The 144,179-nt window shown below is 34.8% G+C and overlaps 4 protein-coding genes across 4 annotated transcripts in view; 1 reads left to right on the top strand and 3 right to left on the bottom strand.

The window, feature by feature from the left end:
* Positions 1-3,334: 3,334 nt before the first annotated feature.
* Positions 3,335-80,921, bottom strand: LOC123564713 (dynein axonemal heavy chain 3-like). Its single transcript, XM_053527486.1, has 64 exons — positions 80,776-80,921; positions 79,675-79,864; positions 79,012-79,087; positions 77,424-77,543; positions 76,961-77,086; positions 76,210-76,405; positions 75,236-75,415; positions 74,779-74,915; positions 74,322-74,427; positions 70,593-70,771; positions 69,799-69,892; positions 66,055-66,145; positions 64,057-64,247; positions 63,255-63,486; positions 60,852-61,063; positions 60,160-60,251; positions 57,244-57,358; positions 53,665-53,835; positions 52,572-52,834; positions 52,112-52,313; positions 51,494-51,706; positions 50,797-50,911; positions 49,874-50,069; positions 49,149-49,364; positions 48,666-48,849; positions 48,098-48,189; positions 44,888-45,242; positions 44,345-44,567; positions 42,382-42,512; positions 41,065-41,247; positions 40,449-40,688; positions 39,957-40,118; positions 39,156-39,281; positions 37,728-37,885; positions 36,930-37,194; positions 34,987-35,172; positions 34,587-34,813; positions 34,071-34,274; positions 33,603-33,730; positions 33,243-33,367; positions 30,253-30,438; positions 27,053-27,220; positions 26,409-26,542; positions 25,662-25,947; positions 24,892-25,059; positions 24,449-24,666; positions 23,799-24,006; positions 22,921-23,181; positions 21,720-22,229; positions 21,339-21,524; positions 20,659-20,901; positions 19,384-19,544; positions 14,923-14,937; positions 12,649-12,806; positions 10,601-10,968; positions 10,141-10,348; positions 8,557-8,663; positions 8,004-8,147; positions 7,282-7,445; positions 6,780-6,933; positions 5,986-6,114; positions 5,130-5,395; positions 4,118-4,206; positions 3,335-3,465 (listed from the first exon to the last, which is right to left on the bottom strand). The coding sequence occupies exons 1-64, from the start codon at positions 80,881-80,883 to the stop codon at positions 3,335-3,337; spliced, it is 11,472 nt and encodes a 3,823-aa protein (XP_053383461.1). The 5' UTR covers positions 80,884-80,921.
* Positions 80,922-81,468: 547 nt separating this feature from the next.
* LOC128549823 (dynein axonemal heavy chain 3-like) lies at positions 81,469-92,040 on the bottom strand. The gene is made up of 5 exons (XM_053527493.1): positions 91,804-92,040; positions 88,874-88,906; positions 83,082-83,180; positions 82,209-82,392; positions 81,469-81,605 (listed from the first exon to the last, which is right to left on the bottom strand). Exons 1-5 carry the CDS (start codon positions 91,822-91,824, stop codon positions 81,469-81,471), a joined length of 474 nt encoding a protein of 157 aa, XP_053383468.1. The 5' UTR covers positions 91,825-92,040.
* Positions 92,041-96,617: 4,577 nt separating this feature from the next.
* On the top strand, positions 96,618-98,322 carry LOC128548655 (uncharacterized). Its single transcript, XM_053524021.1, has one exon. The coding sequence runs from the start codon at positions 96,700-96,702 to the stop codon at positions 97,447-97,449; it is 750 nt and encodes a 249-aa protein (XP_053379996.1). The 5' UTR covers positions 96,618-96,699; the 3' UTR covers positions 97,450-98,322.
* A 44,274-nt stretch (positions 98,323-142,596) lies between these two features.
* The window catches only part of LOC123562411 (uncharacterized), a 1,793-nt gene continuing 210 nt past the window's right edge, over positions 142,597-144,179 (bottom strand). The window contains exon 1 of the mRNA XM_045355047.2: positions 142,597-144,179. This exon is cut by the window's right edge and continues 210 nt beyond it. Coding sequence (XP_045210982.2) covers positions 143,260-144,179 — 920 coding nt within the window. The 3' untranslated portion in view covers positions 142,597-143,259.

The raw sequence follows: 144,179 nt of genomic DNA on the forward strand, positions 1-144,179 counted from the left end.
CCATAGAGGTCATCTGCTGGTCATGACCAACCTCCCTATCAACTTTTATGATCCTAGGCCCAAGCGTTCTTGAGTTACCATTCGAAAACCGTTTAAATGTTCCGGGTCACTGTGACCTTGACCTTTGACCTACTGACCTCAAAAGCAACAGGGATCATCTGCTGGTCATGACCAACCTCCCTATCAATTGTTATGACCCTAGGCCCAAGCATTCTTGAGTTATCATCCGGAAACCATTTAACTCTTCAAGTCACTGTGACCTATTGATCTCAAAATCAATGGAGGTCATCTGCTGGTCATGATCAACCTCCCTATTAACTTTCATGATTCTGTGTACAAGTGTTCGTGAAACTGTTTAACTGTTCTGGATCACTGTGACCTTGACCTTTGACTTATTGATCTCAATCCATAGGGGTCATCTGATTGTTATGACCAATCTCCCTATCAACTTTTATGATCCTAGGCCCAAGCGTTCTTGAGTTACCATTCGAAAACCGTTTAAATGTTCCGGGTCACTGTGACCTTGACCTTTGACCTACTGACCTCAAAATCAATAGGGATCATCTGCTGGTCATGACCAACCTCCCTATCAACTTTCATGATCCTAGGCCCAAGCGTTCTTGAGTTATTATCCTGAAACCGTTTAACTGTTCCAAGTCACTGTGACCTTGACCTTTGACCTATTGATTTCAAAATCAGTAGAGGTCATCTGCTGGTCATGACCAACCTCCCTATCAACTTTCATGACCCTAGGCCCAAGCGTTCTTGAGTTATCATCCGGAAACGGATTGGTCTACATACCAACCGACATCTGCAAAACAATTACAATATACCCCTCCTTCTTCGAAAATGGACATAAAACATCGATAAGACAAGCAATGTACTTGTATTTGTGGATTTGGATAAGTCTTGCACTATATGGCAATGTATGACCATGACGGTAGGCAAGCCAAAAAATTTAACAAAGTTATAATATACTCTTGCCTACAGATGGAAATCATAATAATAAACAAGTGTTCAAAGTTTCAAAGCCACATGTCAAAAAGCTTTTACAAAACATGGACTTGCACGAAATCTGAACCAATTTCCAAGTCTGAAAGAGCCATAATTCAGCCAAAATACTGGACAGAGTTATGTACTCTTGCCTACAGATAGAGACTGTTATAATAAACAAGAGTTCAAAGTTTCAGTCACAGTCATGTCAAATAATTTTTACAAAACATGGCCTTGTACAAAATCTGAAACAATTTCATAATAATTCAGCCAAAATACTCGACAGAGTTATGTACTCTTGCCTACAGGTAGAGAATGTTATAATAAACAAGTGTTCCAAGTTTGAAGTTAATATCTTTGATGGTATACAAGATATTACCATTTGATAAAAACTTTTACCAACGCCGACGCGAGCAGTATTTTCTTCAAATAGTCAAGCTAAAAATGTCGACAACCATCTGTCTGTGCTAGTAGCTCATCCTGAGCCCTTGGTAGAGCTGAGCTAATAATCAAAGGGCAATAAGTCAGTGAACAAGAGCTGTCCGTAAGACAGCCCGCTCCACTATTCAGGGATTTGATAGAAAAAATGAATGTATGTCTCAATAAGAGACCACTACTTTAAAAGGAAGATACACCAAGGGGCATAATTCTGTCAAGAACACACATGCAGATGATGATGGTAAAGATATATTTTGAGTTTCAAATCATTATCTTATATAGTACCAAAGTTATGTCCAGAAAATGAAGTTTGTTAAAAAATTTAAGTATAAAAGGGGCATAATTTGGTCAAAAATACAAATCAGAGTTATGGGGATTGTTTCCACACATGCAGATGATGACGATAAAGATACGTTTTAAGTTTCAAGTCTTATCTTATATTGCATTAAAGTAATATCCAGAAAGCGAAGATTGCAAAAAAAGTTTAAGTACAAAAGGGGCATTATTCTGCCAAAAATACAATAAGAGTTAAGGGGTTTGTAACCACATATGCAGATGATGATTATAAAGGAACTTTTAATTTCAAGCCATTATCTTTTAAAGTACCAAAGATATGTCTATAAACGAAGCTTTCAAAAAAATTTAACATGAAAATAATTCCAAGTATAACAACTTTGTGACCTTGACCTTGGGTATAATGGGCCCAGCCCCTGCACATACTGTGTTTGTATGCTGGACAATGTTTATGTGAACTTACAGTAAGACATAAGCGATAGTAACAAAGATATAACAGAAAAACAAAGGTTGCCGAAAAACTTTAACCTTAAAAACAAGAGCTGTCCGTAAGACAGCCAAGCTTGACTATTCGAAATGTCCCAGAAGCAGAAAAATATAACCCAAAATGTTAAATATCAAAAGAGTTTTAGGTTCAAAAGGGGACATAATTTGACCAAAATGCATATTAGAGTTATGGGACTTGATGCTATCAACTATTTTTATAACCCCGAAGGCACATGTGAAGTTTCAATTCAATATCTGCATTAGTTTTGGAGATAGTAACTTGCATGCAAAACTTTAACCAGAATTTTCTAAGTCCAAAAGGGGACATAATTTGCCAAAAATACATGTCAGAGTTATGGAACTTGACCCAGTGAGGCTGGTAATTGACCTAGAAAAAGAAAAAAAAAGTCGTAAAGCTATATGCCTTTAAATGATAGCTGCATGTACTTGCATGCAAAAACTTAACCAAGGTGTGACGGCGACTGCGACGTCGACACCAGGGTGAGTAGAATAGCTAGACTATTCTTCGAATAGTCGAGCTAATAACCCAAGTATAACACCTTGGTGACCTTGACCTTGGATAAAATGGGCCCAGCCCCTGTACATACTTTGTTTGTATGCTGGACAATGTTTATTGGAAGTTACAGTAAGATATAAGCAATAGTAACAAAGATATGACAGAAAAACGAAGGTTGCCGAAAAACTTTAACCTTAAAAATAACCAAAGTATAACACCTTGGTGACCTTGACCTTGGGTATAATGGGCTCAGCCCCTACATATACACTGTTTATATACTGGACAATGTTTATGTGAAGTTACAGTAAGATATAAGCACTAGTAATAAAGATATGACAGAAAAACAAAGGTTGGCGAAAAACTCAACCAAGAAGGGCCACGCCAACGCCGGGGCGAGTAGAATAGCCCCCCTATTCTCCGAATAGTGGAGCTAAACATCATTCAACTGGAACAAAAGAGTAATATGGGTATCTCCTCTTGGGAATGAAGCTTCCTATAAAGCTTTGCTGAATTCCAGCAACAAGTTGCTGAATACTTCAGAGAAGAGAACTGATGTTTCTATTGTATACTAATGTTGGATAATCAATAATAACTGTGAAAAATCATCTAACTGGACTGTGAAGATAACATGGACATCTCCTGTCGAGGTGAAGCTTCCTTTAAAGTTTCCAGCCATTGATTGCCAAGAAATACTCCAGACAAGAACTGCGGGACAGACTGACACACTGATGGACAAACTAAAAAACTGTAGTTGTAAGCAGTATCTTTATAAAAATATAAAAGCTCTTTATTTCCTCTGCACACGTAACAACTACACATTCGAAGATCAGGAGCCAGTTGTTCAAAACCTTAACAGTCGATCAAGCTAACAGTCGATTAACTTTTCGAGTAATATTTTGACACTTTAGAAAACTTAGAGAAACAAATGTATGGCTGAAGGATAATGAACACTAAAACGTCTTTACAGTAAAATTAAAACATCATACTAGTGTTTCCCACCAACACTAGTATTTTGAATCCAAATTTAACAGGCGATTAGTTTAACAGTCCGTTAAAGTTTCGAACAACTGGGCCCTGATGAAATTCATCACAACACTGATGTAATTTTTGCTTTTATTTCATAAGGGGAGGTAAAAATGCTTGACATATTTTAACTGGCACTAAGCTTTTAACTAACCTAATTTAAAAAAAACAACTTTTTTTTCATTCCATTTTTAAATGTCATCAGTCATAGTACAGGTAAGTCATATGAACAACTTTCAGGACAAATATATTTTTAACTGCTAGTTATAAAGCAAAAAATTATTGCCCTAACTACTTTAACAAAAGATCTGTATTGTAACTGAAAAAAAAACAATGGTAAATTGAGCATTCAGTATGACAACATACCAGTAAGGAATGACTGTGTAAAGTAGAATCCTGACAACCAGAATGTTTCCGGAGCACCATGCTCTATCCAATCCTTGAAGAACTTCAGTCTGAAATACAACGTTAATGCCATGTCAACATAATCTATGTTCATTACACCTTTCAAGAAACAATTGCTTTACAGAAAAATAAGGTGTGTATGTTAAACAAAGGTTAAAGGTCACTTATTCAAATCCTTTGTTTCATATAAAAAAACGACAATTCAGGTCGAATTTACTTATCTGTATAGAATATCACTTTTTCCTACACCAGTTTTTTATGAAAGTTCTATAATAAATTAATGAAAAAATGAAAAGAAAAAAGGGGGTTGAATAGTTCCTCCTAGAGAAATACCAGTCAATGGTGGTCTACTACCCTAAAAATGGCATATATTTGCTCTTGTCCGCATTATAAACCCCTACTTTCGGTTTCGATCTGCAAAACTCGCCATCATTGGAGTATAAACATGAAAACTGTCTCATTTCATGCAGAGTGTATTCTAGCAGTGAAAAAATGTGATTAGAGCACACATTCTACACAAATTTGTGCAGAAAATGGTAAAATTATCACCTGTTTACTTTGGACTTCTTTTGAACCAGGAAAGCACATTTTCAACCAAATTACTGACTTCATCTGAGAAAGTTTCTGTGTTTGTAGTCATTAATGGTGTTTATAGGGGATATATACTGGATACTGAACTAAAACCCTAGAAAGCTAACCAGGGTGGTAAATGCTGTTTGAAGTAAATGGTTTAAACCAGAAAGCAGACAGCATTTTTTCTTCTAGATTTGGCAGTTCTTCTTAAAATGAACTGGCCTTCAAATAAATTCAGTAGGGGGTTTACAAACCACCCTTAAATATATGTAACTGTACAATATGTCAAATAAACTGTTAACCCCTTAACCTGTATTCTCCAGTGTCTAAAACAACATTCCTTACACCTTTTCTCTTCTAAGAGAATACTTTTACACAATGGATGTAAATCAAAATATACCTTGCTAGCAAGTCTGTCACATAACTGCCAAGTGGTTTCAATGATGGGTAGGACTTTGCGGCCCACATAGCGGGAACTTTTCCGTTCATCATACTGGAAAACACTTCCTCTAGCTCGGAGGACATGACAACCAGACCCTTGATAGCCTTCTGTAAATTCACTAGAGATGACCGTACCACCGTAACTAGTCTGTTGAATCGTATCAACTCCTGTCTGAGTACTGTGTTCATTGATTCATCATAGACGACTGGGTACTTTTTAATAACCTGTAAAATGACAGGAAGTATTGATACATTAGTGTATACAAATTGGAAAAAAAATAATTTTTTTCACTTTCCGACACAATGTAGTTATGCATGTTTTTAATCCAACATCATCCAAACTAGTTAGGCTGTGCTAAAGATTGAAGACATGTTAAAAAAAACACACACCTTTTCTCACATATTAACCTTTGGCCTGCTGGCAGCAAGTGAGTCTGATCATGGTTTGCACTGTTCGCTATTCAGTCAGTAAATTTTCAGTGAACACCCTTTCAAAAAATAAATGGTACTGCCCAAACTGAATGATGGACTAGTCCATTTTAGAAATTTAGCAGGGTACAGGTTGAAAATAATAATATAACATGATACCCTATTATTCTTTTCTAATACACCAAACTTTTCATTCAAATTCCTTTACAACAAAGGTGAACAAGCTACACAAGTATGCCTGGACAGAGTATCAGTTTAAACCTATGACAGCCAATTTATGAAGAAAATATTATATAAAGTACAAATATTATGTAAGTTAGTAAATATTATGCATAAGATATCACATGCCTTCATATGAAGGCCATATATATTTTACTATTACTGACCATTTCAAGATCAAAGTTAGGGGGCATTTTTCCAAGGATATCGGCAGATAAATCTTGTATAACATCTCCGGCAGATTTACCTCCCTTGCCAGACTGTCGCGGTAGTGTCAGCAAAATACTGTCAAACAACTGAAATACGAAAAAACATGTCAAAGTAATGTATTTTTAGACATAGCTACATAATTCAGTGGGTATATCCATACTGTTCTATGATTTATAATACTTTCTGTCAAAATATTTGGCCTACAGCATTTTCCATACATGCAAACAATACATTCATTTTTTTCACCGACAATTTATCACAAAATGGCCTTTGGCAATAATACAGCAGCAGAGTGGACAATAAATTTTGACCAGACAATTACTTTGAAAGTAAACATTAGTTTTTTATTTAAATTACTTTTTTATATGTAAATTGATGAATATTACAAGTTTACATATATGGAATTTTATGACAAAAAGTCCCATTACATTATCAAAATTCAACTGGAAATGATTCTATTTTTTCTTCACAGAATGATAATAATTGTTTAAATGTATTAACATTGCAAATTTTAAAGAAAGAAAAACCACCAAAGATCTATCAAATTAAACTGATCTGAAACCCTTGAACATATGAACATACAGCAAAATCTCTCTAATTCTTGTGATAACTTATGAGATTTAGTTTATCTCTGATGACCCTTTATTTGCACTAAGAAGTCTAGAAACAAACTTGTCTGGGTGATATGCAATTCCTAAAAAAAATAGCCAGTTATGATTCTGTTGCTTATTGACTCTTTTATACCACTTACAATTTGAGTTTCTTGGTTGTCTTTGGTAATGTCAGCGTTGTCATGGAGACCAAACACCTCAGGACTTGGATTGAGTGGTAGAGATCTCAAGTAGTCAATGTATCCTTGGTATGGCAACTCCGGTGGAGCATAGTACAGCCCACTCTCAGATATTCTGAAATGTTTTAATTTTTAAATTTTTGTCCTGAAATGACAGCTTTTACTTCTTAAATATTTCTGTTTAACGTAACATCCATATAACTTACCGATAGACCCATCAAATCTGAAACAGGATATTTCTTGTATTTTAGCTTTACATTGCAAACTACCTGGTATTTGATATTTCACTTATATTTTCTTATAAGATCACTACATACTTTGAGGTAGACTTAAGTTCATTTTTCATACAGAAGATGTTGCTCTGAACAGGTTACTATATAAATTCTCTGGCTGAAACAACCTCAGTACAACCAACAAATTTTATTCATCTGTGCACAGAGATTGCACTGTAATTCTGCTTTACCTGTAGTTATCATCTTCAACAATTTCCTTGCAGAAGAAGATGCTCAAGAGAGAAACAAGCAGACGTCTGTCCTTGTCGTCTGTCACACGACCACCATAGTTACACTCTCCAGTCAGGTACTGCAGGGCTGGTAGTGGGAGTTCCTCATAGTCATTCAGGAACATCTACAATCAATTATCAACCAGGGATTAAGAAACTGTTACCAAAAAATTTAATTCTTTATTGTAATGCTGTTACCAACAACTATAGTAACAATGTAGTTTTCTAGCTTTTGACTGGATGGATACCCAAGTATAGACAAGATGCCCCTCAAGACATCTGGAATATATTCATGCCTGGGAATATTAACAACCTGGGTAGCTTCCTTGAAATAATAACCCAAAACAAAATATAGAAAAAGAGTTTTAAAGTTGTAAACCATAGCCAAATAAATCAATGGGAAAGCTAACTACTAGAAGATTTTGACCGTTATGTCTACATTAAAACTTTTTGTCATTTTCATGACATTACACGAACATTAATCAAACCAATCACCCATGAATCAAACTAGCCACGAATAATATGAAACAAGATGGTTCTGTCTGATTTATTACCATGTTCTCTACTGGAGAATTAACCAAATAATCCTGACCTTGACAGACTGGATTCATTTAATATACAAAATAAAAACACTGTTTGTCCAACTGATAGACTGTATCAGTTTTTATTATATTATCACTTACAAGCATCTGCCTGAGACTGATTCTGAGATCTGATTCATTGAACTCATAGGGGATATTCCAACCAAGTGGTCCAAATTTACGTCTCTCCTGTACCATACCATGGAAGAAACACAGTCCCATCAACATCTTGTGGAATCTTTCAGGCTAAACAGAAGAAAGAAGATACCATATATGTACAGAAAAATGGCACATATACATTTGCAGTTTTAGAGAAATTGTTCAGAATGAATGCAATAATTAATTTATACTCCAAGTTTAACCAAATAGCCTTTTGATTTTTAAAACATTCACAGGAATAAACAACACATGTTTTTAATGATACAGTTATAACTCAGTAGGTGCTGTTACTTCTTGGAATTCATCTGTACTTTACAGGATTAGGGTTACGGCAGGAATTTGAGGTAAACATACTCAACTGAAATATTAAATGTTTCAACTCAAAAACAGCACTAACTTCTAGTTATGTGGAAATTTGACTAAAAAAGAGGTGAAGTCATCAGCTTACAGGTGTACATTATCGAGAAAGGCCAAAATGGACTGATAGTTTACATACCTTGTTACATCCATTAAAGAAGTTAGGATCTGATATAGGGTCATTTAGGAAAGATCTCAGAAGGTTGGATTTCAGTCCTTTTGGAGGTTCATTGGTCATCTTTACACCTAAAATTACATAAGAAAATCTTACATTTCTTTCAATTTTATTCTATGAAATAAAGACATACTCCCCTACGATATATGTTCTAACACTGACATTTTTCAGTGAAATTACCAATTACTTTTAGAAGTAATTTAAATACAGAACTTTTATTAAACATGCATTTGTCTAGACCTTTTAAAACCTTTTTTCTCTTATCTTGATAAGAAATTGGTCTGACAGTGTAAAAAATGATGTAATACTGACATTATGACAGTAACACTACAACCAGATGACATTTGTGTCATAAATCTTGTTTCATTCATACCATTTGTCTTTCTTTGCTAATGTACTTTACTAGTACAGAGATACTAACAACATTTCACTACCATTAAACACTTACATATTTACCAGCTAACTTAAAATATTTAAGGAAGTACAACATTTATTTTCTGTCCCACATATTAAATTATACGAGTGCTACTGTACGAAATACAGTATGGATCCAAAGCTACTTGCACATCCATGCAGTCTGATCTTGATCCATACTGTTTGCTATATCAGTTGCATACAACTGCTGAAATTGATAAATGAACAGTATGGATATGGTGATAATCAATCAGTATGGATGTGCAATGATCTGGATTCTTGCTGGTGGCTGTTGGTTTTCACAAAGCTGCCATAAGTGCTCAAATTTTGACCAACATGTACAGTCATTCTCCAAAACAGTCAGGAAATTCATAGTACTGTTGTTATCAGCTAGTTACTGACAGCTTCTAAACTCATTACAAAGGTATCGCATGAATGAATCACAAAAAAAACACGTCCTAGCTATGCTCTGACATTTACAATACCAACTGGTTTGTGTGACTAAATGAACTGTATCATGACAAAAGGCACCATATTGCAGCCTGTAGACATACATAAATATTCTTTAATTCTGCACTTCATTATAACAGTAATATTTGCTTTACAGTTTGTTTACTGCAAGAAGAAATACAATAAAAGCAACAATCACTGTGTACATTAGATCATTTGAATTTATTTAAAAATAACATCATTTCAACATATCACCTTTTCCCATGACACAGTTCAAATATCTAGGTAAACAACAGAGAAAGTGCAGATAGAACATACTAAGTTCTGTAGCATTCCAGAAAAGAAAGTTAAAAATAATGAAAAATGAAAACATATTTAAATGTATACAAGAAACCTCAGACTGGAAGCCATCTTTGCATCAAAAATGATAAAATGATTAAGGGCAGTGTAAAATAGATTATATTCTTTTATAACAAACTGTGAGAAATAAAGCAAAGAAGTCACCGAGAATAACCCGTCAACTTACAATTACAGCCAAAACACATTTTAAAAACTTATAAAAATATCCAGCCTTTTATATAATACATTTCAAATACATTTGTAATTCTTACTAGATTTACAAAATTATATGGATATATATAGATATACAGAATAAAAACTCAGTCCTGTTCCTAACAAACCTACCATTTTGCAAGATGGAAACTGGGAACTGGTCTGATGGGTAACTGGTAAGCCAGAGTCTGAAGTTTTCATGTGTATCCTCAGGGCGAATCACCTCTTCACAGATTTTCTCTAGTTTAGGCATCCAGCTGGTTGCTAAGTGACAGTTCTGTAGCACAACCCATGTACCATCCTTGATAGCCTTCTCAATCATCTTAGCAGCAATAGGTCCCTACAACAGATGTATTGATTGACTGATTGATTGATTGATTGATTGACTGATTACAATTAATTGGATAATCAACAAACTATAGGTTGTCTGGGCCGGTTTCAAACTGCTGATAAAAGTGCCAACTGACTGACGACTGACAAACTGTTCCTAAGTCAAGATGCTACTTTTTCACACTATTCATAAGTAAATTGAAGCAGAAGACATTGATTCCTTTGTTTTCAAGACATCAAACAGACATAATGAGTGTTTTACCTGTCCCTGTCCAAGAGATATTGTCTGAATTTCTCCCTTCGCCTGGCTCAAACCCTTGTCTTCAGCAAACTTCAGCAATGCTGCCATAGGATCAGCACCAGGGGACAGCACAAAAATAAGAGGAGCACAGCAATTTGAGTCTGCAAACGATCCTGCAAGATCAAATGTTGGTGGTTCTATATACGTCTGACCCAGATTATTAATGATGAAATCCTGGACAGCTGGTACCATCTTGTCTGGTCTGAAACATCTTAGAACCACCATCTTATCCATGCCTTGAAGCACATCAAATGGAGATGGGTATTTCACATCCTGGGGTTGTGGGGAGTCGTACATTTTCTTCCACTCCCTTATGTGCTCATTTACATCTGAAATACAAGAAGAAATACAAGATGTTTCAGTGATGTTTAATAAAATTTCACTTATCTTACATAAAAATTGTAACTCTATAACTTTATGGTCAGCTTTTAAATTAATACACCTTACAGGGGAAGGTTAAATTCCAAAACATGCTATTAATCACCCTGCCCTAAACTTATAGACTAAACTAGAGCTATCACTAAAGGTGATGAATGTACCCCCCTCATGCACTGACATAGTACATTGCAATTTGACACACACAAGATTGCATAATTATGTGGACTGTATGTATACAGACTGTATGTATACAGTATAGTAACAAAAAATGAAGTCCCATAACTACGCAGCATATTTATCTAAAAGAACGTAACATGCACCATGCACAACTACTATTGTTACTGATCACTTGTGTGAAGTTTCATTAAATTGTGTCAAGGGGATAAGAAGAGATGGTGCGCACAAGTTTGTGTCTATGTATATAGTACAGTAACAAAAAACAAAGTCCCGTAACTCTGCAAATTTTTTATCTGAAAGAACCTAACATACCCCATGCACAACTACTGTTGTTACTGATCACTTGTGTGAAGTTTCATTAAACTGTGTCAAGGGGATGAGGAGAGATGGTGCGCACAAGTTTGTGTCTATGTATATAGTATAGTAACAAAAAACAAAGTCCCGTAACTCTGCAAATTTTTTTCTGAAAGAACCCAACATGCCCCATGCACAACTACTGTTGTTACTGATCACTTGTGTGAAGTTTCATTAAATTGTGTCAAGGGGATGAGGAGAGATGGTGCGCACAAGATTGTGTCTACGGACAGACGAACAGACAGACGGACAGACAGACAACCTGAAACCAGTATACCCCCCCTTACAACTTTGTTGTCAGGTGGTACAAATACAGTGCAAGACCAGTGCTTTAACATTTATGGCTTGATAACCCAGGTTCACACAAGCAATTCATGTGCTCGCTGGCAGTTTCCTTAACATTTTCTGCATTGCTCAAAAAAGCCTAGATAACTTGAACATTTTGGACATTCCCTTGCAACCACAAGTTGTCCCCCTTTACCAGTGTTTCACCAAAGGGTGTGGCGCAATGATTTAAAATGTAAAAGAGAAGTTTTAATGAACCTTGATATATGGATAGATTACAAATAGATTACAGATGAAGAATATGCACATCCATTTATTTTCTCTTTTTTTTTTGCTATTGCAATGAAAATGGTTGCTATGACAACAAATAGTTCAAAAATATGACTGAAGTTGGATTATGCAAGAAATTTTTCATGAAATTTGGTAAATAGGCAGAAGACAATTTGAAAAAAAAGCCCATTATTTTATTTTCTCAATTTGTACATCTGTTCATCCATCTGTCTATCTTTCTGTAGGTCATATATGATGGACTCTGTCATAACTATAAAGTACACAACTGTTTTTCATGAAACATTAGACATAGATAGAAAGCAATATATAGAATAAACAAATCATTTTATTTTGTCCCTTTATCTGTCTCTTATCCATCTGTATGTTCATGCCAGGCACAAAAGATAGATCTTTTGTTAACTTTCAAAGTATTCACATTTTTTCCTAAGAAACCTGATCTACAGATGGCAGGTCATTTGGAGAATTTCCAGGCTCAGGATAAAAATGTTGAGCAGGACAGCTGTACAGTCAAGCTAAAAACTTACGTTCAAATAATCCTTTGAGTGATGGTAGATTGGATGCTCTAACAATCTCTCCCCATGACTTGTCACTCAGCCATTCAGGGGCGGGGTTAGGGTGAGGATTCTCTAGAGCCACACCTCCTGTCAACAAAAATCTCCAGATATCCTCATCCACTCTACCTCTGCAATAGATAAAACAAAATTCTCTTATATGTGTTCAATTCTGTTGTTGAGCTGACATTAAATTGAAACCTGAAAAATCTTAAATTCCTTAAGAATATACAGACATTATAGTGATTATACATAACAATGGAACCTAACAGAACAGAACTGGAACCTAGAAAAATATATTTTCCTTACAAATATACATAAGTATCTTGATGTTTTAGCAAAAAAAGCATATAAAATTCATGTTGATAAAGGACATTTTACAAAAGTCATTACAGTTCAGATATTGAAGGATATCTAAAAAAATCTGGAACAGAGTGAAACTATCAGATATAAAAAGAGATCTTTAAAATAAGTAGCTACAAAATTACGTCTGAAAAGAAAAAAAACCCACAGCAGCAGCACTGTTCTAGCAAACATCTTCCTGTGATATCATGTTTATAAATAAAGTAACAGAATATTCTATTGTAATTGTCACAAAATGTTACTATGCAGATTCTACTTCTTGCAACTAGCTTTATACACTACCAACCCTCCACCAAGCAAAAATGTACTCTTTCATTACCATTATTACAACATATGAAAATCTAGTTTGACACTTTTTCCAAAAATAATCAAGTAAGTATTATCAAAGAAAATAAAAGACAAAGAAAAAAGACTGATTTGCAGTCAATATATAGACACATCTACTGGCAATCAATGTCCATAAAGGATCCAGTGTCCATGAAACTAAGTACCCATGGAAATCTCTACTTTACAGTGACTGAAATATCAGCTAGTAGCAAAGTCACTGCTGTTTTACATGGCAACTTTCTACTCTATACTCCACTGAAATATCTAGTCAGTGTCCAAGAAAATGATCTATTGAAACGATGGAGCTATCTACTGATCTACTTAGTTTACATGGTATTCATAGAGGCTGCTACCTGGAGTCCATAAAAGCACAGGTCTATGAAAAATTCAAGGTACTGGTAGTTTGAAATCAGTACCCATGAAACTTCAAGTCTACAAAATATTCTATATTCTATTGAGTGCCAGTGAAAAATGGACTCAAGTCAGTTCACAATGCAACAGTATTTAAGGAAGCTGAGGAAGTCTGTGTTCATAAAAGCATTTGATTTGTTTTCTTGGAGGCATATTACCTGTGTTCATGGTAAAATCTAATTTATGATTATAAAATCAACAAATTAAAAGTCCATGGAAATTTCTCCTAATTTGTGTTCATGGAAACCTCTAATAATCAGAATTTTAAAGCATCTTAAAGTCTAAGAAACATTAAGATTGTGATCATGAAGGCATCTAATAAGAGTCCATAGGTATAGTATTACATAATTTGTATTCATGGAAGCATCTGCTTGAATGTCCATTGAAGCATAATTTGTGTCAAAAAGAAACATCTAATAAATGTTCATTGAAGCATGTAAATTGTATTCATGAAAGTATCTAGTTAAAGGCTTTAAAAGCACTGACAATGTACACATCTAATAAGAATCTATGGATGAACTTAATTTCTGTTCATGGAAGCATCTGTTTAAAGGCCATTAAAGCACTGATCATGAATACATCTAAAAACAGTCTATGGATGAAATTATTTTGTGTTCATGGAAGCATCTGGTTAAAGGCCATTAAAGCACTGACCATGAATACATCTAGTAACAGTCTATGGATGAACTTAATTTGTGTTCATGGAAGCATCTGGTTAAAGGCCATTAAAGCACTGACCATGAATACATCTAGTAACAGCCCATGAATGAACTTAATTTGTGTTCATGGAAGCATCTACAATCATACAAAGGATGTTATCAGGAAAATGTTAACTGTTATAAAATTTATGCCAAGTAGCACGTTCATCAATTAAAAAAAAATCAATTATTTTATTACCAACTGTTTAAACATATTTCTAAGCCTGAATTTTCACAAACTGTATCTACATTTTCCAAATAGCATCCTTTGCCTACTAAGCCATGTGGTGTAAACCACGGTAACATGTAACTGAGGCTTGTCCTGATTATGTTCCACCAGCATCCTGTGTAAGCTAGGCTGTGTGATTCTAGGTTCTAGTGTATATTTCAATGTATCTAAATTCATCTAGATTATTGTAGGTATTACAATTGTTTGTTGTTAACTTACGCAGCTGGGTTATTTCTATGTTAGAAATTGAAAACAGTGAATGTTAAATGACGTATTATTCAGTTTGTTCAGCATATTTTAAAATAGCTATGGTACACTTGCCTTTTATCAGTTTAACTTAAAATTAGAAGTTAAATGGAACCCTGTTGACTCAAAAGTTGTCATTTAAGGTTGTTCTGCATGAAAAACATACAAAAAAGCTTGTATTGTGCATACGGAAATTTAAATAATTCAAAATAAACTAGAGCTATCACTAAAGGTGATGAATGTACCCCCCACATGCACTGACACAGTACATTGCAATTTGACGCACACAAGATTGCATAATTATGTGGACTGTATGGTTACAGTATAGTAACAAAAAACAAAGTCTTATAACTATGCAGAATATTTATCTAAAAGAATGTAACATGCACCATGCACAACTAGGGTTGGTACTGATCACTTGTGTGAAGTTTCATTAAATTGTGTGCAAGGGTTTGGTAGATTAGGCACGCACAAGATTGCATATGCAGACTGTATGTACATAGTATGTTAACAGGAAACAAAGTCCCGTAACTCTGCATTTTTTGTCGCTGAAAGAACCTAACATGCCTAATGCACAACTACTGTTGTTACTGATCACTTGTGTTAAGTTTCATTAAATTGTGGCAAGGGGATGAGGAGAGATGGTGCGCACAAGATTGTGTCTATGTATATAGTATAGTAACAAAAAAACAAAGTCCCATAACTCTGCAAATTTTTTTTCTGAAAGAACCTATCATTCCACATGCACAACTACTGTTGTTACTGATCACTTGTGTGAAGTTTCATTAAATTGTGTCAAGGGGATGAGGAGAGATGGTGCGCACACGATTGTGTCTATGTATATAGTATAGTAACAAAAAAACAAAGTCCCATAACTCTGCAAATTTTTTTTCTAAAAGAACCTAACATGCCCCATGCACAACTACTGTTGGTACTGATCACTTGTGTGAAGTTTCATTAAATTCTGTCAAGGGGATGAGGAGAGATGGTGCGCACAAGATTGTGTCTATGTATATAGTATAGTAACAAAAAAACAAAGTCCCATAACTCTGCAATTTTTTTTTCTAAAAGAACCTAACATGCTTCATGCACAACTACTGTTGGTACTGATCACTTGTGTGAAGTTTCATTAAATTCTGTCAAGGGGATAAGGAGAGTTGGTGCGCACAAGATTGCGTCTTAGTAACGGACAGACAGACAGACGGACAGACAGACAGACAACCTGAAACCAGTATACCCCCCCTTACAACTTTGTTGTCGGGGGGGGTACAATAATTCTTGAATTAACTAGAAAATGCTTTTGTAAAAAAGCGCATGTCTCCCCCAATGCAAAGTCCTATAGGCAAGAAGTCAATAGGGGTCAGGAGCGAAAGTCAAAGAGACACTGATGGTTGGCTGCAATAGGGATCATCTATTTGGCATGTCCAGTCATCCCGCTAAATTTCAACACTCTAAGCTTAGTGGTTCTCAAGTCACTGTTCAGGCTCCTGTGACCTTGACCTTTGATCAAGTGACCTCAAAATAAATAGGGGTCATCTACTCTGCATGTCCAATCATCCTATTAAGTTTCAACATTGTAGGTCAAGTGCTTCTCAAGTTATTTCCAAATTTTTTTTTACATGAACAGGCCACTGTGACCTTGACCTTTAACAGACTGATCCCAAAATCAATAGGGGTCATCTACTCTGCATGTTCAATCATCCTATGAAGTTTCAACATTCTGGGTCAAGTGGTTCTCAAGTTATTCATCGGAACTGGTTATCAATGTTCAGGCCCCTGTGACCTTGACCTTTAACGGAGTGACCCCAAAAACAATAGGGGTCATTTACTCTGCATGAACAATCATCCTATGAAGTTTCAACATTCTGGGTCGAGAGGTTCTGAAGTTATTGATTGGAAATGGTTTTCCATGTTCAGGCCCCTGTGGCCTTGACCTTTAACAGAGTGACCCTAAAATCGTTAGGGGTCATCTACTCTGCATGACCAATCATCCTATGAAGTTTCATCATTCTGGGTCAAGTGGTTCTCAAGTTACTGACCGGAAATGGTTTTCAATTTTTGGGCCCCTGTGACCTTGACCTTTCACAGAGTGACCCCAAAATCGTTAGGGGTCATCTACTCTGCATGATCAATCATCCTATTAAGTTTCAACATTCTGGGTCAAGTGGTTCTCAAGTTATTGACCGGAAATGGTTTTCAATGTTCAGGCCCCTGTGACCTTGACCTTTAATGGAGTGACCCCAAAATCGATAGGGGTCATCTACTTTGCATGTACAATCATCCTATGAAGTTTCAACATTCTGGGTCAAGTGGTTCTCTAGTTATTCATCGGAAATGGTTTTCAATGTTCAGGCCCCTGTGTCCTTGACCTTTGATGGAGTGACCCCAAAATCAATAGGGGTCAATTACTCTTTATGACCAATCATCCTATGAAGTTTCAACATTCTGGGTCAAGTGGTTCTCTAGTTATTGACTGGAAATGGTTTTCAATGTTCAGGCCCCTGTGACCTTGACCTTTGATGGAGTGACCCCAAAATCAATAGGGGTCATCTACTCTTCATGATCAATCATCCTATGAAGTTTCAACATTCTGGGTCAAGTGGTTCTCTAGTTATTGATCGGAAATGGTTTTCAATGTTCAGGCCCCTGTGACCTTGACCTTTGATGGAGTGACCCCAAAAACAATATGGGTCGTCTACTCCAGCAGCCCTACAACCCTATGAAGTTTGAAGGTTCTAGGTCAAATGGTTCTCCAGTTATTGCTCGGAAATGAAGTGTGATGTACGGACGGACGGACGGACAGGGCAAAAACAATATGCCTCCTGGGGGAGACATAAATATAGTCAGAAAAATGTTGATATGTGAAATTCAAATGAACAAAAATGAAGAACACCTCACTATCAATTTTGTTGGATGATTATAGTTTGTGCAGGTTAAGTTAATCAAATTCTACATTGAGGAAAAACTTTTGATCAGAACATGCAGAACTACCTTAAGTTTAAGCAAGCACTGACATACAGTGAAACACTGCTCGCTTGAGCATCACTGGCTCTCGCATTATGGATAATTTGAGCATTTTGCTCATCCCTGCGGGTCCACAAGTAATCAGTGTTTTACTGTAATTTGGATCAGCTCTCAAAGTGTTAAAAGCTTATGCAAACACACTTTCCACAGATATTTTATGATGATCATATGAATATGAATGGGGTTGGGTTTAAAAAATTAATGTCTACAAAAGACATAAAACCGATATTTCTTATTCTCTCCAAAAAGCAACACACAAGCAGTTTAAAGTGTTTCTCCATCTTGCAAGACCTATTTATGCAAGAAATTCAAAAAAAGCTCTCCATTTCAGCAAAAAAAAAAACACATTAAAAAATGTGTATCAGCACACCACAAAGAAGTATTACCAAACCCATACCCTTTTGCATTAAATCTAGAAAATAAAATGTCATGAATAAAGATAAAATCCAGATTCCCGTGCATCCAGTGTGCAATATCATGTTGCCTGAATACTCACCCTTTACTTCTTATTCTAAGTTAAAAAACATTTATGTTAAGTTATTTATACATGTTAACATATTAGTGTTAGTATTATTCTATGCAACAGGCTTTCAAACATACAGTAGACTCAAAGTACATAAACTGAAGAAAACATTTCTAAATTTACAAACAAAATCATTTCCTCTGCAATTGTATGTGTTCAAAGAAAATCGGCTTGTTTATTTTTATCCCCAACACATTTGGAAAATAATCATTTATACTGTCATGTGACTTTGAATCTACAGTTTAAAGCAAATTAAATTTGTTGTAAGTGGTGATTCATTCAATACTGCGACTTTGTGACAAGTTATATGTAGCAAACATTAAAGGGCACACAAAAAGGCATTAGAATTTCATTTTTCCATATTCTGGATTAAAATTACTGTAGTGACCTTGTAATGCCATTTGCATTCTCTGTTAAATACCAGACTGTAAAATCATTAATGTTTATGGGGGCTATTTTTTTTGTTCATTTTGCGGTTACCTCTATCCATGAAATGAAACACTAAAAAGAAAATTCCCATTCATTTTTTCTACGAAATGTGAAATCTACAAAATTGTATTTCTGTGAAATAGTCCTTTTGACCAAAACCAAATTTTGTACAAAAGAAAAACACGATTCTAAAGATTTCTCCTTATCCCTGTCTGGTACAAAAAACAGGTACTCTAGGGAGCTACAGAACGCAGAAATGGCAGACGAAAATAAATAATCACAAGAAAATAGTCAAATGTCATTATGGGTCACTACATTACATTATAAAGTTAGTTATCTTTAGCTAGTCAGTGATTTAATGTGTACACTACACATTGTGAGAACATTAATTTTGTATTTCAACATTGTTATAAATTAATTAACACACTAATTAGAAACAATAAAAAATGTTAACTTACTGTCCTTTGAGAATGTTAACACAGAGAATAAATGAGAACAGCAGTTTATCCTTCTCAAACAGTGAGCGACACACGTTCTTGTATATACTGTTGGTAAAATGATCGTTTAAGTTGAATATTCTCTCTTCTAGTTCCTCTGAAGGTTGGCTGTTCATTATTGACTGAAAAAACAAGGTTACAATTATCATGATTTAATGATGAAAGAAAATTTACTGAACTTTCTACTGAAACATACTTAATGAAGGTCTTCCATGAATTGGAAAGAGAATCAATTCTAACAATACCAAAGCTTGTGGGTCAATCTATTTGGTTGATATGTGCACAGGCTTTACTTATATTCTGGTAATGAAATCTTTTTAAATACAACTGAATAGCCCAATACTTACTGTTCACTATATTACAACCTATATTAACAATACATCTGAACCTTTCTTTTCAAACTCAAACTTCAGTGCAATTTACTAGTAACATCTTCAGAATATCATTCTGTGTTCAACATACATATTCTAGTCTTTATAATGTTTGCTTTTCTAAGAAAACATGACATGGACATCAAACTTACAAAAGTAAGTAGAAATTTTTTTAGTTTAGTGAACTTCCAGTACAGACTTACCATTTACATTTAATATCACACTGACACACCCTTAGGTCATATTGCATTTTTCCAGCTTTGCATGGTGAAGGAAGCCCCTAGGTACCACTCTGTGCAGTATTTCAGGCATGGGCAGACACCTGGGTAGAACCACTGACCTTATGCAGCCAGCTGGATAGCTTCCTCTAATGAAACAATTCTACATTCCAAGCCAGACTTCAAACTTACAGCTGTGAGGGGCCAGTGATTCAAAGTCACCAACCTTAACCACTCAGCCACTGAGACCCCTATTTAACCCTTAGCATGCTGGCGCAAGTGATTCTGCCTTTGCGACCAGTGCAGACCAAGATCAGCCTGTACATCCGTGCAGTCTGATCATGGTCTGCACTGTTCGTCATTCAGTCAGTATCTTTTTTTGGTAAGCACCCCTTTTCACAGTTAATGGTACTGTCCAAATTGGAACATGGATAAATTCATTATAGAAATTTAGCATGGTAAGGTTTCAGGACAGTATAACTTGTCTACCATACACCTCGAAGAGCAATCACCTCTCTACAAAGAGAGATATTTTCCTTCCAATTTGGTATTTTTCTCTGTACAAGAAGTACATTTTGTCAATTGTCTCAAAAATGGTGTTCATTCTACACTGAATTTTTTATTAAGCACTAGTAAATATAATTTACCTGCAGATAAAGGTTGATAAACCATGTAAGAGAGTACTGGTACATAGGCTCGATGTTAGCGAGATCCGATATACAAAAGAAGAGTATAGAGGAGTGTACGGCGACAGGTTTGTAACCGTTCCTCGTTTCATCAATCATCTGCTCCGTCTGCTCGGCGATCTCTTGTTTCGCTGCGATCTCCTGTGACAGCACCTTGGATGATGAAAGAATCTTAATGGCTGTCTCATCTTCTAGAATATTACCCTGGAAACATATAAATTTGTCAGTAAGTGCATTATTTCACCTACATTTAAAGAGCTTATTTAAACATTTAAAGAGCTTATTTAAAAGAATTGTATGACTGCTGAATTAGGTTTCGGTAAAAATGTTTGAATTTACAGTTACATATATAGTCTAAGTTCATGAAAGGCTTTTCTGCTATTCTGGTACAACAGAAAATAAAAGAAGCCTATTATTTCAGGAATTGCAAACAGAGTTATGGCAGCATGTAATGCATCTTCACATGAAAGCAATTCAAGAAGCTTTTTAGTCTGTTAAAAAGAATGACAGTGTCTAAACAAAAAGCCAAACGCTACTCATGAATCTCTATCTTCCTACCATGGTCCTAGAACAACCATTAGTAGTTGATGAATTATTAATACCCCATCTTGGCATAAAAAGAAAAACCCAGAATGCTTTACCTGTGATGATGACAACACTTCGAGAATCTTGTCTTCAATCTCTTTCAGTTGTTTCTGGTTAGCTGCACTTTCTAGAATCAATTCATTTTTCTTCTCCTCCAGTTCTGGCTTCTCCTTGGCAGCTACAATACCCAGCAACTGGTCCTCGAGACCTTGAGGGGTGATCATGAAGTTTACCAGACATACCTGAAAAAAGTTGAGAACACTGAATTACAACTTTGCAGGAGGATCATGAAGATAATTAGACAAACATGAGAAGTTTGAAAACATGGAATAAAAATTGTTCAAGAAATCAATTTTCCTCAACTTGAGTAATGAAATGTATATAATTATTCTATAAACAACTGTAATGAAATGTACATAATTTTCTAATCAACTCACCTTGACAGCTACTTCAGGCAGATAATGAGGACTTCTCAGTCTGGTTGTTATGTAAAGTCGGAAATCTGGAGAGTATTCAATAACATTGTCGCCGAGTTTGATATAGTCTACACCTTGCTGCCGGAATGTTAACTTCTGTAAAACTGGTTCCAGAATCGGGTCAAGCTCCTCACCCACATTTTCTATCAAAATTGGAGAACCAAACTGAATAGCATTTTCCAATGATCTTAGATAATTTGCATCAGAAAGTTTTAATACACCAAGATTACTTTGTCGTTCCAGATTTTTCACCCACTTATTGGCCTGCCCTTGTGGATCAATCATCAGGGGCCATCTGCGAGAGTTGTACACAACAATACCATTGTCAATACTGAAATTGTCTACTGGCAAACCAGCTATGTTCCAGGCACGAATTTTCACTGGATCGCCAAGTGTTTGATTCAGGGAGAATATTTTAGAGCATGGGATTTCTTTCTTCTTACACTCACTCAGCCAGTCTTGGGTAATATCCTGAAAAAGTAAAGATGGATAAAATGAAGACAAATAAATATACAGGGAACATAGCAATGTGAAAGAATTGATTACTAAATACAGTTGATTCCACTTATTTAAATACTGGTTATTGGAATAGTCCGCTTATTTGGATACAAAGTCCTGTAAAACAGGATGAATTCATATTAAGCTAATATGGCAAATTCATCATCTTGTGATTTCATTGTGTTCCAATAAAAAAAAGAGAACCTTCATCATCTCACAAATCATTGAGGATCAAGGTAAACAATTCTCAAAACAATTATATGCAACATGTATTCATCCTGTTCCATGAATTCCTATTTATTTTACGAAGCATTTTATGAGACACTTTTATCATGTCGGAATTATTACGTAAATTGATACACTTTATATAAATGGATGTCCTAGGTTTATGGCTGAGACACTAATTATTGTCGCTAATCTTCAATATTTATTCACTGGAACACTGTTCTCTTGAACTCCAATAATTCGAACACTAGCCTTCACTCAAACTCATCATCAGGTCCAGGCAAAATACCTATATAACGTAATAATTATTGTTCAATAGCTCGAACTACCGATAACTCAAACAAATTTTGCCTGCCCCGTTGATTTCGAGAGAACGAAGTCCAACGGTATACATTTAGTAAGGTTTGAAATAAAAACACAAGAAAATAAAGACACTAACATTTCTGAAGTCAACAGTGAAGGCACCTAGGTAAGCTACAACACCAGATGACAGCAACACGTCTCCTGTAATATTTGTGTACTTTTCCCCAAGTGTTTTGGCTGCCTCAGTCCATCTGTCCTTCTCTCCACCTAATCCACCAATCAGTTTCTCGGCTCTGTCCAGTTTCTTTGAGCAAAGGTCGATGTTGTCTTCCAGCTCTTTCTTCTTCTTTGTCATTGTTTCAAACTCATCATTCAGTGCTTGCAATTTGTCTGCCACCTTAATTATTATATGAAAGTCAAGTACAACATATTTCACAAGTTTGGTCAATGTAAGAATCCTGAGCAAAAAACTGTTGATTGATGCTCAGGTGTTAGCAGAAAGCTATCTTTCAGAATTAAAAGACATAAATGTCGAGTTTTAAGTTTTAAGTCTTACTAACATATTTAGACCGTATGGCACCATTTCAGCTTTTCTTGGTGGAGAAAGACCCGTGAAGCCCCTTTGTGCATTATCACAGACACAGGCAGGTACTTCCTGTTAGCTCAGACCCACAGCACTGAGGGGTAAGTTAATCAAAGCCGACCTTAAACACTCAGCTACATAGATCCTATAGGGTATTTAGAGTATTTAACATAATATGCTAATATTAACATAGAACTTACTGTTCATAAAATATTTCAACTGCAGAAAATACAATGCATGCAAATTACAGTGGAAACTCATTATCTCCAACTCGCTTATCTCAAAATTCTCAAAGACATTTGAAAATCCTGTCCCGAAAACATGTGCTCAAAGTATCATTTTAATGTTGAATTTTGGTTATTTCAAAATAACAAGCTTGATCCTTCGGAATTTGAAATATCCAGTTTCTAATGTATTTTGAATGTGCTAACCTCCTTTAGTTGTGCACGCTTCTCATTCAGTTTGTCCATCTGAACAGCAAGTTCTGACTCAGCACCTGCCAACTTTATCTTCTTTGGTGCCACGACCTTAGCGACCTTGTCGTAGATGTCCATGGCCTTTACCCATCTACACAGACCCTCACAGGCTGTGGAGGCATTCTTGATAACCACTGGATCAAACTCTGGGTTTGGAATATACCTGTAATAATATTAAAGACTTACAATAGTGAAATCAACATTATACAACCATGACACTTACTTTTACAGCTTCGTTTTCAGAAGATATTAGGTGGGATCATAGTTGTCAATGATTCCATGATAAGAACATCCCGCAAAGATGTCAGAAGGTAGTTTTTTGTTGGGTTTCTGTTACATTGACATAGTTAATGTAACATGACAACATTCAAGCTTAAGATAGAAGAGTAAGACTGTAGGTGCAACTTCTATCTTTACAGGCAGAGGCAAGGATCTTGTAAGAATTATCAACCTTCTGCAAGCCAGATTGATGTAAAAGTATAAGCATGTTGAAATACAAACCGACATCAAATGGCTATTTTGTCAAAGAAGCCTTTGGAAAAATGTAAACCTTGAAGAATCAAATCCCTGCGTAACAGGCTTTCAATTTCCACTAAGACACTTACTTGTCCCTGATTTTCTTGATAACGGCTGGGGCAATATTATCTTTATCATAGGCTTTCAGTTTATCCAGAAACTTCATGTCTCCCAGGAACTTTTGAGATGGTCCCCAGTAGTCCTCAACCATCTTGCCAGAACCTGAGGGGTCTGGTTTTCTCTCGGGTTTGAAGGCAAACATTACACAAATTGACTCCATCACAAGTTTCACTACTGGTGGGGGGTTCTGAAACATACACGATAAGAAATGAACTTAACATAACTGAAACTATGATAAGAAAGGTCTTAGTTGTAAAATTCAAATGTGTGGCCAAACAGAGTATCATTACCGGTAAGTATAAGCCAGGATCCGAATGTGTGTTAGTAAGTATACACTGTACCAATATCACAGCAAGTTAATTCGTTACTTAAGTAGTAAGGTATATAACAATAATAATACAAATTCTTTTACCTTCATAGATTTGACTAGAGTGATATCAGCAGGTTTTAGGGTGTTCAAAGCCTGTATGGCAGCCTCAAGGGCAGGAATGGCCTCTGCAAGGTCACTTTCACATTCATCCTTAATTGCCTGAGCTGCTGCAGCTGCCTCGTTAGCTATAGCTTCATCTGCCGCTACAACCTGGAAGATAAATGACAAAATCTCATTTATAATCTAGGAGGTGCAGTGATGCTGAAACATCTGACCCTGAGGTCAAAGGTACCAATGCTGTCAATAGTAGTGTTTGTATAATGTGTGTTGCATCTTTTTGATAATTTTTCAGTCATACAGCGATGGCATCTACTTGCAACAGTGACCACAATGCCCAGCTTTAGAGTGGTACTTCCATGGACTATCGTGCCGCAGACACATGACATGATACCCAAACAGTCACATAATTCTGATCAATCCTACAGCTATCTTCTCAATGCTGAGCATCAAGCAAGGAAACCACCTGTAACATTTTTATGAAGTCTATGGTATGACACAGCCAAGGATCGAACCTTGACCTCCTGCATACGATGTTGATACTCTATTACCACTGTCAGCAATGCAAAATTTGTCCACAGTATCCATAATTCCTATTTCGCAGGAGTTCTAGTTTGAAGAAATCAGTCACTCTGTGTTGTTAACATAATTTGTGATAAATACCCCAACAATTTAAAATTATAGCTACAACCAATACATTTAAATTAAATGAGCTTAAACTACCAAAAACCATTCAGAAAGCTTCAACCACATACCTCTTTTTTCGCCTCCACCTCTACAGTGTCCTGTTCAATCTTGATCATAAGTTTCTCAGTTTCTGCCGATGTTTTGATCAGTTCTGGCTGTAGATCTCTCAGCTCCTGCTGCATAACTGATACCTGTGACGCGGCAAACTCAAGTTTCTCGAGACCAGTCAGGTATCTATTTCTCAGTAACATTATGGCATCTCGTTTGATCCCCAGCAGTTTTTTGAAAGTTAGAATCAATTCTAAGTAGGAGGTTGGTGTTACATAGTTATGGCGACGTAACAAGTCAAAGAACCTAAAATATAAGAACTGTATCTTTAAGATTTTGTTATTTTCTTCCCATAATTCACTGCTTTGAAATTGACTTTTCCGATTTTTTTTTAAACAGATAACTTAAGACGCAAAAACGGCACAGAAAAAAGTGCCAGTAAATTTATTGTTCTGACCTAATATTCTGTAGACATTAGTCATTTTCTTGTCCTGTTTATTCCACGCTTTGACAGACAACTGCCCTAATCACTGTCCATACAATTCATGCTTTGGAGAATTTTTTTCTCTCAGTGACAAAACTGTCTGATATTCAAAAAGTGTCTTGAATTCTCAAGTTGACTTGTGCAAATTAGCAAAAAAACATCCATCGTGAATATCATAAAATCTTCAGTATGAAAAAAACTTTCTTAACTGCTATAAACAGTAGCTATATATACATTAATTTATTGGAATTAATTCAATGTCAGAGTTATAAAGAATACAAACCTTTCTGAGAGTGTAAAGACACTCTCATGGAAAACTTTACACATGCTGACAACACCGAGTCTAATATTATCTTCGAGTTCTACATCTTCAAGGAATTTGTTAGCTACCATCTCTAGAGCATCTGAAGGCCAGGTCTTAAATATAACATAAACCATTAGTAACATTTGCAGTGAAGTTCCATTCAGTTTTAAAACTTCTATCAATTTTGCTTTTTTGGATTACATCCGTGTCCACTAAATGAAAATCTACTTCCTAATTATGTATCATTTCAAGGAAGAAGTTTGCTTTTCGCATAGAACCAGTCAACAATAAGCACACACAAATTCCCACTTTAGTCAATAACATGCATAAAAAGAGACTTCAAAACAGCAAATCATGATGAAGGAATCCAGTCAACTACACAAAAACTGTTTTCCAAAGATCTTTCTATCCGAACATTTTTTTTCAAACTACCATGCCTACGCCTCTGGTTAAAATTAATTTGGAATCCATAGGTAAGAGTTATAAATTTAATAAATATCATTTTTGTAGTCACAGTATTACACATCTGACTGACACAAATGACATGTACAAAATTCTTTGCACTGCTACCAAGCTGCACTGGAAATTTTGGAACCAGTCAAATAAAATGTTTGGTCAATTACCTGGAACCAGTCGATGGTACAGCAATTAATAAGTGAGGGAAACATTCTCAATCTGTTTCTAAATGCATCTCCAATAGGACTCATAGCTAAAACAACATGGAGGTTCTGTCTGACACGATCTATGAAGAAGTTGTACATCGCTAGTGGGGTCGCTTCCATCTTCTTACCCTGCAAAATAATATGAAACAAAAAATGTACAAATGAAATATTATCTAAAATGCTTTAGCCTAGATAACTTCCTATTTCAAGATTATTGTTAAAATTTCTCATGCTGATGTCAAAAAGGATAAGTGGTGCACAGTCAATCTGAAAATAAATCTAAAAATACATACGGAACTGCAATAAAACAAGATGAATTGATTTAAATTGTAACTGTTTACTTTACCAAAAATATGCTTAGCACTAGCCTAAAAAATCCTGCAAAGTGTCCACATCTATGGTACTGCTAAGACTTGAATTTTAAGACAAGACAGTCATAAACTTTACAAACCAAATCTTAAAGTCTGATTTATAAAGTTATTTGAGAAAGGCAGTCTCTTTGAAACCAGTCATATTTACACTTTCACAAAAATATGTGACCCACATGTAAAACAATACAACAAAACTGCACATTGTACAGGAATCAAACAGCAAGTGAGTACAAATCACTGTCAGTGATATTTATAGATCACATATTCTCAACTTCATTTTTTTTTTAAATACAAAATTAAATACGAAAATAAACAAGTAGCTGCGTTTAATAAACGCTTGATGCCCCCGGTGGCATCCTTGTCGATACAAAGCAACCAAAGTCCAAAATGAGGTCAAGATCTAGGTCAAACTGAGGTCAGGTGATGTTTGAAGATGAGCAATGGTCACAGGTTACATCTGTATTTGTATCAATATCAATTCATTCTTGTAAGCGATATTGATGCTAGACGAACGGTCCCATTTGGTTAACCAAGAGATGGCCCATATAAAGCAACCTAAGTCCAAAATGAGGTCAAGGTCAAACTTAGGTCAGTTGATGTCTGAAGATGAGGAATGGTCACAGGTTACATCTGAATTAGTATCAAGTCATTCTAGTAAGGGGTATTGATGCAAGACGAAATGGTCCCATTTGGTTAACCTCGTACGGACGGACGGACGAAACGGAAGAACGAATGAACAAACGGACAGGACAATCACTATATGCCTCCTGCATCAGTAGATGCCGGGGGCATAAAAATTTAATGGTACTTTCCAAAAATTCACCAAACAATATGATATAGTGCTAAAATCAAATTGGTAGACTTCCATAAGCTGTGACAAACAAATATATAGCACATATTCATCAAATTCAATTACAATACATAAATACAGAATATCATGATAAAGCTGTTCTTAAAATAATCAAAGCTTTGATGTCGAAATTTTGGTCAAATTTTCCTTCCAATTGAACATGATGGAGAAATGTTGCACTGCTGTTGTTCCATATATTATTGCTGTTTTAATTACTGGCATAAACTGTAGCTCAGCCTGGCGCCTGGATAGAGTCACTGAATTTCAATATGATAGCTGGAACAACCTAAGTCAGAAATGTAGACTTAAATTTTCTTTGAACACTGTAGTAATACTATTAATATTGCGGGGACTCAGAGCATAAAAGAACTTGAGTCACACATATTTCAGCATACCACACAAACAAATGAATGCTAAAATTTTCTTTAATTTCCTTTCAGTGGTGGCGGGGGGTTGGAGGATGAGTGATGGTAAATGTCACACCAACATAATTATTTGCAAAAAAAGCACTTTCCAGATTTTGACCGTGGTGGAAGTACCTGGTGCCCCTCGAAAATGTATTTCAGGCACAAGAGTGCACCTTGGTAGAACCACCGACCTTCTGTAAGCTAGTTGAACAGTTTCCTAACATGAAAAATTCTACACCAAAGGCAAGATTCTGAACCCACAGCAGTGAGGGCACAAGAGATTCAAAGGACATGACCTAAACCACTCGGGCCATGACAGTCCCTGGCAATTTTAAGAACAGCTTGTACAATTTTCAGTCATGCAGAACAATATCACATGTGACAATATCCAGATCCCACGTAATAATCACCCCAGCATAAAATTCACTCTCATAAGAGTACATGTTTGAAGCGTCATTGCTAGTCTGAGGACTAGGTGTACGTGGACCGCCGTCTGCTGACAATCTTCCGCCCTCGGCACCTTCCTTCTTTTCATTCTTAACATAACAAATATATAGGTATTGTAAGAAGCACTTAATGTATAACACAAGGAATGGTGAAATTAAATATCTTAAAACAGGACATGTTCAGTCAATTTCTTTGAAGTAAGGTTTTAATGCTTAAAGTTATAGTAAACCATTCTTTTGAGTGAAAGTGGAACAAATGTGATGTTCTTATAGCTAATATAACATATTACAGAAATGTACTATCTTCAGGTAATTTTACTTCAACACTATTCTATTTGCAACATTTTAGCAAAAGCACTTCAACTGAATTTCCTTTAAAAGAAAACTGCAATAAAGCATTGAAAAGCAATGAAGCAGTTAACAATATTTATTTCAAATACTATTCAAAATGTAGTTCTATGTATATAATCTTTTAAAAATAACCATTCAGTTACACATTCTTCATACTTAGATAGGATTTAATTTGCAAATATATGTGTAAAACAATTCATATAAAATCAAAATGAGTAAGAACTTTTTCTTCTAGAAAAATTTAGGTTATGGAATGTAATTCCTCCATTATTTTTTAATCAGACAATTTATTACACAGGTTAAAAATACTCATAGGATCAAGGGGAAAATTTAAGCAGATAAACAACAAAGTCACAAAAGAAACCAACCACTTTGGCCATATAAGCCTGAAAGAGCCCAAACATATCACATAAACGTTCACCAGAATAACTAAAAAAATGTCACAAAAGTATTCATTTTGTAGTCCTGTTACAATTTCTGAACTACCATTCCTGTGGTCTCAGTTAGTCTTATTTCAGGTTCATTTATGAGTTTATAAAAGAGAAACTGTGTTCAAGCAACTAAATTAAGTACAAAAAAGTCCAATCTCTCTATAAAGTCAAGAAAAATTAAGAAAAATTTAAGTTACCAAACAAATATTAATTTTTCATTTTTCTTGAAAATCTGCTAAAAACAACTAAATTCTAGATTCAATTCTTTCCTATGAGTAACTAATTCTAGAAATTTAATACAATACCTCTTGTCTAGCAACTGCCTGCATTTTCTCAGTAAGTTCTGCTTTTTCATCTTGGGCAAACAGGTTTGGTACATCTCCGGTGTTCAGTATCATACTGATGTCCTCCATGAATGACTCATCTTTGATCTGTGTGTCTGTGAACAGGAACACTGTTGGTTTGCCCTCACTCCCAGTTTTGAGGAAAAGCTGAAAAAAATCATTCAACAGGGAATCAAGATTTTGAACCAGTTTAAATATGAATTCTGATTCCTGCACTGATGCTGAGATTTTGGTTTGCTTCATACTGTTGGATTTAATTTTGATTTCCAGTAATAATTCCATTACAACACGTGTCAATCAACATACTGGAATTTTTATCCAATACTGGTAGTACTGACAACTTTCCCACAAAGGTAGAAGAGGAAAGTCATAAAAATCTCATACTGACAACTTCCTCACACAGATGGAAGAGGAAAGTTATTAATATCCAGTACCGGTACCGAGAATTCTCTGTACAGGTGGAAAAGGAAAGCATTAATATCCAGTACTGACATCTCCCTATACATGTGGAAGAGGAAAACCATTAAAATTTAATCCTCACAACTTCCCTATAAAAATTGAAGAGAAAAGTCATTAATGTCTAGTACTGACAACTTCTTTTCACTTTCCATATCTAATACGAAACAGATGGGATCTTTAAAGTGGCATTATGTGCATCTTACTTCACATAGTGTGTTTTTGATGAATCTTTTATAAAAGTAATTTTCAGTTGATGTACATTTAAATGTGTTAAATTAACGATAATGCTGCATAAGTGTTTGAAGTTGATGCTTTAGAAATAAAGAAATCGGACTAATAAAATAATAATTATTTTCTTCAATCTTCTACGCAGTCATCTCCCTTACCCACTGAAGTTGAAGGGAAGCAACTCTTGCATGCAGTTTGACTTTTCTTAAGGTTTCGATGGAGGCCTTGAGAAACAAAAATCAAACAACACCAAATCATAGAAAGAAAGAGTTGTTTGACATGAAAATTGAACAGCATGTAAAACATGTATATTACTTTACGAAACAAGTGTCAGTATACTGATATAAACATTGAATTCCGGAAAAGGGCTGCCTAAAGGGGCTCCACTTCCGGACAGTTAAACGCCTTTAAAAACTCACCATTTTCAAAGAACAGTTACACATGTTCGTTTTGATGCATTTGCAATAGCGTGCGAGTGGTGAAATTTCGCATAACAAGGTGGAACACAGTTTTCATCAATTGTTTATCTTTATTTCTTTACAAATGGCATTCATTTACAAAGGGAGACAACTGTTCCTGATTATTTTAAGTACAAATGGCATTCATTTTCAAAGGGAAACAACTTTTTCCGATTATTTTAAGTAATCTTTGAGAAAAGTTGTCTCCCTTTGAAAATGAATGCCATTTGTAAAGAAAAAATGATAAACAATTGCTGAAAACTATGTTCCACCTTGTTACGTGAAATTTCACCACTCGCACGCTATTGCAAATGCATCAAAACAAACATGTGTAACTGTTCTTTGAAAATGGTGAGTTTTTAAAGGCGTTTAACTGTCCGGAAGTGGAGCCCCTTTAGGCAGCCCTTTTCCGGAATTCAATGTTTATATCAGTATACTGACACTTGTTTCGTAAAGTAATATACATGTTTTACATGCTGTTCAATTTTCATGTCAAACAACTCTTTCTTTCTATGATTTGGTGTTGTTTGATTTTTGTTTCTCAAGGCCTCCATCGAAACCTTAAAAAGACTGCCCCAGTCAAAACAAGAGCGCCGCCAAGCGGGGCAATATACGCCCGAAAGCTTACATCATAGGATGGGAGCAAAATTTTAAGAACTTGACTGTTGTAGCCCCAAAGGACTGGAACAACAAAACGAAAACTTCAAAAAACAAATCTAAGTCCACAAAAAAAATATTCAAAGTCTACAAAAAAAAATCCTTATCAGGTACAGGTATGTAAAAATACACCTTAAAATTGGAGGTACCATCCATGTTGTACCACAGAATAGTAGTCTCAGTTTTTCCCTACGGCCAATAATAAAAAAGTTTCAAAATAAGCTATTTATAGTAACATAAAAGGGAAGTAATTCAAAAAAAAAAATTATTGTAAGTACAAAAAAGAGATCTGCCAAATAAAAACAAGAGCACTGCAATGCAGAGCAATATACACAAAGCAGTCATATGTGACCTTTGACCCTTAAGTGTGACCTTGACCTTGAAGCGAGTCATCCGGAACATGCGCTCTGCACATCGTTACAATGTGGTGAACATTTCTGCCAAGTTTCTTTAAAATCCTTCCAGCAGTTCAAGAGTTACAGAGCGGACACGAAACAAACTGATATGACTTTTGACCCCTAAGTGTGACCTTGACCTTGAAGCAAGTCATCCGGAACATGCACTCTGCATGTCACCTTGGTGTGGTGAACATTTGTGTCAAGTTTTTTTGAAATCCTTCAAGGGGTTCAAGAGTTACAGAGCGGACACGAAACAAACTGATATGACCTTTGACTCCTGTGACCTTGACCTTGAAGTGAGACATCCAAAACATGCGCTCTGCACATCGTCTCGGTGTGGTGAACATTTGTGTAAAGTTTCCTTGAAATCCTTCAAGGGGTTCAAGAGTTACAGAGTGTACACGAAATTGCTAACGGACAGACGGACGGATAGACAGACAGACAGACAGACGGACAGCAGCGTCATAACATAATACGTCCCTTCGGGCGTATAATAAAGTCATATTTGTAAAGTTATTATTTCTACTGGTAACAGGAAGAACTTGGTATATTGGGATAAATGCTATAATTTCCTCCACCCTTTTTACATACACATCTATTTCAGCTGGATTTTTACTTGAAAAATGCATGTATTTCCACTTTGTTTTTGGGGATTCACTTTTGCTGACTGTCTCAATCAGGAAATACATAGAAACTAGTCTGTTTCGAATACTTATAATATAAATGCACAGCAAAATCATTAATTACTGACCTTTTTAATGTCCTCTCTCCACTCTGAGGAGGTATAATTTCTAGTAATCTCTATAACAAACAGGTCGAAATCTGCCATAAAGGCTGCAAGTTTAGCTGCACTCTGACGTCCACTACCACCAATACCTGCACACACAATATAGAATGTAAGAACAAACTGTTTGTGCTCTTCATGAATGGAGAAAATAAAAGAATCTATCTACTAAAGTTTGTGCTTCTTTACTTTTTCAAATTTGTGAATGTTTTTACTGTAACAACTGATCTATTTATCACACACTTTGACAGATTTACATTCTGATTTAAAAGACAACATTACAATGTATTAATAGAACAATTACAACTCTGTGTAAAATAAGCTCACCAACAAGAAGGGCATGTCCATTATCCTGTAGTAATACACGGCTAACACGTGAAATATGTTCAATAGCAAACTTAAACATGACTAGATGCATTGGTGCTTTGCTAATCATGTTATACTCATCGAGATAGCTGAAAAATAAAACAGTATAAAGTTTATTTGTTAGTTGTTGATGCTGTATTTTGATGCTTATTTCAAACATATTAGTTACACATATTTACTTGTCAGTGTATTTTCAATGGAATTTACAAAAAATAATGCACATAGTGCAATGATACCAAAAGCTTAAAACAAAAAATACCATAAATACCCATGTATTATGCGCACCCAGTATATAACATACCTTCAGTAATATCAACATCTTTCAAGATTTCCAATTAATTCAAATAACTCCAATTAATCATAACAATTTTTCAACAAGAAATTGAAAATTTCAAATGAAGAAAAAAGTTGGAAAAATCCAAAACGTACCCTTCCATAGTTTCGGTAAGAGCCTTGAAATCTGTAACTTCATTATACGCCTTCGTTTCTGCCTGCATGTAGTCACCAAAGAACAAGCTACGAACATTGTCATCTATAACAGTACCACTCCGAGACAGGTGACCAAGCACTTTGTCAATATTAACTTTGAAATGATCCTGACACTGCTCCTTTACTATAGAGAAAAACTTTTCCCTGAAAATAGAATAGTTGTTAAACATATATTTAGACCCAAATTCGTATCTGAAAATGTGAACAATTACTTCGTATCTCTGTAACATAATATTAACATGTTCGTATACATAAAGAACATTGTCTATTACGTTTAAAGAGTGCACATCTTATATAGTAGAACACAGAATATATTAACAGAAAGTCTGTTCACACACTTAATTCAAAAAGCTATAGACTGTGTTCACAGACAGCCTTTGTTAACAAATGGCTTTAAGCACAGTTTTGACTGTACTGCATTGAAACTGTATCAAAGAAAACCAAAAGAACCCTCACCTGTCTGCATGATCAGTAAGACGGTCATAGAAGACTCGATATACTTCATGCACCCATAGTCTATGTAGTTTCTCTGTTTCTGTCATGCATGAGGCTGGTACCAACAGTACACCACGAATTACACGTGCGAAGTCACGCAAGTTAAAGACATAATGACTTTTTGTAGGTGTGGGAAGGAAATTCGCAATTGCCTCTTTGTATACACCCATAGTAGCTTGAACCAATAGCTGAAAGCACAAATCATATTCCTTTTTACAGTTTTCTGACACACATAAGCATTGTAAAAATCTTTACTACATAATCCGCTATAAACACAAACTTGTACATCACTTACTTAACTGAAATTACAAAATTTGTTAGAAAAAAAAAAAGAAATAAATCACTAAATGTTCAAGCTAACCTTTCCGTTACGGACAAATGCCCCCTCGAATCCCTTGCCAAAGTGCCAGTCAGTAATATTAGTGAATATCCTCGTCATAGTACTGTCCTCAAACTCATCTATTGTGATCACATTCATGTGACGTGTGAAACGACCAGTAATATCATTTCTACCTCCACCTGGTGGGCCCATAGCAGCTACAATCAACTGAAATCAAAAAAGAAAAAGCTGATTTTTATTTACTGAACAACATGTTGTTCCTGTACATAAGTGAAGATCTATGGTAGAATAGCCACAGGTTGAGGCAGTATTTTGCCAGCCAAAAACAATTATAAACTTTACATATTACTGTGCCTTTTCAATAACTAATATATTAAAGTTTAATATTACCTTTTCCAAAAACTCAAATAGTTCTCATTTTACATGATACTGGTCAAAACAAAACAAAACAAGGCAGTCTAAAAGACAGCTAAATCCCCCGCCACTGCTATGGATGGTGAAAGGGTAAACCTTTGATTTTAGCTGTGACCTTGACCTTGAACTGACATGGTTGACTCACGAATTCTGCACAACGTCTTGATGAGGTGATCATTTGACCCAAGTTTCATGAAAATCCTTCAAGGGGTTCAGGAGGTACAGAGCTGAAACCTTTGACCTTCAGTTGTGACCTTGACCTTGAGTTGACATGGCTGACACATGAGTTCTTGATGAGGTGATCATTTGACCCAAGTTTGATGAAAATCCTTCAAGGGGTTTAGGAGATACAGAGTGGACACAAAATGGAAGGCTCAAACCTTCGGCCCTTAGTTGTGACCTTGACCTTGAGCTGGTATGGTTGACTCATAATTTCTGCACATCGTTTTGATAAGGTAATCATTTTACCCAAGTTTTATAAAATTCCTTCAAGGGGTTTAGGAGATATAGAGCGGACACGAAATGGAAGGCTCAAACCTTTGACCTTCAGTTGTGAGCTTGACCTTGAGCCGACATGGCTGACTCGTAAGTTATGCACATTGCCTTGGTGAGGTGATCGTTTGACCCAAGTTTGATGAAAATCCTTCAAGGAGTTTAGGAGATATAGAGCGGACACAAAATGGAAGGCTCAAACCTTTGACCCTAAGTTGTGACCTTGACCTTGAGCAGGCATGACTGACTCATGGGTTCTGCACATCGTCTTGATGAGGTGATCGTTTGACACAAGTTTGATAAAATTCCTTCAAGCAGTTTCGGAGATATAGAGCGGACACAAAATGGAAGGCTCAAACCTTTGACCTTGAGTTGTGACCTTGACCTTGAGTCAACAAGGCTGACCCATGGGTTCTGCACATTGTCTTGATGAGGTGATCATTTGACCCAAGTTTCATGAAAATCCTTCAAGGAGTTTAGAAGATATAGAGCGGACACAAAATGGAAGGCTCAAAACCTTTGACCCTAAGTTGTGACCTTGACCTTGAGCCGGCATGGCTGACTCATGGGTTCTGCACATCGTCTTGATGAGGTGATCATTTGACCCAAGTTTTATAAAATTCCTTCAAGGGGTTTATGAGATATAGAGCGGACACAAAATGGCAGGCTCAAACCTTTGACCTTGAGTTGTGACCTTGACCTTGAACCGACAAGGCTGACTCATGGGTTCTGCACATCGTCTTGATGAGGTGATCATTTGACCCAAGTTTCATGAAAATCCTTCAAGGGGTTTAGGAGATATGGACCGGACACGATTTTGTTACGGACGGAAGAACGGACGGAATGATGGACGGATGCAGACCATTCCTATAATCCCTCCGCCACGGCGGGGGATTAAAAATGTGTAAAGTATATGATAACTATTTTTCTAATGCATTTCACCATGTAGAAATAGAAGCAAAAGGCTATGAGTTATTTTTTAAGTCAAACATCTCACCCCCATCCCCCAAAAAACATCCAACAATAATATCGATGAAAATGTTGCCCATGTTACTCACCACATCAACGAGGAAAAGTTTTGATGTATCCTTCCTGTCATACCAATGACCGTGATCCTGCCATTGTCGAAGTAACTCAATCGGAGGCTGGGCTCCGTACTTCTCTTTCTGTGGCATGTTCAGATCGTCAACGAACACGACAGATTTCTTACCCATGGGAGGACCAAACACGCCTTTACGTCTACGATCCAATTTTGACATGATGATATCCTGTGTCTGGTTAGCTGATGTCCTTGCAGAGAAGTTCAGCAAGTTTGGTACATACCTATGAACAATGCAATTAATTTAGATATTACAATCAACCATTTTCATAAGGTATAAATTCAATGAGGATTCAGGTGCTAACCTGTATAATGGATATAGGAAAATTATTATCTGAATTTTCACACAAAAGTTGTTGAGTATCAAATACTGGCAAACTGTAAAATTAAAGCAAGAAAGGCCTCCTCTGCCTAGCTGTTTGATCCATCAAATTTGCATTTTTTTCTCTATTTTGCAAGATCTTTAAAACACAATCTACAGGTCTCCAAGGGAGGCAGATGGAACATCTTGAATTTTGACAATATCTTAAATTGTTTCAATTTTATAGGCAATAACGTACTTTTCATAGATTTTTAAAAACATTTTTATCATTTTTTTAACATGTGTATGCTAACTTAGACTTTCTGAAAGTTTAAGATAGATCCAGGGAAAAAGAGTCAAAATGGCAATTTTTTAATATTTTATGGTATAGCCAAATAAAAAAGCAGACGCAACATTTTTCTACCATAAGAAAGCCAAGCCTAGCAACAAACTTACAAGTCCTTTGGCAATCCTAAGAGATGGCTGTTAGTTATGGCTGATTTTCCTGTACCAGTTGGACCAACAAATAGTAGAGGTCTTTCATGAGACAGGAATGTGTGGAGGAAGAACGTTTGTCTGGCCGTCTCATTGGTCTGAATGATCAGGTCACTCACCTATAAATATTGACAGTAAATATTTGTCATACTATAAAATAAAATGATGGCTTTACAGCTTTGTGTAAATAAAGAAGAACTCAAGAAAACATCACATTAAAAAAGTATTTTGCTATAAAAAGCAAACTGAAAAATATTCTGGATGTGAACAGAAACCACATCAGAAAATTACTACATGTAGGTTTTGTAATTTTAGTGTAATTTTATCTTTCTCTTTCTGATAAACAACTGCCCTACTGTATTATTAAGAATTTATGTTTTGTAGCTGGATATTCTGTTAGAGGTAATATTTCTAACCCTTACCCTGCTAAATTTCTATAATGAACTTGTCCATCTTTCAGTTTGGACAGTACTATTAATTGTTAAAAGGGGTGCTTACCAAAAAGATACCGGTACTGACTGAATGGTGAACAGTGCAGATCATGATCTACACTGCACGGATGTGTAGGCTGATCATGATCTACACTGACCGCAAAGGCAGAATAAATTGTGCCCAGCATGATAAGGATTAATATTCATGACAATTTTGAAATTGCATCTTCACCCTATTTGCCAAAATAAAATCATGTTACCTAACATACAGAGGATATTTGTTTGTTTTAATGTAAGATCAAAATATATTTCACCGAGTGAACACTATAATGCAATATTTTCACAAGTGGCACAGCCACGAGTGAAAATATAAATTATGGTGTTCACGAGTGAAATATCTTTCGATCTTACACTGAAACAAACAAATTTTCTATTTATTTTATGCATTTTTAATGGTTTAACCAAAATATATTCAGTTTGCCCACGCGACGTCGCATGCATCGCATCATAACGTGATAATGTTGTGACATTAGGATGTCTTTGTAGAAAGACTATAAATAGTTCTATTATGTTTTCTGATTTCTTTGACATTTTATTATGATAAAATGTAAATATTTATGACCCTTTTATTATTTTTATACATCTTTACCTTTACTGAAGGATATTTTGCAAGGAATTTACTATCATTTATAATTCATATTATTTCACATTCAAATGTAGTTCCGTACCAGTGAAAAATAAAAATGATATTTGCACTGTTTGAAACAGTGAAAATATCAATTTTATTTCACTGATAAATTTCAGTATTTCACAGAAGAGTATAAAATAAACAGCACATATTATACCTTATGAAAGGGAATGTGCAGATTCAGCAGAAAGTTCAACACACTGTAATCAGTTTTTATGACATATCTATATATTATGCATTTCTTTTAGTAACTGAACCCTAGTTACTTACTTTAGCATCAGCGGCTAGAGTGGCATGTCCCTTGTCTAGTGTATCCATCCAGTCAATCCACTGGCCTGGTCCTTTCTTCTCAAAACAGAAATCATAGATTGTGTTCCTCTCAGGGACTGTGTTACTCTGTAAACAGTGATAAAATACACATGCATTCCTCTTTTTTTCACACTTAAGCTCAGAGATTTAAAGACACACTCTTCAGAGAAGCAATCATCCGCTTCAAGTTAAGTTTCCCAGGAAAACATCTAAGGTCGAAGACTGCTGTTCATAGTTTATTAATTACTCTTATTACTCAAAACATTCTGATTACTTGAAAACACTGAATGTCCAATGTCACAGGTATTGGCAGAGTTTTTTTCTCAGTAAAGTAGGGAACTTACTATCTCTATATAATAAAAACATTCTCATGTTTTATTTACAAGTGCTTTTTAGGACAAACACCATCCTTTTAGATATTTTTGCATGGTCTACTTTAGGACAGTCTAATTTTGGAGGAGTTTACCAAATCCATATGGTTCTGTTTTGCCTCACATAACAATATCTAGTCAACATGTTTTACAGTAAACTATTATATCATTTATTTTTGTTTAATTTCAATTTTTGCCTTTCAGTAGGTCTGGAGTGGCAAACATTTCTTCCTGTATCTAAATATTTCAATTCTTTGGATGATAATTCTTTTGTTTTTAAACATAACTATATTAGAATTTGTTACTGTTTAGAAAAATTAGAAAAGAGGGAGTGTGATCAATTTTGTCTACACTGGATGGTAACCTAAATCTGATATAGGAACAAGCATACCTTTGTGATTTTGATACTCTTTGGTTTAGGATAGTCAGCATCCGTACCATTTATGATATTTCTGAAGAAACCATCAAACTTCTTCCTACTGTCCCCTTGCAGTGTGGCCCCTAGCGACCAGATCAGGGAGAACAGGAACAACCCTTGTAGATATAAGGTCATCTGAAATGCAATATTTTCATATCTATCTTTTTCTCCATACTGCAGATAAACAATAGTTCTTCATAATTCATAGATCTTCACTGGTTTTCAACTTTCTAAAATGTTAGTTTCAGTAACTTTTCAGGAGGCAGAAAACTAAATCAGGTTCTTTCAAAGCCTGGTACATATTATCTGACAAAAACCACATAATTATTAACTATTATTTTGCTTTTAATCATCTTTTGCTAAAGTATTAACAGCATTTATAATTTTATATTATCTCTTATTTTTAAAAGAAGTTATACTAACCTAATATTCTCAATATTTATATACAATTTCAAAAGTGTTTACCTGTTGAGCTGACAACATTCCTTGTTGAGGAGCACCTTCATCATCCTCCTTGCCCTGTAGTTCTAATGTTGCCCTGATTTCATCCATCTGGCAGAGGTACAGGTGCATGAGAGACTGTACTAGATGCATTTCTGACGTCTGAATGAACGTCTTGCAGTTCTTCCGAATAAAATACAGACATGGGTCAACCAGCCATTCAAACAGATCATTGACAAGACCAAGCTGCTCTTCTGTCAAACCCTGGAATGGATCATCGTTTAAGTTTATAATGGTTACTTCCCTTGATGCATATAATATTTACTTCCCTTTACTGAATTATAACAGTTACTTCCCTTGATTGCATTATCAGCTACTACTCTTTATCACATTATTATCCATTTTCATACAGTTAAATTAAGTAAAAACAGGACAGTATTTTTCTGCTGCTTTATATAATTATCTGAAAGACCTGACAATTTTTGACTAAATCAAAAATGGTACTTTATAATCTGGTATCTCTAACTAAAGATAATCTGTTTTTATTAAAATCAAAATAACTACAAAACTATTTCCTTACAATCAGGAGTATTTAATATGCCTTCCCTAATTCTAAAACTATATTGTTTAATCAAAGTACCTTAGGCAATCTGTGTTTCATGAAGGTCTCTTTAGAAGGTTTCCAGCCCATCTGATGGGGTTCTAGATAGATCATACCACATCTGCTCACTGTGGCTGGAGAGGCCTGCTCGAGATCTGCCGGCTCAAAGATCAGGTTCATCTGGTTTGTCATCTGAATAATCTCTCCACTCATCAAACACAACTGAAATATAGACATGTCCATATATACAGTCAAACCTGCATTAAACAGCTGGTCAAGGAGTGAAAAAAATGGCTGCTAAACATAGGTGGCTGCTTAACCCTTAGCATGCTAGATAAATTGTCGTCTGCTGGAAATGTCATCTGCTAAAATTGTAAAGTTCATTCAATTTGCTCCAAAATTGGAAGAAATATTGTCATAGTAGCAAACAGCTTGGAACCTGATCAGATGCTGATTTATTCGGCGTCTGATCTGGTTCCAAGCTGTTTGCAAAGGCTGTTAAATTCGCCTGCAGCAGGCTAAGGGTTAAGTCAGGCAGAAATTAAAACAGAATGCCAATTTGGGATGTTTTCAGACTGCCTGCTCAAGACAACTGGCTCCTGAAGCTCCTTAATATAAGTGACAACTAAGAGGGTTGAACTGTTTTGTCATCTGTTTGATTATACAGAGTTCCATGTGAAAATTTATATTCTACATGGTAATGGTACAAGCTAGCACAAAGCGTGTGTGATAGCACAAACAAGGAGCTGCATTCAATAAACGCTTGATGCCCCCAATGGCATCCTTGTCGATACAAAGCAACCTAAGTCCAAAAGGAGGTCAAGTTCAAGGTCAAGGTCAAACTGAGGTCAGGTGATGTCTGAAGATGAGGAATGGTCACAGGTTACACCTGCATTAGTATCAAGTCATTCTAGTTAGGGGTACTGATGCTAGACGAAATGGTCCCATTTAGTTTAACCTCGTAGGACAGACGAACGGACGGACGGACAGGACACTCACTATATGCCTCCCGCATCAGAAGACGCCGGGGCATAAAAATGCTAATATTTAATTTGATGACTTTTCTAAGGAACACCGCAGGTGCCCCTCAAGGCATTATTTCACACTGAGTGACTCTCACCACAGAGGTTCCACTGTGAACTTGTGTATCAATACAACAATTTTGGGGTTTTAGTTCAACCTAAAGTAGATTCCATGGATTAACTAAGTTGTTTGGAACCATGATTTGCTGTCTTACAAAATGGCAATTTTGGTAGAAACCATGAAATTTAATGCCCATATAAGTAAATCACTTCTAAGCATTGTTGCAATCTTCAATCTTTCAGTTTCTCTTTACAATAATAATATATCAGTTACCTTTTTGTTGTCATCAAGTACTGTGTTCATATTTTCAATCCAGACTGCATCTACTGGACCATCAAACAAAATCCATTTCCTGTCTTCGTTCGGATTACTGGCATACTCTCGGAATGTGTTCGCTAAAACACCTGTATAAACACAAATGAATCGTACAGAAACTACTCTTGTCACAGCATGAGTTTACAGCTATTATAGGAGTCATGAAAAGTGGACTTAAACAAAAATCTTAACCAATGCTGACGCCGACACCAAAACTGACACTGACTATCAAGTGACGACAACACCTCATACGTTTTTTCCAAAGACTCATATATCACTTTTTGACATTTAACGTCTTATCCCATGAAGGACCAAGAGCTGTCCGTAAGACAGCCAAGCTCGACTATTCGAAATATTGTCCCAGAAGCAGGAAAATATTACCCAAAAAGGTTAAATATCAAAAGAGTTTTAAGTTCAAAAGGGGGAATAATTTGACCAAAATGCATATCAGTTATGGGACTTGCTGCTATCAACTAGTTTCATAATTCCGAAGGCACTGTGAAGTTTCAATTCAATATCTGCATTAGTTTTGGAGATAGAAACTTGCATGTAAAATTTTAAAACCAGAATTTTCAAAGTCCAAAAGGGGCATAATTTGCCCAAAATACATGCCAGAGTTATGGAACTTGACCCAGTGAGGTTGGTAATTGATCTAGAAAAAGAAAAATAAGTTTCAAATCTATATGCCTTTTAGTAATAGCTGTATGTACTTGCACGCAAAACTTTAACCAGAATTTGCTAAGTCCAAAAGGGGACATAATTTGGCCAAAATGAAGGTCAGAGTTATGGGACTTGCTGCTATCAACTAGTTTTATAACCCCGAAGACACATGTGAAGTTTCAAATCAATATCTGCATTAGTCTTGGAGATAATAACTTGCATGTAAAACTTTAACCAAAATTTCTAAGTCTAAAAGGGGGGCATAATTTGCTCAAAAAACATGTCAGAGTTATGGAACTTGACCCAGTGAGGTTGGTAATTGATCTAGAAAAAGAAAAAATAAATTTCAAATCTATATGCCTTTTAGAAATAGCTGTATGTACTTGTACGCAAAACTTTAACCAGAATTTTCTAAGTCCAAAAGGGGGCATAATTTGGCCAAAATGAAGGTCAGAGTTATGGGACTTGCTGCTATCAACTAGATTTATAACCCTGAAGACACATGTGAAGTTTCAAATCAATATCTGCATTAGTTTTGGAGATAGTAACTGGCATGTAAAACTTTGACCAAAATTTTCTAAGTCTAAAAGGGGGCATAATTTGCTCAAAATACATGTCAGAGTAATGGGTCTTGACCAGTGAGGTTGGTAATGATCTAGAAAAAGAAAAAATAATTTCAATCATAATGCTTTTAGAATAGCTGTATGTACTTGACGCAAAACTTTAACCAGAATTTTCTAATCCAAAAGAAGGGCATAATTTGCCAAAATGAAAGTCAGAGTTATGGACTTGCTGCTATCAACTAGTTTTTATAACCCGAAGAACATGTGAAGTTTCAATCAATATCTGCATTAGTTTTGGAGATAGTAACTTGCATGTAAACTTTAACCAAAATTTTCTTAGTCTAAAAGGGGGCATAATTTGCTCAAAATACATGTCAGAGTTATGGGACTTGACCCAGAGAGGTTGGTAATTGACCTAGAAAAAGATAAAATAAGTTTCAAAGCTATATGCCTTTAATTGATGGCTGTATGTACTTGCATGCAAAAACTTAACCAAGGTGTGACGCCGACGCCAGGGTGAGTAGAATAGCTAGACTATTCTTCGAATAGTCGAGCTAAAAAGAGTTTGGGACTAGTCTAAGAATGCAACATTGCCACTGGTTTATTTCAAAACTGTGCTCAGAAACAACCAATCAGATTGTGGCATTTTAAGACTGGTTTCCAAACTTCGTTTTTTTTAAACATTTGAGCTTGCTTACCATCAGTCCATTCATGTGAGACTGGATCAAAACAACCATACAGCTGACCCATGGTGATAGCTTTTGGGTTGATAATTCTGTATATAGTCTTGAATTCTGGGTATAGTCCCGATATACACAGGTCAGAAAGACCGTCTGCCAACACCTGCCAAGCTTGAGTTTTTCCACCAAGAGGCTCACCAACAACCATCAAACCGTGTCGTACAAGGATCATTTCATATACCTTGAAGTTTAGAAGGTTATTTGTACAGAACATATCTTATCTAAATCACAGAAAATAAATGTATTCACATATTTTTTGGCCTGAATAATAGCAACATATGTTGAGAACTTTAAGAAAATACCAGAAATATAAGCAAAAAAAGGTACAGATATATCTTAAACATACATAAGCATTGTTTTGCTAAGAATGAACTGATAAATTCAAAAACCTTGGATACAGCTTATTGACATAATTTGCTTATATTTCTTTTTGGAAGCTATCTCCACATTTTGCACATTTACAGGAACTTTAACCGCAAAAACTTTTAACTGTAATTTCACCTGAATAATTTTGTCCAGGAACCAAGGTACTGGCTGTAACTCTCTCTTGGCAATGTTGTCTTTGAGTGCCTCCATAAATACACCGTAGTCAGGTTTTGGACTTTCCACTCCTGGGAACAAATCTGAGATGATACCCTCAAACAGCGGCACATCCTGTGCCAAGAATTTGGGTAGATTGACGTCCATGATGGCTTTCAACAGTAACACTGCCTCGTCTTCCTGCTGATACTTCAACTTCAGGTTTCCGGCTGCCGTCAATACTGACTTGACGGCTCTCATACCATAATCGTAGTGGTGCTGCGAGGACAACTGTTCTGAGCACAGACGGTATGTTGCCACAATTTTACCTGCCAAACTGTAAATAACAAGAAACAATGTATCAGTTGGCAAACTATGTGACACTCCATCTGATATATATTGGCAGGTCTCTGAAAAAGTATGAAGGAACATAACAAGCAGGTCTCTGAAAGTGTATGAAGGAATATAACAAGAGCTGTTAGAGGATACTAATGTTTGATTATTCGAAAGTCTTGTCATTGAAAAAAGATAAAACAATGAAAACATAAACAAGAACAAATGGGGCAACAGTTCAATTAACAGCTTCAAATTGACTGATAGGTATATACAAAAGCCAGATAAAAAAAAGGGAAGTCGTTTATCTATACTGTAAATACTGCATTATCATCAATTCAAAGTTATAAAACAACTTCTAAGTAAGAGCAAAAAAAAAATAACAGAAAAACAATACTGTAATTTCATACCTAGATATTTCATTATTTTCATTTAAAAAAGAAAATGATAAAATAATACTTCATGAAAATTATTTCAATTATAATAAATTGAGGGAAAAAAACTTGACATTTTAGCCACAGACGACAATAACATGGTGCATAATACCTCTTCTCTTCAATAACCTTTGTTCACTACAACAGTTAAACTTACAAAATTTTTACCAAGTGCACATATTTAAAATTTCAATTTCTTATTCAATAATGATTTTTGTGAATAGGAAATAAATGACACTATGGTGTAAACAATAAATGAACATGACATTTAGTATTTGAAGGTAGACATTTATTGCAAGGTTCCTGTATTTTGTATGTATTAGGGTATTTGACAATGATAGCTTATACCTCTGACCGCTTACACTACGCCCATCTAGACTGGACGAGTTACCATTATCTTCTTTGATTGTGTAATAACTAAAACCCAAATTATAAAATTAAATTCTCACAGATTTAATAACTAAGATTTCTCTCCCCTGCCTGCATAATAACTACAAACCATATTATAAGATAAATTCTCACTTATTCAATGACATGTTCATCTCCCATGACTGCATAATAGCTAAGGCCCCACAATGACTCTAAGATTTATTTCCCCTGTTTGCATAATAATTATAAACCAAATTATAAAATTGAATTCTCACTTATTCAACGACATGTTTATCTCCTTTGACTGCAAAATAGTTACAACCCTAAATGACTCCATAAGATTTATCTCCCCTGACTGCAAAATAATTATAACCCAAATTATAAACTTAATTTCTCACTAAAAGTCTTATCCAATGACTCTTAGATTCATCTCCCCTGACTGCATAAAATTAAATTCTCACTTATTCAATGACTCTTAGATTTATTTCCCCTGACTTCAAAACAACTACATTTCAAAACCTTCAAATAAGCTTAACATATATATCAGACAAACACATAAGTTTTCAAAGTCAACTATTCATTAAATTGATTTTTTCCAAGTTTGTACACAGCTTTAGCAACAGACAACATGCTAGAAACACTGGGGATTGTGTAATTTTCCTGTTGGTTTTATTCAGCTATTTCATGGTTAGCCACCTTATTCATGGGCTCAAGAACTCAAGAAACACAAGTCTTTCTGTTTTAGGACATGATGCAGATTAATATTAACAAATATTTTGAATCTGTGAGTGGCATTTTTGTGTGTGAATATTTGCAAAAATAAAACCATTGCGAAAATTACTCAATCTTCAGTATAAACTAATATTTTGCTGCACATGATTTGCGTGTCTGTCTACCTTTGACCACTATCAGAGGAGGTGTTATTAAAACCCTCTAATTCTAATTTTGCTTTGTCTTCAGGAGCTGCATAATAACTAGAAAATCAGAGTTATCATTTATTACAATGTAGAGTAAAATGGAAAATTTAAAACAAACTCTATTCACCTACATCTTGCCTCAACACAAAAAAAAACTATAAATGACAAAACAATTCAATATACCGTACAGTAGGATTTTGTGCAAATAGATGAAGATTTATTTAGTTGAGTAGTGCATTTTAAGCTCTGTATCTGCCAGAACAGGCAATGATTTAAATCTCTGAAAAAAAAGCTTAAATGTAAGTTTTATATATATGAATAAGTAATAAATTTTGAGCAGTAAGTAAATGTCTGATACAATTTGTTTGTTTTTTACGCGATTGGTAACCCATACAGGCGACTCCTCCAGAAGATTGTGAGCAACTTTTAGTTGTCAGACAGTGCTAGATACAGAAGATGCTAAAAGTCGTGAAGCTTCCCAAAGTCTTCGACAAGCCAAAAGAACCCATACACAGGATCTTATCCTAAAGAATGTTACTTAAGTTTGAGAAAGGAATCAGACCCCTGGTTTCATAGTCAGACAGATTACCACTACATCCCCTCTACTCTGATATAGACAGGATTCAAGATTATAAAACTGAAACTGGAGATCAGTCTAAAAATGCTGCTTTGCCATTGGTCAATTTCAAAAATGTGTTCAGAAACTGCCAATCAATGATGAAGGTTTGAGACTGGTCTCAACTCAGGTTTACATAACCTTAGATCTAATCAGTAATGGACTTTTGGACCTAAAAAAACACTTAACATTCCTCAGATGAAGAAATGAATTGTGCAATTTTTGTACACTGCTGGCAGGTACCAGAGTTGTCTATCATCACATTTCTAGGGATAATTGCAAAACAGGTTTAATTTACATGAAATACAGAGCTTTATTTATATGTAAGCATTATCAAAAACTCAAATCTTGACTTGTATGTAAACTTTTTATGTTCTGCATTCACTAAGATGTTACTACTTTCCATAAAATTCCTAGAGACCTCTATCTTATTCAGAAAACTGAAAACTGGGTAGCTTGAATATCAAACCAGTCTGTGAAAATGACATAAAAATATAGTCTAAAAATAGAAACATTTGCATACCTTCTGGCATCGACAAATCCCATGGAATACAAGCTAATCTCACCAATCATAGCATAGTCTGGCACCATCATAGCTACTGTTCTGAACAAGACCTGAAAAAGAAATGGTAATGTAGTTAGTTTTGTATTGCATTTCTCTTGCCAGTTTTTGTATTGTTTTCAATACAAATGACTTACTTCTGTTTAAAATTAAGTCACTAGGTTCAGCACAAGACTGTAACACAAAAGGCTCTAGGTGATGTTCTGATACAAGACACACAGTCTGAAGTCATTTGTTGTCGATTACATTACTGAAATACTGTTGAGAAACAGCATTAAATCCATACAACAAACCAAACAGACCTAAATCAAACCTGTATTTAGTAGCCAACCAGTGACACAATCTGGCTGCTAAGACAGCTGATTTCTTAAGACAAGCTGAAACTTAGAAGAAAAAGCCTATCTGGGAAGTCAGCTGACTGGCTGCGTAAGGCAAATTGCTGCTTAATACAGGTAGCTGCTAAAGTTTAACTGCAGTAATGTTATTGCAATGTTCTTGTACACTTGTCCTTACAAAATAACCAAAATACCTTGAGGTTGTCTGGAAGTTCCTGTCGTCCAGCGTAACCAGGATTCATTGTGATAAACATTGTGCATGTAGGGTTGAGGGCCAGTTCTGTCCCCTCAAACACGAATCTCTTGAGGTGAGCGGCAACAGCACGCTGGATACTGGCAATCTGCTGGGCAACCACTGATAATACTTCCAACTCAATTCTGCAGTCATGATAAGAAAATGAGTCTAGATTTTGAATAATCTTTTAAGTCTTTTAAAATATCCAACACTTTAAAAAAAAACTTTGTAACAGACTAGACATCGTCTCTTTTTCAGAATTTGGCTTATGAAGTTTATGTTCAAGATAACATCAGAACATGATATCACACAAAAGAAAATCACCAAAAATTACCACATAAAAACCAATTAAATATCTTCAGATGATGTTATGATATTTTACAATTTAAGATCTTCTCTCTTGACTTTTCTCATTTTAAGATGCTAAAAAGTGAAACTTAACCTGTTGAACTCATCAAAACATGCCCAAGCTCCAGCCTGAGCCAGACCCTTGAAGAATTTTCCCATGGCTTTATAGTCGAGACCGTCAGAGCAGTTGAACACAACACACTGCTTAGCAACAGCCTTGGCAAGATCTTTGCAGGTCTCTGTCTTGCCGGTACCAGCTGGACCTTCTGGAGCACCTCCAAGGTTCAGCTTCAATGCTCCCATTAAAGTTCTAAATGTTAAGGAAGAAAAGAACATACATAAGCTTGAAATGACATTAATAAATCAATCAATAAAACTTGCTGCAACTTATTCCTGTATACACAGGCAATTAAAATACTTTCTGCTTAACCCTTATCATGCTGGATACAGTTGATTCTGCCTTTGCGACCAGTGTAGATCCTGATCAGCCTGCACATTCATGCAGTCTGATCAAGATCTGCACTGTTTGCCATTCAGTCAGTATATTTTTTGTAAGCACCCCTTTTAACAGTTAATGGTACTGTCCAAATTGAAAAAATGGACAGGTTCACAATAGAAATTTAGCAGGGTGAGGGTTAAATATTCCTGACTGGCACCCAAGATAGTGCCTTTCAAATGTATAAGTTTAGATGTTTATGAAATCTGCTTTGCAAAAATGTACCATAAATTAGCCAAGCAGATTTTTACAAACACATTTCAATGAACTGAAAGAAGCTTGTGCACAATATCATGTTCATAATTCTATTTATAATTTCTCACCTGTAACACCTGTCAGTAAGTGGTGTGATGACAAGTCTGGGGGTATTTCCCAAATATTCATACCCATAGCCGATATCTGTGGTGATCATACGTACAATCACGTCATCTTCCCAGTAATATCGTAACTGTGCCAGCCAATCAAACTCTAGTGGGCTCTGTACCTTCTTCTTTACAAGATCAGCTACAGTGTCACGAGCTGATAAAATATCATATTAAATGATTATTTGTGCTTGTAAAGTAATGAGCGGCCAAAGTCTATTTCAAAATTACTACAATTTTTTTTCAAAGAATTCCTATTAAAAGAGCAAATTCAATTTCAGTAAAAAAGGTTTTGTTTTTTTTTAATTTGATTTTTTTAGTCATTACCTGTTCAGCAATTTTAGGAACCTTTCCAGTTTCAATGGTGAAGGAAGATCACATGTGCTCCTCAGGCACCCATGCATGGGCAGACATTTGGGTAGAACCATAAATCTTCTGCAAGGCAGCTAGATGGTTTCTTGTCACCATAAGGGTCTGATACCCTTGCGTGTAACTCAAACCCAAAGTAGCATGAAGTGAGAGATCAAGGTAAGACACCATAAACCATCAGTCAGAGCCCCCTTTCTGCCTGCTCCTCACCCGTCCCCTCATAAGAGAGTATAGCCTTATGAAAATTTCTGTGTTGTTTGTGTTGGGTGTTAAGCCTTCCTCCCAAAATGAAGGTCATTTGACAACTTTCAAGCTGGTGAAGGAAGATCAGGCAATATTTTGGTCTAGGCAGAAACCTGGGTAGAACCAGCTACCTTCCACAAGCCACCTGGATGACTTCCTCAAATAACAACTACAGAAAGAATTAAAATCACAGATGTGAAAGGCAAATGATTCCAAAACCACTGGCCGCAGATGCCCCTATGACAGTAACAAAGAGTAGTATATAGACATACCGTGCACATCCAGTACAGTTAGAGCACCTAGAGTTGTCCGGTGACCAGTTTCCAGTTTACCACGCACCAGTTCTACTATCTGATCAATCTGCTTATTTAGTACCTTCAGATAATCCTGTGAAAAACAAAACAAAATCTTGACTGTCTAAAAATCATCAAGGTACTCCATACTTTTCTTTATACCATTCTAAAAAGTGAATATCTACCTAGCAACTTAAGATTTGTTTAAAATAGCATTGCAATTTCTTATTCAATTAACTGCTCTTTATCAACATCTGTAAAACAAATATTTCAGTCTTCCTGAATGTATCTGCTCTATTGCAATAATTAAACATTTGTTTCATTGGGTTTTAAGTTATATTTACACAATCTTGAGATCATATGGTGAATTTCAGGCTTTTTATGGTGCAGGAAGCCCCAAGGATGTCCCTCTATATATTATTTCAGGCATGTGCTGGCACCTCGATAGTACCAACAAACTATTGTAAACCCACTATATGGGTTCCTCACATGCAAGAATTCTACATCAAGACCAAAGCAATGTAGGGCAAGTGATTCAAAGCCAGAGATCTCAACAACTCAGGCACGGGACCACTGCAGTGTTCTGAACGCACAGCAGCGAGGGGCAAGTAATTCAGTCTACGACTTAAACCCACTTGGCTCAATGACATGTATTTAGTTGCTGATTACAACTCACCTCTAACCCTTTGCCATCATCTTTCTCCATGGCTTCAACAACCTCCGTTGTCCAGAACATAGAGCTCACACACAGAACCACCTGTCCAGCCCACGATAACACCCAATTGTTACGAGGTGTGTTGGGGTATGCATTCTTGGAGTCGATGATTACTTTCCTTAAACTGCTGATCATCACGTCCTCCACCTGTAGCAACCATTTCTCCACCATACCCTATGCAGAAATTGATATAACCAATTTTCAGTATTTCATTATAATAAAAACTTCAGATTAGAAAAACCACAAAACTTCAGAAAATATGAAATAACCATTTTGACATAAAAGCATGAAATTTTATGCATGATTTCACTGTAAGGTTACGTTTTTTCTACAAATATCAACTTTATAAACTAAACTTATTTCTGTTTTAGAATGAATTAGACAGTATTTGACAGTATGACTCATGAAAATTTATAGAATATCCCAATATCAATTTCTAAAATATTCTAAAACTGATAAACCCAGTATTATTTTTCAGATAGAAAGCACAGTTTCTGTTTTTGATAGTTGAAATTTTCTTTTATATGATTCCATAACAATAAAATTCCATTGCTCAAATCTTTAAGACAAGAACTTTACCTTTGCTTTAGCGGGATAAATTTTGGTATTGAAAGGCACGGTTTCTTTGTCAGCAGACACCATACCAAGGATTTCTTGCTGGTCAGAGAATTCTAGTCGACTGATACCCTCAAAACATTTCTTCAAGTGCGGCTGTACACGTAGAGGATCCTTGGTCTCGGACAATATCTCCAGCAACTCATCATTTGACAAGAAGAAAAATCTGGAAAAAGTTGAGGGAATGAAAAAATGGATAGGGTGTAAGATTGCCAAAACAATTCTAGCGGAAACATGGAATAACTGATTCCATGTTTATAATGTTTCTCAATTTCAGCCAATGGTAAGTACAACTTCACTTGCGAATGCATGCTTACCAGAAACTTGTGGTCATTATCGAAACATTCATTATATCAAGTTACATTTTGTATACTCAAAAGCACACTAATTGCCTTGTACAACGTGTGTTTAACTGAATCAATACCTTGGGAAATATAGACGTTTCTTCTCCAGGTATGCATTGAGTCCTTTTTGAATCTCTTCCAGCAGAACATTGGCTTCCCTCAATCTACTCAACATGTTATTCTGATCTGTGGCCGCTAGACAATGGTTGTCTTTGGATGCCTCTGTCATCAGATCACGCCAGATACTGTCAACGATTCCAAACTTGCGGCCTTCCTCCGGCATCTGTGCCATGATATCTTCAGAACTGAAGATGGGCTCCAGGTACAACCAGGTGGCTTGACACTGTAACACACAGTTTTTTTCATAAATATACAATAAACTCAAATTTCCTATTAAATACAAGTCTTTATTATTTAGTTAAGAATGATAAAACCTTCTTTACCACTTTTTCTAACAATGTTATCTCTACATATATCTGACTGCACTCAAGCTATTGTTAAATATTTTAACAATAAATAAAACTACATGATTTTGATCCTGTTTCCCCTAAAACTGAGGCAACAAGAAGCTGCGTTCAATAAACGCTTAATGTCCCCGGTGGCATTCTTGTCAATACAAAGCAACCTAAGTCCAAAACGAGGTCAAGTTCAAGGTCAAACTGAGGTCGGGTGATGTCTGAAGATGAGGAATGGTCACAGGTTACATCTGCATTAGTATCAAGTCATTCTAGTAAGGGGTATTGATGCTAGATGAAACGGTCCCATTTGGTTAACCTCATACGGACAGATGATCGCAAGATGAACAATCAGACGGACGGACAGGTCAATCACTATATGCCTCCCGCATCAGTAAATGCCGGGAGCATAAAAAATTCTTCTCCTTTAAATTCATTTTTTTCTATGAATTTTGTTTATCAAACCCAAATCCAATTTGTTCCAAAGATTTTTTAAAAGGTCTACATGGACTTAAAGTTTTCAGTCTCTGCTAGTAGCAAGTGATTTTGCCTTTGCAACTAGTGCAGGCTGATGTTGGTCTGCACTGTTCGCTATTCAGTCAGTAAATTTTCTGTGAACACCCCTTTGAATAAGAAGTGGTACTGCCCAAATTGAATGATGGACCAGTCCATTGTAGAAATTTAGCAGGATAAAAGTTAATGTGAAAGAAACACTGACCTTAAGCCATTCATCCATGATGTCTTGCATAGAGATAAGTTTTTCCTCCCATTCTTTCATCTCTTGTTCAAAAGGTTTGATAAACGGTGAGCCTCTCATTGTCTGTGCCTTCACTATGTGATCATCTAGCAACATCTGAATGTCGTCCACACTGGACAGGATACATACACCCTGAAATGCAAATTTCATTTGTTAACAGGTATCATCTTAAATGTTCTGTGTCAACACTGGCAGGGGAAAATGTCTTACTGCATAATTGAAGACTGCCTCCTTAATTTCTGGCCAGTTTGGAGACCAGTCACAAAATTGAAGCATCTGATTGGCTAACTAAATATTCAAACTGACCAATGGCAATGTAGCTTTTCAGAGTAAGTTCCCGTTACTTCTATATGCTTTATAAAATTTGAAGAAAGATAATCAACATTTAACTAATTTGTACACTTAACAAACTTTTTTTTAAAAATACAGAAATAACAAAAAGAGGATTTTGTTCTCAAACAGAATATGAAATTCTGTGCAAATATTACCTCACTGCCATGTCCTTTGATTTAACTGATATAATGGGGAAACTAAATTACTTCTGGTTATTTTTATCTATGAACACTTGAAAAATGCAAATACAGAAAAACTGAAATATCAATAATGTGCAAATACATACTGTACAATAATTTGTTGTGTTCATATAAACAGAAAAAAAATATGTGAACAGTCTAGAATAACTGTGACTTGATACTACATGTATTATAATGAACAAATGTGGTAAAAATGTGCATTTTATGACAGAGCAAAACTGTTTATAAGTGTTTAGCTAAACAGAACAAGTACCTTCTTCAAGAATTCAGGATGAAGGTTCAGATAACACCATATTGTGGTGCATTAAACAACACATACAGTCATGTTTAAAAGTATGTCCTGCTCTTATAGGAACAATTTCTATAAGAAACCCTTCCACACAACAACATATCAACAAATGATTTCATGTGATAATAACATGTACCTGTGAGTTAAACTACTAAAATTAAAGTGATAAAACAATGAGCTTTTCAAAATTTAACAAGCCCAATTTCTTAACTAACACTGCCAAGTTCCTGAAAATTATAAATGGCATCAAAAACTGGCTGTAGATTTCTGAATAAATGAATTTTGTTATTCATTTTTTTTTTCAATTATAAATATGTAATACAATGGAATCTGTATAGAGACCAACAATTAAATTTGTGTACATGCACATATACAAGGGAAATTATTCTGAAAGAACAAAACAGCAATATCTCAAAGATATTGATTTGTAAGTTTCTAATTAGCTTATCAAATATTCATAAATCTACAGCTCATATATAACATGCATGCTGTGACCTAAAATCATGTCATGCAATTTCATATGTTGTACATTCTGTGAAAAAAAATATATGGAAAATTCATCCTACGGAAAACAGCATCATTTCATTTTCTTTAAACATTTTGACCTAATATCGAGTCATGCAACCATGCATTGTACATTCTGTGAATAAAAATGGAAAATTCACCCTGTGGAAAACTGTACAAGCACTCCTAGAAATAATATTACTGTTGGATCACAAGCGGCTTTTGAAAATTCCTCCGGTACATTTACTCCACTCCGTAACAGTGCCACCAGTTGTTTTGGCATGAAGCTTATCCTTAGATAATACTGAAAAAACATCCATGTTAATATTTATATAAAAGTCATACTGAAAAGTACTCATAATCAAGCTCATGGGTGGACTTTATTTGTTTTTACAGATCAGGTTGTACGTACTGAAATAAACAGAAAGTACAAGATGGCACAAATTGGAAGTTTGTGCCCCTATAAAAATGACACTAGATATAGCTCAGCTTGCCCTCTAACAGAAATCCATGTATCCTACTGGCAATGTAAAATCTAAAATATAGAAACCGTGTTAGTGTTCAAAAACTGACGATTGCATGGATCTTACCTTTCTACTACACCTCTAAATGATACAAGATCAGAAGAGAATGGGCGAAACCCTCTTAATCCAAAAATCACAAAATAATACCCATTGTAACCTGAAGGTCCATCTACCTATCTATATTTGATGCTCCTCAAGCTAATTCATTACACAAAGACAAAATGTAAACAACACACACCCTTGGAACTTTCATGAATACTTTTTTTTTACAAACACCAAGCAGACGTCACAACAAGGCGCATGTTACATTGCATGATGACTGACCACAGCTTCCTAATTCTGCATATAAATTTTCGAGACAACAAGCAAGTGTATTTGTGTCACTGACACACATAAAATAGACTGAACAATGTCACTGGGTCACAATAACTTTATTTACATTATCTGCATTTAAGACCTCGGGATCCAGCCTCACTGAAACAGAGCCACGCCTTCTACCAGAACCACCACTCACTTCCTGTTTATTGATAATTGTTACAATTTAATGACATATCAACAACCCAACAGCTCACAGAATCATCAAATTTTGTTCATAAATGTTTTCAATGGATTCCACTTGAAATGATGATGAGAAACAAAATTTCAAAAAGTTACCAACCAAAAAAGCATTCCAGGTCAAGTATATTTTCACAGAATAAGGAAATTCAAAAGCCTAAATATATGACATTTTGAAACCATTCTCGACAATATTGACTTACTGATCAAATCAACAACTTGTATTATGATTACAGACAATAACAACATCTACAATACCAATGTGTTAGATCGGCTCCGATTCCGAGGTAATCTTGGAGTTAAAACATTTCTGTCTGATTCATCATCAGAGCTACTATCAACCTACAATATTTTAATTCAACTGACACTGATATTGTCTAGAAAATCCTCTAGGTTAAATACCACAATTACATCTTCAAGGTTGAAGACTAAAATTAGATATTAATTTGGAATACTCAGACAAGTTCTTTCCTCATAAGCAAACAACCGTTTAAATGAATTATGACAAAATAGCATTAAAATCATTGGAAAAATATGCCCACTGACAAGATAACAGGTAATTCTTAGACAACTTACATTTTTAACAAGGCTTCATATTGTTATTATATAATATCTGTGATTTTTTATGAAGAGTTTAGTTATAACAATGTGAAACAATATACAATATTATACAATGGTATATACATCACTAGCTGCTGAAGATCTTTCTGACTCGTAGTCCAGCTGAAATTTACAATCTATAACAATTAATGGAGTACACATTTTACCAAATTCATGAATCTAAAGTATCAAGCAGCAGTATTTACCTTATGTTGATGTTATTAATGATGATGATGATGATGATGATTACTGGTATGATGATGATGATTATGATGATATGAATTATAGCAGTGGTACTAATGATGATGAAAATGCTGATGATGCAAAACATACTTGTGGTATGATGATGATGATAAAGGCATAAAATATACAGGTAGTACAAAAAAATGATGATGATGACAATGACGATGATGATGATGATGATTAGGAACAGCATTAACATTATCATGATTTATGAAGTCTGAAAATAAATATGTAATAATCAATTAAGGTTTTGTTCAAATTAAAAATTATTCAAAACCTGCTATGTACTTACAGTTTCTCTGTATGGTATCAATTCAAAGCACATGTCCTTCCATTCCAACTTCATCTTCTCGAGTGCCTTCTCAAGGGAATATTCCTTGGCAGCGGCTGCACCAATCTCTTCAAGTCTGCAAAAATCATCAGAAATACTTATCACTAAAATATGCACTCTTACAGTATATTACCACTGCAACATAATGCTGGTCACTAGAATCATTTATACCTATCATGAAAAAGGAAATGGTAGGCATGATTTCTAAGCAAACAAAAACATGTTTTCTGTGGTATGGACTAAAATGCTTTTTGTTGAAATAAACTGAATTATGTGTAAACAATCACTAGTATTTTACATCCTGCAAGCAGTCCTTAAACTGTTATAATTTTTTTACAAACCAATTTAATGTAAAAATTCACTTTAGACAAGAATCAAATAGCACCTGACATTGATCAGAGATTGCGCAATCTATCAGCTGATAAAATTGCATTGTCTGTTTTCATTCAATTATAACTGTTAACAATACCATCATGCATATGGCAAAAATAAACAACATTTTGACACCAAACATGCAACAATGTGACCAAAAAACTTCAGAATAACTGGAACATCTGTAACACTTGGATAAACATAGTCATGCCATTTATGATAATGATGGCCTCACGATCTGACCTGGGAAAATTTCCTTTGTTAAAAAGTTATCTGAGTCAATAATTTTGCAGTTTTTGTTTAAAAAAATACATTTAGCAAAACCTACTGCTTTGCAAATCACTCAGCAACATTTATTGTCAGGTGAAGTCATTAGTTTAAATTTCATGATAACACAAGATAACACAAGTCATTGCGAGATACAGAATTTATGAACAGTTGCATTTTCAAGACTTCTTCAAAAATGAATTTTTAGATTTTTGACTAACTGGTTCCTTAAGAATGGGCAAATTTGAAATAAAAGTTGAAATTTCTTGAATAAATTCAATTTTACTTGAAATCTATATCATTTTTATTGAAATTCTTTTCCTTATTAACATTTTGATCTAATTGTAAGAAAAAAAGAATGGAAAAAAAACAGCATCAGTCAAGAAGGCATAAATTTTGACTCAGTTCTGTTACCAGACATGTATCTTTAGACCCCAGTCTGACAGACCCTTGAATGATTGAACAATAAAAGAAAAAACACAACAGGTCATGCAGTTTTATGGTTAAACAAACCTGTATAGTCATTCACAAATTTGCAACTGAAACAAAATGTCAACATAAAATAAATTCTCTAAAGCTACCAAATAAGCAAAATCTAAAGCCCATGAATAATGCCTGTGAAACAAAAATACTGAAGCATGTGTTTCAATGTGACATAAATAAAACAATGAAAATAAAATTGTATCAAATTACAAAAAAAGAAAAAATAGGACTGTGGGATTTTGCTTGAAATTTATGAAAACGGGAAATATTTGCAATCAATGTAACTATATACATGTCACTTTTTCTGATACTGCTGCAGTTTATATTTAAGTAAAATTAAGTTACATACTTTTTTTATTCTTACAAATACAGATGAATTTAAATAAATTAAAATCCCTTAGGTCAAATTATTCCTTAATTCTACTTAAAAATTTCATTCTGAAAATTCATTTTGGGATAGGAAAAAATCTATTAACTTTTACTATAGTGCATTGTTTAAAGATTTTACAAATGATAAGACAGTTCTTTTACAAAATGCAAATATTTCCATTTTCAAATTTATTCATACTGGCATGTGAGACGTGAACATAAACATTATAAAAATACAGTTTTTGACGCTAAGCATTGTGGGTGTATAACTACATCATTATCTCTACCTCTTTATGAACATATCCGTACTCTGCTTACTGTAAATAAGTTTTATATATTAACAAATTTCCTTCATATTTTACCATCAAAATTATTAAAACTTTAAGTGTGCCATTCATTAATGATTACATGCAGAAGGCTATGAATGCCTTTGTTTAAAGTGTAATGCACAATGAAGATATTTGTACGAGACTGTGCATAAAAGTGTCCTAATTATTTTGAAATACTTTAACAGCAGAATTGTTAGTTTTATCAAAATTTATCATATTTGATTACCTCCCTTCGATAACCTTCCTGGTCACCTCTTATCTTCATTTTTATATGCTGAATGGCTTGTCAATAGTCAAAACTACTGCCCAAAGTCTAAAGGACCAAGCGCCTAGACTGGCAAGCCATTCAGTGTTTTATAACAAGAATTCAGAAATAGAATTTAAAATGTTCATTATTTTTTTCTTCCACGTTTTACTTAAGCCAATGTTAAATTGTAGACCAGCAAACAGTACAAAATACGAACCGATAACGTATATAAGGACTTAATAGGTTATACTATCTGAATTGTTCTCAACCCTTGGCTTTTTTCAATTTGCTGATTCCTCAACTTTAATTCTGTCAATTAACTGAATACTTAACTAAAGTCATCTCATTCCATTAAAAAGTGTTAAACTACTGCTTTTACCTACTGTAAAAGCACATATTTTCGCTGGGTCAAAATTTCACGAATTTGAAATTTTGAGTATGTTTGCGAGGTTTAATATTCACAAAATTGTAAAAATGGTATCATTCTTGCATTTGAATTATACTTATGGTGAATATTTATGCGAGGATTAATTTTCGCGATATGTTGGACTTTGCGAATATAGCGAAATTTGAACCTTCGCGAAAATTTCTGCTTTTACAGTAAATTATAAATTAATTCTATAATAAAGACTGTGTACTGACCAAGGACAAAGAATGAACATAGTACCATTGCAAACATTTGTCACTATGCAAATTGCATTTTAAGATATATCAATCTAGAATACCAATGTAAATTTAGAATCTCTCTAAGAATACAATTCTATGAAGAGTATATGATAAAACTAAAGTAAAATAGTGGAAACCCCTTACTTCTGAAGATGTTTGTTGAGACCATATTCCAGCATGTTATGCAGTGACGTATCTGGCTGCGGCTTCAGGTCAAAGCCTACGATGTTACTCATCTGAAATTTATTTAATACCACATTAAACAAGTTTCATCCCTATTTTGTCAATTATTCTCATTCACAAAAAATTAAAGAGTGGTAGCTTTACTAAGTTAAGCAATAAGCGTTATGACATTTACAAGATCTCTGAATTTATCATTGAAAAAAAGAGTCAAACAGGAAACAATTTCAAAAACTTAGTTTTTAAGATTCTTACAAAAAAGAATCACAATTATATTGCTTTCATGATCAAATTTCAAATTCTAAAGTGACACATGCCCATAACACTTCCATCAAGGAGACTGCACAGTTTTTAAATTTAAAGTGAATATACTTACTGTAGACTGAAAAGCAATGGCATAGTGATTAAGGTGCTTCACACAAATATCAAAATATATCACTAATAATCCATTTCAGTGAAAGCAGTTGGACACTTTTTGCAAAAAACCACTTGGCTCCAATCACTAATATAGTATTTCTCACGGTGACAAGATTTTAGTCATGGCAAAAAGCTGCATTTTTTATTATAAGCAAGATATTATTCTTTTGTTTGTTAATATAGCCATCACCATTGCCAAGCCACAAATGCACATCTAAAACAAAGAGAGGTGAACTTACCGCATCCCAATGCCGATCTCTAATACCGGGGTTACAAATGGTGTGAAGTATAGGCAAGTGTTGCTTGAACTTGTCTATTTTACCCTTCACACTATCTGCAATACGACGAGGTCCCGGCTGGTCACCGAACGTCTTTGTCAGCTTGTACATTGTACGCCACATGTCACCGACTTCATTCTCGATTTCTTCTGCGTTCAAACTTGTGAACGGACCTAATATAGAATAATCTCATTTATAAATGTAATTTATGACAAATTTACAGAGATAATTAAAGACAAGAGTTGTTAAAAAGAACAAACTTGCTCCATGAAACTGAAACATATTTTTTCATATTTGCAAAGATATGAAAACGGCAAAATCAACTTTATATCAATATCTCCTAGGGCTTTCTGACACCTAAAGTCTAATCAAAATTATTATGTAACTTAAGGGTGGTATAAAAGTGATGTTTATTTTTTCAACTGACCTTAAAAAGTCTTATTATACAAAGAGAGGAAACTTTTAACCTCACTTTTGAAATGATTGTTTAAACAAGCCAGATTTTACAAAAACATTCAATAAATGCAAAAAAAAAGGTATTTCAAAAAGCACTTAGCACCTTTGATATTTATGCAATATTTCAAAGTACTAGAAGTCTATAATTCAGTTTCATGTGCAAGTCTTGCAAATCACACAACTGCTTAAGCATTATAAGGTACCAAGGTAAGTATATAACATGTTTCGTATATCGTATCATCAATATGACTGAAGCAACTGGATATACACATGTTATATTACCTCCCTTTACATGACATAGCAAGCCACACCCATTTTTCAAACATAGTTAGCTTTTCCTGGTTATACATATTGTTTTAATAATACAAGCAAAAAAAACTAGCTCTACAATATCATAGAAATTAGCAAATAGATTCATCATTAGTTTCTGATAATGTATAAAGAAGTCCATATTTGGTTAAAAATACAATGGATACAGTAACAATACATAATCTGTCTGCCTGATTATGAAATAAATTTGAAATAAAACGTATATTTCTGCAGACTGGGTAACATTCAATGGGGTTTGTTTTATCTAATATTCATGGATAATGCCACTAACTCTTGTGAATTCAAAATACAGTTGAATCTTGGTATCAAGAATTCCAAGGGATCTAGCATTTTACTTCGAGATAACCAAAGTTCTTATTAAAATGATATTTTGTGCATGAGTTTTCAGGACTGGACTTGAAAATGTCTTCAAGATAGCCGTAGTTTTTAGATAAGCGAGTTCTGGATATCGAGTTTCAACTGTATTAAAATTTTGTGAATATTAACCTGTATCAACTCCTAAAACAAACATGAGCCGTGCCATGAGAAAACCAACATAGTGGGTATGCGACCAGCATGGATCCAGACCAGCCTGCGCATCCGCGCAGTCTGGTCAGGCTCCATGCTGTTCGCTTTTAAAGCCTATTGGAACTGGAGAAACTGTTAGCGAACAGCATGGATCCTGACCAGACTGCGCAGATGCGCAGGCTGGTCTGGATCCATGCTGGTCGCATACCCACTATGTTTGTTTTCCCATGGCACGGATCACATGTTTCATCTTAACAGCAGGAATGGGGCTGCTATAACCATGAAATTACTAAATAAAACCTAGGCAAAAGTCACCCATTCTACAATAGTATTTTCACAGATTTCCTCAGGGAGTTACCATATTGCTTTTCTAGATCAGCCTATAGGATATTAAGTAACACCAAAATCATTTAGGTTATATAGCCACTTTCCTGCTTTTATGATATTATTTATGAATTATTTCTGGCACCTGGGTAGAACCATCAACCTCCAGCAAGAAAGTTGAATAGCTCCCGCACATGATAACTCGAGCAGGTATCAAACTGACATAGGTGATGGGCAACTGAATTGAAGTCAGCAGCCTAAACCACTCAGCCACAGCAGCCACTCCTATTCTAGATTGTTAAGAAAAGAATTTTACTCAAAATTTCCTTCTGTCTTAATTAGTCAACTTAATTAAAAGTGTAATAGCTTGAGAAATAAGGTTAAGGGCAATATGTAGCAAAATGTTGTCTATATAAGTAGTTTCTTTTTATAATTAAAACTAAAAAAAAAAGTTTTATTTACAGAAATTCTTGGAAATTGAACATTTTTGTAGATAAAGAATATTTTATGTTTTACTACAAACCCCTAACCTTACCGTGTACTCAGCCTTCTATCATATTATGCAAAATGTTTGGTGAAAGAGTGAATCAATTTACACCAATTTATGGGACAAAGGAAAATATAGTAGTTGTATTTCTAATCCAGTTCTGACAGACAAGGCTTTCTGTCATTAAAATCTACACCAAACAATACATAACACTAAAAAATCATTGTAGTGCCATCGAAAAAAATTCTGGTCAAGTCTACCATTCATCCAGTTCTCGTGTTTCTGGTGGAAACTCCAAGCTGTGTTCCAGAGTTTATCATAGGGTTCCTTAAGTTGGAACATGGTGTTAAGCTGAGGGAAGAAGCTCTGTTCCCATTCCAAGAGGCGTTCTTCCTCATTGATACCCTCCAGATCATCACGAGCTTGTTCAAGACCTGCCTGTAGCTTTGCCAGCTGTTCTACATTAGACTTCATCTCATCCTGACCCATAAACTGAAAACAAAAATCAAATTCTGTTTAAGAGACTGCTGGCTTATTTCATTTTAGGTGAGCTTTAAACATATAAACAACACAATGCAATAAGTTCAGTGCTAGTGTTCCTTGATTTCAAATCCAATACAAAGCTGTTGCTGTCAATAAAATGATAACTTCACAACATCAGGACTGGTGGAGAATAGAGCGATGACATTGTGGACATGGAAATCTCAACAAATTGATATGTTAAAATGTCACACACTGTTTTGTTACTTTCCGGTCTGTGCCTTCAGGTAATTTTGTTCACACATTGGAGCAATTACTGCATATGTTTGTGTCTTTATTTGTCTTATGTTTATATGTTACTAATTGAAAGCAAAAACTACATTTCCTTGTCTAGAAATTAAGACAGACATGAATTAATGGCAGAGCAAGTATCTCAATTTCCTTCAGACTGGCAACAAAGTGCAAGATGTTTGCAACATGAATATAATTGGGTACACATGTTTGTTGTTTTTTTAAAAATTATGATTCCACTTTTTTGCTCAACTTTATTTGTTCCATGAAATTCAATTTAATTATAAATACCTCCTTCTTCTTGAAGGATTCCACGTCTTTCATCATATCATTCAGCCTGTCTTCATAGGCGCGAGTCCTGCTGCGAAGTTCTTCTTCAATGTGTTCACGTTTGTTCATAATCCTGCTCTGGCTGAGCTCGAACACGGCCTTGATGTTGTCTGGCCAGTGGAACACCTGACTGTTCAACTTAATGTCCTCATCTACACACAAAGGAAATATATACAGTGCATGCAATAACTAAGTTGCTACAAAACGAAGACAGATAAAAAAGGGAATAACTTCTTACTCTGACAATTACTGAGAATTTTCTTTGAAATACTACAGAATTTATTGATAATGCAGTTTTACTAAAACAAATTTTCAAAAAATTGCCATATTATTTCAGGAATAAAAATGTACATTACTATTTGCTTGTTTAATCTAGCTAATTCTGTGTACACAATTAACATGGAATTCTCTTAAAATCTGTCATACTTGGTGTAATTAACTATTTCTGACAAGTTAAACACTGGAAAGATACATTCAAAGTCTGTTACATAAGCCAAAACATATAAAAAAATCCTTCCTACATAAGATAAAGGATTTGGCTGAAAACATTGAATGAAAACAAAACAAGAAAGTTTTCAATGTCTAAAAGTACCTACTTTTCCGCTAAAAAAGATTTTGCTCACTTTATCATAACAGGACATCTTATTAACAACAAGGAATAAATTTTAGAAAATTTAAGAAAAATTAAGAGGATAGTATGACAGAAGTATGATAGAAAGAAGGAAAAATAATAAAAAGAAAGAAAAAATATGATAGAAAGAAAGATTATAATAGAGAGAAGGAGAAGCTTACTAATGAAGAAAGGAAAGTCAACAAGGAAAAGAAGACGTATTGCTGAGTCTTTCAGTCCTTCTGCTAAGTCTTGATTTTCCATGGACTGTAAACATACAACAGAGACCGCTGAATACATCATGTGTAAATTGTCAACATAAACATATGTGTAACATATGTGTAAACACAAAATGAATATGTTACAGTTTTTCGTTGTCCATGGACTGCAAACATACAATACAGACATCCCAGTATATCGTGTGTAAATTGGCAACATAAACACAAAATGAGTATGTGTCAAATTACACATACAGATCACATCAACACACCAACACTGACACATAAATGAAGAAAAACAAAGCTGTGTAAAGACAGAAAAAAGGAGTATGAAAAAAACAGTCTCTTGTATTGTAGTGTTCCTGCCAAGCAGCACACAGTAGCACATCAGTCCTCTGTAATCCTCGTAACAAAAGAAGAGTAGAGTGAAGATAGGAATACAAACAATGATATCTGCACATTTTACACCCCTACAAAATCAAATATTACAGTTCTGTACATAGTAAAGATCTAGATAACAAAATGAAAGAAAAGGCCAAAGCAAAGACATAAGTAATGATACTCAAGCAGTCTGTAGTGTCAAACCTGAACACTCTTGATAGTATATATAACTAAGTAGAGACAGAAACTGAAAGCAAAAAAGAAAAGAACTGGTTGAAAACAGAAAAGATGTAGAATGGATGAGGAAGGAAAGTACAAGGCAGGAATCAAGATTCTACAGGTATACATGAGCTGAAAAAATCAGAAGAAAGTGTAAGACAAGAATCAGAGCATAAAACATATGAGCCAGTATTCATCCAAGATTTACTCAAATTTGTCAGAAGTTCAGACTTATTTAAGAATGCTAAATTTTCAATGAACATTATTCTCAAGTAGAAGGGATTTTATTGAAAATCAACAAATAGTGGTGCTATATCATTCTGTCATCATTTCTGCATGTCACCTTAAAATTAATACTTCATCCATAAATTAAAAAGAAGTGTAAATTTTTACATATCTAAGCCGAAGCATTAATTTCTTACTTCTAATATTGATAAAAACTGGCTCTGCGTCTTATTACACTGAAGAACAGAGGAGAGAAAAAATGCCGTTAACACAAAAGCCAGACATAATGTCAAGTACCGTACTTACACGGGAATACAGCGTAATCTAACAGAAACATGAGTCTGTTCGCTGCATCTTCTATCTCATCTTTAAGTTTGTAAACAGTTACGTCTTGTGACTAAAACAAGAACACCAGGTTAATCAAAAACATGTTAGAAATTCATGGGACGTGACAATTGTTAAATGTATAAAATTGGCGAAGTATAACCATCTCCGTAATTCTGATGATTGCCTTAAAATGTTTTAGATAATAGAATCAATAGATCATCCAATAACAGGAAATCTGCTAAAGCACTTTATACAGGCCATAATTCAACCTTAAATTTAAATTTGTACAAATGATAAATGCATGGAATTTACTTACATGCTAATGCTAGGTATTTCAACCAATGTTGAATCTGAGTCAAATACTTTCAAATTATTTGAAAATTTTTCCATGTACAAATTGCAATAATATGGATTCATAATACATAATGTACTGCTATTTCCTTATTAATGTGAACAGGAGATGGTTTTACAGACAGCCTGCACATGTACAAAATTCAACTGTACAAGATGTAAATCCCTTTAAGACCTGAAACAATAAAAACAACAAGGACTTGTTAACACCACAATCACAGATGTAACATTTTAAACACAAAATCATTGTCTACTGATTTTTTTCAGAGAAAAAATCTAATGAATCGTAGTATGTTAAACTTAACTGCATTGGAATGACTTCTCTTTGTAGTGTTCAGAATTATTTCAACAAAAAATAAAAACATACTGGTTGGTGAAATAATATCAGCACATAGATAAAATCTGCACTTAAAAAATATTATATATCAATGCTTTCTACTTATATGACGAAAAAAATCAGGTGCCAACTTTATCAACTGTCATGATGCAAAAAAGATGATTTTTTAAGGGCCCCTTTCTAGACCTGTTAATAGAACATGTCCTACTTCAAATTAAAACTTTAGTGGTGTTTTTTTTTTTATGTGTAAAACTTGAATATTATACACAGTCTCAGATAAGTAAAATATAGCCGAAAAGCTGTGATTCAGTGACGATATTATCACACAACCAGTACATTCTCCTGATTGATTATATTCTGACATTAAACTTCAAATAAAGATATTTTACATCTTGCATGACATTTTATTCAAAATTTTAAATATGGGTCCATCACCATTAATGAAAACATCATTCTACTAAAAACACCAATAAACAATGACTTTATGTCTTTAAACACCAGGGTATTTCATTTCTATATTTAGTTTTGTGGCAAGTATTATCTATAAATAGTATCAAAATAGTGCACAATTTTCATCAGCTGTTAGCAAGTTCCTCTGGCTGCAGTGAAGGTGGGTGGGGTAATACACAATCCCTTACTTACATGGGAAAATGCCCTGATCTAGGATAAAAAGTATTCTCTGGGCAGCATCCTCCAACTCATTTTTCAATTCCTGGACAGTTACATCTTGTGACTACAGACAAACATTCACAAGTAAGTATTAACAAAGCTGGACAAGTATTTAAATTCTTTAGCAATAACAAACCAACATTGATCAAACTCCAAAAAATGACATTTAATAAACATTTATTTATCCCGGTATTGAAAACTTCTTGGTTTTATATTCTACATGATCTAGAAACATGTTTTCTTTAAAGCCAAAATAAAATGTGTAAATGGAATTTTTTCTATATTAAAAATTCTAGAAACTTTTAAACTGCAGCGAATACCCTGAATTTTTCAATAAACAGGGAGAAATTAATTTGCGCATATTTTTTACAAATGCATAGAAAACAATGTTAGATTTGCTCCATCTTCCATGTAAAAAGCCTGCCATTAGTTTACATCTGTTAGCAACACTCTGATGCCATGGTACCTGCAAGAACTTACTCGGAAATATTGCGTAATCGAGGAGATACATTAATCTTACAGCACAATCATCAATCTCCTCTTTCAGACCAAGTGATGTTTTATCAGAAGACTGCAACATTAATATACAGCTAACCATCATAAAAGGAACAAATGAATTAATCCACTTGAAATTTTTATAACTAAAATTACAAAGATTTAGTTACTCAAGTTTCTGTGAAATCATTCATTTTTGTGGGCATATTTTTTTTTGCTTTTGCCAAATTAGTAATATTAACGGAAATTCAAATTAATGAATTGCAAGTTTTAAATATAAAATAAATGGAAATAATACTTGTTTGTTGGGATTAATTTTTGTTGACTGGCGCAACTACAAATTCACAAAATATAAGATGCCCACAAATAATGAGTTCACAATATTGTTCTACAATCAACAGAAGCAGTCAAAATATTTTCAATCGTAAAAGGGAAGATGACACAGAAAATTTCAATTCTTCATTACTACAGCCTTATTAACAAACCAAACTTTTCTGATAAAAGATAATCCTTTTTGAAAAAAGATACCGGTACTTTTGGACGATGTTTTAATATATTACATTAAATACACTTATAATGAAGTAAATTAATCAAATTTTTAATGGCCTGTATGTAGGAGTTCTGGAATATTTTAAGCTTTAAGTCATATCTATATACTGTTTAGTTCATATTACAACTTTCTAGATTTTAATGACCAAAAAAAGTTCATGGTGCCCCTCTGGTCATACTTTCAGGCACGGACCGGCATCATGGTAGGACCACTGACCTTCCCTATGCCATCTGTATGATTTCATTATATAATGACCAGCGAGAAGCTAAAACACACATAGATGAGGAGCAAGTGATCTGGATACAGCTGCCTAAGGTATCTGGACACAGAGGCACCCCAAATGTAGCAGAAAATACAATAACATGTTACAGGATCATGCACTTAATTCATTTTTTGAAAAACCTCAACAAAATGTCATCAAAATGATATTACATAACGAAAGACCATGTACATAATGCACTCGGGACATGAGATACAGGTAGGGGAAAATGCAATGGGTGATTACAAAACTATTCTTTAGAGCTCCCTAAGAAATGAAAAGTATATTTTAACAGTGGCAAAATTGTGAAAACTAAACAGAAAGTGCATATCATAAATTCAGAGTGATGCATAAATATGAAAATTAATTTATATAATAGATGAAGATGATGTCTTTACACACTACTGTGACGTAACATTTTGAGTAAATGAAAAGGGACACAAAATTGGAAAATAATTCTGTTGACATAGATCTTAATTGTGACAAATAATGTGATTCCCGAACAAAAATCAATGGGATACATGTATAATATGGAACCATGCATCAGGCATTACCATGGTAACAATCAGCTTTGTAAATATAAATTGTTAAATAAGTAGAAGATAATTTTTACATATACTCAATATAGTAATAAGCCAGTACATATATAGATATATTTCTATTATTTTAACAAGATTCAAAAGAATTAACACCATCAAACTTGAATAAAATGTTTACCTAAATTTTACTAAATGATTCGTCTTATGATTTCATCAGTGTAAGTTGTTTCCTTTTTCAAATTTTTACAATAACAATTCAACTGATTTCTTTCTAAATGTGCAACACTTCAAGGCATTATAGTCCATTATTTCAGTTATGGATCAGTGTTCCTGGATTCTGAAACTGACTTGTTGCTGCAAATAACAAGGTACCGATGCAAATAGAAGTGAAGGACAAATAACTTCAGGCACATTGCCTTCTGTAAAATCTTCGAGACAAAATACCTCAGCCAAGAAACAAACTGAGTTTACCGGACTGGCTCAAAATAAAATGAAATACAACGAAAAGAAAGCAAGTGTATACCTGTTTTAGATATTCCTGTGTTTCAACAAGGCTTATGGTATTATCCGGTACTTCACTCACTCTGTTTGCCATCTCATCATACCGCTTGCAGATACTGTGGTGGAAATTTTATATATTTAAACTCAAGGCAAGAACTATACCTTTAACAGTTAGTACGTAACAAAAGGGCAATGAAGGCCCTGTATTGCTCGACCGATATATTTTTTACCCCATTATATGACTCAGCTTCAAGTAAGACCTAGATTCCATTAAGACAAGTATTCTCATCTGGTTTCATGTAGATCAGTTAGTAAATGTGACCTCTCAAGTGTTAACAAGGTTTTTCTATTATCTCAACTAGAGACCAGGGCCCGTATTCATAAAGCTCCTAAGGAGAAAACTTAGGAAAATCCTTATATTTGTAAAATTTCCTTAACAACATAGCACAAAAGAAAAGTGTAAACTTTATAAGATTTATTGATAATCTTCATTACTATGCCAGACTCTATGAGACAATATTGTCAAACATTCCAACAATCTCGAGGATTGTCCACATAGGGCCTTGGAACTTTTCCCTTAGTTAATCCATTAGGGAAAATTTTCCCTTAGGAGCTTTATGAATACGGGCCCTAGTCTTTAACTCCAGACAACACAGTTAAATTATAGATATAAATTGACATTTTTATTATACAACAGTTTTATCCTAAGCCTACAGGAATAATAATTTTAAACTCATAGACCTGACTGATTATATTATGGTATTCAAATATGCTAGAAATCTGCAGATTTTCTCTTATCTAAGGGACACAACTCACTTTTTGTTCAGTTCTCTATTCTCATCAATCTCAAATGTGATCAGCCTTTGCTTCAGTTTCTCTGCTCGTGCCCCCAAGTCCTGGTTCAGTGCAACACAGTCTAAACAGAACATACTGAGCGGCACAGTGATACGTAGCAGTGATATCTCGTTCTTCAAGTCTTGGAAACTGTTGATTTTCTGTGAAATGGATAAGAACATACTACAGATAATAACAAAAAACATTTGGCAATAGAAAAAGATATTACATCTTTTACCTTAAATAAAGTAAAAACATGATGGTAATAAATGTAAATATAACAGTTATGATTCAGTCAAAATACCTTTACATAAAATTAAAATATTGCAGAAATATATCTAAATTTAACAGTTATAGCTCATTTAAAATATTTGCATACAAGAAATGGTAATATATAAATAAAAACCTGAAAGACAAGATCAACATTCTCCAGACATATATGCAATAAAATATGTCAACTCCTTACACATCATAAAATCATTTAATGTCATGGCTTTTGCAAAAACAGCAATTTTGTAGGAATGTGAAATTGAATTTTTAAAAAACATAAAATGAATGGAAATTTTAATAACTCATTATATTTCATATCAACTTCACAAACACTCTCTATGACAAACTGAAGTTCAAACAAATTATATCCAAGCCAGTCTTTTAAAAAAAAGTTTTGACCAAAAAACCAATACATGTATACAGTTAACACGCTAAAATTGTATGTTGATGCATTAAACGTTTTTAATAAAAAAAAAATTTGTTACATCTTACTCCGTTGTTATAAACTGAAAATCTACTTTGTAGTTTCTATGCATATTCTGGCAAAGTAAAATTCTGAAATTGGACTCCAAACTCAGTTTTTACAACCTTTTTTATACCATTACATATACAAAACTAACAGAGACAACAGATTTACAAGTGAAAACGAAAGAAACAAGGAGCTGCGTTCAATAAACGCTTGATGCCCCCGGTGGCATCCTTGTCGATACAAAGCAGCCTAAGTCCAAAACAAGGTCAAATTCAAGGTCAAGGTCAAACTGAGGTCAGGTGATGTCTGAAGATGAGGAAAGGTCACAGGATACATCTGCATTAGTATCAAGTCATTCTAGTTAGGGGTATTGATGAAACGTGTCCAATTTGGTTAACCTCGTACGGACGGACGAACAGACGAACAGACGGACAGGACAATCACTATATGCCGGGGGCATAAAAAAGAAACATTTCGCTACTGGTGTACATTTGTTAACAATGTTTATAGAAGATCAAAATAGATGACAAAGTTAATTAAATCTTCACATGTAGTACCTATGTGCATATCCATGCAAGTACTTGTTTTCTTAAATATTTATTTCCATGGTTACCGTACTGTTTTTATCCTACAACAGTCTCAAACAACATGTCCTATTTTAATAAAAGGTACAAGTTCTTTAAACAGCTCAAAAAATAAAAACTTTTGTAAACACATAAAAATATTGATAACAGTGAGTGACAAGTTTACCAATTTTCTGTGCATTCTTCATGTAATGTGTTCTTGGTGCACTTTACTTATATACAGTACAACAAATATACATACAGTACAGTAAGTTCTCAAATAACTAAAAAAATTTTTTTTACTTTGTACAATATAAGTCTTTAACATTTACCATCCTCGTAAAGTGCAATGATTTTTATATTGTGTACATTCTAATTCAGAGTTTATTATTTTTTTGCATATCTAAGGCCTCTGTATGATGCTGAATCTACAAAATGACATAAAAAATAAAAAAAACATGAGAAATAGCAACTTTGCTTCAAGTTTTCCTTATTCCAGCTTATATGAAAGATGGTACCACAGTCTGATACTCAATCAAATGTCAAATGAAATTAGACTTTCTTGGTTGGATAAGAGATTTGCCACTTTTTAAAGATGTGCTAACTGAATTCAATTTTGGCATTTAATTATGCAAAATCCTAAAACAAACAAAATTATTGGTTCTGGCATCTTACACAAAGAACATCAATATGTAATAATATGAAATATTCTTATGAGGAACAATACAAAAGCTGTGTTCCTCCAAAGGTACAATATTTTTACAAGATACAACAGGTGACGTTTGACGATACCAGTTCCACAATACAGGGTAGTTACATCTTGACACTGAAGGAAGTACAGATAATCATCTTCATCAGTCTCTGACTCATCGTCTGATAAATCATCATAAGTCTTGTCAGCTTCATCTATATTTTCATATTTTTCAATATTGTCATCTCTCCTTTTATTGTTTCGGTCATTCTGGTCATTTGTTCCAAAGTATTTGCCCTGAGATTCATTAATTTCCATGCATTTATCCATAGGTACATCCCTAACTAACCTGTCTAGTTCATTTGTTTCAAACTCTTGAGTTTTATATGATTCTAAGCAATTCTCTTGAGCTTCAGTCTTAACTTTATTGTCTGATTCATTTGTATCAAAATATTTACCCAGAGTTTCATCAAATTTTATGTCTTTGTCTTCTAATTTATCCATCTCTACATATTTGTCAATGGTTTCATCCCTATTTCTGTTTTCTGGTTTATCTGATTCTGCATGTTTGTCTACAAAGTCATCTTCCATCCTAGTCACTACTTCGGCTGATTTTTTACTGTTGTCTCTTATTTCCTCAGCTCCTGACTTTGATCTAGGTGCTATTCTACCTAACTTTTTGTAAACAGAAAAGCTTTCTATTCTATACCCTGATCCCAGTCCATGGTCAATGCCTTTAAAGTGCTCCATTTCACTGTTATAAGAAATCCTAATTCCATTTCCAGATCTGTTACCTGTAATATTTCTACTTTGCTTAAAAGCAATTCTCATTCCATTTGCAAGTGATCTTCTTGTTTCTCTTCTACTGTGAGCACTGTTTCTTGTAGCTTCTGTGTTATGATTGTCTTTGTGGTCTTCAACAGTTCCGCTTTCCGCATCTATACTTTTCTTTCTTTTAAAGTACTCAATTCCCTTTGAACTATTTTTATTTTTAATTTCAGTCAACAAGTTTCCACATATACTCAATCTTGGAAAATTCTGCCGTGGAACATTGATGGTTATTTCATCATCTGCTGAATCAGTACTTTCAATTTTCAAATGAAACTGTGTACCAGTCAACTTTTCATTATAGTCTTGACTGGTATTCAAACTACTTCCATCACAAAAACCACTAGATGCATCCTCATCCTGATCCTGGCAGCAAATCACACAACAGTTCTTTAATGGCATTTTCAACAAGGTTAGAAAGGTTAGTAATAATATGAGAGGGTACCATAAAAAAATAAACATGCCAAAAATTCAAGTGGTAGGGGTGATTAAATACAGCATTGAAACAAATAATAAAGAAATGACCAACTTAGTGGGTAGGATGTAAACAGCATGAAACAATCCAAATAAAGACAAGTGATTGTGGCAACTTTGTTGAACTGCTGGTAAAGGAATAGTAAAACAGTCAAGTGAAATATCCTAAACAGTGAATCATAAAAAAACGCTATAAAAGAAAATGTTATAAATGCGTAACATTCATTCCCACAGTGCTTCACTATCATGGTGATATTAATTATTTAAACAAGAAATAAAAGATAGATTAGTAGTGAGGTTATAAAACAGTTCCTGATCAAAGTTCAGAGAAAGGATTTCACTGATTATAGTGTGGGTTAATAGGTATGGGTGGGGGTATTAGATTTTTAAGAAATCTGCAATGCCACAAGACTTACAGATTTGAATGCTGCGATAGAGTGTGACTCTCTCAAGAATGCTGAGACATCCTGTTCAGCCTTGTTGTTCAGTAGCTCCAGATACTTCTTGTATGTTGTCAAGTACCTGAAACAAAAATAAGAAAGGTAATTAATTCCACCTTTTTTCAGCAGACAAGAAATCCTCTTAACATCCTGCCTGGTATATATTCAACAAATAGGTGCCCTTCAGACATTGTTTTACACAACAGTGGGCACCTCAACTGAACCACTAAATTTCTACAATCTAGCTGTGAGGGTTTCTTTGAAATTGGACCTTGGGGAAGCAGTGAGGGGTCAGTGTTTCAACCTCCACAACCTTAACCTATCAAGCATAAAGGACCCAAGGGTATTTTGGAATCTTCAAATGATAATCATCAAGTTTGAAGGAACTTTGTTATTCAGGGGTTCCATGACATATATTTTAAGCAAAACTTACTTCTGTGGACCAACAGTGTTCAGTTTGAAAATTTCCATGGATTTGTCTACATAGTCTGTGACCAGTGATTCATCAATCTTCACAGAGCGAAGCAGTAGTTTCTGTCCTCTCATGTCCGGAAACAGTTGACACTCAACCTGAACATAAAATCACATTCAGTTACTACTTGCTATAAAGAATTTACATTTTTCCTTTATTATGAAATACTTTAGCCATCACAGGACACAGGTTCTACATGATATTAAACTAGTTTTAATTCCAATACATTTTTAATGTAATTAAGTCAATATCAATGGTAACACAAACATCATAAAAACCCAAACAGCCCTTCTAACTTTTCTTCTTTAAAAAAATCCGAACACATTATTTAAATCAGCAGAGGAAAAAAACACATTCAAAATGTTCTAAGCCACTGACTTTTTTTCACTATCAACAAAATGAGTACTTCTGAACTCACCCTCATCAGACCCTCTCCAGAGGCTATAATTTCCGAGAAGCATCTCAGTATAATGTCCCTGATCTCCCTGAAGGGAGGATCAAACACAATCTTTGGCTCCTCCACCCGCAACTTGATGATCATCACCTGAGCCATGACATACCTCAGATCGTCAAACTCCTCACCATAGTCGTTGCCCTCCTGCAATTATACATATAAATACAGTAACATCACTCTCATTTGTAAAGGACTAATTCTTCAATTTTTTTCTTTTCTGTTACACAAATCTACAAAATTAAATACCGACAAAAATTGAAATGGAAATGATGGTGTTTATTTCTTCAACTTTCAGTTTCAATCTGCTGTAAATACACATTCATTTCGTATGTCATTTTTATATAGTATGCATGTCTGACAGACCTTGCTCATATGGTGACATTCTATCTACAATCCAATGGAAACAAAAATCTGGCATTTATGGTTTTTTGCAAGCTGAAATTTCTAAATTTTCTGGTAGTACTAGCAAAAGACAACTTGAGAGTGCAAATAAAAAAGATTGAATTCTAGCCTTGGAAATCATAATAGAAAGGTTTGATTTGACTTGAAACAAAACACTATTCTTGTGACTGCCTCAAAGTAACTTTTTAACTGTCATTATATTTGTTTACGGTTTTAAAAAATCTTTGAAAAGATCTTTTTAAAGTAAAGAACATAACCATGCAACATAACCCACTTAAATGGAACTATGTTATAGCAAAACTTAATGTTCTCAACGATTCAAAAGGACCAAATAAATATAACAAGACTGACTCAAACATCATGATATCACCACTTTTGAAAGTGATATTTTGTGTCTCTCTTCAAGGATTCTCCAATTTTAGTATCCCTATTCGATACTCTTTCCTTTTGTATCTTCGTTCAGAAATGATATCATACATTTGAATATATGCATACATGTTTAAATAATTATCATTCAATACAACAGAGGAGTTTACCTTGTGTGTTTGGAAGAAGTGCAGAAAGTCATGAAGTGAGTTGATCACCATGCCTCTCAGCTGACCAGACATGACTGCTGCCACTGCCGAGAAGAATTCCTGTACAAGCTCCGTACTGTCAGAGTCATTCGGTCCAACCAGGTACTGCCAGTGCTCAGCATTGTCCACAAACACCTTGGCACAAGTTGGGATCCAGCTATAAATGGAAGAAGGTTAAATAAGAGAAGTCAAAAAATGTACAAAAGTTAATTTTGAAACATTGTTTCAAAGAAATAAACAACAGAGTCCTTACCAGCTGTATTCTTGTGAAACTGGGTAAAGTAACAATTTATTAAAAATCTAGATGCTTATTAAGTAAAGTGGGATAAAGCATCTTCAAAACCAAATGGGATCTCCTTTGGTTATCATGAGATTTAGCCAGATTTCATTCTTCTTTAGAGCGTTTCAGATCTGTTTGCTTTCACAGCCCTATTCATGTTTTAAGGAGCTGGTAACTTGGTAAGGATGTAAACATTTTTTTTTCAAATTAAGTCACAACAATATCTGAGCAGAAGGATCCTAGTCTCCATGGATATTTTTTAGATATAAATAATCAGTCCAATACAAGAACTGGCTCCCAGTTAACAAGGTGGCTAGCTTCCACACAGGAATTAATTTGATCCTGGCTCAGGGCTCAAACTAGCTATGGTGAGGGGTTTTGAAATAACTGACTGTAACAACTTGATCATGTTTCAGGTTAACGTGGTGTTACCTTTTTCTGAGGACTTCGTGAGCCTCCCAGCACTGCTTTCTGATCAGAGATTCAAACTCTGATGGTAACAGAGGTAGATCAGCACGCTCCAACTCCTTCAAATTGATGAACCTCAAATTGATGAACCTACAAACATAAGATAACCTTCACATGTATTCATGTCTAGTTTTTGTTAAATCTAATTAAAGTGCTCTTTCAATACAATAATCAAACAATGCAACAATATTATTAACATATTATAATTCTGATTTTTTTCATTTTACTAATACATGATAGTAAACACAAACTTTCATGGCATTTCAAAAGAAAAAAAATCTTCAGTCATTTTGGCACTTTTTAAGCCTGTTTCCTGCCACAAGCTCCAGAACAGCCCTGCAACAGTTACTAAACAGTAAAATAACAAAGTTCTGCTTATTCTTGTATACAAGTACATGTATGTAATAAATGTGACTTAATCACTTACTCATCAAACCAAATGTCCTGTATTTTCTGCATGATTGGGTTGGTTATAAACAAATGTGTCCTGTTGTACTCTTTCATCTCCAGAAATGTTTCATGCCATGGCACAGGCGCTCGGATTATCCTTCAATAAAAAAAGTAACATCAATATTCTAGAAAATAAAACTAATAAAAACAGACAATGAAGTTTTCTAACCTGTGTCAAAAGTAAATCTTGTACCTTAAAAACTGAGTGTACAATTCTGTAACTGTTGAATATCTAGACATTCAAGCACATTTTTGTAACATTTATATTCTGACTATAATGCTGGTTGCAAATCAACTGTATTTCTTGTTTGTTTAACTGGGCTTGACACCATTTCAAGAGTTTTTTAGTTACGCAAATGCCAGTTGGATAACGTAACCAGTATTCCAGGATTCTATCTCAATACCACAAATAACTTGCAGTTTCTCATCATGAGGTAGAGATGGAAGACCAGTGAGTGCAGTAACACTGTCTTCTGTAAAGTCATCATAAAAAGCATATGCTGTGCCAGGAGACTGAAATGAGCACCTAGGGGCTCGTAGTCTTGTGCTCTTCCTACTGACTCAAATGGACAGGCCAAGACTGACAGAATGTTATAGATTATATACATGTACATGTACATATACACATATGAGATTTTGTCAGCCCCGGTCATAAAACAGGGGGATTTTGTCTGTGGGGAATTTGTCCTTATTCTGTTGAATTATAACTGACATTCAATTCAAAAATATAGATACAAGTACAATCAATATGCTATTATCAATACTAATCAAGAATGACCCAGTTAGTTATCTTAAATTAGAACATATCATGCAGTTCAATGCCGTATTATAGAACAGACACTGTATATAACCAGAGTTAACAAGGTCAACTTTATTACAAGATCATGATTATCCTATTCTATACATAATAATCAATAAATCATTAATCAGTCATTATACACTATTACTTCAAATCATCAGATTTAAGATTATTTAAAAACCACCCTCTGGAATGAATCCAGTGATAAGTACTGGAAATAGGCCAAGGGATTTTTTTTTACCTAGACATAACACAAACATTGAAATAACACCAAATTGATTATATAAATATTCAATTAATTTGAGAGTTGATTGACTGGAAGTTTCAGCTAAACATATCAATAACATGCTTACAGATTATACTGATACCGCTCTCTCTCAGAGATAAGCGATCAGGCAGTTCCTAGATTCCATAATAGTTATCTCCCTTAGCAAAACTATGTAATATAGTTTAGAAATATGCTAAAGATATTTGACATATTCATTTAGACATTTAAATATTACATAATGTAACAACAATATAAGAACTGATTTTTATCATTTAAAATATTTCACAGCAGTGTGGAACGTTCTTGTATAATCTACAGCAGATTTTATTCAGAGAATGGCCCTAAAAAGTGGTGGCCAGGGGAGATTATTTGTGCTATATGAAATGCACCTATAGTATTTATACATGATGATTGAGTTTGTATTATGTTAATGTGTAATTTAGATGTAGAGAGAATATGTACGGAATTTAAGAAATTTATTTCTCTATTTGTGCATACCTTTGAGGAAATGACTTTGGCACTGTTGCGATGTGTAACCTGGCTTTCTCTTCACTGTCTTTGAGGATATAATCAACTGTAAAATAAGGACAGAATTATCTTTACTAGTAGCTACCAAGGAATAATCTCTGAATGATTTGATTAATTAGATTGTGAAGTGCTTTGGTAAAACATTAATGAGCCGCACCATAAGAAAACCAACATAGTGCATTTGCGACCAGCATGGATCAAGACCAGCCTAGGCATCTTTCAAAGCCTATTGCAATTAGAGAAACCGTTAGCGAACAGCATGGATCCTGACCAGACTGCGCGGATGGTCTGGATCCATGCTGGTCGCAATGCACTATGTTGGTTTTCTCATGGTGCAGCTCATTTATATTTTTCTGAAAATCAATCAAAATATCTGACAGCAAACTTAAACAAATGTTTTAATCAAATATGAGCGCATATTTAAAATATGAAATGTTCTTTGCTATTTTTTCATTGTTGTACAATATGAAAAACATCGACCTGCTTTCAAATTGTATAACAGGGCAATTACAATAGCATACCAAGTTTAAATGACATATGGCCACATATATGAAGGAGCTATGAAAATTTCAAACTTATATTATTCATACATACTTTTGTCACTTCAAACTTTTTGAAACTGGTAGGGTTTACCTATAGACTTTCTGATACTGTATTCATAATCATGGTTGATTTCCTCTGATAAGTCCTGGATCATTGGGTTAAGTTCATGGTTGGTAAGTAGCCCGCTGGGAACCATACTACATACATTTTTCATGATGCTGGGGTCTGGCACAGCAATCATTGACTTGTTAATACCCTTTTCTACGTAGTAGTAGTACCTCTGTGAAATGAAATATACCATGACTATATTAGAATGTAAAACCAGTTAAATAAAACTTCAAAGGAGTTGAATCTTCAGGGAAGTTGGTATTCTTTGTATAAAATTCCAGATCTTTGAGTTCCATAAAAGATTTTATCAATCCAAAGAAGCATGACAAAACTTAATTTCCATTTCTGATGATTCAACTTCTTTTGATATGTGTGTCTCTAAAATTAGCAAAGATACAGTGGAAATGAACATTTGTTTCTGTTAAAACAAAGGTAAGACACCAAACTATGTAACTAGGAGTGGCAATCTATCCCCCACTCTTGCAACTTTAATACAGATAAAAGTCCTATGTATGGGTGCTTTACACCTGGAACTCAAAAGAACTGTCTGGGTTTGGAGCATTTTCAGTGCACATTCTATCTTCAAACTAAATTCACCAACATTCTTTCAAATGAGTATTCCACATGGGTAACCGATGGTAACTATAAAGAAATATAGAAACACACACTTCATCTTAAATAACAAAATAAATGTTGGATCTGGACATGACATACGTAGTGAGTCATAATTCATCATCAAAACTATCACATCCACCAGGGCCCAGTTGTTCGAAACTTAACAGGCGTTTAAGCAAACGGTTGGTTAAATTTTAAAGTTATATTTCGGCATTTTAGAAGACTCAGAAAAACAAATGTATGAGTTGAGGATAATGAACACTAAAAAGTCTTTGCAGTAAAAGCAAAACATCATGCAAGTTTTTCCTACCAAGACTAATATTTTTAATCAAAATTTAACAGGCGGTTAGTTTAACAGCCGGTTAAAGTTTCGAACAACTGGACCCAGATCGCCAATGTAATTATAGTTACGCAAACATATATATTTCCAATGGCATTAAAAAATATAAATACTGCAAGGGCCTATACCTCAAGATCTCTGTCTGTAGGTAGTCCTGTCTGTACATCATCCTCGTGTTCTATTGCCATCATAATATCTATCTGTTCATGTGGGGTCAAAGGTCGACTAGGGGGCATCTCCTCTACCTCAGCCAACTCTGGTGATATGTTCAAGTCATGTCTAAATAAGGACAAAAAGAAAATAAGTATTCAAATAATGCAGGTACTAAAAACCAAACAGTTGTAACAATAAAGATATTTATATTGACTATGTAAATAATTGTTCACGGATGTTTGTAATAAAGAGTAAGTAAATCATACAATGTAAAACATAATACAAGTGATTCCTGATGAAGGTTGTTATACAACCGAAACCGGTAGAATATTAGATAATAGTTAAATTGACCTGGTGTTTGACGTGTCATTCCTCCTTTTAATTACTTACAAGTATTTGTAAAGTAGAAGAAATTCCTTTCATGTATTTCAATGAATAGTTGTTACTTCAGTGTAACCAAAAAACTTATCTACAATTACATTCATGCCATACTTAGGTGCAAAAAAATAATTTCCAGATAGGACATGCATATATCACAACCAACATTCAAACTCTGTATCGAAATCAACTTTCTATGGAGACTATCCTTAACTGTTATGTTGTCAAAAACTGCCAGCAAACTTGTTCTCATGCAGTAATATAGCTATTTCTATTATTAGAAAATCATGCTACATAGAAATAAGGGTAAATACAAACCCATTTTGAGCATGTCCATTTGTAGCTTTCCCATTTGGTATTTTCTCTAGAAATGTTTTACTGCGGTTAGGACGTCTCGGACTTTGCATCAACGGACCATTTATTGATGCTGTAAAAGAAAATAAGTAAATATAGACATAGTCATAATAAAGCAAAGTTCATCTAAATTTAAGTATGCTTCTTGTTTTCAAGATGCACCAACATAAATTAGGTCACATGCTGATTTCCAATCTTTTAAGACTGAATGCCCTTCTGGGCAATATTTCAGGCACGGGAAAACACTGGGTAGAATTATCGTCCTTCTGACAGCCAGCAAGATGGCTTCCTGGCAGCCAGATGGCTTCCTCACATGACAAACTTGGATAGGGCTTGAACCCAAAAAGGTAAGGGGCAAGTGATTCTATAATATAATAACCACGTCAATGGAATTATTTTCACACGGGCTTACGGTATGCAGAATTTCTGATAAAAGATAGAATAGCATCTAAAAGAAATTTGCAATTATTTAGAAAATTTAAAACATCAATCACATTTTCACAATATTATGTTCCCAATGTAAAAACCTCATTGGTTGTTAAAATATTTCAGCAGTAACAGACGGAATTTAGTGCCATTTCTAGTCATCAAAACTCCTATTTCCTGGCCATTTCTGTTGTACACTTGTTCGTTTTTGTTTTTTTTCATGAGACTGTGTTCAAAATAATTAACCTACCTCTAGTTTTTTGTCTTTGTAACTTTGGCAAATCTTTCATTTTGAGATCACTTGCGGATGGTGTATAGTTATTAGCGATTGACTCGCTAGGAGTCCTGTGGAACTTCTGTTCTTTGAACGGGGCTGCCAGGGTCCATGATGTCCCCTTCATAATAGGTGGGTGCTCACTGTTACGCAGCACGATCTACAAGTTACAAAGATGTACACTGTTACCAACTGCATACTCAATAAGATACAATAGTTAAGTAAACAAAGTTCAAATACAGATATGAATCTTTCTTTTTTGGGGGAGTTTTTTGGAGAAACTGATTTCGATTTTCAATTCTAACGATTAATTCTACTAAATGATTCCATCACACTTGAACTTATGTGTATTCTCTATACCTGGGGAAATTGAACTTATTTGTTTTAGCTTTATTTTAATGAAAGCTCTATGCCGGGCATCAAGTCCTTTCTAAGTGTAGATCTCTGTGGAGATATATCCATGACCTCACTATACCTAATGACTTGTATCTGTTTCCTTGAGGATTTACCCATGGGACAATCATTTCCTTTGATTTTATCTATAATAAAATACTGCTAAAGGTGTAGTTTTCACTGCAACAGTTACACCTTTTGAAGTTTTATGAAGCCACTGCCTTACCTTAAGGTTGACTCAGGCTGTGTGCCATGGAAGATTTACTTTGCACAGTCTGAACAAAAAAGCAAAGTTTTAGCAACAATTTTTTTTAATTTTTCTAATTTTGTTGTATGGCGGCTGGAGGCTGGCTGCAGTCTGCCCAAGGTTGGTAGTTCAAAATGCCCAAATTATGTTGACTTTCTTCAAAAGTATAGTTCAAATATAAAGTAGCACAATACAGTAAATAAACAAACCTTGTAGAGGTCTGAAGGTTCTTTGACTGCCTGTGGAAGGGGAGGCAGACCTGGAAGACCCCGCGTCTTGCTGCAGCTTTGCAGCGGTGTTGGCACACACTGAAATATTTATGAACAATTATTTAATAAAAGGCTAAACTTTTTTAGCATTTGAGACAAACGGTGTTATCTAGACTGATTTATTTTACAGATCATATAACCAACAGTACATATATACTGCTTATATACATGTACAGTATATTTTTTTACACATGTATAATTATTTGTATAACATGGAATCAAACTGAGATATGCATGCAAAACAGAAAGGAGGAAAAAGGTTCTCATAAAAGGATATATAAATTTTCTCCGAAACAACCAAAACAAGCAAGAATATGTAAAAGTTTATGGCATATAAAAAAACTGGCACATGCAAACTATTCATATCTAATTATACAAGATAGTGTATTATAAGGCTAAAAGCTGATTCTTTTAATTAATTCAGAATTAAAGATTTAGGCAGTGGACCCGTAATGGCAGTCAGTAATTTCTGTGCCATTGTGTATACTTATATGGTGTCTGTATTCTTCGGACAATAATCTAGCTCATACCAGCACATGACTTTCTATTCATACCACAAAAATGTCAAGATTGCATAGAGAACACATAATCAAACAGAAATCTCCAAATGTCATTAAGGGCCCACTACCTTAAGCTTTCTGAAAGTATCATGGTTATGTTGTAGCTTTTATCAACAGGAGGTACTTCAAAGGGAATTGATCATCAATCTATTTGTGCTGTTTATGTTTAGCATCATTTTTAATAGTACCTTAGCCAGTGTTTAGTACCAACCAATATTCTATTAGTACCTTACAACTTCTACAACAAGAGGTTGAATGACTTTAGACCAACTTAAGGTGCCCAGGGATCAAAGTCACCATGTATTTAGACTTACTGTAGGTTCCTACGGTGTTGTACCTACTTTAGAAGTTAACTGGGCAGCTGTTCAAATAAATTGCAGATAAATAACAACTTCCACACAAAACAATCAAGCAGTTGAATGGTAACAAACAACTTCCACACTTACTATCAAGCAAATGACAGGTAACAAACAACTTCCACACTAACAATCAAGCAGATCACTGGTAATGAACAACTTCCACACTAACAATCAGGCAAATTACAGGCAACAAACAACTTCCAGTTTAGATCCACACTAACAATCAAGCAGCTGACTGGTAACGAACAACTTCCATACTAACTATCAGGCAACTGACTGGTAATGAACAACTTCCATACTTACTATCAGGCAACTGACTGGTAATGAACAACTTCCACACTAACTATCAAGCAACTGACTGGTTCTATGAGCAACTTCCACACTAACTATCAAGCAACTGACTGGTAATGAACAACTTCCACACAAACAATCATGACTGGTACTAAACTATTTCCACACTAACTATCAAGCAGCTGACAGATAATAAACAACTTCCACACTAACAATCAAGCAGTTGACAGATAATAAACAACTTCCACACTAACAATCAAGCAGTTGACTGATAATAAACAACTTCCACACTAACAATCAAGCAGTTGACTGATAATAAACAACTTCCACACTATCAAGCAACTGACTGGAAATGAACTACTTCCACACTAACTATCAAGCAACTGACTGGTTATGAACAACTTCCACACTAACAATTAAGCAACTGACTGATAATGAACTACTTCCACTCTAACTATCAAGCAACTGACTGGTTATGAACAACTTCCGCACTAACAATTAAGCAACTGACTGGTAATGAACAACTTCCACACTAACTATCAAGCAACTGACTGGTAATGAACAACTTCCACACAAACAATCATGACTGGTACTAAACTATTTCCACACTAACTATCAAGCAGCTGACAGATAATAAACAACTTCCACACTAACAATCAAGCAGTTGACAGATAATAAACAACTTCCACACTAACAATCAAGCAGTTGACTGATAATAAACAACTTCCACACTAACAATCAAGCAGTTGACTGATAATAAACAACTTCCACACTTACTATCAAGCAACTGACTGGTAAAGAACTACTTCCACACTAACTATCAAGCAACTGACTGGTTATGAACAACTTCCGCACTAACAATTAAGCAACTGACTGATAATGAACTACTTCCACACTAACTATCAAGCAACCGACTGATAATGAACTACTTCCACACTAACTATCAAGCAACTGACTATGAACAACTTCCGCACTAACAATTAAGCAGTTGACTGATAATGAACAACTTCCACACTAACTATCAAGCAACTGACTGGTAACAAACAACTTACACACTAAGTATTAAGCAAATGACAGGTAACAAACAACTTTCAGTTGAAGTTCCACTAACTATCAAGCAAATGACTGGTAATGAACAACTTCCACACTAACTATCAAGCAAAAGACTGGTAATGAACAACTTCCACACTAACTATCAAGCAATTGACTAATAATGAACAACTTCCACACTAACTATCAAGCAACTGACTGGTTATGAATAACTTCCGCACTAACAATTAAGCAGTTGACTGATAATGAACAACTTCCACACTAACTATCAAGCAACTGACTGGTAACAAACAACTTCCACACTAAGTATTAAGCAAATGACAGGTAACAAACAACTTTCAGTTGAAGTTCCACTAACTGTCTAGCAAATGACTGGTAATGAACAACTTCCACACTAACTATCAAGCAGCTGACTAATAATGAACAACTTCCACACTAACTATCAAGCAACTGACTGGTAATGAACAACTTCCACTCTTTAAAAAGTGAAAACAACTTTAACAAAATACATAACATACTTCTTTGCATCTTAAAATCAGTGTATTGATCTTACATTGAAAAAAAAAAACTAAACTAGAGATGCTTTTGAGAAAAGCGCATGTCTCCAACAACTGCCCCTATGAAAAATGTCTAGTTTCTCTAGATGGTTTAGACAAGTGGATCCAATTAGATGGTCTGGACGAGTGGATCCAATCAGTAATTCAAGGGCCATAAATCGAAAGTGCCTGGGCGGATTTGCCTAGTTATCGAACTTGGCTAAGGTCTTATGGCCAAACACATTTTGTTCAAGTTTGGTGAAGATCGGATGAAAAATGTCCGACTTAGAGAGTGGACAAGAGTAAAAAGGCAGATTTTTCGGTAATTCAAGGGCCGTAACTCCAAAATGCCTTAACCAATTTGGCTAGTTATCGAACCTGGCTGAGGTCTCATTGTCAAACACATTTTGTTCAAGTTTGGTGAAGATCGGATGAGAAATGTTCGACTTATAGTGCAGACAAGAGTAAAAAGGCAGATTTTTCGGTAATTCAAGGGCCGTAACTCCAAAATGCCTGGACAGATTTGGCTAGTTATCAATCTTGGCTGAGGTCTCATGGTCAAACACATTTTGTTCAAGTTTGGTGAAGATCGGATGAGAAATGTTCGACTTAGAGTGCGGACAAGAGTAAAAAGGCAGACTTTTGGTAATTCAAGGGCCATAACTCAAATGCGCCTGGACCGATTTGGCTAGTTATCGAACTTGGCCGCGGTCCTATGGTCAAACACATTTTGTTTAAGTTTGGTGAAAATCGGATGAGAAATGTTCGACTTAGAGTGCAGACAAGCTTTGTGACAGACAGACACACACACACACAGACTGGAGTAAATCAATGTCTCCCACACCACTGTGTGGTGGGAGACATAAAAATCTATAGCATAGAATGAATGACTGTTCCATAATACACTCATTGAACTACTGCACCATTACAAATCACAACAGTCTGATAGTTCATGTCTGGAAGTTGAGCTGTTCTTACGTTTGAAAGCTGAACTGTTCTTATGTTTGTATGTTATTATGTTTGAAAGTTCATGCTGAATTACTGATATAATTTACAGCTTAGATAAGTCAACTGAGTTCTTTTCTGTCTGTTTTCGAGCTCTTAATAATGTATAAAAAGCAAACTGCAAATAAAAGACATGCATTCAGAATTAAAGAAGCTGTGAGGTGTATTTATTTACTTTGTCAGTAGCTAAAAAAAACACTTTTTTTTATATTGATCATGGAAGTTCTAGAACCATTTCACTATCGATTCCCTCTTCATGTTTAGAAACGAGAGTGCCATAAATACAAGAGCTATCGGGGCACTTAATCTACCCACTTAATCTATGGTCTTATCAATGATTTAACACCAATACAGACGGAATAATCAATCAGCCACTGCTTGTTTTGACATTAGGTACTGTTCACAACCCACTTTATATTCTAGATAAGTAAATGCTTCACAACATTTATTGGTACAGGCCTTTAAGACATAGGTCTTTTAGTTTGAATTATTAATGACAGATCTGTATTTATCGCTCTTAACAATCTCTTTTCATTTTATTTGGCAGTCTATTGCAAAGAAGAAAAAACACCCTTTTCATAATGGGAATATGTATGCATTTTGAGGTCATTAAACTGCGTCTGAAGAATTTAAAAAGAAAAAATTGGTCCAAAGTTGTAATTCACTTATATAAACTTAATGTATTAGGTGATAAGCAAAAAGAATGTTTGCCACATCTGACTGCCTGGCAGACATTTAGACCAAAAGTTTGAAAGCAATATGACATGCTTGCAGTTTCATGGCCAAAAGAGAATATTTCACCAATGCCTTTCCCCCACCTCCCCTCAACAAGATATTTAAGTAATTCCCCTTTGTAGTGTTATTCCAGGTGGATACTTGGCATCATAAACACCAACAGTAATACAGAAAAATATGTTATGATAATACACTGGGATCCTAAGAAATATACTACCATTACATAACAACTGGAAACATTTAGAATGAGAGTAATTAACAGAAACCAATTTCATTGTTTTAACTTATCACTCTTCCATCTGCAAAGAAAAGGTTCCAACAACTTATTCCAAACCAGAGAACAGCAGCTTAATGAAGGGACGGTGGATCAAGACCGTGGCCAAAGACTCATTCAAACCAGTAACGTTCATCCTGTCATGATCCACTTAATCTAAATACCGATACAATTGGCAGTTTTTATAGATTTTAAGAATGGATGTCAATTCAACTTTGGGTTTATGGAGTGCTTTCTTTAGTTGGCGTTTATGTACTTAAATATTTCTTGGCTTAAGTGTCTGCTCTGACTCTTTTTTTAGTGATCTACAGGGGTGTATATAAGCTGTCTAGTGATTGCATAAGAAAGGTCTATGCCGATAACCTGTGACTCTTTATCTAAGACTACAACAAATTGTGAAGTCTTTAAAAGATTATGTGAAAGATAAATGGAATTAAAATATTCAATTAAAAATATATCTCTTTACTAAAGCAAAAGATTAAATAGTAAAAAAAAGACTTCACAAAAAGAATGCATTCAATGCTGTTGAAAATCATGTACAATCAAGTCTCTATAAATAGAAACATGCAAGTCATATCTGTCTCATGTAAAATAATGATAGAAAATTACAAAGCATTAAGCAGTTGTAAGGAATATGGCTTTGGCTCCTATACAGCCAACACTGCAACTGTGTCTCTTTTTCACAATTTGTGATATTTTTTTGGCTGATATCATATCTATTTTTCTGAAATGTTACAAATTCATTTAAATAATAGTAGAATAATTTCATAACAAATGTCACATTTGAATAAAAATGTACAATGTACCTTGGTAAAGCTACAGTATATGAAAAGCATATCTAAGCAGTAAGTATAAGCTGTGTATACATAACAAAGCAGTGCATGAATTGAAAAAAAAAACAATACCAAAATATAAATCATACCTTTGTTGGAATTGGTGGAATGATAAAATTGTCCTAAAAATTTCAAATGAATAGTTTATAAAATGATATGAAACGACAAGATCTACATTCATCATCTAGCTGCTACTAGTATGTATTGCTAAAAAATTAATTTATACACAAACAAAATTTCTAAAGAAAATAAGTACATGTATAGTAGTTGAGCATGCTCCATTCTAAGGAAATGTATCAGAACAATTTTAAGAAATAAGTTTTTATAAGGACGTATAGGTTTATTATATATTGTTTTGACATGCACCATTTATGTCCAGTTTAATAATAAATATTGTTTAAATATCTGTAACACTCAACAGATTAAACAAACAAACACTTCAATGTAATGATAGCTTTTATTATTGTTTTAAGAATTCTGTGTCAATCATACGAACACTATTTTGTTATGTTTTGAATGAAATACACAATTTTAAATGAAAATGTGCATTAATTATTATGAGAAGTGGTGGAAATCTTAATTCACTGAAATGCTTGAAATTTTCTAGAAAGGCAAGAAATGCTTATAAACAGAATGGCAGATGTCCTGCCACAAATACTTAACCAGGAAATTAATTATAGTTACAAAATGTATTTATAAGCTTTCAAATCCATCATAGTATTAACTTTTACCATATTGTGGTATTGTTGCATTAGGTGGCCTTGTAGTCTAGTGGTAACACGACTGACTGCCAATCCAGAGGTTCAGGGTTCAAAATTTAATACTAGTCCAGACACTGAGAGTTTCTGAGATGCTTGTGAGTGTCACCCATCCAACTACAAGGTCAGTACTGGTTCTGCCCAAGAAAGACTGCCATGCATGTATCGGTGCTTGACTATATTCGGGCATGTCACAGAACCAGACTGCCTATTCGAAAAAGTGCTAGGCAAAAGTTAGCCAGACATGTCTGTGTCTAAAAGACTTCCCTCTTTCCTATGGGGGTTTTCTTTCACTCTTTCCTTCTGTTCAGAGCAAGTGTACTGGTAATGTATGAATTAGGTAAGTTTTGTGGCTGTCTTTGTATGTTAGGCACCTTTGAGCATATTTACTCAGAAAATGGTGCAGGTGCTATTGAAGTCTGATATAATATATTGTAATGCACTTAGATATATAAATAATTACAGGGGTTTCACTAATTACTGAAGAAGAAGGTAGAAGTTTATAGGCAGATGGGGCCAGGGTATGAGGGTCCTCTCAATTTATAATTTAGAACTTTACTTGCTACCAGAGAAAATGTTTGGGCTCCATATTACCACTATATCAGGGAGAAACCCCTGAATTATCAAAAAAAAAAACAACACTTTCTCAAATATTGTGTAATTTTTTCTCCAACTGTCCTATTCATATAAGGCTTAAAGCAGAGGCTTTCCAAAGATAATTCTTATGCCTTTACTGTGTAGAAGACAGTTCACAAATTGCTATGCTATCATTTAGTAAATCTACATTATTGTTGATAAGCAGTTTTATTATTTCATTCAGAAGTATATTGAATCCGAGGAAATAAACAAACATTAATGAAATATACTGAACCCTGCACATATTTCCAAAATTTTACCAAACTGTACCTATCCATTGTGTTTGTGATAATTTTGAGGTGAAAACAAGGTGTTGAACATTATCTGTTTTGTTGCACTTAGTGCATTTCCCTCTACTTTGGAAAGAATCAGTACTTGCCTCTTTACACTATGGTGGAAGACATAATTATATATCTCAAACATATCCAATCATTGAACCAGGCTTCACAATTGAGGATTCGAACTTCAGATGTTTGGATTGGCAGTAAAGCAAGTTACCAACAGACAACTATGCCATTACTTAAGTTAGGTTGTTTCAATTTTTAAATGACACTACAATGGTAAGCTATGCACTGAAGTACATAAAGGACTATGTATGTTTATAGTATAATTTGGCTGGGTGTGATTCATAGTTGGAGTTGCTATAGAGCAGGTCCCCATGGCCCAAATGGGGTTGCTTCTAGTATGTCTGTTTACTTTAATTTAGATATTTAATTTGAACTGCACAAATGTCATAAAATCACTTAAGCTATTTAGCAATGAAGCACTGGACTTTCATAGGCAGCAGTACAATAGTAAAAGGACAAAACAACAATTATAAAATGAAATATAACAGAAATTTATGAAATAGTCATTCCACTCTGAGTTTTGAACATTAGGTAATTTAATTAACACAATACCATTGAAATGATCCTTGCATAAACAAACTGAATTGTTTATTGAAATGATTGCTACAGCAGACTATTATTTTTAGCATTTTCAAAGACATCTATGATCTAACCAGTATTCAATTTCAATCATACCTAAGGCTTATCCTAATTATTATCCTCATAATTCTTATGGGGGCTACTGACCGTACATGCAACATTCTATTCATTTTAAAAATCACTGAATGCATTATCACAGTTATCAATTAAATAATTGTAACATGTGAACTGTTTCATTTGAATCATGGCAAAAATTGGAGCGCTTGCACTTAATCTTCAACTTTGTACTGCTATAAAATCAATACTGTTTACACTTGGCAATCTGTCGCTATAATAATTATAATAGCGGTTTCAAGATTCTCAAGAAATTAAAGTAATAAATATATGAGGGATATACACCCACACTTTGCCCAACACCCCAACTTGCTGTGCATACGCATAGTTAATTTCCGGGAACCGCTAAAGTGCATTCTACCCCAAAAGTTAAAAATTCTGAAATCTTTGGTTAAAAAAGATGAGTTGACCATGTGATAAAAAATTATGCAACTTAAAAGATAGTGCCACTTTCACAGTTGTAGAGCCACTGTAGCTTTCGGCATGCATTGATAACACAATACTTACTTGTACAACATCCACACAATATTTCTGTTTAAATACCTGAAAACAATCCTTATTATGTCGTTGCAAAACATTCTTTACCTTCGCCCTTTCGAGCGCCATTTTCCAGTGTTGTGGTAACGATTTAAGATGAAAATCCTCTTTCTTATTGAATTTCCCTCTGATATATACTATCGAACAATTAGTTTCAATTTTATTGTTTTAACAAAATTGTAACTGAACAATTCTCGGAGGTTATATGGTCGAAATATCCATTATTCGGCAAATTTCTAATTGTAAACATCCGACCTAAGGTTGTCCTCCATTTTCCCAAGCAACATCCGGGGATTTGGTTGCCAAGATTAAGCCTCGTTTTTCGATAATCAAAGTATGCGAAGTATCACGGGTTAGGTTAACGACCACTAAATGGTTAAGCGAAATCTATGTGCATGCATTTTGAAAAATATACTTCTTTTTTTAATATAATTAACTGAGTGGTTACAATTGTGCGATTTGCAGACGATGCAATCTGATCGCCTATCTCCATAAAAAGATTGTTAGGATTTGGGGAGAAGCGCATTAGATTATTTTTCAAAGTTCTATTTAAAATTTAAAACTTCTCATATTTATTTTGTTTTTCCCGCCAAGTTATTCTACGTTATTTCTGTTGGGAAGGGCCGTTTACTGATGTTGTAAGAACTTGTGGCCCGACCCATTTGCTTATTTTCTTGGCTGACATGTACACTTTTTTGATATTTGTTATTATAAATGTAAATATTAATAAGCAATAAAATATGATTAAACTAAATTTAAAATCGTTCGTTGTAATTTCAAGCGCCTGGTGTTTGGTTTGTTTGTCTGTTTATTTAGATATTGACATCAAGGTAACAATAACAACATTCATGATTAAATATAAAAAATTAACAGCAAAATAAAATGTAATAAATATCATGAAATGTCAGTACATCAATATCAGGGATAACACAAAAAAAGGAAGAAATCCCTTATTTACATTGTTGTATTATGAATCCCTAATTCTTACCTCATTTTCCCAATTAAAAAGTGAGTTTGCTATTTTTATTGCTATCTTGAAACTGACTGTTAGGGAAAAACTCCATCTGTTCTTAAACAAACCACCTCCAATACACATATGCCAATGGATTTAAGGCAGACCGCATTGGTATGCCTTACACCACGCTCATTCTAGTCCTCCTGAGAGGTGTACATTGTTTTGTCTCGGAAACTATGTTAAAACACTTGACGTGTGCGTCAAAACACAAAACGTCATTTGCGGATGCTATTGATATGTTTGCCGTTTGATGCTGTAAACATTCAGTCATTCAGCATTCTGTACTATGTGCTTGTTGGTTACCTGTTAACGCTCCTGTTTTTCCCCGTGCAGCTACCAATACATATTATACATGAGCGAAATCAATTCATTTTCAATGAGAAGTGTGCACGCACGAAGTTTTGAGCATTTAAGAGAGGTAGGTGTTTGGCCTACCATAGATTCTAAACTGGAGGAACAGAGATCTTTAATAAAATTCCTGCTTTTAGAGGGTGAAAAACCTTGCCATATTTTTCAAGGGTTGCAAAAACGTTTTTCTAAAGTCTGCATATCCCTTTCAACCATTAATGGTTGGGCTTCACAGTATATGGAGGGCAGAACAAGCGTAAGGAACAAGCCTAGGTCAAGGAGACCCACCGAGGCAGTGACTTCTACAGTGGTGGCGCATGTTAAGGTCTTTGTCAACAAAGAACACAGAGTGCCATTGCAGAAGGTAGCTAAGAATTGGTAAAGCGTTGGAACATCAGATTTTAAACGCACAGTTAGGTATGAGCAAGGTAAGTGCTAGACTGGTGCCAAAACATCTGACAAAAGACCAAAAGGCATCCGGGGTGACCATAGCAAAGTCTTACTGAACAATTGGGGCGTTTTAACTGTGATGAAAATAAGTTTTTGAACTGTATTGTCACTGGGGATGAAATGTGGATTCATTTTGCTGAACCTGAAACAAAAGCTCAGTTAGAAGCAGTGGAAAGCTTGCAAGGTTATGCTAGTTGCACTTTGGAAGTCACGTGGAATAGTACTAGCTCATTTCATGCCAACGGTCAAACTGTAACCAAAAGCTCAGTTAGAAGCAGTGGAAAGCTTGCAAGATTATGATGGTTGCACTTTGGAAGTCACGTGGAATAGTACTTGCTCATTTCATGCCAACGGTCAAACTGTAATCAAAAGCTCAGTTAGAAGCAGTGGAAAGCTTGCAAGATTATGATGGTTGCACTTTGGAAGTCACGTGGAATAGTACTTGCTCATTTCATGCCAACGGTCAAACTGTAACTGCTAGATGCTTTTCAGGGGTAATTTTGGAGAAAAAAAACTCAAAGAAAAACTGAAAAAATTGCGTCCCATGCTAGCCCAGAAAATGAAATGTCTTCTTTGCATGACAATGCCGCCCTCCCCACCCTCTCCCACCCCTGTCACATAATACTGCCTCATCTACAGTAGAACTTCAACTCCTTCAAGTGACAATTGTTGTCCCACCCTCCATACAGCTCCGACCGTACCCCCTGCGACTTTTAATTGTTCCAGAACTGAAAAAAAGGCTCGCTGAAATTAAATGTGAGACCAGGGCGGCTTTGTTTTCAGTTGTAAATCGGAACCTCAGCAGTAGGTCTACTTCATGATTTGCAGAGCGAATACAAACGCTCCCACGAAGATGGCAAAAGTGTATAGACGTAGATGGGGAATACATGGAGAAAGAATAAAAAGAATTTTTGAAAAATATTGAACGTTGTTTTTTTTTTTGTTTTTTTTTTTAGAAAGAGCAAAAAGTCCGGATATTTTCCGACCGCCCCTCGTACATAATGATGTATTATTATAATTTGGTTACACCAAGGTGATGGGCATTGCATTCAACATGCTCGTATTGACACCATGGATCACTCTTTTACAAATGAATCTGACTCCAACTGTCCACATGGCTTATAACTTGCAACAATTAACAATGTCGATTTTGAGCGGAAATTCAGCATTATTACGCCTTCGAATAGCAGTGCAGTTTTGTAGTTTCAACCGTTTTGGTTGTAAATTGCGATGCAAAGATATACAGCGATTTATCAAGGATCGCCGAATGCATTTTGGAAACTCGTACACAATCATCTTCATGATAACCACTACCACTAGCAGCATCGTCGCCATCATCAGCATCATCATCGTTTTTATTATCAGCATCCATTTCATCTTCATTGTCATCAGTTTTATCATCATTTTATAATGATCACTGTCATTATCAACTTGGTGATCATTGTGATGATAACTTTTCCTCAGTGACGACTTTTATCACCTTTTTGCTAGTTTTCCCTGGATGAGCTGTTAAGATCGGTGGATGCTCCGGCGTCAGACGTCCATATAATGTCCGTTGTTCACAATTTACTTCCCATGAGATGCTTGATGCATTTTCACGAACATTGGATATAAGCATCATTACATTTGCTTCTTTTGAGTTTGTCCAGACGGTTTCATTTGATTGCATTTTTCAGGGTAGGTGACGGACTCAGAGTTACCATGGCTCTCTTATTTCATTTTCCCAAAACGATAGATTCTCATTTGTTTAATAATGTAATGGATAAAAAACAAAACAGCCGTCAATTTACAATTTACTTATATTCCAAAGTTTCGGCTACATGCCTTCTTCAGGGAATAATAATAAATTAATAATCATAAATAATAAATCATTTGTTTAATAAAATAGGATAAAAAGCACACGTACACGAACGCGCCAGCGAACGCACGCGCACACAAATTCTTTTTTGTGGTTTATGTCTAATTATCCAACGCTGTTTGACTGCCTAGATTAATTTGGTTGCAACGTATTGTTAGTCACTACCAAAATTCTGTCAAGTATTGGTAGCCATTTAAAACGGCCGAGTATTGTTAACCACTACCAATAACTGATACTAGTCTGTGGTCAAACACCGCCTGAAACACGGCAAAGACCATCCACAGTAAGGAGTAAATAAAATGTGATGGGAGAACATTAAAGCAAAACCAAGGAAAACAATTAAATTAATAAAACATCGATCGATACCGATTTCCTTCGTTTTGAACTAGGTATCAGGAAGGGTTCGAGTACTAACCAGTGACCGGGTTAGTAGCCCGTTGGTTTCCGGGCCGACGGATTCGAATTCAAGGATTGCATACGAAGAAGAAGAAGTATTCAAGGATGGATTAGGGTTCGTTTTTTTTTATAAGTATTGGACTTCTGCACAAGAATGTTTAATATTGATGACCAGTTAACAAGGTATATCACTAACCATTTTAGTAATATCTGGCCGTCGGTTTAAACGTCTGCTATCCACTGAATGGCACGCTTCTTCCAGTACCTTGTAATTATCCAAAGATATCCGATGTGTCAGTGGAAAAAGCTGAATAATTTTGTTGGCAGTATACCTCGATAAAATCTAGATAATACTGTTTCTAGAGAGAGAAAAAAACTTACGTGCGTGTAATATCGTCATTAGATAATTAAAAATGTTTACACAATATTATTTTTTTCTTGTTCAATCAGATAATTCAGATGTTCTTACTGACATTGCTTACATTTTAGCAATTCTTATATCTTTTTGATCATCTAACAGTAATTTAAGTGCAAAACGTTATATTGTATATTTTCACAGGACTTTTGCTAATCCTGAATTGAAATACAATCGCAAAATCAGTCTTTGTTATGTAAACTCAAGAAAATCTGGGTTTTACAGATCCGTGGGGGTGGGGATATTTATGGCTTACATTTCTTTGATTTGCTTAGAAACTTTTCCATCTTTCACATTCAACGAATATGCAAATGACGAAAGCATTTATGTATGTTTATTTTTTCACAGAAGCAGACATTTTTGCATATGGTTGTGAAAGGACTAGATTTTTTGTTTCATTTTGAGAAATTTATTGCCTAGGAATCATTTTGTTGCTGATAGATGCCGAAATTACTATAAAATATGGCTGTTAATTCAAATCACAATGTAAATGTTGAACTTTATGGATCCTCTTCTAATGGTTTTACGGCCAATCAAGACACTTCGTCTTCATACAGTGAAATGGATTTATATCGTGGCAATTCCGTTGTCGTTTACAAAAATGAGACAAACTACTGGACAGAAATGTGTTTCCCAGAGGAAAGTAATTGCCAGATGCAAGTAGAAAGTTACGAAGCACACAGACATATTTTGCCGTTTTCACACTGTGACGAGTCGCAAGAAAATATGTGCCATTGTTGCGGACAATATAGGGACGACGTGACGGATTATAGTCGCAGCTGGCACCAATTTTCGGACGTCACGATCGAACCCGTTCGTTTTCTGACTGGCTGGGAAAATGAACCGACTTCGTCCGATACTTCAGCGGGGAATAGCGAATCTGAGGGTGAGCCAAGTAAAAATAAATCCAAACCCGTGCGGCGCGTTCCTGAGCTCGTGCGAATAGGGGCAACAGTGAGAGAGAGAACGCGCATGCATATGTTGAACGACGCCTTTGATGAACTTAGGAAAGTAGTTCCGAAAAACAGTCTTGGAGAACACCAAAAATTGTCCAAAATTGCGACATTAAGGTTGGCTATACAGTATATTGCCGCGCTTGTGACGACCCTGCGAACATCCGGTGTGGAAATAGCAAAGATTCGGGGTTCGTGTATTGGAGACCGGCGTGGAAAGAGACGGTCAAAACTGGTGAAGAAATTTTTCGTAAAGTAAATGACTTCATGACATCCTTTTCAAACAACTTGTTCTACAGTTGTTCAAACAATTGTCGGAAAAAAAATGGTATTTTCTTGGATTTACTAAGTGATATTTAAATGAACCTACACATTTTATGTAATGACTGATTCTTTCCTTTTTGTGTAATTTTATATTTTCTCCGGAATAATTGTGTAATTATCACTATCCTTTGAATTACTCCCAACTGATGTTAGAAGTAATTTTATCCGTGTTTTATGTTTTTATGATGTTCAGTATTGAAGATAATTATTTTTATGACTTTTTAATTTCGATATGCTAATTCACGACCATGCTCAAAGCGGCATCTTAAATTTCTGACTTTAAAAACAAATGATGTAATTTATTCGCGTCGATTTTATATCGGGATATTCAAATGGAAAATGTTAATCATCACAGAATTATTATGGAATTGTAAGAGATAATATTTTAATGCTATGAACGCATGTGACCTTACAATGATTTCTCTCCGGAAGCTCCAGTTCATCAAGGGGCATGAGCAATTTGTGTTTGCGCATGTGCACACACCTAATATTTTAAAGACATTGCTGGATCTACAGTTTTGTATCTTTTGCCTTTGAAAAAAAACTCCTTATGCAAAAATGGACTAACCGTTAATAACTTTTCTTTCAGAGGATGAAAAGAAAAAAATAATAAAGTAATATTCTGAGGTTAGAACGATTCCATAGATTTAGAATGTCGCTTCTTTCATAAGGACAAAGACAAAAATAGACCATAGATTTAAACATAGTTTGGGTCTACAAATGACGATCTTACGTTTTGTGGAAGTGATTGCATTGAAAAACGTACAGTCGAGAAGGTTTTAACTAGTGCTCACCAAAGTCTTTAAGAACTCCGTTTTTTTTTTATTTTGGGAAACAGGCAAAACTTGATTTTCTATATTCCAATACACTTTATTTTCTGTTTCATCTTATTTCGGAATTTCTCTATTAAGCTTATTCCACTAAGAAAATATAATATCGCAAAGTTTTCTCTTGATTTTCTTTCCTTTTTTATTTTCAAATTCCCTTTTGAATAATTTTATTTTTCAAACTTCCATTTGACTTGATGTTTTCTATTTTCTTATTATTACTTCTTTTTTATACCTTTTACTTCTGAAATTCTCTTGTCGCAAAGTTTTCAGTGGGTTATCAGTATTTGATCACAGTCTGATGAAATCTTTAGGGTTACATATTGCGAGAAAATTTATTAGTTCGAGAGGAAATTCGGTTATCCAATTAATGGTCATTTAAATGAAATGTGAATTGATAAAAATATTTGTAAGCTATGGTGGGTCGTAGTAATCAATTTTTTTTCTTAGCGCTTCAACCAGAAATGATCATGTTAAAGTGTCTTTAAACATATAACATCACAGCGAACAAAACTACGGAAGCCGAGAATTATCACCATTTTATTTCATGCCTTTTTTGAGTAGTTATAACCATTTTGCTCGTTATCAGTTTAAAATATATTTGACATTTTTATCATGAAGTTCAATAAGTCATTGAAAAACAGCATAAATACTTACCGTATTGCACACCAGGTCATCGAATACGGTTAAGATTTCTTACTTACTCATTTTTTTATTGATTCTTCTCTGAGATTTTTTTTATTAAATGTTTCTCTGAAACAGATGCGCTCGTGCATTAAACGGACACGTGTTTTTTTTAATGGGATATATTTTCATATCGGATTTTGTACTTGTCAGAATCGTACAATATTTTACGTTTGATCTTTAATTTGATCTCTCCTGTAATTGTAAATCTGCGAAAAAATGATATGAAGAGGCGAATTTAAGAAGAGCTCTCTTTAGAGGAAATTATATTTTTTGAGGACCCTAGGCATTAAATAGGCTATTACATGTTTTATTAGAATCGTCATCATACTTTCAGCTACCAGTTTCAGTTTAAAATCATCATTAATTATGATTTTCTAAAAAAACATTATGACATAGTCAGTAATTTGTTAGAGACCATTAACAATTTGTTATAGTTATTTTTGCACGTGATCTCGACCATGTTATGCTAGTTTGTGAATAGATCAGAAAGATTTCCCCATTGATTAAATGATGATTCAATTACACTGAATTAGTAAAAGTCATGAAGAAATGTATTATTTCTTTCATGAGAGTTTTGAAGATATCTCAAAACTGTTAAAAGCACACACACACACACAAACTATCTTGATATATCTTAATCTTTGAACGCGGTAAACCAAAAGACACACGCGCTCGCTCACTCGTGACTTTCGCGTGGCGTTAACTGCGGCTAATATATAACGGAATAGTAAATGAGTTCCATACCTTGTTCGGATTTTCACTGAACATTATCTGTAAATGAAGATGTTATATTAAGATAATTATCCAAATTTATCACAACCTTTCTAACAGCAACTATAAAGGATCGGAATAGAGATCATTGCTTTAGGGGAGGTCTTTACGAGCATTTTGTCCATTTTCGTAAATGCACGATTCGTTTGATCTCGCCGTTATTATAGTGTTTCTGCAATATTTCATTGCTGGGAAATTAAGTTCAGTTGTAATATTAACTTAGATGTTGAAAATGTGGAACATTGTTGAATACATCCGAAACAATGTACAGTAGTTAGCCTACATGTGCGGTTCAGCTTTGATACAGAACAGTTTTAAGAATGTTTAAATATTGAACTGTCAACTCACGTAATAAAAAGAACAATTTTTCTAAACTCATTTGAGCTTATAAGTTAAAAACATAATTATGTTATAAAAATGCGGGAGATTTGAAAATGTGCATCAACAATTTGAGCAGCACACATATATATAAACTCCTATTTAAAAAGCATCATGCAATTTATATGGTGATGAATATTTTCTTTCGACGTTTTCTGATTTACGCATTATTATGATTTACCATGATATTACTTCAACAATACAATATATTTTTGAATCTGAGTTTGACGTTGTTTAGTTAAGACGTCACATATGTTTCTTGTTTGCTGTTATGCGCTTTATTTGATGTGCTTCATTTGAAGTATAGTAGAATTTCTTTTATTACACACTTATTTATTAACTCCCTCGAGTTACAATGGAATATAAAACGCCAATGTATGTCCATATCGGCGTCGGACGCAACGTCATTTATGATGTCAGTTCTATGTGTGACATCGAGTTTTCAATTCTATTCATGAAGAAAAAACAACAATTTTGTATCATTTATTTAATAATAACTGGAGTTCATGCGTATGTAATCAAAAGATTATTAGATTTGCCACGAGAAATATGCACCCATTCTGTTGCGGAATAATATTGCGCGACTTTAGGAGCTGCAGAACTCGTGCATATTTCTTTAAATCTAATAACTTGCAAATACGTTCCCGTTTCAGAAGCAAGCGCCTGTCTGCAATTTCATTTCATGACTATATATCTTTTTAAACTGATTATAGCCAGCCACAAATTATGTGTCATATATTACTAAAATGCACTAGAAGTCGAATAACAGTTCGGAGATATCCATGTTATATATTGATAAAAGAGTCACATATCTGCGAAAATCGTTTAATGCCCTAACACTATTTTGAGTTAAAACTAAGGCCTACGGACGTAATAATTAGATACTACTGTTCTGTTTTGCTTTTGTTGGGTTTAACGTCACGCCAACAATTATAAATCATATGACGACTTTCCAGCTTTTCCTGGTAGATGAACACCCATAGTGCCCGGGCCTCCGGGCATTAGTTCACCACGAGCGGTCACCTATGGGTAGAACCACCTCCCTTCCGTAAGTCAGCTGGATGTTTTTCTCACACGAAGAATTCTACGTTCAAATCGAGGCCCGAACCAACATTGGTGAGGGACAAGTGATTTGAGTATAAATATTTATGCACGATGGGTAAAATGTCCACTATTCAATACCAGACAAAATACTTGCAAAATTTAATTGGTATTCAAAAGCACATACTTTTGTGCTTGTCATTATAATGATCAGATAGTAAGTAATTTTCACAGCCTTTTTAAAATATGTTTTTGCTCATTAAAATATTGTTTACAACAACAACAACAAAATCAAAATAATATTTTTTTTTCTGCTCATAGAGAAAACAAAAGGATTCGACTAGTGAGTATACTATTATACTAATAATGCCTCCCTTTTCAGTGGATTTCTAGATGGTTTCGAACGAATTCATAACTAATAACATGTATATTTGAAAACTATAGATAGAAAAAATAAATAGATAAAATAACTCTACAGTACCGTAGAACAGTTGCATAAATGACAAAAAACAAGTTTACAAATATATGTTCAAAACAATGGGGACAATGCTTGGACAAAAAATAACAGATATCTTTTTTCTAGTTCTTTGTATATAACCGAACTATTGTTTTCAAACAAAATAAGGAATAGAACATATCAATTCCAGGCTTAACCGCATTAAGAACTTAAGAAGTTTTAAGGACTAGCACCAGATTTTCATTGATTAAATTTCCGGCCTTGAAAAGGTGCTACGTTTACATAAAGTATCAAAGAATTGAACATGGTGAAAAGGAAATAGTATCGAATCCTCGTATCACATTTTACGAGGTTACTTTTAAAACATATATCTTACAAAAACAACACTTCTTCTGAAATAACCTGTCAACCAGGTTCAGTAACAAGGCCGCTGACCCCTAATTTGGATTTTAATCGCCCGGATAAATGACTTTCCACCTTGAGTTAACGAGCAACCCGTGTTTCAGATTTAAATATGAACGTCTGGGGCCGATTGTATAAAGTATGTCAACCCGTCAGATCGAGTTCTTGATTTAGTAATGAAAAGAAACAAAAGAGAAACTAGAAAACAAAAAGAAAGGGAAAGAATAGCTACTAAAACGGTTGAAAACCATGCTGGTTGGTTTGCCAGTTGAGATTTTTATCACGCGAAGTTAAAATTTACGAGCACACCGTTACCCAGAATTCAGTCCTAACTACCATTTGATATTCAAATAAGAATGCCATTAATCAAATGATAGATTTTAAAGTTATCAAGGGTAATTAACATGTTCTTAATTATAGTTGCGCAGCCTTAGAATTGTATGAAATACCTTTAGGACAACATATAGTTGTTTCTTTGGTTCTCTGTCCATGTTTTGGCAGCGTTTGGTTACAACTTAGAACATACAAGGGCATCGGCATCAGGAATGGTATTAATTGAAAAAGTAAATTTTAAAATAATTTTAAAACCCTTTTAACTGCTGTTTAGGAGTTTGCATACTACATAGAGAACTTCGTTAAAGTGACACAACGTAAAGTCTAACTTTATCGTTGCTCGCCGGGACATTTTTTCTATGTGTACCATAATATTTGGGAAGGTGTCTTATAAAATTTCTGTAGACCACTGTAACTATTAACTCCTGCAGTTGTAGACACCCCTGAAATGAGAACTCGTGTAACTATGTTAACGTGTACAAAACTGAACACTATAAAAGACCGATACATCAAGTCTGATCCGGTATTGTTTTTGTTTAGATGAATTCTTGAAACGTCCGTCACAAAGGAGCATTTAAAATAACATATTTTAAGAATATGCAGTATGTTAGAAGACACATACTACAAACAGAAGGCTCAGATCATGTGGTAACTGGGTGGATATGGAAACTGGTCGTAGTTGTCTTTGAATAGGAAGCGTTTAGAACTGGTATACGTCTATAGTCGACGTCACATTTGCCCTCATTATCCTATATTCGTTCCCTTCACACGTTTCAAATTTAGCTGTTTTAAATGCAAAGAAAGATTTGTTTAACAGTTAACGGAAGAATTTTTCACTTTCTCTTAAATGAAACCTTTCGTTGGAACTACTTCTAGTTTTACTAGGTTGATTAATTTAAACTGAGTCAAGGGATTGGATTTCCAGTCAGGAAATATGTAAATGAATTAAAAAATGACATTAAGGTCGAGGCCTAATAAAAGGGTGTGCCCGTACGTAACAAAAACTTAGAAACTTGCAAAAGAGGAAAACAATAGCATAAACTGGCTCCCATCAAATCTGATTGAGCAAGATTAATTCCCGGGTCGCCTCTTATTCAACTGTAGTATGACCTATTCAAAAAACCCTTCTAGCAGTATTGATACCAATTGACGGGGTTTGACTAATTATGCATACAAATTTTAGCATTATTCCAAAAACTCAGCGATTTTCTATGGTTTTAAGAGATCGGCTGATTTTTGAAGCACGTGTAGTATTTTAATAAGCCCTTAAGGTTATTATAATATGCAGAACCCCACAAAAGATCAGGCACCGGGGTATGGTTCTAGCTGGTGGCATAAACTGTTAGATAATTGAGATAAAATTCGAAAATCAATGTTACTAAAGCACAAAATCTGGCGTAGCGACATGGTAACAGTAAAACACATCCATATTAATAATCGGGCACTTCACATGTTTGCATTTTCTTCCAATTTATTTTTTAAGCTCTTAAGTTCCGCATAAAGCTAATGTTACATTTTCTTGAGACCTGAGGTTGATGGCGTACAAAGAGCACGTGTCTAAATAAGAAATACAAATAAAACTGAGACCGCATTTGTATTCGTTTTCTATTTAATATTCACTATTTTTTTTCAGAAATGCGCTTAAAAAAAAGAAGTATACGATTAATTTTATTATTCAGCTGATGAAAAACGACCATAAAGAAGAATAAAAACAACAACATTTAAAATGCCGCCATCAGGGAAGCATAGGCCCTTCTTAATATTATCTCCTGAATATTGAATGAGATTCCCAGAGCGAGGCTGAGATGGGTCAGTTGTAAACATTGCTGATAAGCAGAATGGCAGCTACTATAGTGATAGTGATATATACCAGTTTAATCCCTAATATAACATTTTTTTTCTGCTGAAGATTATATTGGAACTTACAAGTTCTCTTCTAAAGAATATTTATGAATATTATAGTGAAAGCTACATACACTATTTTTAAAGTAAGATCAAATATCTATACTTTCGTTGTTGTTGTTTTTCAGCTTGTTTACCTGTATGAAACTAAATCATCAATACACATCTTATCTCTAAAACTGTAACTAATTGGTCAATTTATGCAGCTGTAGAAGTGGCCAGCTTTTAAGTTCTGATTATAAACACTGATTGCTTGTACTATTGGGGCTAGTAAGTTGTTTACATGGTAAAGTTTGTTCAGAGCAGTCAGATTCTTTCCTAACCATATTATTTCATATATATTAAGTGACACCAACACAGGCTAGCTTATGTACCAACAGCAGCCAAACGGTATGCTTAAGTCTGTGAAAACCATTTAAAAACCCTTATTTGGTTGTCAGTTTTAGGGCACCCTGGTTAGATACAAGTCCAGACAGACAGGTCTATGATCCGACTAGAGATCCCTCCACTTGGGCTATTAAAGATCAAATACCTTCAAGTTAAATTCAGGGAAAAGAAATGATCATCATATAGAAACAAGATTGGCTGGACTACAGTGAAAAACAAACTCAACAATTGTGGAGAAATAACAAAGCATTTAAGTTTAAATGTTTTAAGTTGGCTGGCTAAAACAATACATTCTTAATTTTTCTAGCGCAGCTCCAGTCCTTCAGTGTTGATATTTCCGGTCCTTGTTCAACATAAAGTAGGACTGCTGTCAATGTTCTTCCTCCAGTTGTAGATGGTTCTTTTGTACTGTCCATTGTTTCACATTTTTTGTCAGAAAATAAATAAATTAAAGGAATTTGAAAACAGCCTCCTTCATTTCTGAAAACTGAAATGACTGAAGTACAATACAAAACATAATGTCAGCAATTATTTTATTTTTCTTACTATTAGACTAAGTGTTCTTTTTTGAAATTCGTCTTGGTTTAAGTTGTGGTCAGCCTGTATAATTTTCATTTTTGAAGTGCTAGGAACAAACAACTGCTGACTTAGAGATCTGTTCAGAAATCAACAACAGAAATCTATGGTATAAAGAATAAATATGGTAAAATTGGAAATGCATTTTACTAGCAAATATACTATTTACTCTAATAACCTTCTTTAATGAAGTTTGTTTATTTTTGAAAAAAATTATTTGACTGCAAACTTCATTTTCGAAAATACAAAAAATGTGATTATAATGAATATTTATATACCTGGAAATCACTCACTGACACACATCTCGCCTGATTTTAACTACCCAATTCATCTTTGGAAAATTTATAAAAACTCAGATTAAAATAACATCAGTCATTTGAATTACACTTTGGAACACATTAAAAGTAAATTATTATTAAACTTTGTGTGTTTTCCTATCTTATCATAAACAGTGTACTTTAACACTGGAAGCAGTAATACTGCTCTGAGATAATGTTTACAACTGACCCATCTCAGCCTCGTTCTGGCAATGGAATGTAAAGCATGCATATAATTTGAGAAGGGGCTATTGCCATGAAATGTAGGCACTTTTGGAATTCTGTATTTTAGTGGCATATAATGCACCTTAAGGGTCCATTACTAAGGGAAAGTGAGTTGGCATTTTTTTTCATAGCCAATGCATAGACTTCTGCAAGACACTAAATAATGAAGATTGGCAGGTCAAAATTTACAGAAGGTCTTTGGAACTCAAAGAAATGTATGTGTATTATGTTGAAATTTCAATGAATCGACAGAATGACCCCCCAGGTCTTTTTAACTTTCTTCATACTTCATAGAAAAATAATTGTACATATACTGCGATTTATTTCGAATTTCTACGTACCAACTTTCATTTTCCAATAAAATGAAATAGTTTCTGTGCTTTTTAAAAGAAATTAAAATGTTCACTTTCCTTAGTATTGGACCTTTAATTGTGTGGTCCAGCGATATGCGATCAATCTCATTATATGTCACACCGTTTGTGTTTTAACTGGCTGATGACAAGTGAACGTGCAACATGCGAACAAAAGCCGTTATTTTTACTTCTTCTGTACCATACTGAAGCAAAAAATAATCTTACTTTATCATATTTAATATCAAACACAAATGCATGTAAATCATTTTTAAACTGCAGTTGAAGACATAGCTTCTCAATTTTTAAAACACGAGGGCGAGATAACAGACATTTAGAATACTTCTGCATATGGTCCGTGTCGTATTAAATTGTCCGTGCTACCATGAATTACCATAAACTATTCTCAATATAATAATTTCAACGGTTTAAATTTGAAAAAGTAGAAATAAAAAATATTTTAATACTTTAAAACATTTTAATGGAAGCTTTGACATTTTAATCGTTTTACACTCGCGTGCTAGGCGCGCGCCATGCTTCTCAGTTCGCATCGGGTTTATCCGTAAAAGTAACTAATCTTAATAAAAGTAAATTTATGACAAACAGTATGCTTACATGAGATTTCTTGTTTTCTTTCTTGTTGCCTTTTGAAATACATTTTGTTATTACAAAAGACAATTGGTGTACCTGAATTTCTAGAGGTACTTGGTCCGAAAACTGTATAGGCCAAAAAACTTGATAGCCTCTAAAAATAAATAAATAAATAAATAAATAAATAAATAAATAAATAAATAAAATTGATTTCAAATATAATGACAAATCACTTACTTCAAAAAAGACTCATCTAGATACTAAGACTGCATTCAAAGACTTTTTGCAAAAAATAACTCTGACAAAATTCCTTTTTGGACGTAAATTGTTTATTTTCAGAAGCCTTTTCAGCTTTGAGAAATGATCATTATAAACAAGTTTACAATGCAAACAACTTTATAGTTATAGTACTAAATGTACTTCATTATAAAAGCCTGCTATGTCTTCAAAATATGTTTCATTTAGGGATTTCTGACTATTTTCATCAAAACATTAAAATACATCTTAAGAATGGTCTAAGTTTACTGGAAAGAAGCCAATATCTAACAACGTTTTTATTGATTTTTCTTAAGGTTCATTAGCGCTGTCGACTATTTTTATATCAAAATAAAATTTGCAAGTAGTTTTGACTATTAAAATCTCTCGAAAAGACAGGTGACCACTCCGGACAATTTTGGCCAAATGAGTGACCGCTGACCGCTCAGGCTATTTCCTGAGCACTGTGACCCTGTGTCCGCCGAATGACCGGTCCGAAATGACACACGTATTGTCCAAAGAGAATTGGTTTTAACGTTTGATGAAAACTACACTGACCATTGGTCATTTTCTATTGTCATTCAACTGCATGTTGAGCGCACACAATTTCTGGTCACCTCAGATACCCGCTTAATGATACATACCCGCCGTAACCGACCGTGACAACTTTAATAAAACTGTGGAAATAAATTAAATGCAAAAAGAAATAACGAAAATAATCTCCTGTTTTGAAATTGTCATAATTTACAAGTGCAACAATACCCGGACCCGTGCCGAGACTGGGCTGAACGCGATTTATTGTGGTCAATGTTATTTGAAAAAACACCGATGCATTCCGATCACTTTAATACCAAAAGCTATGATGAAGCTCACCTTTTATATGACTCTTTCAAATTTATGACCGATATAATACACATAAAAGGAGAGATATTGACAAAAAAAGAGTATAAACTGTTTATTTTGTAAGTCCACACCAGTGTAACCATGAGTCAGGGAAAGAGCCCTTAATCCCCACAGAAGCCAAAATAACAGATGGTCGGTCGGTTTAGGGTATAGAGCTTGTAAGATTATCAGAGAAGTACTTCATACAGGTACACTATATAATGTTTAAATATCTCAAAAAGTTCAATCAAGGTAAATGCGTTACCTCATTCGTAGGTCAATCTTATTTTGACAAAATCAATTTTGTGCATTTAATACGTTTCCTTTTCGGTTTTGAAATGTTGTTTTTTTTAAATGTTTAAATCATAAAAGATAATGTTACATAGAGTTACTTTCATTTGCATTTTTTGGTCCCTTGTGCAACAAGTACATTTGATGAAATAATATAAAAAATTACGCATAATTATTTTAATATCTAATAATTTTACAATTATTTAACAATTATATTAATGTTTGACATTGTCATAAATATCAAAATGTTACTTTTATTGCATGTTATAAAATAAGGATTTTGGGCTGACTCGTTGTAATGTTCCTCTTTATCCTTTGGGTATACGTTTTTTTCTGCTTAACAGAATACTAAAATAATTATACGCACATAACAAGTGAAACGAAAGTTTAGAGACCCTTTTTTTCAAATGACCTTTTTAACTCAAAAATGGAGAGAAAAATTTTGTTTTCTTATTGAACGATTTATGCCTTTTACGGTGACACGTCCTCAAAATAATTTTCGGAGTTAATTGCTGTTAATGGTAGTCCTTCCTAATCAATTCAGCTGCTTCCCTAACATTACTGGTTTTAAATAGCATTTAACTGTCGAGAAATTAGAAAGTTGGAGAATAATGCGACTTCTGACCCCGCCTTTTAAGAAGTCATGTTTAGGTTTCGGCCATAAGATCTTCGGGCTACATTAGCGCATGAAGAATAGAGCAGGGAGTATTACGTCACCCTGTTTTACACCGGTGGACAAGCGTTAAGTGGTCACCATTTTAACACGGTATCGAAACTGGTAATCTATGGCTAATTATATTTCAGCGTAGAAATTTTCTTTTCAGTACTGGAAAATCAATTTACAGTTGAATAGAATTAAATTTAGAATAAAAAAAGTCCAAAATGGGACCTTGTCATGAAATCAAATGGAACAAGGAGTCTTAGAGAAGACTTTTGGTATGAAAGACGCATTAAATGTGATTACGCTGTTATAAACTTGAAAGAATTGAAATGCACGTCCAGAGCCTCGGGAAAGTACACGATGATTTGTATTTCAGATTTTTCGAGCCTAACCAAATACTTATGGATATACATAATGATATTGCTGTTTTAGATATTAAACGGCCTAAATCAAATGGAACAAAAATGCATGCATGTTGTTCGTATTGATAAAGCCGGCAAGAAGTCAAGAGAAAAAAAAATATTATAGGGTCGCGAGGCGTGTAATTAAAGACTTAACTTTGATTTAATTTGTGATTGTTTTAAAAGTTTATTGTAATTTCAAAACTATGTAAGCATTGAAATCCAGAAAGGAACCGTCTTTAAAGAAGAGGCAAACTTAAAACGTTTATAATGTAGTCAGTATTGAACGGACGGCACCGGTACAGATAAATAAAAAAATATTTTGTAGCATTACCAATACAAGGAAGCAATTCTGTTCTTTTCCCGCCATTAATAGTATCTTGCAACATCAGTTACATTAAACTTTCTCTAAATGACAATTTGTATAATTTCTATCATTTCTTTGATCACTTGTTTGCCGTTGTCTTAACAAACCTTAACCGACCACCAAGATTTACGGCTGCCAGTGCAGACACATTGTCCACAGCCTACAAAGATCCAGCATGTTCTATGGTCATTTAACTCACCGTGCAACGCACTTAAATCTTTTTGTTCTTTACAATTATTAATCAGTAAATCAGATGAAGTGTTTTTCATATCTTTAAACTCGCCTTTTGCAGTTTTTGTTCAATGTTTTCCAATTGTTCTTTGCCCTTTCAATTCACACTGGGGCTCACCATAATTTCTGACTAGCCGCCCTTATCTAGGGTGAAATTGGGACCATCCCCGCTGTGAGGGATGCAATTTTTGGAGCAACTTCTAAAGACATGCACAAAGTCTCTAAACATCTTTAACCATCTATGACATTTAACAACAAAGCTGACCTCTTGATCTTAAGATGCAACTTTGCGGCATATAGCTCATATAAAGTTGCCCAGTCATGCGCGCTGAACACCGTTTGCTGCAATGGTCATGCATTAAACGCACTTCAGAAAATGCATTGTGCTTCTAGTTATTTTTTCATGCCCATTTGATACCAGCGCGTGCTTAAGTTCTAGAAAATAAATCATTGACTACTCGTCTTTCAAAGGGTTGAATTTATTCATTATTACCAAATGGGGAAGTATTAACTACGTCTAGTGGGTGCAGGTCTTTGCAAATGTCAATAAATTGCCATCACTTAAAGTATACAATGATGGCTTTAGCTTTTTAGAAAAAGACAAGATATATAGGTCCGATAAAACGCATATCAAAATCTTGATGAAAATAAATTTAAAGTAATTGCAGATTTATGTCAAAACGTTCAAAAGTCATTTAAAGATTTAAGCTTTTGGGAAGATAATTATGCATGTACGCATTGTGGGCGATCGGTTCGGGACTGACTGCCAATGCATGCGTTTTATCTTTTCGAGTTCTATCCTGTTCTTAACGCCTTCTATCTCTGCGGGGAATAACAAAACAAGCATCAAAATAATAGGATATAGAAATCGGGATGCAGTGAGTGAAGATAATGGAGAGAATAGAAAATTTATGTAAATGTGCAGGTTTTGTACATACAAAAGGTGCAAGGGGCCAAGGGCGTCCGGTGTTTTGTATAGAATTACAAGTACCAAGCAAACGAAACTGACCCATATTAAAAGAAATCGACTCATAATGCGCATCTAAATGTCCGGGTATCAGATTTATTTCGATTTAAGCACGGGGTACTTGTCTCTGTGACAATGTGCATCGCAATCAAGAATCAATTCACCTTAGGCTTTATTTTTAGACGCAGCAGATGCATCATGCGAGAGGTTTTCTTGCGATGACCTTTGATCCGTTGTCCTGAAATAGTCCCAAAGTCGAGATATTGGCGCGTGTCTTTGCGTGACGGCATGCAGCAGGGTGTTAGTTTTCTCATAACAAACAGATTTCTGGAAGACCAAGAGCTTCTGGAAGCCTGTTGAATAAGGTAATCTGCTTTTACGCCGTTTGAAATTTCTTCATATAAGACTGAACTTTTAAAATGGCACACAAGGTAATCCGTTATAAGGATGAAATATGCTGTACATTGTTTACAAAACTTGTAGTTAGGAATCTTTGACTTCCATTTTTGTTTATATATGTGTAGTCTATGACACAAAATATATTCATGCACAAAATCATTGTAATGTTATATATAGCATATAATGAACATGTAACAGGCATGATGTTTGAAAATTTGGATATACATACCGTGAAGTCATTTGCAAGAATTCGCTTCTTTACTAAATTTAACGTAATTGTTTTGTTTTTTTCAGTATCCGCGCACGTCCATGGGATTTCATTAAAATTAAGGCTTAGGATGTCTTCAATCATTGTGCAACATGCACCTGCAGATAGTAGCCCCGCCCGGACACTGAGACGCTTTCAAACATCTGTCACTGACCACGTGCTCTGTGCATTCTCATGCATTTCTGTCAATAACCATGGTATAGTATGATATGACAGTTTATTAACTTAAAGTTTGTGTGAAATATTTCAGGTAATCTTTGCAAAAAAAGACTTTGTGGATTAGATCAGTTGTCTAAAATTTATGTAAAATGCAAATTTCATTTGTTCATTATAAAATTGTTTACACAGGTATTGCCCATTTATCAGTCCATTGAATGTAAATTTATGTGTTCTAAGATTTTTTAGAACTTCCAGTCACTCATCCCTTGCCGCCGTGGGTCCATGTCACACTTGGGCTGTCTATATCTGTCTTATTATATAGCTAACTGGTTACTTTAACCGTTAGCCTGCTGACGGCAAGTCTTTGCGACCAGTGCAGATCAAGATCAGCCTGCACATGATCATGGTCTGCACTGTTCGTTATTCAGTCAGTAAATTTTCAGTGAAAACCCCTTTTAAAGATAAGTGGTATGGCCGAAATTGAATGATGGGCCAGTCTATTTTAGAAATTTAGCAGGCTAAGGGTTAAATAATGTCACTGGTGGCTGTACCGCCGTCTTCCATTTTTAAAGCGGTAAATTACCACAAATTATATATAAAATGACTTACAATAACAACGACCACAAAATCTTAAAGTGTACATTTTTAAAGATTGGTGGTAAAATAATAATAACTTCATCAGGCTGTAGGGTAAGATGTAACTGGGTGTTTTACATGAACTGTGTTTAGTCCTTGCAGATCTTGAAGAGGCCACGAGTAGCGCAGACGAACGAAGGTAATCTCCAGGCATAATGGGCCATGTTGCTAAGACCTTATCACTGTGTTGGAAGGAAAGGTGAATTTTACCATACAATTAAAACCTGGACCACAATATCCATCCCGCTCCAGCTCTAAAATGCATTCTGTTTAGCAGCATGTATTCAGCCCTGTTTCATCCAGACTTCCGCATGTCATCATTTAATGCGGCGGAACAATAATATTATGTTTTCAAATTTACATTGGATTGCCAATCCATCTTGCCAACTTCTGGCACGTAAAAGAAATCTCTGCACTCTTTTGTTTAGTAACCTTGTCAATTAGACAAATGCTGTTTTAATTTCATTCAGCAATTATCATGTCACCATTTTTCAGTGTGGTGCCATATCGTGATGTCCGTGTAACTGTCCGAAAAACAATACTGACCATTGTATAATCATCTTCACCTGTGCCCGAGTGTTCTGTAGACACCATTTATCACAGTAAGGTTTCTAATTTTCTCTTTATTAAGTGCAGTGCGTGACAAGCGTGCAACATCGAGTGTGCTCTATGGGAGAAATTGCGCCATTGTTGCTGCGGTGCATTATGGGAACATGTCTGAAATGTAATCTAGGGGGTGTCCTGCTGATCTATTATGGCCGACAAATAGGGCAAGCAAGAACAATTAATATCCGTCACTGGGTAAGAGATGGTATTTCATTGAACCTTTTTATAAATATGTCACAAATTACTCCATAATGATCATTATTTGTCAAAACCGTAATGTTTCTCAGTACCTATGGTAACCTGATGGTGGCAGAAGCATTGTTTGAGTTAACGACCTTTCACCGTTGTGTATACGTCACTGCCACGTGTCAAATCTCCAAACTCCTGTCGTCTGCAATACACTTTGTGACATCATTAAGGGTTTTAGAGAAGTGGTCACTATCAGAATCTGTCGGAAGTTCAATAGCATTGCTGTCACGAATCTTGAACCATTGAATGTAGCCAGGACTGTCCAAATATTGTCCACGCTAATTTTTCAAAAACGGTTACACAAAATGACATTGACAGGGCGGCCCGGACATTTCTTTATACGTATTATTATTTTACAGTTGTATTTTCTTGTACAAACACATGTATAATGTTTATTCTCACATGCTTTAAAATCTGTTTTGCTCGCGCCTTTTCTGTTGTAGTAAAGACTGGTGTCATTGGTATGGTATTTTGAATATTCAACATAGTTTCAGTCTCCAAGGATAAAAAATTTAGTTTGAGGACCAGTCTCAGAATGCAACCTTGGCATTGGGCTATTCGAAGACTGACCTCAGAATCAGCCAATCAAATACTTGAGTTGAGACTTGTTTTTAAAACCTAACCTGAGAAGTATCATACGTATTTTATTCGATGAATTTTTTAATTGTCATTGTCACACGTGGGATCTTTGAATCTTTCATAAAAACCGTGAAAGACTCACATGTTGGCAATAAAATCTGCAGAAGACAATTCTCCGCGCTGCTTTATTGTCTGGTTTGGATGAAATCCACTGTTTCAATAAAAGCTTTTTTCTATAATCCTGGACCGGTCTCACAGAAGTTGTAAACAAATCGATGCCGTATTATTAGTCCGTAATAACTACCTAGTTTTATTACCAGCACGTGCTTTGCTCGGAACCGAGGACCACCGGGTGGTAAGTGCTCATAAGTGGTCAACCGCAGTTACCCATTGCACAATTTCCTTACACTGTAACAAACGGAACTTCTACTGGTAATAATAATAACAAGCGTAATAAAACCTTTAGTTGTTGAATTTCAATATTCAGTTGTGCAGAAGGAGCTCATTCTAACTGAGAATAATAACATGTTTTATAGATACATGGTGCTGGCTCGAAACAAAGAACTTCATTCAAAAGGTCTCCTTTTTACTCTTAATGACTGCCCCGTAAACTTGTGAGCTTCGTAGGCAAGTATTTTATCGTGAACAAGAGACGTAGAGTCTGGTCCCAACGTAAAGGCGCGAGTAAATTCCACATTCATTGCTTCGACCTTGTCACTAGTTTAGAAGTTGAAAGCAGTCGTGGAACTAAATATGTACATTGTGGGACAAATACAAAAATGTATAACTTATAAATATGTTTAAATTACCCAATTTCCTTAGACTTGTCACAAAAGTCTGCAGGCAGGATGATTGTTAACCGACATCAGTACAAACTGCATAAATTTCTTTCTTAATTCATATATCGTACTGTTCACATAGATCTATATTTCAAATTACCAGACATTCCCATAGTCATAATCTTCTTTAATAAAATAACATGGCGTATAACGTTCTGAGCATCCAGTGGGTATGATATGAGCATGAAGTTGCCCGTTTCAAAGCAGTTGTCATAACTTGGTCTCGTGGAGAACATCAGAAAATATAGTTGGAGTCTAAATCGGTGCCTTTCCCACTAGTCGCTTTTCACTAGCAAAAACACAAAGGTGTATTCCTAAGGTTTGTACCAGCGTTGTTGTACGACAAGTTTCGAAGATAATGTACATCCCTTGCACAGAATGTTTTACTAAAACTTTTAGTAACATGTTTGTGACAACTGACGTTTCATCATGCACATGTACTTGAGCATCTTCTTTTTATTCCAGACGACGTTATTTGTCTAAACCCTACGAGCTCAAGGACTGGCTTTTTTCGGTTTAAAGAGGTTTAACACAAAAGGTAGATTGTGTCTGGTTCGTAAACTGATTTGAGAATCTGGGTGTGTAAGTTAACGTTTTTAAAAGGGTGTTTCACTGAAGAAAAGAAATGATATTACTTTAAAATTTTGACGACGGTTAGTGCATGTCGTTCCTGCAAAATAATTAAATGTATGTTTAATTTGAGATAGACAATTATTTCACTGTAATGAATGAAGCATCTTTTTATATGATATCTATTGTTATAAAAGTCATCAGTAAAACAAAACAAAAAATCTACAATAACACTTTATGATTGTTTTTATGAACTCTAAATATATTAATACCAGTCCTGTTTTATATGCATCTGAATAATGTATAAACTGTTTATCAGTGATAAAAGAACTAAAATACACACATTTTGTTACATTGTTGTAGAATTTGTTTTGCGCATGCAGTGCACGTGTGTGGTCAACGGTAAACGATCATCTCAATTCACTAATGTCCAGTTTGAACGACGTTAGGTCAGACATTCATGTTTAAATCTGTAACTGATATGAACAAAACCGGTAATTTGTAAACAATCCTTGCTTTTTCCAAGTTAGTGGATTTTAGTAAACTGGAATAGTATAGCTTAATTGTATTTTTCTTCTTCTTTTGTTGAATTGTAAGGCACGGTTGAAACAAAGACAATTAACGCTGAAATTATTCATTTACATGTAAGGCTGTTTTCTGTTTAGTTTTCTCTGTATCCACTAAAATACGCTCGTCTTTAAATTTGTGTCAAGCAAGCGTTGACCGCCACAGTAAAAAATTAGGGAAAAAAAGCCTAACATAAATTTGCGTTATAATTACGATAGTCACATTTTCCTTCTTATTTTTATTGAGTGTGGTTTTTTCGGCGGCCGCCAAGGTACAAATGTAGCACCTGATCTTTTCGTGTAACCGAAGGACTAGACATGTCAAAATGAAAGATATGCGTTTATGTGAGGACACGCAGCTTACGTTGAAAGAATTATTGTTATTAATAAAAACGTAATAATTTTCCCGATTACGAATAATACTGCACATTTGTCCCAGATTGCACTTTTTTCCTCCGACTATAATGATTTTATCGGCTGATAATTCCCGCATTTTGACGTTAATTAAAATCAAAGGCCAGTAATTAATTTCTTTCTCCCATTTTGACGTAACAATTCTGTTTCTTGTAGCACGTTAAAGTAACCTTTAAACTTTTTTCTTTCTCGTTCAGTACCCGCAATTAGCCGAAAACGAGACATGTCCCCTAAGTTTAGAAAGTTGCCTCCGGTAAATTTTTTAAACAATACCAATTGTCAAAATTCTTGGACATTTTAAAAACCATGAAAGAATCTATTGAATCAGAAATAATTCTCCTTTTGTTTCCCTCTCTAAAATATTTCATGGGCTACACCTGCAATGGAAATTCTGGAAATGGTATTCCCATATTGCAGAAATCTCGGAGTCTTAACGCGAGAGTCTACGCGATTTTCAGGATTTGGGTTCCAGATAATTACCGGTTTGGAATGCGGAACCCCGTGAAGTGGGCGTTGTCGAAGTTTGGTTCCAGGCCTTGTAATTACTGTCGCAGAAATTTGAACGATAAATTTTACCCGGAGCCATGCTGATTTTCGGTTGGCTGTCACGTTTCATTATATCCCCAGCAAAGCGGCAATAAAATTTGAGCTAGCACGTTCTTTTTTATATAAGAATACTGTTCATTACCTGAACTGGTAAATTTAAAATATTACGAATCGTTTGAAACTGAGATCTTGTCGATTCTGTGAACACGTCACAGCAGAAGTTTTAAACTGCCGCCCGCTTTTTGTTAGAATACATTTATAGGGAATGATTATAAACTACGGAAGCACATAGTTGACATGCGAAAATATTACATACTATTTCGTGCATATTGAGTACTTTCTCGTATATTCGGTAAAAACGCGTCTAAAGAATTGTCGTTGCTAAATTGTGTCCAGCGGTAGTCCTCCCAAGAGAGTATGTTGTATGCACAGGCTAAATTAATCGAGATTGCATTTATTCATTCATTCGTTAGTTCGTTCCGTTCATTTTTACCCTCTGATATACAATGATTTTTACCCTCTGATATACAATGTTTCAGAATTCAGATACGCAGGAATTGAACCACGAGGGCGTTAGCCCGAGTGGCTAAATACCCAAGTATGTGAACGGTGAACCGTGTTAAAATATAAGAAGATCTTGTTTGTTTTCATTCTGACATGATAGTTGAAACAAAATGATGAAATTTATGCTGAAGTTCATCGAGTAGTAATGAAGAGGCGTCTTTTGGCTGTCTAGCGTCAAAATTGACGCCCTAATAACCTCTCTCGGGTCAACCGTCGTTTATCGTAGAGTATACAATATGAAATGTTAGAAGTGCATATTAAATAGAATTGCCATATTTAAGAAAAAATACCATGAGACTAGTAAAACATTTCATTCAACAAATAATGTATTAATATAGATTTTTATTATGCGTGGGCAGATTAAAAACCTGGTTTCTCGTGCCACCTTTTGCCTTCCGTAGCAAACAAAAGGTATCCGTATTTATTAAAGAAGTGAGATTCCATATTTACTTGCACTCGTTTACGCAGGGAATGTGTATGTTGAACGACCCCGCATGTAGACTACAGCATGGTAACTTTATAAATACAAGCTACAGGAAAGAGAAATGTTTAAATCTTATTAATTTTGCAATATTTTTATGTGCTAAAGAAAACCATGAACCAGTGATTAAACTTTACAGACAAGAAAAGAAAGACTTGCCGAATATCTGATTTATATTCAAACATTTCACTTCTGATTGATGCCGATTTAAGGAAACAAATTTCTTATTTTCTGTCATAATTCCTTGCAGCGTTCCTTTTTATCCAGGACACAAGCGTCTTGGACAAAAAAAGATAAACGACTTGACAAACGCACGTGCTGGTAATTATCTCGTGTTAAAGTTGCCGGGCAAACAAAACGATCAGATCAGCAGAATAAAATCTGATTAATTTTAGGTGGATACGCCTTCTTTGAAGAGAGAGAAATGCGGGGCGACAAAATGCCTATGAAAATTATGGAAATAAAATCCCGTATACAAGATTTACATCAAAATTTATAGTCGTTCAAAACTTTGCATAAACGTAAGTTATTTAATATTCTTTTCATGTATATTGCTTAAACAGCTGGCCCATGCAGGTTATACTATTAAAAAGAATGTGGTGTAAGTTAAAAAGATTGTCATCAGAGCTATTTTGGTCAATTCATGCGATAGAGTCACTTAATGGGGCGGATTTCTTTTTCATAGTCTAAGTCCATGGCAGTCACACTAATATGTTACTATATCAGGCTTGTTTACTAATTTAAGTACTGTACAATATTATGATAACGTAGACATATCTTCACAAAATAGACTGACCCAAAGCTTCCCATCTGAGTACTCGAATTCACGACTCACACGACCACTTTTTAGACTCATTTTTTAGACTCATTATTTATATTAACATTGGTCCTTAAGGAAATAACCCTACTTTTTACAGAAATTGACATAAATTTACATAATTTACATATATTTGTTCGTGCTTTCATCGCAAAGTAAAAATATAAAGAAAATGAAATTATAGTTATAACTTAATCACCAAACATTGTTATGCACGACAACTTTTTTGTAAACATCATTATAATGAATAATAGTGTGGCACTTTAAATAATAAATAATGACAATTTTTTGTTTATCCAATTTACACTGGTCTCATGTTTACGATTTGTCAACGTCCATTCGCTATTTTGACAGATTACTAGATTTGTCAGATGTCTGAATTAAGAGATAACTCCTTTCGAGAAACAGATAACGAAATTAACACGTTACGCGAAATCCTTCTGTTTTGTTAACACTTTTCTGTTTACACTTGTTGACATCTGTCACCTTAGCAACGACGTGTCACGCGTTATATCACCTCGGTAACAAGAACGCTACATCCAACGTCTTTATTTTACCTGCAAAGAAAACAGCGTAACAGATTCTTTTCAATTTAGAATTTTGAACGATGTGTCCACTGTCTGTAGATACATGAGATAGAACATTGTGCAACACATGGTGCAAAGCTTTCTCTACTTCGAAAGTAATCTTTAACCTGTTACTCTCGGGAAAATGTATTTTTCTGCGAGGTTCTGTCCGATTTACAGGTATTCAGAATTTACAGACATTCTGATTTAATCATATTTTTTCGCTTTCAACACATGATCATGCACAATACATATACATAGTGGGTATTAAATGCAAATGGACATTCTTTCGTTGCTAGGCAACAGAAAACCTTTGACGTAGTTAACGAGCTATAAAACAAATATAATACAATACAATGTAATTATACTTCTTTGTTGTACTGTAAGAAGTTTTCATCATAGGAGAAGAAATTATCATGCATTAAGCGATGTATATCTCAGTCTGTAGCAATATGGCTGCATTATACATAAATGACCCTCGCCTACTGTTGTCAGAACTTGTTGTCCAAACCTTTTCCCCTTTGATTATAAATGTTGAAATTGTTATTGTAATAACTTCATATCAAAGCGTAATCAAATATGATTAAATCAATGACCCTCGTATCTAAATAAGCAGCTAAATAACGCATGCTTAATTTGATCACATGTTAAAACAGCTGTGTAAGGAATCGTCCGTTAGTTCCACCGATAGCCTAAGGGAAATACGACGTTGTTCTTATGGTTATTCTGGCTGCTAGGACTTCTTAAATCATTTAAAAGGAAGTAAATATAAATCAAAATCAGTTTAAAAATGACAGTTATGAACACTTTTTAATATTTGATAAAAATGGCAGCCAATTTGTTTCCAAGAAATCATTAAACAAAAACTGTGGATTTATTAACCCTTAGACTGCTGGCAGAAAGTGATTTTGCCTTTGCGATTAGTGCAGACCAAGATCAGTCTGCACATCCGTGCCTGCACTGTTCGCCATTCAGTTAGTATCTTTTTGGTAAGCACGCCTTTTTACAGTTAATGCTACTGTCCAAATTGAAAGATGGACAAGTTCATTATACAAATTTAGCAGGGTAAGGGTTAAAATGATTTTTCTACTTTTCCAACTTTACTGAAATAAATCGCCATGTTTAACATCTTCAGCAAATGAAACATTGGAATTCGTTCTATTCAAAATGTTATTTGTTAAATGAAGAATTCAATTGTGCAAATGATGTCATAAAAGCATTCAAATGGCTGCCTCCCTGATCAGTCATTTTATTTTTAAAATTTTAAACACTCGTATATTTTTTTCAATATTGGTACGGTTTAATAAAAAATAGTTTAGAAGCTTTATGAAACGGTTATGGATGGCTTTCATATAAAATCAACTTAATATCAGACTTTCCTTGCCCTTCATCTTTGCCATAACTGATATAATCCCCGTGTCTCTAACTTTTTTGGGGGTCTTAAAGTGGCGTACTTTTCTTTCGTGTTGGTAATTCTAAGACTGTGACACCCAAATAATATTTAGAGTTCTAAAATGGCTAGTCATCAATGAGGCCTTACACATGTACCTATTGTTATTGTTATGCTTTTACTTAAACGAAGTTCGGCATAGTTGTGATGTTGAGTGCCAAAATTCGACACAGTTGTGGTAGCCACTACCGAAATACGTTGGACACAACGTGTTGTGGAACTGCATTGCCATAAATGCGTTATTATGTACACACGTAACGTAAAACGGTTTTGTTGACAGTCTAATGCTGATTTAAAAAAGTGTTTAACATCACAGTACATATCGGATCACCTGAAAACGCGGTGCTGCCATGAACTTTTGCGATCACTCACTATCCTTTCGTACGTTATATTTGCCTCTGTGAAAATAAAATCTTTCTATGAAGAATTTCAAGTCACGTGACAGTGAAAGATACAATTTGTGCTGGAAATTCTGTCCAGTGCATATATCATTAGAATTTTGGCTAGCATCTCGACAGGGCTAACATGCAAAAACATGACATTTCGATAGAATATCTTACCCCGTCCGCGGATTTGTAGTGTTGCCGTGTTTTCATGTGTTTTCGCCCTGGCGTCGCAGCAACGCGATAAATCAGCAGTCCGACTGATCATCAAACAAAGCATTGAATTCCTCCCTCCACACACACATCATCCTCATCATTACCACCACCACCACCACCACCACCGCCACCATCATCATCATCATCATCATCATTTTGTCATTATAATATGTATACAAAGTAAAATGATATGGCAGTTTTTTTAAAGGTGACGGGTAATATGACCGAGATGGAAACTGACAGTGCGCTATCCAGTATGGCTGACGGAGAAGTAAGAAACATGTCTCTTACGCTCAGGGTCCCTTGGTCATGTATAAATCGTTGCATTTGATTTCATATATCTGAAAAAATTATTATTTTTGTACAGCCAATACACCTGTCTTCTACCGCTATCAATTGTGTCCCGCAATGAAAATATGGTAGCGCCCCCTGGCGTCATGTAATTCTGTTCGTTTACGATAATGGATGCTGATTGAACGTTGCAATTTTTGCTTTGTTCGATTATCATTGGATTTCGATTATTTATTTTTTCTCATAAATCTTCAAATAGTTATCAAATAAAAATCGTTTTCCTTCAAATAATCGGACTTAAAATGCCGGTTTATGGTTTTAATATGAAAGATGCACGAATGTAATAACGGTTACCGCTCAATAAATAGATTACGTAGCCATAATAAAATGTCAGATTACATCTAAATAATGCTGAAAAAAAACCATTTTCTTACTAAATTTATTGAGACACGTAATGTTTATGTGATTATTTCTCGAATATATGGAATTTACACGGCGCCTCGTGGGCCGAAGCCCCGAGTCTGGATTGCCTGTAAAACAGTTAATGCAAGTTTTCTTTGTTCCTTCAACCGATATGAATTTTACAAATCTTTCAAGAATCGAAAAAAGCAATGCAAAAAATATGTTTTTTTCCTCATTTAGCTCGAATGAAAACAAATTCTCATTTTTTAGATCTTTAAATGAAACAAATCTCTCTGTCCATGACTTCTATTTTTAAAACAAAGCCATTAGTCATTCTTATGTTCTTTAAAGTAATTTATAAGAAATTGCTTCGCATTTTTAGAAGTCAATTTTAATAACCGCATCCATATATTTTATCGACATTTGTTTACCCCAGTTCGTCTGTGCAACTAATACATGATTAAAAAATAGAGGACTTATAATGTATGGCACGTGCAAATGTTTAGAATGTCAACACTAAAAATTAACGTCATTTTCTCACGTATGAGAGTAATTTAATAGATGCCTCTTATGTTTGATTTGCTCTGATTTTATCGCAGCATTAACATCTTTTATCGTCTGCTATCAAAGCAGACGACAGTTTTCTTTCATAGATTTTGTTCATGCAGAAGATGACTACTGGCACGAACATTACAACGGTATATCATATATACATCCGGTGCATTGTTGGGGAAGCATACAAGGTATTTAAGACTTCAAGAAATTTCGTACCCTTCTCTCTCTCTCTTCCAAGTGATCTCCATCCCGGTCTCTACTAAATCACATAAAACGTGCAAGTCTCATCCTTTCTTCTACTAAAAGTAAGAAATCTTATAGAGATTTATTAAAATTCTCCAACGTCTCGTTTTGTTGTTCTTTTTTGTTTTCAAATCAAAAGTCTGCATTTTGTTTAGAACGTATTAGCTTTCCTATTAAACGATATGCACCTATAAAGTTGTCCGGATAGAGGTCAAACTTTAAAAGCCTTGCAGATTTGGAAATATTGATTAAAGGTCTAGGTTGGATTTGAGAAAAAAATGTTGTTCTATGATTTTACAACAATTTTTAAATTGTCAATCACCGGTAACATACCCCGGCTCTATTGACAGTTTGCATTTTTTTGCAGATATTAAATTAAAGTATTTTGAAATTTTGTAAAGTTCAAAAAAAGTAAGAAATAAACAAGAGTTACTTTTTACCGTACTATTGACACGTAAATTAAAGGCTGTATTCCATTTGTTTTAACTAAAATCAAATTCTAAATTAAAATCCTTTCTCTGAAAATGGCACTATTGTTGCTAATAAATTTAACACCTGATATTCAAGTAAACAAGTAAAAAAAACACTCTATCATGGAATAATGTAATCAAATCAGTAATGTAATTACTGAATCATGTTTAATTAAAGCCTGGAGGACATACATTACACTGTGCAGCGCTACAACTTTAGGACCACCGCGAGACAAAGTGTTACGTTTCTACCACGTGACCAACAATGTTGGTTGCCACTACAATTATCATCTTTATTCAAGGTGGGCTTACAACTAAAAATTGGTAAAGGTAAATTTGATCAGGAACAAGCTTCCTAATTTCCTAAATGTGCATTTATTGTCAAAATTATTGTCAAAATTATGGAATACGGGATACGACTAAATTAATGACCAAGAGAAAACAACATGCACCGGAGAAATGACACTACGTTTTGACTATATTTAGCAACGTTAATTAAATGCACAGCTACACACCGAATTACATTTTATTTGCTTTTAATTTTTAAGGTAATTTGAAAGTATTTCTAAATGAATCCGCCATTTTGATTTATGTTAGTTTGGAAACAAAACGGCTTCTTCTTTTTAATATGAAATATATAGAATATTTTAGACTTAATTTTCTTTTTGTTTCTGAAAATGAATCCCTTATATTTGAATTACCATACCTTTACAATTTAAAACAAGCATACATACTCATTTCAGTCCATTTTAAAGGCTTGCGACAAACTTTCGTTTGATCTAAAGTTTTGCAACTTAAGAGACTTTCCATGGTGAGAAGCTGTAATCTTGACATAAATTATATCACTTTAATCGCCAACTTAAAAATACTAAAATTACTTAATTGGGCTTTAAAACTATAAAACCGCAATATATGCGTGAGCGTAAGCTAGGCCTAAAGTTACCTTACGAAACGGTTTACAAGTCGTCTTAAAAAGTAGTGGGATATGAAACCGCTTTTTTAATGTAGAAAACAAAAAAAAAAGGGAGAGAAACTGGAGATAACGGACATTTATGGTGATAAACTAGCTTTGATGATGTCGTCTGCGTTTCAGCAGGTGTAGTTTTGAAGAGTTATCTAAGTTTAGTGAAGTGGGTGTTATTAAAAATTTATGGGGGAGTAAGAAGTGTGGTGGGCACGCGCCTTGACTTCCTTTTTTATATTTCCCCACAGTATAAATTTTATCTTTTTAACATATAGATAGCTTTGTGTAACTAAAGTGTGAGTTTTATGTTAAAATAATAACCGTATCCCTACATGGAGTGCTTCCTGTTTAAAATTTAAACCATATCACATAATGCTGCATGAAATGTATTGCTTTATTACATATCATGATATGTTTTCGTTTTAAAACTTCGTACATTATGTTGAATTCGGTACAATTCTTTTGAGCTTATGGTATTAATACAGAAATACTGAACACGCATGTATTTAGATACGTTAAATATCACACAAGCACTAAATGTCGCGACCAACATGTGTATCGGCATTTGGCATTGGTTACGACATTTATCGTCATTATTGCGACATGTAACGTTGATTGTGACGTTAAATATCAACCTTGCGACATATACTTGTGGTTGCGACATTTAATATTGCCACAATGCTAAAAAGCCATTTTTACTAAACAAAATTCTACATTTTTTAAGCTGTTATCATTTCGAAGAAATATTATTTTACACCATCATTATCAGCAGCAGACAACAAGAACAATCCCGAATCCTTATTATCAGACAAACTTGCGTGAAAATAAACCGTAGAGAAATTCTATACGTTGAAATATACCCAGCAAGCGCTGTAAGAAAATGAAAACGCATCAAATCTTTTGTTTGATATTTTTGATGAGCTTGGTTATTATTCTTGACTGTAGGATGGAAAAACACTATTCAGTTGGAAAATCGGGCTTAGTTCTACCCTGATTTTCTATGGAATCTGTACCTCTCATTTCCCTGATAACTATCAATTATTTTGATATTAGTTTTGATGATTCCTTGGTAGAATGCACGTGCGGTACTATGGAAATCATTTTCAGAAGAATCATCTCTCTTTTATAACGACAGACTATCCAATGAAATGCGGGCCGATATCTCTTTAATTTAGACATTGTTGTCATGCAACAAATCAAAAGTTAAAAGGAGAGCATAGGGGTCTAAGTACAATTATGAAATGGGAGTCTTTTAAAACTATATGGGTGCAATGAAATGCCATCATGAAATTTCACACGGACATTTTAAAGTTTTAACACTGGGTCCTGAAGTACTGCAGCGTATAAAAGGCATGATGCATGCAGCACTATTTTCCTTTAATGGGGTTTTGATACAAGCTATCAAACTTTTCGTATTGTTTTGTATATTGTTTATGTCAGTGTACCATCATACGGTATTAACAGGCATCTGTCTTGTTTTTTCAAGTATTTTACAATATCCACAAACAAATATTATGCATCCTGTTATACGACTGAAAATTAGGTCTCTATCAAGGTCTTAAAATGACTAAATAGTGTCTATGAGATCTTAAATTGACTCCAAGCCCGCTCTCAATCGACTTTGAGAATCCTAAGACTGAAAAATTTTCTGTTCTAAAGTCAAAAATGTAGAAAGGGAAAAAAATCCGAAAAGCTTATTAAATGCTTTGCCGGAAGTCGGACAAATGGTTTGACCATTGGCCGGCAAGCCGTTCAATAAGTATAATATGAAATAAGGCAATGCCTCAATCAGGATTCGTTACTGATATATATACGATATCCCATGTATGTACTGAGTGCAAGACGTTGGGGTTCAGAAATTATGTGACGCTATCGACGACAGGTAAAGGCCGTATTTATAAAAAATTTCTCGAGTAGACGCTCTGTGCACGAGCCGGAAGACCACATCGATAGTATAATCTCATTCGGTATATATAGCATGTTACCGTAGAGGTATCGATCCCGATTTTCGTCGCTTTCGCTCTTCGCGACGAAAATCAGTAGGCTCGATTCCCTCTTATCACACCGGTCTACAGACAGCGAATATGTCTCCTGTCTCTCCTGGCAAATAGCAACCTCTGGAATACCTTTAGAAAAATACGACGTAATTATCTGTTCAGATTCCATCTGTACGTATCCTTTTCACCACATATTTTAAGTTTACTTCTCGGTGCAATACCATTGTTTATAATATAACTATGCCCTTTCTCAAAGGTAGAGGTACATTTTTGTCTCGACATGCAGCCACCGGTAGTCCAGGTGATAAATGAAAAATTAACAAATTTCGTAAAAGGGTGTCATCAGAAATGTGCTCCATTTTTTGCTACTGGTCTAATCATTGTTTCATTACGTTTCGCTGGCAGCTATGGCAACAAAATGGATTTTAAAGGGCGGACATAAATGTTAACAGTTCAATATTCTCACTAAATGGACTGCTTTACGAGTAACATCCATTTATTAGAGTGACAACATATTTTTTTTCCTGTTTTGAATCGATTTCGGAATACGACGGGTCGTAATTAATTTTTCTCTTCAAAGTCTGTTTTAATCAAAATATGAAAGTTTTTTGACGCTAAAACAAATTCAGAATTTTCAAAAATACTGCGATGCACTGAAGCAGTTGCAAGTTATATATTAACCTTTTACCCGGCAGATCAGTCAAATGCATTGTAATACTTAAGTATATGTCTATTTATTCATTTATGCATTTCGATTTTTTGTAACATCAAAGACGGGAGACATACTATTTTGCACTGAACTTTAAGCTATGGACATGCATTTTGATGGATGTGCACGTTAAACAAGTAAAAAAATACTTATGAGCAATATTTTGATATAAAAAATAAAAAATTGCTAGGCGTTCCTTCTTCCGTCTATTTTTACTGACACAGTTTAATATTTATTGTAAAGAAATATTACTATAAATGTTATATTTATCAATTTCAATTTCCTTTCTGGTGCATATATTTTTGACGTAAAACTTTTTGAGGTCATTATACGAAATAAACAGAAAACCTTTCATCTAAATGTATATTGCCAGTTTTATTTAGTGTATGCACGTGGCTAAATATCTTTTTGATTTCGCGCACGTGCATGAGAACGCGGTGCCCTTTATGTTTGTTTATGAAGTAAGAAATACACTGTTATAACAGGAATCCAGTTTTGAAAGAAAATCTGAGGCGGGATCTACAACTTTGTATTAAACTATTTTCTAGTGCAAAAACATCCGCTTTCAACTGGCGGTGCTTTATTGCGGGAAATAAAAAACAAATATTTTCATTCGTTAATCTGATAATAATCTCTGAACACGAAATCTAAATTTGATATCCTATGCTATCACGCCGTTAGATAAATGTTGATTTTCGGCGTTTGGTACTGTGAAAATAAAAAGAAGCAACGGGTCTGGGTTGCCGAAGCCCGGAGGCTTAATTTTCTAAAGCCAACGCCATTTATGAATTAACAACAAATAATTCGCTAGTCTTCTGAATGGATTGGTATTTCAATAATTGTGGGCAAACTATAAAGAAAAAATTGGAAACACAATTTTCATAATTTGGAATACACATAAATATTGAAAGGAAGAGAGACCGTTAATTGATTTATGCACGTGACGTCGCGTGCCGGTGAGAGGTTAGCCCCGGGGTAAGACATTGTAAAGTCAGGTGTGCTCATATAATATTTAAGAAGCTAGACAATTAAAGATAGAGACTGTTCTGCTTCGTAATAATCATTAAATCAATGTAGCACCTTTAATGGTTATGAAATAGAGTAATTGAACATCTTAAGACGTGCTTGCTGCTTTTTATGCCCATTTAACGAGTTAGGATGCTACTGCAAAGATCGACCTCTGCTTTTGTTACTTCAATATTTGCTTACAGCCACGAGGCTATTAGAGTTGCCATGACCCCAGCTTGTCAATCGTCATGTGTTTCTTTTTCATTTGCTTAGAGACATAAACCTTTCGCAAAACAGCAAAATGGCTTCCTTGTATAAAATAATCCGATCCTTGATGCTGCTTAAACTCGCAGTAAAAAGTGACAAGAGATTCGAATTCAGCGACCTACACCATTCGACCATGTTTGACAATATTTGAACTCGGGTGAAATGTTCTGATCATTATTGCTATTCTAAAGCCTAAATCGGAGGTGTGATGCACATATTCTACTTTAATGTAGCTAAAAACCTTAGGGTCCAATGTAGGCCATACATCCTTTAAAGATTAAAATAGAGAGCGTATTCTAATGGTCCACTCTTTGATTCAAAGGCTCAGTGAGTACATTCCAAAACTAATGCAAGAGTTTTTAAATACCTAAAATAAACTTGGAAATAATTCAGTTAAGTCCTTTGCATTAAGATCTTTAATCAGAAATAGGTATGTCATTTTCTTTTTTTCTTCGGACTCATCGTGCAGGATAAAGTATATTCTGCAAATTACTTTTATCTTCCAAATCATTAATTACTTCTAAGATACCATTTCTTTGCATGCGGTACTAACTACCCCCAAGGAACGCCAAGTACCATCAAAGAAGCTTAGAAGAAGCCAAATCAAGGAATCTGAATAAATTTGATCAGTTTTTGTGCGATTCACGCCACTTTAAACTTTAAAGTTGTCATTTTCTATTAATGAAGTAATAATTGTATTCAACTAATGCCCCAGAAATCGGTAAATATCGATGATATCTGATGGGGCGATGGGACAATAACAAAGGGTTATCGATTTTACCAAATCATTGAACAGTTGGTGACTCCATGGATGTCCGATGCTGATTGGTTCGTTTGTGTGCGTGGATTTTAGCAGCCAGTAATTTGAAGCATTGTCCATGTATTGGATATAGTAAGTCAGAAACGTCTCATAAATATCATCTTTTACTTTAAGACAAAACAGTTAACATCTGCCCACAATACAGAAGATACTTAAAAATAAGATTATTTGTTTAAACCTAGGATTACATCTATAATTTGCATGAAGTAAAACCAATTTACAGCTGATGTACTTATCTTTAGCTATCGAGAATACCTACTTTTCATGATAGTTCTATCCCATCTGGAAAGAAAAATGAAAACAGGAATCGTGCAAGGTTTGCGACGCATATTGGCTTTTAACCCTCACTTTGATTCGTTGTGCACAATTTTCAAATAAGAAAACCGCCTGACTATAGAGACTTTTATAATGCATCTAATACTGGAAAGTGTGACTGAATCTAGCACCTGTTCTACGCCAAATACGCAAAATTGAAATATTTCTACTACATTATTGTACCACCAGATACAAAATATTTAGGGGCTATATTAGTGTCACCATGTCGGTTGGTCGGTGCATCCGTCCGTCCGTCCGTTCTTTCCATGTGTCGGAAACTATGGAATGGATTTTCAAATAACTACTTCTAAATGTTCGCCATCATAATACAATGAGAATCACATATGACCTAGACTACATTATTAAGGTCACACATTGAAGCCTAAGGTCAAATAGTTTGATTTCATGTCCGCTCATATCTCCTAACATGCGGGAACGATTTTAGTAAAACTAGCATCAGTTCATTATCTACCTCATCAAGACGACATGTTGAGAGCACAACCCAGTTAAAAACGTCAAAGGTCAAGGTCACACGGGGGTGGGTGGGGGTAAAAGTTCATATAGTTTTATTAATTCATTTCAAACGCTTTAAAGGATTTTCAAGTAAATATACATACATTTACACCGTCAACAAACTATGAGACTCAAACGCAACCTAGACAGCTAGGCCCAAGGTCAATGTCACTCCTGAAGGATACAATTTCATGTCAAGTTCATATACATCATATATATATCATCTTATACAATTTTCATAAAACTATCATCAATTATTAATCTCATCAAGAAGAGTTCACAGTCAAGGCCACCATGTTCGAGGTCAAGGTCACACTTGGAGGTATCAGTGCGGCGGCTGTGGATATAATTAACCTTCAGCGACAGCTCTAGTTGACATTTTTCAAATAGTTCGAAATAAATGTCAACGAAATGACGTATTATATCTTGGTTATTATCACTTTCGATATCTTCAAGTCTCGTAGTTCAGTAGGATATTTGCTATATTGTCTTTTGAAGTTATCTGAGACGTTGTGAACCTATTACAAAGCAAGTTATGAAGAACAAACAGAACTGAACTGAAAAACACAAAGTAGATTTTATTAAATTTATCATAAGCTCGACGAAAAAAATAACATATACACGGAAGAGTGAGTGTACATTATTGTATTTGGGGAAATGTTTCGCTACAGTTTGGTTAATCGTCGTGCATCAATTTGATTTTTATCATCAAAGATAAATCTTCATTTTGTAATAAGAACAGATATGTATGATCTAGAAGTCAAGATCGTCTAGTGTTGATTTACGGACACCGTATCTTTAAGTTGACATGCGTTGTCTCGGAAACGCTTGCTGTTCTGACACTTCCCGATATTTCCCGAAATTACTTTCACTCAAATGCCTTTGAGATGGTTTTCAAAGGATCAAGATTAACAAAACGCGTGTGCAGGTCTAAAACAACGATACAATATTCCGCTTTTCATTTTCTGCTCCAATCGCTTTGAAACGAGGCTTTACGCTAGTCACGTGTTTAATGGCGTAATTTGCAAACGTCCGGTCACGTGTCACGTCATAGATCAGTTTCCGCCTAAATGAAAACGAATAGGAGGTACTAGCAACTGTTGTTGCAACACTGTTATGCATCTTAGAGTTTTATGCTATTTAAATAACTACTTTAACATCATTTATAAGAGAGAGAGCAACTACTTAAATATGGTTCATTTAACTGAATTCGATCACCTTTGCTTTCATTGCAAAACTTCGGTTCATAGTCGTTTGACCACCGGGTGTCATGTCTTCCTATAATTTAGGTATTATTTTACAATAAACATCTGATTATTGCAGTATTGCCTGTTTTATTCTCGGCTAATTGTCAATTGCAGCTTGTGTCCAACTGCACGTACAAATATATTCTATACACTGCGGCGCAACAGACACGCACCGACCTGGAAACTGTATACGTTCTCATCACATACATGCAACGAGATTCTGTGTACTTTGTTTGAAAGAAATAGCAGAAAATATCTCAACCATGCTTTTAACTAAGAATCGTACGTATCTTTTCGTTTTTTAGTTATCTTCGGATATTAAAATGAATAAAGCAAGAACCAATAACGTACTAAATACAAAAGCAACAAAAATAACAGCACGAGCAACAAATGACACTTTTTTGAAGAATTGTTTGGTTTGCACAATACAAAATAATGACATGCTTATGTTAAATACAATATGCAGTATTTGAAAATGATGGAGATTTTTAAATGTACGTTTTTCACCATTACATTACACCTTATGTATACAGAAACCAGTAATGAGATATTACAACAGCAAGCTGTATGAACTGTCGTTTAAATTATTACTTTTTTTATAGTCACAGCCGCATTCATTAACCATTTGTGGTGAATACGTCGCGTGTGAACAGCCGCATTCGTACGCATGTAAATGTATGAAAAGAAAATTACAAAATTGTTTACGGATCTGGGGAACAAAACAAACCAGAAAACTAACCGCATCACTTTCACCGTGCTGCATTTGTTTTGTTTGAAGTAAAATGTACAACTGATACGCAATATTAGAGTTCTGTCTCTGCAATGGTTATAAAACATCTTTTTTAGGATAAGCTATCGCACCGTGCGTTTAGCGGTCTCCTTTTCAATTTAATCACATTCTCTACAAGAAACCTGACATTTTGACGGATTACTTTCACAACCGTGTTAATACTGTCGCTGTTTTGATCACTGATCAAAGACAATTTTGAAAATCAACAACACGGCCTCTGATCGGCACACCGGGACGCCTGCGCCCTCTATCGGTAGGGGACTCGTTTCCCAATATCACCTAAACGGACCTAAACATAATTTTCAAAGAACCTTCAAATGGTGTTTAACCCTTAAGGGCCACTCATAATGGAATATATTACAATATAATGCATATAAATAGGATATTTTGTTGAATGGATGCATCATTTAAGCCTTTAAAATCCCAACACAGATCAAAGTAAGAATTAATACTCCTGCGGCCGCCACATCACCTTAATGAACTATTAATACACATACCCAGTTACTTCTGTTATATTGTAATTAGCTATTTTCATTCTTACCGACACTGCATTCTACAAATCGGGTCATTCACGGTCTTTTGATGCTAACAAGAACATTGAAAGTCAACAACTGAGATTTAAAAAGGAAACGTTATTTAAAATTTACCGAAATCAACTCACTGTACGAGTGAAACGACGCGCTTGAGATGGAGACCGTGGAGAATCCATCACAGTGCCGTAAAAACGACATTTTGTGACAGTTGGACAGCAAGTTTGCAGTTATAATAACTATGTCAGATGAATAGATGCCCATCTTAGTTCTATTCTATTCAATCTTCGACATCTCTCGAGAAGATATTTTCTTCCGTTAATTTAAAGGCTACTATGAATGACAACGTAACAGTTGTATCATACGCTCCTGGGAAATGACAGGACTTAAAGCAATAAAGGGCCGGACAGACCTCCAGTTTTACTTCAAATTTTAAAGAAAAGTAAACGTAAATAAAACGTAAACATTATCAATGCGGTGACCAAGAGGGAAAATAGTCTGAAAAATGTAGAAAAGATCTCTATTGCTGTACGCAGTAAAAATAGGCTTAAATATTTAAATTCGATACTTTACCTATATCGTTACCTAGTTTTGTTCTGTTCTGAAAATTTGATCTGAATGCATGCATGTCCCTTTAAAACAAAAGTTGCTTTTGGTTGATACCTTTTAATATTTACAGCATCAATTATAGGGTAGGTGACGCCCTGACCGTTTTGTTTAGCACCGGGTGAAAATTTATACCTTAAAGTTTTAATAGACCGTCGAGATGTTTAATTCCAATTTGATTAACACCTTGTAGTTGACTTCTGTCCCGACAAAGAAACTGTCACTTTCTTTTCGGCATAAATCTCACACTCTCGACCATCAGCTAATTATCCCGACCTAGACATAAAGTGCCGTGCGTTCGAAACAGGGTGAAAATTATCTATAGAATAGTTTGACGGAGGTTTATTTTATTCTTGAACAAATTAAATTATTCTTGTATTTACACAGTTATTCTGTTAGCAGAGTTGCGATTAAAATCTGAGATGTTTTTCTTTGAAGTTTTTCGACTGGTCGTCTGCTTAAGAAGACGTATGCGGCGGCCAAGCAGACGACTGGATTTTGATAATTCTTTGCACGCGAATCTGATGAACTGCAAACATACTCGCGTGACAATGCATACAAATAAAGATGCTTTAAGATTTCTGTACCAACCACCAAGGCTAGGTAATCACTGGGAAGGTCTGTTCTTCATAACTCAATATAGGTTAGAGAACGAGAATGGCATTGCAACCCGGAATATCCAAATCGAACAAAGTTCAGTGGAACTTCCGAAAACCGGACCTTCTAAAAATCGGAAACGTTTGAACACCGCACGAAACTCTAAGTCCCGTTTTCTTTTCGTTCTTATTTCTATATATTTTTAACTTCTGAAAACCGGAACTTCCAAATTCTGAAAACCGGACGATTTTTTAATAACACTCGTACAGAAGTGGAATAACTATGCCATCATTATGTAAATTCAAGTCATTCGACAACCTCAGTACTGAAAGTCACACATTATATAATTTCCGCATTACATGTACGTCTATTTCAGAGTGGCCAATCCATGCAACTTTTTGGTATCGTACACATGGAGTAATGGTTCGATTCAGGTAACTTTTTTGCTTATAATTTATTCCTTATTACTAGAAAGATTTAAATAAAATAAAACAAACGTCAAAGACAGAAAAATGGATGATTTCCTCTCCCTTAAGCATCTGCCAGACTTTTTTGATACTTTTCTCATAAAGTAGACAACGTACACTCCACGCTGGAACTTTAGCGAAATGTCTGTAGACATATTGACAAAGTCTGGCAGACGCTTGAGAAAACACTCGTTCTTTCTGTTTTAGACGCTTTTTTTATTTTATTTTAATCTATCAACTAACAAGGAAATTACAAACAAAAATGCTACACGAATCGAGCGATTTTCCCCGTGTGTACGATACCGAAGAGTCCCGTGGGTTGGCCACGACTATTCAATTAAGTACACAACCGAGCTGTATTCTTGTTGTTTCATTCCGATTTTAGTCACCCTTGTTTACAATGAATATTCAAAGCATGCTTGATTCAAATCTATTAATTAAAATGATAAAAACGGTTGTTACATGTTATTCCAATTTTATGCAATAACGCTTGGTATCTCTTATTCTAGTCACGGGAGTGGGTGAGGTCGTCCTCATTGCTTATCTTTAGGGAATGCTTTCATGTTTTACCCAAGAGGAATGTTGTCATACGTCCAAAACTGGTATCAAATACTTTCAAATTTAATTGAATGCAAAACAATGTTAATTATAGAGATATCATCTTTTCCCTGTGATATCTTAACGTTATAACCTTTAATTGATATCTAATTTAATACCACGAGGTAATTTATGAAAGGGTCTATATGTCAGAAGCGCGAATACCAACGAAAACAGTCAGTTTAATTGTACAAAAATGGCAATAAATTTTGCGATATGCATTAAATGCAAATGTGTTTTTGTATTCTAACTGCAATATGCATCATTTTATCTTTATAATATCTAACATTTCTACTAAAGTTGACGATTCAATTAAATACCACCTTTTATCAAAATCGAATGAAAGCTTTAATAAGAGTTAAAAGCCGCATTAGACACACGAAGCTTTATAGCCGATCGTTTTCGTGAAAATTGAAAGCGTTGGCCAATTTTGTGAAAAAAATCACTTACTATAACAAAGGAATAAATTGTTCAGTTTTAATAGCACTTCTGTTTAAATGGTTTTGATATTTCAAAAGCAGTGGAGACTCCTGATGGAAGAGGACGGTTTCTAATTTTGAAGTGTTTATTTTACACCGCGAGCGGGGTCATTTTTGTTGACATAGCAACGCGCGTGATAAGGATACCCGCGGATTATCCCCATTTTACGCGATAGCCTCTCACCTCTGGTGACAAATAACTCTTGCGACTTGAATGACATGTTGGACTGAAAAAGTTCTATGGTTTCCGAGCTAGTTGACTTATTCTTAGACTGTAGGAATTGTATCAAACCCGTTCATACCCCAGGCCTCGAACTTTTATTGTTCAAATTGGTGTGCATGATCTATTCTTTATAACTCGATGACCCAGATTCATAAATTTCTTTGGGTTCGGGGAGAGGGGAGAGGGGAGAGGCGATAGGCGGGGTGGTGTTATGATGCAGGAGGCGGAGGTTGGTTCGGACACGACGGTGCATTTGCTGCAAATCTATACACTGGTATTAGAGTCTAGAATGGTAATGTGCGGCATGGTTGTACGAGTATAGAAAGCTGCTGTGGCGGAGTGGCTGAAAAATTTATGGTATGGCTGTATAAAAATATGCGGTGGCGGAGTGTTAGAGATCGTATGGCATGGTGATACAGAAAGATGCGGTGGCGAAGTGTTTGCAATTGAATGGTATGGTGGTATAAAGAAAGGTGCTGCGGCGGAGTATTAGTAACTTTATGGCATGGCGGTATAAAAAGATGCGGTGGCGGGTTGTTAGTTATCGTGTGGCATAGTGATATATAAAGCTGCTGCGACAGAGTGGTGTGGCACAGAGGTAAATCAAACGGGCTCTGTAGCACGGTATAAGGGAAGTTATTACGATGTAGTGAGCTCATATAGTAACTATTCTATCACAACTAAAAGATATACATGAACTTAATGAAGATCACTGTGGTCGTCTGGTATAGCGATGGGGAATACTTCCTTTGCGAAAACACAGAAGGACAAGAATGTTCACAGCAGTTTTTTGGCACGTTAGCGAGGGAAGCTGCTGTCACTATGATATGCTGCATGTTGGAAAAACTCTGTGTTGGCGAAGTTAGCTGTGCGGCATGCTAAGGAGTTTTGAAGTCGGGCGAAGGAACTCGTTGCATTTTTGTTATTAAAGCAAAGGAGTGACGTGGCAATGGAACTATAGTAGTTGTATGCTATATGGTAACGTCGGATTTTACTGTTTTCGAGTGGGGTGTTGATGGGCTTGGTTGTAGCTGTTGTTTTGCAAGTTAGCGAGGAAGATGATGACTACTTATAACGATGAAAGCGATTGTAGACATCACTTGACATGGAAACCAATCAAACTAGCTGTTCCGCAAAATATGAACGCAGCAAGCGAGTTTCACTTGCATTTTAGCGGCTTGTTTTTGACTTGTGTTTTGTTTAGCTAAAAGACTTGTGTTTTGTTTGCTGAAAAAAAAACCCCACGCGTTTTCTGTTTAGCTGAAAAACATGTGTTTTGTTTAGCTGAAAAAAAAGCGTTTTTGTTTAGCTGAAAGACATGTGTTTTGTCTATAGCTGAAAACACACATGTTTTTGTTTAGCTGAAAGACATGTGTTTTGTTTAGCTGAAAAAAACACGCGTTTTTGTTTAGTTGAAAAACATGTGTTTTGTTTACCTGAAACTGCAACGACTTTTTGCGTTTATTATCTTGTAATGCGTACGTATGTCGTGATTCAGTTTGAATGTGACCCTCTTTGAAATCTTAACTTCCTTCAGTATCTTAAACCAAACATACTTTAAAGTATACGAGTTTATAGTATAAGTATAGTCGGAAGTGCATTTGTTTGCGAATAAATATCTGGTGTCATCTAAGGTGAACATCAAAGCATTCGTAGATCTTCTTCTGACCAGTTTATGTCAACATGGCGGCTATGTTGGAATGTACACGAATATCATCAAATAAAGTACATGAGTTAAGGAAAGAGTTATCTTCTTAAAAAGAAGCAAGAGTTTTTACAGGGACTAGCGGTGTTCAAAACATAAAAAAGTGCCGCGAAAAGCAATTTTGTCAAATAGTTTAAGTGTTTCGGATCTTTAAATTTATCGTCCGTTTGACCCAGTCCCGTCTCATCTTTTAACATACCCTTGATTCGCATATATCACATGTCTACACTTTGGTGCCCAAATATATGCGTGATGAAAACATCTCATATAAAACTTCAATTTATCTTGCACGGTTTATTCAGTTTTATAACCTCTGCGAAAGCAAGAGCGATGTTCCACCGAGCCCATTACGGAAGTACACAGTTAAGTGCAACATTCGGCCGCATTTCGCCGCATTACGCGAACTTGCGTATAAAACAAACGCGCATTTTAATTTTTTCCGATGAAAATAAAGCATAGATAACATCTTCCTGTTAGAGCGAAAAGTTGCCCAAAGACAACAATCTGTCAGGGAGATCGCAATCGGAGAAAATCTAAATAATGGGGCTTTAATTTGGAATTCATTGTTGCGTTGCACGCGCCAATACACATTTGCTTCTTTTTCGAAAGTTTCCAATTACAACCAGTTATAATTTTGTGACTGATTTTATTCTCCTAGATAACAGCTAATTGAAAAGCTGCATCACTTTTTCTCACTTTGCTGTCGATATTAGTGATAATAAATAACCTTTTTGCACACGACTCGATGGTCACGTGCAGCGGTCATTTCAGCGCCACGCTCCAGAGCAAAAAGGTACTGTTTGTATCCATCGCACCTCCTTAAAAAGATTATTATCGGTTAATTGATGAACGGCCACCTTAAATGGCTTTATAACATGCATTTTCTGACGACCATGTACATCATGTATTTGCCACTCATTTTTCCGGCTTCACAACAGTGTTAATAGATTTTTAACAATGCAAGAGATTTGTAATTTGGAAAAAAAATATTTAAACGATTCTGCCAATACGTGTAAAATGAATACTGAAGTATCAATTTTTCATAACATTTTCTTATGAATTAATTCTGAATGCTGCACAGCTAGCAATTTTTGGTTACTATTCGGAAAACAGTCCATATTGCGTCAGCTTTTATAAAAGTGGTTAAATTTCAATTTTACAAGATTTTCTAGAAAATGTGTGTAAAAAGTGACTCTATAAAGAGGGATATAAACATTGAATCGTACTAATTTGAGAAAATATGTAGATAAAGATATGTTTTGCTGTAAACACCTTTTGAAGAATTAAACTGTATGCTCTCAAAGCTCGTGCCTTTCCTTATCACAGACAATCATAAAATCGATCACTTTCATTAAAAAATTTAAAATTTATAGCTAATGATATAATATATTGATATAATATTTGATCTACAAGTGTCAGCTGTCCGCATAAACTTACATTCCTAAATCAAATCATATCAAATAAAAAATACAATCGTTATTGATGACGCTGAAACAAATTGATCGAACTTCAATAAACAATTTAAAATTTGTAAATATTGGTATAACCGTTACGCTACTGGTGTAATATGTTCGCGCCTAAATTCCTAGACATTGTCACATTATATACATAAGACATTTAAAATAAACATATTGATAAGCATCGATACAAATTGATAACTTTTTGAAAAAAGGCAATTCGAAATTTCTAAATATTGACATAACAATTGAGCTCTTCGTGTTACACGTGCTGATTAAATTCCAAAACATTGTCACAAAGAACATATTAAAAAAATAATAAAAAAAGATATTGACAGCAAAACAAAAATTTTAAATTCTTTCTCTCCGTTATTTCACGCTATTCCCAATTTGTCATTTTAGATTTTATTGACAGATTTTGATTTTTTCCCATGATAAGATGCTGAGATATACCGTATCATCGTCATCTTATACTATTTTTACACCCATTAGAGTAATGCTCGGTTTTCTCTCACATTTAATAAAGGATACAAATTGTAAGAAATTAATGTCAAATTCTGTAATACATTATATAAAATAATGATCCAACAACATTGACGTGGTTTAATTAATATGTTTTGATGATGAAAACTGAGTTTGCCTTTGTGTTGGATATATTTAGTCACTGGGACGGATCTAGGATTTAGGGTTAGAAGGCCCTGTAAAAAATAAAACAGGTTAAACGGATACACGCAAATTTTCAGTGCAATAGTAGTAAGTGCGGGGGGGGGGGGGGGGGGGGGGGGACTTACTACTTGCAATGCAGTTGCTGTTTTCGCCTGCCGGTTTCCCGCGCACTTTGTTTTATTCCATGCACTTTAATAATGCAAGATCCACTTTTCTCTCCCAAACTTGCAAAGATTTTAACTGTTTAAGATATCGCTAAATGTATCTCACCAGCTTTTAGAAGGTGTGCACACGCCCCTCCCCCGGTCTGGATCCGCCTGCGGAATACAAATGTAACATAAATCTTAAGTGAAATCTTAAATTCGCCACTTTTTCACTCTAAATAAAGATGTTAAGTGGTGCTTCACGACGTGTCTAAACAGGTTATTGTGCTTTTCGCTATAAATCAAAAAATGTTAACGCAACATTTGAAATTTATGTTGAATATCTGTCCCAATTGAGAACGTAAAAATGTTTATGTGATGTAAATGTTAGGTTATACTCTATAAATTACACGACGCGTGTATTTTTATATCCTTAAAATTTACTGTGAGTCAGAAGTGTGTTACGGGAGGCTTAAAGTGCACGCATGATTTATGCGGGGTCATGGACATTGTGTTGTCTGTGGGGGTGGGTATGATCCTCTAACACCCCCGACTCCCTAATGGTCTTTCCACGGTTAAAACTAAACTGCAACTCCAACACCCATTAAAGTATACATGGTAACTTATATAGCAAAAAAAATCTCTTTGTTTTCTAAACTCTATTCTCATACAGAGATTCAAAAAGCGCTTAACTTAAAACAGCAAAATTATTCACTTCTATAACAAATATGATGGAACCACTCTTCTAGAACACCATAATGTCAAACTGGCCAAGTCACCGGTTTAACATTAAAGGCCTTCTCGGGCCATGGCATCGTCTAATCTCTAGACAGCTATCGTTCTGGAGCGGAGTCTATAGTAAGCCCAGTGACTTTTAAAGAAAAGAGTAAAGATAATTTTTTGTTTGATAATTCTATTGTAAAAGAACTTTGAAAATTAGGCAACCGTATTTTAAAAAATATCAGCCATTTTGCATTTTACGGATGTCACTGAAGTCAATGCTAGTATGAGCTACATCTACAGCCGTAGAATGCCGAAATAATGTACGGAATTTGCCGAGTGCAATGACGGGTCAACTACGTTCTTTTTTTCCTCAGTCTAGCTAACATAAATAAGTATGAACTATACTTCATTAAATAAGTAAGGTTATATGTTCAAATGATTATTAGATATGTCTCATAAGAAGCAGTGAAGATAACATAAGCATACTGTGACTGTTCCAGATTGTAATCAAAGGAATCTTGGAGCAACTTTGCAAATCTCTTTGAACAGCCAAGCAACATAATGATAGTGGAGACTTATAAAATATTTCTGTGTACTAAAATTGCCGCGACCATGTAAAAACAATCTTTAAAGCTTATTTTTGCGACGAATATTAAAAGTTGTGCAATTTTTGTGCATTTCGAAAACGTCTACAATTTGTGTGCATGTAGGATTTAACTAAAACATTATATCAATTACTTCTGATGCCTTAAAGTAGAGCTTCCAGTTCAGGTGGGAATTAGGAAAACTTCTTTTGATTTACACTGATCATAGCGGCGCCATTTTAAAAAAGCAGTAGCTTTAGGGACGGACCACTGCAGGCTACCTTTCATGTTTGGCCAAGGAAGAATCTGTGATACACATACAGTTTTTTTGAAAGAAGTGTTCTCAACTAATAACACTTCTATGAGTTCTGCCAACAGCCGCATCACCACAAGCCATACTCCAACCGATAATATCATACTGATCAAAACAGCTAACTCGCCCGCCATTGTAATATTTGCATTATTTTTCTTTTTTTACCAAAGGTAACTACTGATCATTTAGGACAATATGTCAGCAGAGCAGACCGATATAAACATATTTATTATTTGATCTTAGTGAACCAAGCAATTCACAATCTATTTACTCACAGCTCATTGTCTAGTCTGTGTTCAGACCCTATGTTTTGTTCACAGGAGATAACTACTGATCAAAAATTTTGTCATTTATTTCCATTTTTTATCAAAAATACGCTGCAAAGGACAAAATGTCCAAATAATAAAAAAGTGTTTTTTAAAAAAGAAGATTCATTCTAGTGTAGCCAGCACTCATTGTCGAACTATAGCCATGTCCAAGTATATCAAATAGCATATAAGTCGCTCAATTGACACGTTATGCTAAATGATTAATAGTTGACATTTTTCACGAACTTTGGGCTGTACGGAGAAAGTATATTTTAAAATACCCATAACTATGCTAGGCGGGTTAACTCTTTTAATCAGTATACACACCTTTAAGCTTCTGAAGTAGAATTCAGCTATATTCTTATCTTCAGATAGGATAATAAAGAATAACTGTTTTCAGGGTTTTCACGATTTATTTCAGTTTATAAACTTAATTTCTCTGCATAATTACATTATATATAAAATATACAATTTGTACAAAATATACAAAATTTACAAAATATACAAAAATCCACGGAAAAGGCACCATTAAACTGAGCAAATTGATGTAAAGTGTTGTCGGAATGTATTGAACCACATTTATATTGAAATAAAAGAAAAAGATAACGAATAAATGTGCGACAAAATACAAACATTCTGATTTAACTCCCTAAGTTAAAACACTAAAATAGCAATTTTAAAAGCATAAAAACAAGATTAAAGAAGTTTTATCAAAATCGAACAAAGTAGGGACAATTCATTATTGCCAATTTTCTGCATAATCTGCCAAACCCCTAAGACTAATTGAAATCTAAAATGATAATGATCATGCTACATCTACAGTTAAATTTTACACGGGCCAGCAAGTTTTAACTTTGACAAGTGATGTACATCCAGATAAGTGACACTAGCTTAAGTTAATTGAAATAAAATTTGAAATGTGATGAAAGTGGTATTCCGTTAGATACAACAACGACGCCTCTTTTTTAACACACGAGAACACTTTAAAACATGCATATGACGATTAGAAAAAAAAATAAAGAAAAAAGGCAGTAGCCAGTGAAAAAAGCAGCCATTACGGATAATTTTTTGAGATACGATATCTTATATTAAAAAGGGTAGGGTGTTTAAACTATTTCTTCTCCATAAAACGAAAGTGGAGAAGACTTTAGAAGAAACACCCTCGCTTTCTTTAAAAATAAATGCTTACAATATAACGTACAATTTGTAAAAGAAGGAAAAAGAAATAAATATAAGGCACTGTTCTGACCCTTTGTCAGAAACGAAAATGAAAAGGGCCAGTAATGCCTTAACTTATTATATAAAAAAAGATTAAGAATGTGAAAAAGGAAAATGATATTTGTCTTAAAAAAAGCAATTTTCGTAAAAAAAGATTAATATGGATTAGAAAACAAATTCTGAAGTTTAAGCCTAAAGTGCAAAAGGTTTAAAAATTGTTTTTTCCGAAAGCAGTTTAAGGCTCTTCAACAAGATTTGAAGAGTTTTTACCGAAGTATTTGACTTTTAAGGTCACCTATCCTTAATTCGAAAAGAAAACATTGAAGACTCAAGGTTGAAGTACATACGAAATAATAAATAACCTTTCAGCTACTGGAAATATGAAAATTTGTGAAAGATGCTATTTCTGTTACTGGCATATATGTAATAATTCAATTAAAGGAAAAACAATTTATGGTCCGTTCTTGGAATATCGAAAAGACATAAATCTCTTATGAATAAGTTATTTGATGCCAATAAATCGTTATTTTGATTAAATTTCGAATAATTAGATAAAAAGATCAATTACTTAAACAAATACGAAAATAATGCATTTTCTAGGAACTTGGCAGAGAATAATCAAGAATGAAGTCGTTATTTCATGAAAAAAATACCAATACAAAAATATGCAGCAAAGTAGAAAAGTAAAAATTATTTATGAATAAAGTTATTAAAAAATCTATATATCAAAATTGCATAACCATCCTATGCTTGGAAGATATGTCGTTGTTCAGCCGGATAATGATGACGCAAGTCCTTGGATTCAAAAGCACATAAATGTCGTCTGTTAATGAACAAGAATGATTAAAATATATCACAAACTGTTATTTGCATACCCACATATAATTCGGCATGTCCTTCTCTGAGATCATATGGAAATTCGTATAGAAAATCACACAAGTTCAAATGTATATCCATCAGAAGTGTCTGAAAATCCGGCTGGTGAATGAGGGTGATCGAATGTGAACACGTTGGTTGCACGAGGTGCACCAGCCCAAGGTGCTGGGCTCGAGTACTGAGAGTAGCACGGCACTGAAGATGATAACACATAGTTATGAGACTGAGCAACAGTTACTGAAAAGTCTGGTACCTGATTCATTGTAGTGGTCCCTGTAGTAAAACATGGATTCTGGTAAATGTTCTCATTAGCAGACGATATATTACGACATTGTTGTGACGTCACCGGTTCCATTTTTACGACGGTAGTCTGAGGTAGAACGATTCCATTGGTATACTGCTGAGGATGACGGGTAACAGGAGACAACTGCTGATGACAGCTTACCGGCGACATCTGTTGATGATGATGTTGATGATGATTAACTGGTGATAGCTGTGAGTGTTGGTCCACTGGAGAAAGTTGAGCTGGCTGCTGGTGGTGCTGGAGTTGTTGCTTCTGGAGCTGCTGCTGTTGATGAATATTCGAAAGAGTCTGGCAAGCAGATGGCATTTTTAGTGCAGCAGACATCTGTGCAGAAAATAGTGTATCGTTAACGTCAATGGTTTCACCACGATCCAACACATTCAATGTCTCTCTCAATGCGAATATGTAATTGTAAGCAAATCTAAGTGTCTCAATTTTAGTCAGTTTGTTCTCATCTCCAGAGTTTGGCAGAATTTTTCGTAGACTCTCCAGAGCGTCATTTAGATTATGCATTCTTGCACGTTCCCTGTCGTTTGCTTTACTTCTTCGAGTTTTCTTCAATTTCTGCACAAGTGATGGACTTCGGTTCCTGACCCGAGATTTCGTGTAGCGTTTCTTCTTAGGAGTTGTTTCAATTTCCGCTGGCTCAGATTTGAAACGTTTGGTTTCAT

Source organism: Mercenaria mercenaria, chromosome 2 (assembly GCF_021730395.1).
Source record: "Mercenaria mercenaria strain notata chromosome 2, MADL_Memer_1, whole genome shotgun sequence".
NCBI lineage: Eukaryota > Metazoa > Mollusca > Bivalvia > Venerida > Veneridae > Mercenaria > Mercenaria mercenaria.

Coding starts and splice junctions, on each gene's coding strand:
- LOC123564713 (XM_053527486.1), bottom strand. CDS start 80,883: ATGCCCCCTAGTCGACCTTTGACCCCACATGAACAGATAGATATTATG. Junction 63,487..64,056: donor AATCCTTCAAGAAGAAGGAG/GTATTTATAATT, acceptor TTTTGTTTTCAG/TTTATGGGTCAGGATGAGAT. Junction 30,439..33,242: donor GGAGAGAGGACATTAAAAAG/GTCAGTAATTAA, acceptor GATTTTTTTCAG/CTTTTCCTCAAAACTGGGAG.
- LOC128548655 (XM_053524021.1), top strand. CDS start 96,700: ATGGCTGTTAATTCAAATCACAATGTAAATGTTGAACTTTATGGATCC.
- LOC128549823 (XM_053527493.1), bottom strand. CDS start 91,824: ATGGCGCTCGAAAGGGCGAAG. Junction 82,393..83,081: donor AACCTTCAGACCTCTACAAG/GTTTGTTTATTT, acceptor TGTAACTTGTAG/ATCGTGCTGCGTAACAGTGA. Junction 81,606..82,208: donor ACAAAGACAAAAAACTAGAG/GTAGGTTAATTA, acceptor TTTCTTTTACAG/CATCAATAAATGGTCCGTTG.